We start from the raw sequence: 144179 nt of genomic DNA on the forward strand, positions 1-144179 counted from the left end.
GTTAACCTCGTCCCCTGGCAACGGGGAGGAAGTCTGGTGTCACCTACATGTTAACCTCGTCCCCAGGCAACGAGGAGGAAGTCTGGTGTCAGCTACATGTTAAAGGTCCTGAACAGTTATTCTGAAAATTACTTTTTCTCTCATTGCTAACTACCAGGAACTTTGAAAAGACAGGGTGAGTGGGCAGGGAGCATATATCATGAGCTCGCCTTGACTGACAGTTCTTTGAAACGCCTGTGTCAAGCAACTTGAATGTAGTGAGCAGCAGTGGAGGCTCCTCAGAGGAGGAAGGGGAGGACCATCCTACTCAGTGAAAAAATAAATAGTGAAACAATGAAAAAGGTATCCTTTTTAGGTACAACTATACTAAATATATTCACATAACTGAGTCACCAAATAACTGATTAAAACATACTGTTTTGCAATGAAGCCTCAACAGCACTCTCTGGGGGGCATCATGGTGTAGCCGGAGGACAGCTATTTGCTATCCTCCCTGGGTACAATGACTTCAATACAAAACCTAGGAAGCTCATGGTTCTCTCCCCCTTCCATAGACTTACACAGTAATTATGACAGCTTCCAGAGGACGTCTTCCAACCTATCAGAGCTCTCGCTGCATGAACTGACATGTTGTCCACCCAATCAAAGGATCAGAGAATTAATCTAGTGCTGAAAGCATAACCTACAGCTAGCTAGCACTGCAGTGCATTAAATGTGGTGAGTAGTTGACTCAAAGAGAGAGAATGACAATAGTTGAACAGTTTTTTACAAATGAATTTCTTCAAAAATTAAGGAGAAGCAGCAGAGAGTGAAGGGAAAAGGTGAGAGGAGGAGAGCATGTAGATGTGAGAAGGAATTATACAACGAGCAAAGTGATGATGCTGTTTGTATGTGGCTGCTATGAACGTGAGCTTTTGTGTGCGGATGATCAGGAGTATATGCATTCTGCCGATTCTGTTGAAAAAACATTTCACAAACGGAACGAAACGCGGATAAACCTACCTGAATTTGTTCAATAGAAACTCTTGTTTGCAACTGTTTGGACTAATGATTACACCCCAGATCAGCTAGATGCAGGCAAGAGAGTGCAAGGCGGTATTGAATGTGTCACTGTCTGTCACCTTGATTACTCCTAGTTGTCTCTTGATCTGTGCACCTATGTTATAAACTTTGTCTGGTGTAAGCCCATCACGAGGTCCCAACAACCTAGCCTACGAAAAAGTCTGGTGTAAGCTACATGTTAACCTCGTTCCCAGGCTAGGGGGAGGAAGTCTGGTGCACGAGGCTAGCTACTTTAGACTCCCAGAATGTTTGTCCTCCAGTATATCTGACCTGTACAACTTTCCACATATCTGAGCCAGTTTTTTAGGGTACAAACATTATTTTCTTTATGTACGTACATTTTTCAGAAGAACACATCAAATGGTTCTTAATGTTTGCAATTATACATATCACTTTCATTGCACAAACATTACAGAACATTACTTACAATAGTCAATTGTCCTCTTTTACAACATCTTTCCTTCATCCTAGCATAGAAAGAATAAAATACAAAGAACAGATATATGTTTACGTTGTACTATACATTAATATTAAAATGCAGCACTTGTAGTCGGTACAAAGAGCCAAAGAAAATGACAGCAGTCACATTCTGCATCCCAAATGGCACCCTATTCCCTACATAGTACACTACTTTTGACCAGAGCCCTGGTCAAAAGTAGTGCACTACACAGGGAATCGGGTGCAATTTGGGAAACCGACACCATTTCCGTGTGAAAGACTGCTAGTCAATGAGTCATCAGCTTTCATGACTTAGGGAACCTTACTTTTCTGAAGATACTATGTTGTCCCTTTTACAGAATACAGTGTCCAAGGTAACAGGACAATACAATAAGCTTAGGAAAAATAGAAGAATATCTCAAAATAACATCCTTTTTTATAGGGTCTATCACGGCAGCACCGTGATGTTTTTTAAATCTTAAAGGCATAGGCATCACTAAATTATAAAATCAAATATTGGCTTCCTTACCAAAGCACGTATTGATGTCTTCACATGTCCATATACTGCTTACAGGGTAACACCCAAACCAGACCAGCCATGTTGCGTCAACGAGTGTTGCAAAATAAATGTACACGTTATTAAAATATTTCATCCAGACTGGTCACGCACATTAACGAACGTCTGCATAGCCAAGCACTAAAATAGAACTTGGTTCAATTTGAGACGCTTGACACAATGTAAGTCCCACCTCTCCGATCTACTCATTCGTTTTCAGGACCATACAAACCCACATGGGTATTTGAAAGATGAACAAGGAAAGATTAATCATAGATAACTAACTAAAAACGAACTACGTTTCGCCTTGTATCTGTGGATCAACGCTAGAAGCACTGAGAGCATAATTTTTAAGTCATATGAATTTAGGATTTGAATAACTCTGCCATTTTCAGTCATGTTTCCCCGTCCTTGATATTTCCTAAATACGTTTATTCATGTTTCAGGTTTCAAGTTTTAATGTCAAGTACAGTGAAATGTATTTCTCGCAAGCTCCAAACCCAACAATGCAGTAATCAATATCAATGTAGCACTAAAAATAACATAAATAAAAACAAGAACAACACAAGAAAGTAAGATGCTACAGTGAGGGAAAAAAGTATTTGATCCCCTGCTGATTTTGTACGTTTGCCCACTGACAAAGAAATGATCAGTCTATAATTTTAATGGTAGGTTTATTTGAACAGTGAGAGACAGAATAACAACAAAAAAATCCTGAAAAACACATGTCAAAAATGTTATAAAAGGATTTGTATTTTAATGAGGGAATTAAGTATTTGACCCCTCTGCAAAACATGACTTAGTACTTGGTGGCAAAACCCTTGTTGGCAATCAGAGGTCAGACGTTTCTAGTAGTTGGCCACCAGGTTTGCACACATCTCAGGAGGGATTTTGTCCCACTCCTCTTTGCAGATCTTCTCCGAGTCATTAAGGTTTCGAGGCTGACGTTTGGCAACTCGAACCTTCACATCCCTCCACAGATTTTCTATGGGATTAAGGTCTGGAAACTGGCTAGGCCACTCCAGGACCTTAATGTGCTTCTTGAGCCACTCCTTTGTTGCCTTGGCCGTGTGTTTTGGGTCATTGTCATGCTGGAATACCCATCCACGACCCATTTTCAATGCCCTGGCTGAGGGAAGGAGGTTCTCACCCAAGATTTGACAGTACATGGCTCCGTCAAATGATGCGGTGAAGTTGTCCTGTCCCCTTAGCAGAAAAACACCCCCAAAGCATAATGTTTCCACCTCCATGTTTGACGGTGGAGATGGTGTTCTTGGGGTCATAGGCAGCATTCCTCCTCCTCCAAACACGGCGAGTTGAGTTGATGCCAACGAGCTCCATTTTGGTCTCATCTGACCACAACACTTTCACCAGTTGTCCTCTGAGTCATTCAGATGTTCATTGGCAAACTTCAGACGGTATGTATATGTATTCTTGAGCAGGGGGACCTTGCGGGCGCTGCAGGATTTCAGTCCTTCATGACGTAGTGTGTTACCAATTGTTTTCTTGGTGACTTTGGTCGCAGCTGCCTTGTGATCATTGACAAGATCCTCCCGTGTAGTTCTGGGCTGATTCCTCACTGTTCTCATGATCATTGCAACTCCACGGGGTGAGATCTTGCATGGATCTTGCATAATCGCACCAAATGTTGTCACCTTCTCACCAAGCTGCTTGGTGATGGTCTTGTAGCCCATTCCAGCCTTGTGTAGGTCTACAATCTGTCCCTGACATCCTTGGAGAGCTCTTTGGTCTTGGCCATGGTGGAGAGTTTGGAATCTGATTGATTGATTGCTTCTGTGGACAGGTGTCTTTTTTACAGGTAACAAACTGAGATTAGGAGCACTCCCTTTAAGAGTGTGCTCCTAATCTCAGCTCGTTACCTGTATAAAAGACACCTGGGAGCCAGAAATCTTTCTGATTGAGAGGGGGTCAAATACTTATTTCCCTCATTAAAATGCAAATCAATTTATAACATTTCTGACATGCGTTTTTCTGGATATTTTTGTTGTTATTCTGTCTCTCACTGTTCAAATAAACCTACCATTAAAATTATAGACTGATCCTTTCTTTGTCAGTGGGCAAACGTACAAAATCAGCAGGGGATCAAATACTTTTTTCCCCCACTGTATATACAGGGTCAGTTCTAATACCATATTTATGTGCATGGAGTGATAGAGGTAGATACTGTATGTATGGGGTAAGGTGACTATGCATCAGGATATATGATAAACAGAGTAGCAGCAGCGTACATTTTGATTGTATTGTGTGTATATGTAACCGATGTGAAATGGCTAGTTAGTTAGCGGTGGTGCGCACTAATAGCGTTTCAATCGGTGACGTCACTCGCTCTGAGACCTGAAGTGGTTGTTCCCCTTGCGTTGCAAGGGCCGTGGCTTTAGTGGCGCGATGGGTAACGATGCTTCGTGGGTGTCAGTTGTTGATGTGTACAAGGGTCCCTGGTTTGAGCCCGGGTTGGGGTGAAGAGAGGGACGGAACCTACACTGTTACATTGGTGCCGTGACCCGGATCATTGGTTGCTGCGGAAAAGGAGGAGGTCAAAAGGGGGGTGAGTGTAACCGATGTGAAATGGCTAGTTAGTTAGCGGTGGTGCGCGCTAATAGTGTTTCAATCGGTGACGTCACTCGCTCTGAGACCTGAAGTGGTTGTTCCCCTTGCGTTGCAAGGGCCACGGCTTTTGTGGCGCGATGGGTAACGATGCTTCGTGGGTGTCAGTTGTTGATGTGTGCAAGGGTCCCTGGTTCGAGCCCAGGTTGGGGCGAAGAAGGGGACGGAACCTACACTGTTACATATAGTGTCAGTATAAGTTATGTGTGTGTTGGAGTGTCAGTGTGTGTGCATATGTAGAATCCTGTGAGTGTGCATAGAGACAGTAAAAACTAAAAATTCAAGGGTCAACTCAGATAGTCTGTGTAGCCATTCTGTTAGCTATTCAGCAGTCTTATGGCTTGGGGATAGAAGCTGGTCAGGAGCTTGTTGGTGTCAGACTTGATGCACCGATACCGCTTGCCGTGCGGAAGCAGAGAGAACAGTCTATGGCTTGGGTGGTTAGAGACTTTAACGATTTTCCGGGCCTTCTTTTCACACCGCCTGATATAGAGGTCCTGCATGACAGGGAGTTTGGCCCCAGTGATGTACTGGGCTGTCCTCACCACCCTCTGTAGCATTGCTGTTGCCATATTAAGCATTGATGCAGCCAGTCAAGATGCTCTCAGTGGTGCAGCTGCAGAATTTTTTGAGGATTTGAGGGCCCATGCCAAATCTTTTCAACTTCCTGAGTGGGAAGAGGCTCTGTCGCGCCTTCTTTAAGACTGTACGCGTGTGAATGGACCATTTTAAATCCTTAGTGATTTGGACACCGAGGAACTTGAAGCTCTCGACCCGCTCCACTGCAGACCCCCCACCCCCCCATTTTCTGCAGTCCACAATCAGCTCCTTGGTCTTACTTTTGATTAGGGAAGCGGCGAACCTTCACTGTAAGGAAAACGTTCGTGATGCATTTCCTTATGAAGCTGGTGACAGAGGTGGTTAACTTGTCGATGTTTTCGGCGGAGTCTCGGAACATATTCCAATCAGTGCTAGCAAAGCAGTCCTATAGCATAACCTCGGATTCTGATGACCATTTCTAAACGGAGCGAGACACAGGTACTTCCTGTTTTAGCTTCTTCTTGTAAACAGGAAGCAGGAGTACAGAGTCATGATATGATCAATGGTCTAGGACTTCTACAAAGATTCAGTAAAAATAAAAGGACCATATGCATTTCAAGTAAAATAACAACCCAATGTTCATCTCCCAGGACAAATTAGCTAGCAATAGCAAGCTAGCTAAATGTCCATGAATGTTTAACGTGTGTTTCGACATACCCCCAAATGTATATTGTTGGTTCACAATTGGTTTTGGTACTTTAACCAGCGTGTCATGATTTCGTTTGTTGTGGATTGACAAAATCCACACCTAACATCTTTCCTTCATCCTAGCATATAAGAATAAAATAGAAAGGACAGATATGTTTACGCTGTACTATAGATTAATATTACAATGCAACACTTGTAGTCAGTACAAAGAGCCAAAGAAAATGACAGCAGTCACAGGCTAAAGCAGTCATATGTAAGGAAAGTACATGTAATTTTGTTATTTGGGTGAACTGTTTTTTTTATGCTTTAAAGGGGCAGTGAAGTTAAATTATATTTCCACATTATGAGGTTGAAATAACACTATGAAATTGTGAAAAAGATTTTTGTGTAAGCGCTGTTTGAAAATGCCTGGAATTTCAGGATGTTCAGGAGGGATGGAACTTTTGGCACACGTCATGAAGTCACAACTGGATCGGAGTTATTTTCAGTAAATAAACACAGTTATTTATTAGACTTATAGTGATGATTTATAGTGATACATGTGGACTTGAACTGTACTTCATATGAGCTGTATCCTCACTAAAGGCGGTTTGGCTGTAAATGAAGCCCGCATCCCTCCCACAGTCCCCAGATCTGAGTAAACCATCTGAGTCATCCCAACAAGATTAACAGTATTTATTCTAACATTGATGACTGAGCTCAGCCAGACAGCCAGACAGCCAGACAGGGAGACCAATCTACACCAGATCAGAGGCTTAGTTCTCCTCTTCTTCATCTTCTCTCAAATTGTTTGCATTCCCTCTTTCCTTTTATAGTGCACTCCTTTTAACCAAAACCCTATGGGCCCTTGTCAAAAATAGTGCACTATGTAGGGAATAGGGTGCCATTTGAGATGCAGTGTTTAACTTACAATAAGTTGAGACTGACTGACAGAATTTGCTCTCATAATATCTGAGATAATCTAGTCAACACCTCGTTCACGTATGAATTAATCTCGTCCTCCATCCGGCTCCGTATATGCGGTAGCAATTATGCCTGTGGACGAGGTTACATTTGAATACCTGCTATAACAGTGATTTAAAAACAGGCAAAGTAGCACTTATTGATTTGTTTTGTATTTTGAACATTCATTACATCACCTTTTACGTTCATCACTTTTATGATGGCCTAGTTAATTCCTGCCAATGAGCCTGAAAAGTTCCAGGTTGGCCGGAGACTCCAGTGGCTACAGAGAAGTATAAAGTACCAGTTTGTAGTACCAGAGGGGTATATAGGACCAGTTTATAGTACCAGAGGGATATTTAACCTTTATTTAACTATGCAAGTCAATATATAGTGACACACAGGTCATTGTCACACAGGATATATAGTACCAGTTTATGTAATAGCCAGTAGACAGCCATGCTACGTTGGGCAAGGCTTGTATAGTGCCGTCATCTGGATGCTCCCCTTATCTTCAATATCAGCAGTCAATGCCTGGTCCTCAGAGGTCAAGACCTGGTCCTCGGAGGTCAAGACCTGGTCATCGGAGGTCAAGACCTGGTCATCGGAGGTCAAGACCTGGTCCTCAGAGGTCAAGAGCTGGTCCTCAGAGGTCAAGAGCTGGTCCTCAGAGGTCAAGAGCTGGTCCTCAGAGGTCAAGACCTGGTCCTCAGAGGTCAAGAGCTGGTCATCAGGTCTCACATCTATATCATAGGCCTCTGAGCTGGTGAGATCACTGGCCCTGGGGGCGGGGCCATCCTCACAGGCCCCTACTGCAGGGGTATCCCCATGGGCGGAGTTACTAGACTTGTGGGAGGAGCTCTGAGAGTTGGTGGGACTGAGCTGCACAGCAGTGGTGTCCTGCGGCGTGTGCTCGCTCGTCTCCATCTCAAATGTGACACCGGCCCCTATCCGCGTCCGACCCCAGCTCTCGTCCCCCTTGGCCTTGCCGGCATTGTGGGTTGGTGGCCGCCGCCCACACACACAGCACGCTCCAAAAAAGGACAGGGCCACCAGTAGGAGGAGGGGCCCAATGACGATGGGTGGGTTGCTGGTGGGGATGAAGGACTCGAAAGCAAAGGCCCCCACTAGGGTGATGTTGATGCCCGCAAGCATAATGCACAGGCCACAGGCGCAGCACAGGGCCGGGGAGGGGAGACTCTGGGGCCGTTTCCCGAATAACGTTTTGGGCCCCGAGCTCTTATCGGGAAGGACCATCTCTCCAGGCTTTATGTTGTATACTGTCTAATTCAGATATTTTTGGGATTGCATATTACTTAATTATTTTATGGTGTCAGCTAAAATACAATTTAATAGTCTTGATTAATGACAACATAATCCAGCCCAAATGCAGGACAGGTCTGAGTTTTCTCTGCCCTACAAGAGATAGACAGAAGAGTCAGATGATGTGTTCCTGTCATAGACATAGGTTTTCTACAAAATAGATCATTGTCACACAGGTCTAAAGGCAACTGACATTGAGGGAGAAAAGCTGATACGTTATGTATACATGACGAGTAATAAATGCTACAGACTAGATAAATCAACGGTATTATTATCTTCAGCTCTGCAACATATTAATGTCCAGTTTTTTCCACAGAGAATAAGAAATTCTGAGTTTCTTGTCTTCTGTTCAGATATATATGTTCCTAAGTACACAATGAACAAGTACACTGGCTTCTGATATGCAAGCAGCCGATCATTTACATTTTGAAGAGGTATTGGTCTTAAATTACATGGTTAAAAGTGTATTAGACTACATAAATATACGTCTTAGACTGACACATAGCCAATAAACTGGAGCATTTTGACACATTAGGTTACCCTGATAAAACAATAAAAATATCAGTACCATTACAGGAGTTATTTCATTTAAATTGTCGTTTAAAAATCAACGTATATTCTAAAATCACTGACTGGCATTGGACAATTCATTCAGAACAGAAAATATAAATATTCTATTGGTAATGAATAGAAATACGTCACGGACAGCGATTGCTTTTACTTACATGTGATGAGTCCCATAGTTCAGGTAATCTTGTTTGAAACACAACACTATTCCCGTCGGTTGCCTCTCATTTATATCGAGTCGTGGACTTTCCATGACACTCTCTCGGGAGCTCGCTCACCCAAGCAGATGGAATACGACAGAGGAAAAGAGGAGAGCGCTCATGAGTGTCGTGCATGGTTAACCACTAGGGGCGCCATATGAGCGTCATTCACTGATGAACACAGCGAGACGAACGGATGAACAAACCAACACAGACAAGTGTATTTAAACAAATAAAATAAAATGGGGATTAGAGATATCTGTAGAAATTGATTATGAAAGCAAATTATATTTTTTGGCAGGAATTGAAAGAGCCCAATATGTATTATGGGGATAGTTATTGTTCATTTTGATTATTAATTAAGCAAATGCTTTGGATATAATCAAACTATGATAGAATCACTATGAAATGTTGCTTGCTTAGAAAACCATCCAGACATATAGCCCAGATAAACTGTACCACTCTTTGTTCTGAACTACCCACAATGCAACAAAGCATGATTCTGAACTACCATCCCATACACAGTGGTATAAAGTACTTAACTAAATATTGAAAGTACTAGTAGGTTTTTGGGAAATGTGTACTTTACTATTTCTATTTTTGAGAACTTTTACTTCACTACATTCCTAAAGAAAATAATGTACTTTTTACTTCATACATTTTCCCTGACACCCAAAAGTACTCGTTACATGTTGAATGCTTAGCGGGACAGGAAAATGGTCTAATTCACTCATTTATCAAGAGAACGTGGGTATCCTTGCTACCTCTGATCTGGCACTCACTAAACACAAATGCATCGCTTGTAAATGTCTGAGTGTTGGAGTATACCCCTGGCTTACTGCACATTTTTAAAAGAAGAAAATGGTTCCGTCTGCTTTGCTTAAAATAAGGAATTTAAAATGTACTTTTACTTTTGATACTTAAGTATATTTTAGCAATTATATTTACTTTTGATACTTCAGTATATTTAGAACTAAATACTACTTTTTTACTGAAGTAGTATTTTACTGAGTGACTTTCTATTAAGGTATCTATACTTTTGACAATTGGGTACTTTTCCACCACTGCCCATACAGTGCAACAAAGCACAATTCTGAACTATCCACCCAACATACAGTGCAACAAAGCATGATTCATGATGTCTTCCTTTCCAGCTTGTGTGTGTGTGTGTATAATCCCCTCGAGGATGGCATAACATTTTACTAGACGCTCTTATCCAAAGCTACTCCCTGCGGGAATTGAACCCACAACCCTAGTGTTGCAAGCGCCATGCTCTACCAACTGAGCTACACGGGACCATAAGTGTCTGCTCGTACATCTTCACTGTTACCTTCTTCCTTTAGGCGCTCTAGACCAACCCCCTTCCTCCTCTCTTCAGTGTGGTCAGGTGAATCACAATCATCCTTGTCCCCATTTCATTCACACTCTACAATAGGCAACTGATGGGCCTGAAATAAACCCATTCAATCAGTTCTTCCAGCCATACAGGGAGCAGTCTCTGTTTATGTACTCACACTGAACCTAGAAGAACAGTCAACTAACTTGTTACATGATGTCAGAGTTCTGCCTAGAAGTCAGAGAAAGAAGAATTTCATAAGAAATGGGTTTTATTGGGAAACAGCATACCACAGGGGCTATTGATGTGCAACATTGTAAGAACATTTGCCATAAGACCTCATACACATAGGTTATAAAGGTATTTAGTTGTATAGCTTATGCCAATTAATATATCTTATCCCATCTGATTTGAGTTTAGTGTATGTGTCCCAAATGGCACCCTATTCCCTATGTAGTGCCCTAGGTTGCCATTTGGGACAGAGCCAGCCAGCCACTTGCATAAGGACTTAATGAGAGTGAGAGGGCTTTACCATAGCCACTGGGAGATCCCTAATGTGTTGCACCCTCTCTGACAGAGTCCGTGGCCGCTTAGGAAGGCCCTTTAGTTGCTATAGCGATGGAGTATCCATGGCAACCGGGGGAGATCCAGGTATTGGGTACAAGCCGTTTTACATACTAATTTAATGTGACATGCTAGCATTCACAGTCGTCACAAGTTATTTCTATCAGTCTCTATGGTTTCTTTGGCACACTTTTTCAGATACATTTGCTGACAAACCAACCAACAATACACAAATAAAACAATTACTAAAAAAAACTGATATAAAACTATAAATTCCCTTTCCGCCACAGAAAGGTATCTTTATCATGGCATCCCCTCTGGAATATAGAATATATATAAAAAATTAAGTTATGGACGTTAAAAAAAGAATACAATATTAAAAAACAAAAAGACATTTCCAGATTTCTAAATCACTTAAACGGATTCTAACAATATTCTGTGAAGTGTGAATAGCCAAAACAGTAATTAATTCACGTAAAAAGAAAGCTTCAGGTTTTTAGTGGTATGACTGAAAATAAGTTAAACACATTTGAAGCAAGCAATGGCAGAATGGTCCTGTAATCATTTGGAAAAAATGTGCAAAGACGTCATACAAATTCTAGCTTGGCCCCAGATCTGTCTGTGCCATCATGTCAACACTTTCTAATGTCATGTTTTGCATGACATTGAGTGACAACATAACACAAACAAACTGGCAACCAGGCTAGTGCAACTCTGGTTTCTGAGGTAATCCTTGTAGTTTATCAATACTTCAAATATGTTTGAAATAAAAATACTGATGAAATGCAGTCATTTCAGATAATCTCAAAATACATATGACGAGTGAGTTATTCCAAAGTATAGAAGTGATCCAGGTAGCTGATGTTTCGATAAGGAGATAGGAAATGGAATTTCAGGGTCATTAAAATAATAAAATGCTTCACATCTTCAAAATGCTTTTCAAATTAATAACACACTCTCAAATCATTCAGTAACCCACCTTCCACAAGCACAATGTCTTAAAAGTTCTAGGCCAAACACTCACACTCAACATACTGTAGATATCGACCCATCTGTCAATAATAGGGCCCCAGAATGCTTACTAGGATAATCAAGGACAGAGTCCATTCCCTGAATACCAGGCCATTATTGGGTTGCAGAATTCTCAAAACATTCCAAAAATTCCCAGTTAGGTCAGAAATCCTGCATGAAAAATTTGAGGATGGATGCTTCTTCCCTGCTGGTTCCAGAAATCCTACAACTGGGATTTCTGGAAAAACCAGGACATTTTGGGAAAGTTTTGAAACCCTCCTCACAGCCTATGTATGACCAGCCCTAAAAACAGCATTACTAAGTGTCTGAAAAGTAATGCTCTACTTTTTCAGCATTCAGTAACTATAAATAATGCCAAAACCTTTTCACAGCTTGACCAACACAACGTAAATTAAAATGTTTTTTAAAATTAAAAGGATTTTTACAATAAGACAGGCTAGCTACATGTACTGTATGTGTATTAAATGCCCCATGCGGACATCAACAATCCATTCCTAATGGAAATAAGCGTGCAATTAAGTATAGCTAGCATAAAGCAACCATCACTAGCAGTCTTAACCATAGAAAAATAATCTCTAGAACAGGCTTAGACCCATTCTAATGACTTTATTTCTGTCATCTTAATATGGGATTGCGGTCTGAATAGACTGAGGTTATTATCAAATGCAGGAAATTACCTCAACCCAAACTAATCACTGAAACCAGACTCAGCAACCGATACAAAGCTGGGACTAAGTGTGTTAGTTTAGTAGAGGATAAAAGTGCTTCCCTTTGTGCTCCTGTCTCTCTGTTTCTAGGTGATAAGAAGACCACTGGCCATGACGAGAGCTTGGACAATGATGCTACCAACCTGTGAAGCTACACAGGAGTCTGCTGCCAATGGCAGCTATCGTCCATCTCAGATGGTGTGACATGGTAAACACCACGTAGAGAGGAAGAGCAGGGGGGAAGAGAGACTAGCACGAGGATGGAGGGAACAGAGGAAAAACAAAAGAGGGGAAGGCACACAGAGCCTGGCAGCAGTTCTAAGGCTGACATCGTTAAATCAGAGAATCTGACCCTGTAGGGATCTTAGAAGCACACGACTATATTAGAAGGATAAACCAGGTGCGAGGGAACTCCGAGCCTGCAGTAGCACCAAAACGGGGTCTTCCTGGGGTTAAACCAGGAGCTGGTCAGGTGACGAGAGTGTCGAGGTTGTCGTCATCTGCAGGCAGGAAGTCCTGGGTGGTGCGCTGAGCGTTGGACTGCGCCCGTCTGCGAGCCAGCCGGGAGTTGGAGGGGGGCGAGAGCCTCATGGAGGTCACAATGGTGGTGACTACTTCCTCCTGCTCCTCGTCGTGCTGCGACAGCTGGCGGTTGAAGGCGATGGCGTCGGCGGCAAACTGGGTCAGGTCTTTGGTGCTGCTGTTCCTGCAGAGAACGAGCAGACGATCAGTCAGAGATTGATCAAATTATAGATCACACGTTTAGCTCTAGGAGACATACACTCAATTTGTCAGGCACATCTCCTAAATCTAATTTTGTCTGATGTTTTCAGGCCTCAAAATGTCAAGTTGAGTCCATTATGCTACTTTGGAGGTCTGGAAAACAAACTTTGATTTTGAAGTGTAACGTCCCTTCAACGACTGACTTTATTAGCCATCTGCCTGTCATATAACAGAAGAAATTAGCTGTAATGTACGGCACATTCTGTGAAATGAGCACTGAGTGGATTACCTTTGGAGGAAGTGTGGGGTTGGGAGACCTCTCTCTGGTGCATTCTAGGGGAAAATAAATAACACATTTAAATAAGATATAAGAGGAAAACAGAATCCATTTATTTTAATTGTAACCTTTCCTTCACAGATATACAGTTTGGAGGAAATGTACTGGTGAAAACAAGCCCACTGGTTTCTTGGATGTCTCTTTCACACATTCAGCCTTCTTAGATCAGTGTAGAATAGACAAGGCAAGAAAGCCACTTTAGAATATTAACATCCACCGGAACAACATAAAGACCTGGGTTCATATACTGTTTAGGGTATTTCAATTGATTTCAAAAGTAATTTGGAACTTAAGTATTTGGATATTTTTTATTTGAAACAAGTAGTATTGGAATGTATTTGGAAACACTTGTTTAGTAATGACATGTATATATTTTTTAATACTCAAATACACAGTATTTATACAAATAATTAAATTCCCATGCATTTGAACCAGGTCTGTTCGGTATTTGAAATTATGTATTTTCAAATACTTATTTCAAAATAGTAGGCCATTTACAGGAAATTATTTGAAAATACTTTCAATAGAAGTAGGTGATTAGAGCCACATTATTAGAAAATACTGAAATACACAGAAAATAAGTATTCGATAACAAATAATAGACATGTATTTCAACCCAGGTGTGGTATGTTATGACCATACACCCACACAGTGGACAGAAGGGTTAGGAAATTGACACTCACCCCCTGCACCCAGGAGTGCTGCAGGACCTGGGCAGCACTGAGGCGGAGGGTGGCATCCCGCACCAGCAGCCTGGAGATGAGGTCCTTGGCCTGGGCAGAGATGTGGGCCCAGTCCCTCTCTGGAAACTCATACTGGCCATCCTGGATGTTCTCAAACAGATTCTTCTGCAGGGGTGGGACACAACATATTAAAGGGAAAATCATGAATAGTGAAATATTTTGGGCATTCACTTATGACATGAATCAGTCATTAAACATGGTTATAAATAATTAGAAATAGTTTCTAAATTACTATAAGTGCTTATGAATTATAATGGTTTAACACCAATAAATGCATGACAGATTTTTAAAATAATTTTTTATAATCGGTCTCGAAGGTCCAGAGTTTGTGTTCCTTCGAGACTGATTAAAAAAAATTGTGCTGTAGATGTCTAAGGTGAACTGGGGGTTTGAGGAAGACTGGTGATGACTTGTGTACCTGGCAGGTGCGGCAGGTCTCTCCACGGTCCCAGCCACAGTCAGTCCCACAATGACCAGTGAAGGGGGGGCTGCCACTGAGCAGAATATAGAGGATGACCCCCAGGCTCCAGAGGTCACAACGCTTGTCGTAGAATGATGCCTCGTCTGTGAACACCTCCACCACCTCTGGAGCCATGTACTCTGCCGAGCCACACTGAGGTGGGGAAACCAAACACCGTGAGGACATATGTCAAATCAAATTTGATTTAAAAGTGCATTTAAAATCGCAACACTCTTTACAGTAAAAGTAAAATATGTGCACTCAGGGACAATTAAGACATTGCCAGACGAACAGACAGACACAAATATCAGGGTTAGTGATAGGTTCAGGTTGTGGTATTTACCGGTGTGGTGAGCTCTGGAGTGGTGATCGGAATACAGGCACTGCTAAGCTTCACTCCACTGCCCAAGTCAAAGTCACAGATTTTCACCGGAGACACCTGCAGAGGAAGAGAAAAATAGCAGGCATTCACTAGCTATATCCACAATAACTGTTTGGCAAACATGACATTTTCTACAGAAAACATATGTTGTTGTTCCGTAGCACATTGGGGGAAACAAAGGTTACCTGGTCAGTAGACTCACACAGGATGTTCTCTGGCTTTAGGTCCCGGTGGGCGATACCTGTAGAACAGAGAATGTTCACGAGGAAACAATCACACTGTAATTCTATACAGGCACAGCCCCATGTGCAGGGGTCCTACCTTTGTTGTGGAGGAAGTGGAGAGCTTTGGAGATGTCCCTGACCACACGGCTGGCCTCCAGCTCATCAAAGTGCTTACGGTTCTGGATGTGAGTCAGAATGGAGCCTGTATGGGTAAAGAGGAGAGCTTTCAGGAGCAGAGAGCTTTCAGGAGCAGAGAGGGGAGAGCTTTCAGGAGCAGAGAGGGGAGAGCTTTCAGGAGCAGAGAGGGGAGAGCTTTCAGGAGCAGAGAGCTTTCAGGAGCAGAGAGCTTTCAGGAGCAGAGAGCTTTCAGGAGCAGAAAGGGGAGAGCTTTCAGGAGCAGAGAGGGGAGAGCTTTCAGGAGCAGAGAGGGGAGAGCTTTCAGGAGCAGAGAGGGGAGAGCTTTCAGGAGCAGAGAGGGGAGAGCTTTCAGGAGCAGAGAGGGGAGAGCTTTCAGGAGCAGAGAGGGGAGAGCTTTCAGGAGCAGAGAGGGGAGAGCTTTCAGGAGCAGAGAGGGGAGAGCTTTCAGGAGCAGAGAAGGGAGAGCTTTCAGGAGCAGAGAGGGGAGAGCTTTCAGAGAAACACCTAATAGTTTCATGTAACCTGGGTCATGTTCATTAGGCCACAAAGCACCACCATGTTTTGCAACAGAAAACATTGTTTTTATTGACAAGTTCAGTTATAGCAGTATCTCCCCAGTTGACTTATTTATTCCATTTTGTGCATAATGAACACGACCCAGCTTCACCCTCACAAAAGTGGGATATGGTAAAAACAAGAAGACATACCTCCGCGCAACTTCTCAAACACCAAGTAGAAGCAGGAGTCATCTTCAAAAAACTGAATTAGTTCCAGAATGTTCCTGAAAATGTTAATAGGAAGACATTAGTGGGTGACATTTGTTTTTGTAATTATCATTTAACCTTCAGAAGTTTAACTTTGTAGAGTGAAAGAGCACACACTTGTTCCCCTGGCACTGGTAAAGGGTCTCCACTTCACGGAAGACGCGCCTGCGACTGTGCCCCGCATTCTTCTCAATGATCTGAAACCAAACAAAATGTACACGGGTATCAGTGAGTGAAGAAAGCTTAGTCACAGAACAATGAGCCTGATGTATACATTTTAAGCACCCAGTTGGCATTTCCACTCACAACAAAATATGTTGATGAGAGGAAGCCCACTGGCCAGCAGTGGGAAAAGATGGAATCAGATGGATTTTGGCTGACATTCTGCACATTTTCTCATCAATGAAACATTTGATCTCAATACAGTTTTCTGTTCCTAAAACTAGAATCTGTTAGGAACAGAGTGGACTAAGTTTCGTAGACTTTACCCTTTCCCAAAGTTTCTAAAAATGACGTTGTCTAGGAGTCCAAGGGAGAATTGAGCTATTGCACAAGCACACTTCACAGGCGTTCCCTAACAGAAATATGCAACTACATGCTAGAATGCACCAATAAGATCTCATTAGCTCGTGCTCTGCCCACTGTGATTAACTTGCTCCCATTGGAAACGGCAGGTCTATCTTGGATTAGTTATAAAAATCTTTGGCTTAGTGGGTGGTATACGTGCATAACTTGCTCCCATTGGAAACGGCAGGCTGTGGGTCTATCTTGGATTAGTTATAAAAATCTTTGGCTTAGTGGGTGGTATACGTGCATATCCGTAAAAAAAAGATGTTCCAGGTGTTGGATCAGAGAGGACAACGTAGAACAAAAAGCTAATCGGCACACTGGTATAAAGCTTAACTGTTTAATAGGACAATGTTTGGACCACAAACTGGGTAAAGAAAACAGTGTTTGGGGTCGAAACAGCATCAGTGAGTGACTTTGCGTGTGATGTATGACATTCATCACAAGTCCCATATGTCCTCTATGCACTCTGGTCAAAAGTAGTGCCCTAAATAGGGAACCATTTCATACGCAGCCTCTGACTCACCTTCACAGCATATTCATTCCCATTCTGAAGACTGATGCATCCTTGGACCTTTGCATATGCACCCTGACCCAGCATTTCATCTGTCAGTTTGTACAGGTCTGGAGAAAAGAGAAGCGCACAAAAGCCTGTCTCTGGTATCTATGGTGTGGGTGCATTTATTAAAACCCTAGATTTTGAATGACATGAGTGATTGGATATTTGACATGCTTGTCTGATTTATGTGCAACATGATTACCGTTGAAGTTTCCTGTAAAGCTGTCTGTTGCTCTTGACCTCCTTTTCTTCTTCTTTGGTTTGGCTGAGTTTGGAATGCTTACTGGCTGGGTGGCTTCCATTGGTTTGGCTGAGTCTGGAATGCTTACGGGCTGGATGGCTTCCATTGGTTTGGCTGAGTCTGGGACGCTTACTGGCTGGCTACCTTCCACCTCTGTATAAACAAGTTGACTGTCAATTCACGTCAACCACAGCTATGTTGTAAAATATTGCTTGAATCGCAAAGTGTTTGCAACGTGCATACTGACTAACATCTATTGACTATGTGCCAATCAACAAAAATTAATGTTTTCTTAAATTGTGAATGATTGTTTAAAACTGTGACACATTGATAGATCCTTGAATGGATTAACTATGTGCCAATGTGAAAGCAAAGAAATTATTGCTTAAAACCTCTTGGGGCTAGGGGGCAGTATTTTCACGTCCGGATGAAAAACGTACCCAATTTAAACGGGTTACTACTCTGGCCCAGAAAATAGAATATGCATATTATTAGTAGATTTGGATAGAAAACACTCTGAAGTTTCTAAAACTGTTTGAATGGTGTCTGTGTATAACATAACTCATATGGCAGGCAAAAACCTGAGAAAAATTGAATCAGGAAGTGGGAGAAATTAGAAATGTAGTTTTTCTTTTGAATCCCTTGAAAAACTACAGTGACATAGGATTTACGTTGCACCTCCTAACTCTTCCATTGGCTGTCAACAATCTTTAGGAACTGGTTTCATCCGTCACCGGGCAGAAAATTGTGGCTCAGTCAATCAGTGGCCAGTCTGAGGACAGGTGTCTCGTGACGCGCATGCACGTGACTTCGCTGTTTGTTATTATTCTTCTGGGATGAATACCTATTGCCCGGTTGTAAAATTATCGCAATTTTACGTAAAAAAATACCCTAATGGATTGATTGTAAACATCGTTTGACATGTTTCTACAAACGGTAATGGAACTTTTGAACATTTCGTCTATGGATTTGCGTCCACGCCACATGGCATTGTAAAGTGTTCTGGATGGGTCAACAAAACAGACATATTTGGACATAAATGATGGACTTTGCAGAACAAATGAACATTTCTTGTGGAAGTGGGTGCCCTTCCGAGTGCATTCCGCCGAAGATCAGCAAAGGTAAGAAAATATTTCGAATATATTTTTTGAGATTTGTGGACGCCGTGGTTGTAGGCTAACTGTATAGCTTAGCATTGAAGGCTAAGTTCTGTACTCAGTATATTGAACAATGTGCTTTTTCCGTAAAGTTATTTTGAAATCTGACAAAGTGGTTGCATAAAGGAGTATATTATCTCTAATTCGTTAAATAATTATTATAAATTCTGTCAACGTTTATGAGTTCTTCTGTAAATGAATGTGCCTATTCACCGAAAGTTACGGGGAGAAAACATTTTCTGAACGTCACGCGCCATTGTAAAAAATAGTTTTTTTGGGATATAAATATGAACTTGATCGAACAAAAAATGCATGTATTGTCTAACATGATGTCCTAGGAGTGTCATCTGATGAAGATTATCAAAGGTTAGTGCTGTATATCTGGTTTTGTGATGGCTATCCGTGCTTGGAAAATTGCTTTTTTTTTTGCTAAGGTGCTATCCTAAAATAATCTAATGTTTTGCTTTCACCGTAAAGCCTTTTTGAAATCGGACAATGTGATTGGATTAACGAGTAGAGTATCTTTAAAATGCCATATAATACTTGAATTTACATTTTGAGATTATTTTTTTTTAAATTTCGCGCCGTGTTATCTCACTGGTTGTTATCCAACCAATCCCTTTAACGGGATTTTATCTCGAAGGGGTCCTCAAGAGGTTAAAGCGTAGTGTGTGCAATGTGTATACTGACTAACATGTAGGACTGCTATGTGCCAATGTGATAGAAAAGCAGACAGTGAGAAGCTGGTTGTGGAGCTGGGTCAGTATCCACAAAGCATCGGAGTAGAAGTGCTGATCTAAGATCAGTCCATATAATCTTATTCGTTATGATCGAAAAGGCAAAACTGATCCTAGATCAGCACCTTTACTCTGAGATGCTTTGTTGATAGGGCCCTGGTCAGAGGCCTGAGGTGCAGTACCTGGAGGGTCCTTTGAGAGGCGCTGTCTCTCCTCTGTGGCAGTGGGGGGCACCACATTCTGCTGTCCCCCACAGCTGTCTCCTACTGGGCCAAAGGCCAGAGAGTTACTCTGCAACTGAGAGAGAGAGTGGGAGGGAAAGTGTGAAAGTGAGAGCAGAGCCAGAGAGATCAGGCGGTGAAGAGGGACAGAAAGAACAAGAAGCACAGTGTGTCACTTTTGTTCTTAAAGTACCAGTGCAGTCCTAAACAAACAGCCCCAAAACAAACATTCAAATCTACTGATATGGAATATTCTAGATAAAATAGCAATACAGTATAATTAGAACCAAACTTCTGGTTTAAAACAAGGTTATCTTCCCCTGTGGCAGCCTGCCAATAGGGTACACTGATATGCAAGCACAAACAGGGAAAGCTTACAAAGACCTTATCTGACCCTGGATATTCCCAAACACACTTTCACGTCCAGTGATAGCATAGGCATATTTGTACTGAAAATTATGCAACATATCCGATTTAACGCCAAGATAAGCATAATTGCTGGCAGTCTGGTACTACTAGAAGCTACTCTTATCTGAGTAACAGGAAAAGTTAAGAGAAGTAACAAGTGTGACAAAATCGCAAGCTATGACAAGTTTGTAAAATAGCTAGTTAGCTAGCTATTTCTGACAGCAATATTGAGTTACCTGGAGAGAGTGCTGGAAGGCTTGCAACTCTGCCACCCTGCTCTGCCTCACCATATCTGCCAACTGAAAAATAATGAAACATTTCAGATAGCTAGCACGTTTTCGAGTAACTAGTTAGTACAGTAACGTCATGTCGGCGGGGGCAGAAACAGGGAGAGAATATTCAAAGTTACACAAAGGAATTCCATCAGTGATGATGTGATGTTTTCACTTGAACACACATTCCAGAACTAGTTAGACCTTTTCTTACACACATATGCAGGGCGGTGTTTTGTAACGTTGGTGTTTATCTGCTAGCTGTAGGCTATGTCAAACCTATCTGGATAATTGGGTGAGTTATTGAGTCATTCCACAAAAAAAAAACTCAGCTCCAAATATGCTGGTGAAAGCAGCCACGACTTGGTCGTGCCAGACTGGAGGCGGCAAAAATACTGCTAGTTAGCTAACGTTCGTTCGTTCGTTCAATCAGTCAACAAAAGTAGGCTATGCAATCACACACAGTAGCTAGCTAACTATAGTAAAGATACTCGTAAGGTAATAACAGGTCGACCTTATTAGCTGTCGAGTTAGCTAGCAAACCCTATATCAGCTCAGAGTCATAACGATGTTCTGAAAATAATTGTATCAGATGAGTTTGTTATGAAAAGCCAAAGCAAATCAATTTGCGCTAGCTACCTACAATACATAGTTAGCTAGCAAGCTGGATAACATTAAGTATTTTAAGTTGGCTAGTTACTATGTCACCTATTCCGTCTTGCTAATGACGTTATGAATTACAGACGATATTTAAAAATAAAATAAAAATAATAATCTATCTAACCTGGAGTCTGGGTCCAAATAGGCCGAAATCCTCCTCCAGCGCCTCCGTCATCCTGTGGATTTTGCGGTGGGTCAGGGTGGACAACAGAGTGAAACCAGTTAGTGACGTAAGGCGCTAAACGCAGAGCCCCCGCCTCTTGCCTGTCCTGTAGTTTATTCATTGGACGAAAAGAATAAGCCACTAGGACGTCAGCTATTGCAAAACAACTTCCCCTATTTCATAACAGGGAATTTCTGGTGTATGACAGCACTCTCTCATTCATAGAAAATATACTAGTAGTAGCAAGGTAGGTTATATTATAGTCTAGGGCGTCCTATGTAAGTTAAATAAAGGTGAAATAAAATACATTTGTAGTGCAAGTTATATTAAAGAGTCATGAGTATTTTAAGATGAATAACTTTCCTCAAAAATGAACACAATTAACTCAACAGGAGAGGCCAGGAAGGGTAAAAGAGGCTCTTGATACTTGGAAATGGAATCAGTTACACATCAGATCGGTCTCACAGAGTAAGGTTTAAACTGGTTTTGTGTAAATTAAAATGAAGTCAGTAATTTACAGTATGAGTCCATACTTGTCATTCTGTACATCCCTGGACACATCACACAATGTATGTTTTTCAAGTTGTCTGGCTGGGACACATTCAACACATATTGGTCACAAAAATGCAAAACACTGGAGACAGGTCTTGTGTTGTGACCATAGAGAATGATAGAGGCCTCTAGTGGCCAAAAGGCCATTTTAGCATGGGCAGCTCCATTGAGAGCTTCCACCATTTTAATGTGGTCAACTGGGCTGGACTTCCAACTTCATTGGTTGATCCCTCCTGGTGACCCTGTTGGAGTCATGTCCAATCAGGTCATCAGGAGGGATCACCCAATTGTGAAGAAGAACATGTACAACTTCAAAATGGAGATAGCCTCAATGTCCATGCTGTCACAGATACAAAGAAGATCTCTATGGTTGTGACCTTCCATCCATTACAAAATATCTCAAACACCTCGAAGCCGCAAACATTTCCAAAGTTGATGATGTCAAGAACTATACATGCTTAATAAAACAGAGCTAGAATAGTTATTACTAAAAATTACAAAAATTACAATAAAGCTCAGAAGACTGGAGTGCTACATCATGTCACAGCACTATAGGAAGCAGAACAGTCCTTTTTCATAAAACATATAGACTATTGGCTGAAAATGTCACTTTATGAACAAACTTTGTAATGCTTGGGATGGATAACACTTTAGCTCTTCAAATCCACTCAAAATCCATTCCTTTAGTTTGAGCTTCAGTTTGAGTGTTTGGTTGTATTGAAGCTGTGGGTCTCTTGAAGGTCACAGGGACTGCTGAAATTATGTAAACTCAATTTCCCAAGTGGTTCAGTTACAGATCTTCTCTGTCATTGCCCTCTGAGGGTAGAGAAGAGAGAGTAGAGTTGGGGGATTAACATGATATTGACAAATAATTGCATTATATGCCTACCTTGCTGCAAAAACAAGACATAGGAATGGTTATTACAATGCTTTCTCCATTGAACAGGCCTACGATTAAAGGGCTATCTGGGAAAAAAAAAAACAAAGCGGTCACTCGTCCCTGTTTTGGTAAGACATATTCTTCAAGAATCACTGTCTATCATTAAGTACAAAAATGGATGTACCAATCCCAGATTGCCTTGTTAATTTGAGGTGACAGACAGAACTACATGCCTATGCTGACATGCTGTATGATGATGCTAAAATCATTTCTTAACGGATAGGCTAAAGCCATAATCTGAGGAGAACTCATTCGGCTGTTTCCACTCACAAAACACATGACTTATAGTCAACCAAAAGCAGAAAAGCTAAATGCTCAACCCATCACACTGTCTTATGTTAACAAGGTTTATTTCCCCTCATATTGCATTGTTGACATAATGTTTCATTGTTATTTATAAGTAGAATCTGTACTTCATAATGACGATAACAGAGGACTTTTATTGTATACCTCAGCGCTCCTACCTTCATCGGTTCAGATGTAATGAAGCGCTGCACTAAAGAAAACAACTTGAAAGTGACATCATTCTTACGTATGGCTGACTAGATTGCAATTTCACTTATAATGGTTATATAAACCAAACCAGATTTTTTTTTACAAAGACTAACAATTTTCTTTTATGATTCAAATTTGGGAAATAAGTAGTGCATCACCAATTCCAATGACTGTGACAAAGGGAACAATTAAAGACAAGCAGCTATTATATAATTATCTTATACTAGACTGTGATTTAGTCATTATGTTCTATGCTCAGAGAGTGATTCTGTATAATCGCCCAGGTTGTGGTTTGAGCAGACACACTTGTGGTGTGAAATAACGGTGACAATCCACCGCTTCTGTTTTATGACAGTAAAGCTCCTCCTTCATTGAACTACAGCAAAATTAGACCATCCAAGTCTGAATGACTGCACTACAGTATGTGAAGGATATTCCCTCATAGATAAATATCCAGACACCCCCTGCACTACACTGCATTTGGAAAGTATTCAGACACCTTCCCTTTTTCCACATTTGGTTATGTAACAGCCTCCTTCTAAAATGCATTAAATCTTTTTTTCTCATCAATCTACACAAATAGCCCCATAATGACAAAGTGAAAACAGGTTTTTAGAAATGTTTGCATATGTATAAAAAAAACAAAAAACTGAAATACCTTTTTTACAAAGTATTCAGACCATTTGCTATGAGACTCCAAATTGAGCTCAGGTGCATCCTGTTTCCATTGATCATCCTTGAGATGTTTCTACAACTTGACTGGAGTCCACCTGTGGTAAATTCAATTGATTGGACATGATTTGGAAAGGCACACACCTGTCAATATAAGGTCCCACAATTGACAGTTCTTGTCAGAGTAAAAACCAAGCAATGAGCTCGAAGGAGTTGTCCGTAGAGCTCCGAGACAGGATTGTGTCGAGGCACAGATCTGGGAAAGGATACCAAAATATTTCTGCAGCATTGAAGGTCCCCAAGAACACAGTGGCCTCCATCATTCTTAAATGGAAGAAGTTTGGAACCACCAAGACTGTTCCTACAGCTGGCCGCCCGGCCAAACTGAGCAATCAGGGGAGAAGAGCCTTGGACAGGGAGGTGACCAAGAACCCGATGGTCACTCTGGCAGAGCTCCAGAGATCCTCCGTGGGGATGGGAGAACCTTCCAGAAGGACCACCACCTTTGCAGCACGCCACCAATCAGGTCTTTATGGTAGAGTGGCCAGATGGAATCCACTCCTCAGTAAAAGGCACATGACAGCCAGCTTGGAGTTTGCCTAAAAGCTCCTAAAGGACTCTCAGACCATGAATAACAAGATTCTCTGGTCTGATGAAACCAAGAATGGACTCTTTCGCCTGAATGCCATGTTTTATGTCTGGCGGAAACCTGGCACCATCCCTACAATGAAACATGGTGGTGGCAGCATCATGCTGTGGGGATGTTTTTCAGCGGAAGGTACTGGAAGACTAGTCAGGATCGAGGGAAAGATGAACGTTGCAAAGTAGAGAGAGAGATCCTTCATGAAAACCTGCTCCAGAGTGCCCAGGACCTCAGAATGGGGCGAAGGTTCACCTTCCAACAGCACAACGACGCTAAGTACACAGCTAAGACAACGCAGGAGTGGCTGCGGGACAAGTCTCTGAATGTCCTTGAGGGGCCTAGCCAGAGCCCAGACTTGAACCCGATCGAACATCTCTGGAGAGACCTGAAAATAGCTATGCAGTGACACTCCCCATCCAACCTGACAGAGCTTGAGAGAATCTGCAGAGAATGGGAGAAACTCCCCAAATACAGGTGTACCAAGCTTTTAACGTCATACCCAAGAAGACTCAAGGCTGTAATCGCTGACAAAGGTGTTTCAACAAAGTACTGAGTATATGAATACTTATGTAAATGTAATATTTAAGTGTTTTCTTTTTTTTTACATTTGCAAAAATCTCTACAACCTGTTTTTGCTTTGACATTATGGGGTATTTTGTGTAGATTTATGAGGAAAAATAAAAATGTAATCCATTTTAGAATAAGGCTGCAACGTAACAAAATGTGGAAAAAGGTGTCTGAATACTCTCTGAATCTCTCTCTATGTACTGTACATATATTAATAAAAACCTCAATTCCAAGTGTAACAGAGTTAATATCGTGCCGTAAGCTCACCCCTAGGGTTACAAAATTCAGGTAACTTTCACCAAATTTGCTGGTTTTCCAGAAATCCTGGATGGAGGAATCGTCCAACCAGGACTTGAGAAAAAAACTGGGAATTTAGGGAAAGTTACCGAAATATGCAACCCTACTCACCACCACACCTCCTCTCTCACCAGGGGCTCCAGTTCTGAGTGCTCGATGAGGCTGAACTCAGAGATGAAGTAGTAGTAGTGTTTGTAACAGGTATTGATGTGAGCCTCGGCGCCCATGCTGCAGATGCTGTCAAAGTGGTGGATGTAGACGTGCACAAAGACTCGGAAAAGACGGCTCAGGATCTTCTTACACACCTGTTGGAAGTTCTTTGGGAAAGGAACACCTACAACAAGAAGGATAGACCAGTCAATGAGGAAGAACACTGGACAGTTAGTTAGTTACCTTATAATAAAGCATTGAGCCTTTGCAACCGCATTCAATTCCTTTTAGAGACCCTCCCTGGATGCATTAATGAAAATCAGTTCGTAATTTTCAGAATATCATTATGTTCCATAATTATGTTCTATTATTTTTTCGATAATTGCTTTTTTTTTAAACTCGCATTAAAACACAATCACATTAGTTTCCATTGAAGATGATTCAAACCACACACTGGATTTCAGTATCCATTAGATCAGCTATTCCCAAACTGGGGTACGCGCAATGCCGTCAGGGGTACGTCAAACAAAAATGTCATTCACATTTTTTTTTTAAACAATAGTAATTCTTCACATTTTCAAACAGTCCATTTATATTTTCCAACGGGGCTATACATTTGGGTGAGTTTTTTTTCCTCGCCTGAGTAGCCTCATTTCACTGTCAAAAATAAAATGAAACCGTCTAGTGTTCAGCAAAATAACAACACAATGTCAAATACAGGTAGCCTAGTCAAATAATTAAAATCCAATCACATTAACCATTACTCTCTCGCGGGAATTCCACTAACATTCCGTATGTAGCCAAATGTAGCTGCTGCTCATTCAGTTTGCTCGAAAATTGATAAATGGTTTAAAAAAGTAAGGCCCGCGTTTCCATAGAGACTCATACCAGCTCTACTGGTAGTACTGCTACTACCAGCAGTACTACACCTGCACCTGTCGACGACACAAGTTGTGTTCTGCTTCCACGAGCACATCCAATGCTAGCATCAGTAACTACATTTGTTGTTAGCCCAGCTAGTATGGACACTGACAGTTGTGAATCTGATGCAGCCGAAGAGCTACTGCCCCGAGCACATCCAATGCTAGCATCAGTAACTACATTTGTTGTTAGCCCAGCTAGTATGGACACTGACAGTTGTGAATCTGATGCAGCCGAAGAGCTACTGCCCCCTTACCTGGGAAAGCACCGAACAACAAACAGGGACGTTGGACCATCGAAGAGGCGCAAATATGATGAGAACTACATTGATTTGGGGTTCACTTATATTGGGAGTAGTGCCTTTCCTCAGCCACAGTGTGTTATATGTGCAAAAGTACTATCTCACAACTCAATGAAACCTTCACTCTTCCGCAGACATTTAGAAACAAAACATGCCAATTTGAAAAATAAGCCACAGGAGTTTTTTAAGCGAGAATTAAGACGACTTTTGAGTAGTAAGACATGTATAAAAGCAACAGATACCATTAATAAGAAGGGGCTAAAAGCGTCTTATATGGTGAACTACTGAGTGGCTAGGACAGGCAAACACCATACTATTGTGGAGGACTTAATTCTTCCTGCTGCCGCGGATATGGCTGGGACAATGCTCAAAAAACTATACAGACAATGACTTCATCAAACAACACTGTTTCACGACGCATCAGTGATATGGCAGATGTTTTGAAACAATTACTGCTTCGCATACAAGTCAGTGAATTCTATGCTGGAATTTGTTGGTCAAGATGTGTTGGTATCTGTACTGATGGCGCAAAAGCCATGACAGGGAGACACAGTGGAGTGGTAACGCGCATAAAAGCATTTGCTCCCGACGCCACTTGGGTACACTGCAGCATCCACCGAGAGGCTCTTGCTGGCAAAGGAATGCCTGACAGCTTGAAAGCCATTTTGGACACAAGTGAAAATGGTAAACTTTGCTAAAGCAAGGCCCCTGAACTCTCGTGTATTTTCTGCACTATGCAATGATATGGGCTGCGACCATGTAACGCTTTTACAACATACACACCTGTTGGAAGTGTGCTGGTTATCAAGCGGAAAAGTATTGACAGGTTTTTTTTTTAATTGAGAGAGGAGCTTAAAGTTCTCTTTACTGACCATGATTTTCACTTGTCTGACCGCTTGCATGATGACGAGTTTCTCACACGACTGGCCTATCTGGTTGTTTTTTCTCACCTGAATGATCTGAATCTAGGATTACAGGGACTCTCCGCAACTGTATTCAATGTGCGGGACAAAATTGAGGATATGATTAAGAAGTTGGAGCTCTTCTCTGTCTGCATTAACAAGGACAACACACAGGTCTTTCCATCATTGTATGATTTTTTGTGTGCAAATGAACTCAAGCTTACGGACAATGTCAAATGTGATATAGCGAAGCACCTGAGTGAGTTGGGTGCGCAATTACACAGGCACTTTCCCGAAACGGATAACACAAACAACTGGATTCGTTATCCCTTTCATGCCCTGCCTCTAGTCCACTTACCGATATCTGAACAAGAGAGCCTCATCGAAATAGCAACAAGCGGTTCTGTGAAAATTGAATTAAATCAGAAGTCACTGCCAGATTTCTGGATAAGGCTGCGCTCAGAGTATCCTGTCTTGGCAAATCTCGCTTTAAAGACACTGATGCCCTTTGCAACCCCATACCTATGTGAGAGTGGATTCTCGGCCCTCACTAGCATGAAAACTAAATACAAGCACAGACTGTGTGTGGAAAATGATTTAAGACAGACTCTCCCCAATACAACCCAACACTGCAGAGTTATGTGCATCCTTTGAAGCACACCTTTCTCATTAACCTGTGGTGAGTTATTCACAGTTTTCGATGAACAATAAGGTTTTATATGTAAGATGGTTAAATAAAGAGCAAAATTATTGATTATTATAATATTATTATTTGTGCCCTGGTCCTATAAGAGTCACTTCCCACGAGCCGGGTTGTGACAAAAACTCACACTCACTCTTATGTTTAATAAATGTAGCGTATAGTGTGTGTGTGGCAGGCTGACTCTGGTGCTAGAGGGGGTACGCAGCTGGAGGTTGAATGTTTGAAGGGGAACCACTGCATTAGATAATCTCCCTCCCCAAACAGAAGTTGATGACAACCCTTTAACAATGAACAATTGACTCAGAGTACCCCATTCAATTTCTTCTAAATGCCACCCTCATTGCATAATTAACATATCCTTGAACCTTTCAAGATCCATTAAAGGTATTGTCAGAGAAGGTGGGGTATGATTCAACATCACAGATGCATTCACTATCATCCACTTAGATCTACGTCAAAGAGCTTTCGTTTTAATTACTGCTGTAAAACGTTCTGTACATTGACTTTCTATAGGACCATTGCAGCCGAGAATGTCTCCTGAATATCAATATACCTTTGCACCCTGAAGCACCATTATATAGCTAGTAGCTTCCATGGTCACACACCCCATAGATTCAACTCTAACTTCAAAAAGACAGTCCCCCTACAGAGGAGTCCCTCAGGGTTTAGTATGAGGTCCTCACACACCTACTCTTGTGGGAAAGATGTCCTCGTTGTTGATGTTGGTCTCGATCCAGTCCATCAGCAGGTTCATGTATTTCAAGGCGGGCAGCTTGGTGGGCTTCTTGTAGTCGTCTCCATCCTGCCACCGGTACTCGTAGCGCAGGCCCCCGGACATGATGGGGCAGGTGCGCTCGGTGCAGAACTCGCTGACCGTGCCGTAGATTAGGTTGATCCGGTTGAAGAAGTCCACCACGTGCACAGCAATCCAGTCATTGATGTTCTCTCCTTCAGGAAGCTGGACCACTTTCCTCAGGTCCAGGCCGGACTTCAGAGAGGCCTGGGCCTTCTTGTATAGTTCAAAGCGCTGGGTCCCAGGCTCGAAGCGCTTCCGAGGCCTGAAGGTTTTGTCTTTGCTGAAGACTTGTCCGAGACAGAGCGCCATTGTCTTAAAGGTGGACTCTATGTTGAGGCGTGAGCCTAATGGACAGTGTGTGTATGTGTGTGTGTGTGTGGGGGGGGGGGGGGGGGGGGGGGGGTTCCTGAGAGGTGATTGGACAGGTTTCACGAACATAAGTTTGTTCAGGTTAAGGTGTTCTCTGAGGAGTTCTGAGAGCAGTGACCTCTACATTGGGGACGGTTGGGAATGCAGGGACATTTCTCTGAAAAATAGAGAAAACAACAAGAAAGGTCATGAGAGGTTAGAATGGCTTCTACCCCCATGATATCATGCCTGCAAACAAAGTACAACAATACTATCATGCCTGCAAATTAGGCAACATGATAGAAATCAGCAAACTAAATCAGCAAAGTATAAACAGTATTGTTAGCTTGTTTACAAAGGAAATGGCTTGAAGGACTTGATAAGCAAAGCATGTTGTGATTGTGAAACTGCTCTGAATATAAAATATGATCCCAAATATAAGGACAAACCAACAGTGGAGTGTACAAGAATCCATTTGCGGCATTCATTTCTGGAGGCTGCTATGTAAAATTAGCTGAAGGTTACAATACTGACAACCATCTGGCCCATGAAATAGGTCCTTGTGTGTGTGTGTATGTATGTATGTATGTATGTATGTATGTATGTATGTATGTATGTATGTATGTATGTATGTATGTATGTATGTATGTATGTATGTACAGTTGAAGTCGGAAGTTTACATACACTTACGTTGGAGTCATCAAAACTTGTTTTTCAACCACTCCACACATTTCTTGTTAACAAACTATAGTTTTGGTAAGTTGATTAGGACATCTACTTTGTGCATGACACATGTCATTTTTCCAACAATTGTTTACAGACAGATTATTTCACTTATAATTCACTGTATCACAATTCCAGTGGGTCAGAAGTGTTGACTGTGCCTTTAAACAGCTTGGAAAATTCCAGAAAATGATGTCATGGCTTTAGAAGCTTCTGATAGGCTAATTGACATCATTTGAGTCAATTTGAGGTGCACCTGTGGATGTACTTCAAGGCCTACCTTCAAACTCAGTTCCTCTTTGCTTGACATCATGGGAAAATCAAAAGAAATCAGCCAAGACCTCAGAAAAAAAAATGATAGACCTCCACAAGTCTGGCTCATCATTGGGAGCAATTTCCAAACGCCTGAAGGTACTACGTTCATCTGTACAAAAAAATAGTACGCAAGTATAAACACCATGGGACCACGCAGCCGGCATACCACTCAGGAAGGCGACGTGTTCTGTCTCCTAGAGATGAACGTACTTTGGTGTGAAAAGTGCAAATCAATCCCAGAACAACAGCAAAGGACCTTGTGAAGATGCTGGAGGAAACAGGTACAAAAGTATCTATATCCACAGTAACATGAGTCCTATATTGACATAACCTGAAAGGCTGCTCAGCAAGGAAGAATCCACCGCTCCAAAACCGCCATAAAAAAGCCAGACTACGGTTTGCAACTGCACACGTGGACAAAGATCGTACTTTTTGGAGAAATGTTCTCTGGTTTGATAAAACAAAAATAGAACTGTTTGGCCATAATGACCATCGTTATGTTTGGAGAAAAAGAGGGAGGCTTGCAAGCTGAAGAACACCATCCCAACCGTGAAACACGGGGGTGGCAGCATCATGTTGTGGGGGTGCTTTGCTGCAGGAGGGACTGGTGCACTTCACAAAATAGATGGCATCATGAGTTAGGAAAATTATGTGGATATATTGAAGCAACATTTCAAGACATCAGTCAGGAAGTTAAAGCTTGGTTGCAAATAGGTCTTCCAAATGGACAATGACCCAAAGCATACTTCCATAGCTGTGGCAAAATGGCTTAAGGACAACACAGTAAAGGTATTGGAATGGACATCACAAAGCCTCTTCCCTGACCTCAATCCCATAGAAAATTTGTGGGCAGAACTGAAAAAAAATGTGCGAGCAAGGAGGCCTACAAACCTGACTCAGTTACACCAGCTCTGTCAGTAGGAATGGGCCAAAATTCCCCCAACTTATTGTGGGAAGCTTGTGGAAGGCTACCCGAAACCTTTGACTCAAGTTAAACAATTTAAAGGCAATGCTACCAGATACTAATTGGGTGTATGTAAACTTCTGACCCACTGGGAATGTGATGAAAGAAATAAAAGCTGAAATAAATAATTATCTTTACTATACCTCTGACATTTCACATTCTTAAAATAAAGTGGTGATCCTAACTGACCTAAGGCTCTGAATTATTTACTAGGATTAAATGTCAGGAATTGTGAAAAACTGAGTTTAAATGTATTTGGCTAAGGTGTATGTACATTTCCGACTTCAACTGTATGTATGTATGTATGTATGTATGTATGTATGTATGTATGTATGTATGTATGTATGTATGCATGTAATGTATGCATGTATGTATGCATGTATGCATGTATGTACACTGCTCAAAAAAATAAAGGGAACACTTAAACAACACAATGTAACTCCAAGTCAATCACACTTCTGTGAAATCAAACTGTCCACTTAGGAAGCAACACTGATTGACAATAAATTTCACATGCTGTTGTGCAAATGGAATAGACAACAGGTGGAAATTATAGGCAATTAGCAAGACACCCCCAATAAAGGAGTGGTTCTGCAGGTGGTGACCACAGACCACTTCTCAGTTCCTATGCTTCCTGGCTGATGTTTTGGTCACTTTTGAATGCTGGCAGTGCTTTCACTCTAGTGGTAGCATGAGACGGAGTCTACAACCCACACAAGTGGCTCAGGTAGTGCAGCTCATCCAGGATGGCACATCAATGCGAGCTGTGGCAAGAAGGTTTTCTGTGTCTGTCAGCGTAGTGTTCAGAGCATGGAGGCGCTACCAGGAGACAGGCCAGTACATCAGGAGACGTGGAGGAGGCCGTAGGAGGGCAACAACCCAGCAGCAGGACCGCTACCTCCGCCTTTGTGCAAGGAGGAGCAGGAGGAGCACTGCCAGAGCCCTGCAAAATGACCTCCAGCAGGCCACAAATGTGCATGTGTCTGCTCAAACGGTCAGAAACAGACTCCATGAGGGTGGTATGAGGGCCCGACGTCCATTGGAGTGGAATTTATCAACCCATGGAGGTCTGGATTTGGAGTCACACTCAAAATTAAAGTGGAAAACCACACTACAGGCTGATCCAACTTTGATGTAATGTCCTTAAAACAAGTCAAAATGAGGCTCAGTAGTGTGTGTGGCCTCCACGTGCCTGTATGACCTCCCTACAATGCCTGGGCATGCTCCTGATGAGGTGGTGGATGGTCTCCTGAGGGATCTCCTCCCAGACCTGGACTAAAGCATCCGCCAACTCCTGGACAGTGTGTGGTGCAACGTGGCGTTGGTGGATGGAGCGAGACATGATGTCCCAGATGTGCTCAATTGGATTCAGGTCTGGGGAACGGGCGGGCCAGTCCATAGCATCAATGCCTTCCTCTTGCAGGAACTGCTGACACACTCCAGCCACATGAGGTCTAGCATTGTCTTGCATTAGGAGGAACCCAGGGCCAACCGCACCAGCATATGGTCTCACAAGGGGTCTGAGGATCTCATCTCGGTACCTAATGGCAGTCAGGCTACCTCTGGCGAGCACATGGAGGGCTGTGCGGCCCCCCAAAGAAATGCCATCCCACACCATGACTGACCCACCGCCAAACCGGTCATGCTGGAGGCTGTTGCAGGCAGCAGAACGTTCTCCACGGCGTCTCCAGACTCTGTCACGTCTGTCACATGTGCTCAGTGTGAACCTGCTTCATCTGTGAAGAGCACAGGGCGCCAGTGGCGAATTTGCCAATCTTGGTGTTCTCTGGCAAATGCCAAACGTCCTGCACGGTGTTGGCCTGTAAGCACAACCCCCACCTGTGGACGTCGGGCCCTCATACCACCCTCATTGAGTCTGTTTCTGACCGTTTGAGCAGACACATGCACATTTGTGGCCTGCTGGAGGTCATTTTGCAGGGCTCTGGCAGTGCTCCTCCTTGCACAAAGGCGGAGGTAGCAGTCCTGCTACTGGGTTGTTGCCCTCCTACGGCCTCCTCCACGTCTCCTGATGTACTGGCCTGTCTCCTGGTAGCGCCTCTATGCTTTGGACACTACGCTGACAGACACAGCAAACCTTCTTGCCACAGCTCGCATTGATGTGCCATCCTGGATGAGCTGCACTACCTGAGCCACTTGTGTGGGTTGTAGACTCCGTCTCATGCTACCACTAGAGTGAAAGCACTGCCAGCATTCAAAAGTGACCAAAACATCAGCCAGGAAGCGTAAGAACTGAGAAGTGGTCTGTGGTCACCACCTGCAGAACCACTCCTTTATTGGGGGTGTCTTGCTAATTGCCTATAATTTCCACCTGTTGTCTATTCCATTTGCACAACAGAATGTGAAATTTACTGTCAATCAGTGTTTCTTCCTAAGTGGACAGTTTGATTTCACAGAAGTGTGATTGACTTGGAGTTACATTGTGTTGTTTAAGTGTTCCCTTTATTTTTTTGAGCAGTGTACATCGAGTGTACAAAACATTAGGAACATAGAAAAAGACTGCCCAGGTGAATCCAGGTGAAAGTTATAATGCCTTATTGATGTCACCTGTTAAATCCACTTCAGGGTAGATGAAGGGGAAGAGACAGGTTAAAGAAGGATTTCTTAAGCCTTGAGACAATTGAGACATGGATTGTGTATGTGTGCCATTCAGAAAGTGAATGGGCAAGACAAAAGATGTAAGTGCCTTTGAACAGGGTATGGTAGTAGGTGGCAGGCACCCCGGTTTGAGTGTGTCAACAACTGCAACACTGCTGGGTTTTTCCATACTCAACAGTTTCCCATGTGTATCAAGAATAGTCCACCATCCAAAGGACATCCAGCCAACTTGACACAAATGTGGGAACTGGGAAGAATTTGCGTCAACATGGGCCAGCATCCCGGTGGATCACTTTTGGCACCTTGTAGTCCATGCCCCGACGAATTGAGGCTGTTCTGAGGGCAAAGGGGATGCAACTCAATATTATGAAGGTGTTCCTAATGTTTTGTACACTCAGTGTAAGTCAAGCATATTTGTGCGCTCTGAGCCTGAACTGTACTGAGTAATCCAGAATGAGACAAAGTAGAAATGTTGCATTCCACCTGGTTTAATTTTACTGTAGTTTGCTCTCAGAGTGTAGCAGAAACTTGACAAAGAGCTTCAACTCTCACTACTCAGAACAGTAGGCCTAAAGTATGACTGTCATTCTTCTTCTGGACAGCTTCCTCTACATCTGTATGGTGTTTGTTACACAGTATGTGTGGTGTGAACAGGATCGTCCTCTTCCTTAGTACTTCACATCTATTATCTCTAGTGGATCATTTCCATTAGAGGCATTGGGTATTCACTTGGAGAATAAGACAGAAGGAGCTGGTCCACAACTGGATAGGTAACCGATTTGATGATGGCCACTACACTCCCTTAGTTTTGGTAACTAAGTCTAAATCCATAGCAGTCCCACAAATGTGGATACCAGTCATGGGCAGTAAACCTCAGAGTAATTTAATAACAGTGACAGTGCACAGAAAAGAAATGTCTATATAGGCCAAGGGATAGGGGATATGCGTCCTTTCTTTGTGATTATGACCTCACTGCTTCTCAGTGTCTTCATGCCTCTCCAGTTACAGACTGGTGCATGTCTGATCACATATTTGGGACGGTGGACCAGGTCCGCTATGCACCCTGCATACTTTACTGATTTTCCATGGAATTTCCTTCTGACACTGGAGAATAACAATAGCTCTTTCAAGGTCCTACAAAAATACTGTATGTGGGAGAGAGAAAACAGTAGCTAATGCACAGTAACAAATTCAGTAAGATCTAGTCATATGGAACAAAGAGAAAGAGCGTGAGAGATAAAAAAGAAAGGGGAAAAGTTTCCCCTCAGTACCTGGCCGGGGTCCGTGTGGATGGCTTGGAATGATGTGGGGAGTCTTTGGAAGGCCAAGAAGAGTTCCGTGGTCAGCCCCCTTTACTTTAACTCCCTCTGGACAACGATCCAGGCAGATCTGTCCCTCTCCGGATCCTATGGATACTCTCTCTTTCCCAGCCACCAACAGACCTTGAGGCTCCAACTTCACTCAGCAGCCAGCTACACAGCAGCGCAGACAAAAAAAACTGAAAAAAAGTTGTTTGGCTTCTCTTCCTGTGAGTGATGTCACATCCTGACTTTGTCTGCTAGGCCTCTGCTGTATCTGTGTATGTGTGTGTTTGTGAATGGAAGACCTATAAATCAACAGAGGAGGTTCCTGTACTATAGGGGCGGGAAGAAGCCACCCCGGCCCTCTATTCCACTCCTCTCAGCTCTGCTTCCAGGACAAGATTCATCCCAATATACCTCAAACTGCTATAATTTCTATTTCATTGTCAAGATGTAACCAAATCCATCAATTCTGACTTGCAGAAATGTATTGCCTGGTGCAACATACAAAATAAAGCGTCACAAATCTTCAAAAAAATTGAGACACGAGCCACCCGAGACCTGGACTGTTCTCCATGCTCCTGTAACGAGTGTTAATATTGCCTTGTGTATTTCACCTAAATCCTTTCATATCCATGGATTGTGAGTGTATCGATTGCTCTGTGGTATATTGCTCTGGCCTGCAGTACCTTCAAGTCAGACGCAGGAGTTCCCTCTCAGTATGTTTTGATTCTACTGAGGAGAGGTATGTGTAAATGCATATGTTATAAACGTTTAGAAGTAGTAAAACCATATAATTTTGATATAATGACAATAGTGTTGTTAGCGAACCGTTTGTGATGAAATATTCGGCTGAAAGAGTTTACGAAGTGGTGCAATTTTAGGCTAGCTAGCTAGTTAACTTACATGCTAGCAGGCTGTCTGTAATGTAACTTCCCTCGTGCAGGTACTTGCTTGCATTACTTTTCCTCACGTTAGGTGTGCAGCATTGAGAGGCTCACCATTCAGTGCATTGCATGTTTTCCATCCAATCCAGATAAATAAAAGACAACTAGTGTCCAGAGACCTGTTCGTTACCAATACAGCAGACAAGTAGCCAAACCGGCTACACTCCCAACCCGGCAGGCGGGACCGGTACATCAAGGCTCAGACCAACAGACTCCTAAACAGCTTCTATCCCCTGGCCATAAGACTGTTAATTGGCTAACTACTACAGCTCTCCTACAGACTATCGACACTGACTGCCCATCCACAGGTCTCTACGGGGTATGGTAATAGGTGCCAGGCGCACGGTTTGTGTCAAGAACTGTCACACACATTTGCGTGTGTATGAATGGTCCACCACCCAAAGGACATCCAGCCAACTTTACACAACTGTGTACATTTATATTCCGGACTCGATCGGATATATATATATATATATATATATTTATTTTTTTCTTCATTTGTGTGTATTGTTAGGTTTTACCGCATTTTTGGAGGTAGAAACAAGCATTTCGCTGCACCTGCGATAACATCCGCGAAATGTGTACAGTCTATTCAATAAAAATAAACCTCTACTAAATCAAATAATGTTGAACATTGTTAATCAAAGTGTATATTTCTAAATCATGAGTTCTGTATCTCACAGCTGCATTGAAGAGATGTTTAGGGAACTACAGGTGAAAGGCCCCCTGCAGTGATCCACAATATCCACAGGATGTCACCAGCTACATATCTTGAATCCAAGGGCTCAGAAATGAGAGAAGTCCCTCTTGAAATCCAGAGCTTAAACAGAAGTCCCACATAAAATAAGTAATTGCCAATAATCAATGATGAAATTCATGTTCGATTTATAAAAATTGTGTGCAATGCCAAGCTTTAACTGTAAGTGATTAGGATCACTAGGATATAACTAAATTGCACCCCTTACAGTAGGCTTTGGTGTCAACTGTCAAAAAGATGTCAATAGTGTAATTGTAGCCATTATTACACAGCTTTCAGACGGGAGCCAGGACTGTAGGCCTAAAGGGGTGTAATAAATGGTACATTGGGTGGCCTATAGGTGATGGGTTAGCTTAGGAGATCATTAAAACTGCTTTTTTAAGTGCATGTTTTTTTTGTTGACATATTTTCTCAGTTTGGGTAGACCATCAATGTCCTGATCAGTCTCAGCATGCACATTGGTACGGGTCTAAACTAGTTCTACTGAAAAAAGACTCCACCTTTTCCTTTAACCGCCCACCCTTTCCTGTTTCATCAAAACGTTAAAAAAGGAGTGCGGTTCAATCGTTTTACGAGGGGTGCGTTCAGTTTGATTAAACGTTCGCTACGTTGCCTAACGGCTTCTGCTGAACGGAACGTTCTTCAGAGTTCTTGAACAGACTGAGGGACGTTTGGTGGGTGTGGCGGGGTGTGGCTTGAAGAAATGAGTGACATTTATATCGAAGCGGCCATGCTGACAGCGTTCCCCAACCCCATTTTTAAACTTCGTTTCCGTTTAATTGAACATTGCATTATTACCTTTTTTCGCACTGAACTCAGCCCTGAAGGACGACACACCACACCACTTGTTTTAACGGTTCTGTCTTCTAACTTCTCACGCTCTCCACCACTTTGTTCCAGGTAGGTAACACTTTTATTTCACTAATTATAGCATACGTGCTGTTCTGTATAAAATTAATTTGTGAATTAAACTAGAAAAATAAGTTTAACTATTGCCTGCAGCCAAATAGGTTACCTGTTTTACAATCTATAGTATATGGTTGGCTGTCACTGTAGTCGCCTATTATATTACCATGCATAGGATTAGTCATGGTAGCGGGTTTGAAAACCACTTAACTTGATAAACTTTGTCAGTGAAGTTAGGCATTTTATTTTTGTAACTGCGTCATGTGGCTATGCAGTCCCTATTTCCTTCAATTTTGACAGTTTTGTTGTCAACATCACTACGCGCCGCATTGGCCACAAAGTGTTTGAATCAACGTAATTTGTGAACGTATTGTGACGTTGAATCTACGTGGGAAATACATTGGATTTGAAAAAAGTCATCAACGTAAACGGTTGATTTGAGTGTAAAATTTCAGCCACGGGATTACGTCATGGTAACCAAATTTCAAGAGATAAACCTTGTATAATATATGTTGAGTTGTACCTTTTAAAACAATGTCAGACCTTTGACTCTATCCACGTATCAGAAGGAAAACATATATATATATATATAAGCAGGGCAGCACTTCCTACTGGAAAATGTATCTATCTACAGCTACCCTTCGGTCTCCCATCCAGGGTTTTAACCAAGCCCAGCCCTACTTAGCTATGCTGTTTGTCACTGCCTATTAACAATGTGCTATAGTGAGAATGACTGACTTTTTTTTTGAGATCTCTCCACTTAAAACCTAAATAGGTTCACTGCTGTTATCGAAGTCATTCAAAAGGTTAGGTTTAACAGAGCAAATGAAATGTGACTACTATTAGGCATTTGCAAATTCAACAATAGCTATTGTTTCAATTCAACCCAGAATAAAACAAAAAATAGACCATACAATAGGCCTAGGGTTTCAAGCTCAACCTCTGGTTTCAAGCTCATTTAAAAAAATGTTTTTAGTGATATTGAATTGTTTGGTTATCAACTCAACCAAGTGTGGAGAGTCTGAACTGAACACATTGCTCCTGTAAGTGCCAGGGCAAACCAACTTGACCTTGGGCTTCAGTTGCAAAGCATTCCACTTTCCCATGAAGGCTCCTCTCACTTTCCATTGCTCTCTTTTTGTCCAAGGATACTATCACTGTCACAATACACACTGATGCCAGCTATGAGCTTATCAACATTAATGATTATTCTGTATATTCAACTCTTCAATGGTAGTGTGGATAAATGATTTGTTCCATTGTTAATGGTTACCTCCATGTATGTTGATTATGGAGGATTGTTATCTCTCACATCACAAGGCTATTTCTTTGACATGTAAGTTTAAAACTATAGCGAAATATTTTAATGGGGTGTGAGAAACTGCTTCAAGGTGACTGGCCCTGTTTGTTTTCTGATGCTAATGTAAATATTAGGATCTTAATGGAGCGGTGTCACTGTTTACACACAGTATGCATCATGTTACTATCGTCCGATGAGCGTCAATTGTCAACGGCTGCTGCCTAAAGGGATAACCTTGTCTCGAGGCTAATTGCGCAAAGCGATTGCGTCAGATGTGTCACAACATTTTCAGCCTGATTCCCGGACACTGATTAAGCCCCAAAATAAAATATAGGCTTTTTAGTTCAGGACTGGGGTTCATCTCTGTCTGTGAAACCTACAGTATAGGGAAGGAAGACCCAGACTGGACTGACTAGAATGCTTTGGGTCATCATTTTATGCTTTTGCTCATTGCTTGATTGGCCATAAAGCAAAAGACTGGTGTCTGAAAGGTTGCTGGATCGAATCCCAGAGCTGACAAGGTAAAAATATGTTGTTCTGCCCCTGAGCAAGGCAGTGGATGTCGATTTAAGGCAGCCCCCCAGGGGTTGGGTTAAATGCGGAAGACACATTTCAGTTGAATGCATTCAGTTGTACAACTAACTAGGTATCTGCTTTACCTTTCCTTCTCCCAGGTAATTTCCCCCCCAGCCATCTAGTAATTTTTAAAATGTATTTAACTAGGCAAGTCAGTTAAGAACAGATTCTTATTTATGACAGCCTACCCCAGCCAAACCCAGATGACGATGGGCCAATTGTGCGCCGCCCTATGGGACTCCCATTCACGGCCGGTTGTGATACAGCCTGGAATTGAACCAGGATCTATAGTGACGCCTCTAGTGCTGAGATGCATTGCCTTAGACTGCTGCTCCCTTAGACCGCTGTGCCACTCAGGAGCAGTGGTCTAATACAGAGAGGACAATGGCTTAACTTGTACCTCTTAAGAGATGGCCAATTGCTCTACTCTCCCATCAGATTAAGGCATTTGCTTGTGTCCTTAAGAGGAGCCTCGTGATAGCTAAAATGAAATCACTTACTTTGCCTCAGCACATTGAGTTGATAGAAGGCACTAAAAGAATACATTTTTACACAGAAGACTTTTGCGGACCAACTTTCTCTTTCACGTACACTGTACTCTGTGGAATGTTTAGTCACCTCAGACAGCCAAGAAATCTGCACCTGGATCGAACATCAACATAATTTCCCCGAGCAACTCATTCTAGGTTTACCATAAGCGTTCAATGGATTAATTAATTGATTTGATATGAGGCGCTTATTAGTGTGTGGAAGTTATTTTCATAACAGAGGCAATGCATTCCTCACAGAGATTATGGATGCTGTCATTCGATACATTGCATAACCTACATAGTCTTGTATAATCCTACACTGTCTGTGAGACCTGCTCTACACTAAAAGCTCAGATGCACCAGTAGGATTGTCAAACGTTTTCCTGCCAACAGCACTTAGCACCTCTGTTCAGAGTGTCGGCAGTCAATCTCTTTTGTGTTCACACAGCAAAGACCTTGGAAGCAGTCAGCCACTCAGCCTTGTTAAAATACTCCAAACCAGAAGGTGGCAGTAGAGTTGTTTGTTAACCTCTATGGGCTAGGTGGGACGCTAGCGTGCCACCCGTGGTGCACTCCATCAACAGCAGGTGCATTTCAAGAGCGGCAAATTTGAATCCAAATAAATGTCAAAATTCAAATTTTTCAAACATACAACTATTTTACACCCTTTGAAAGATAAACATCTCCTTAATCTAACCACGTTTTACGATTTCAAAAAGGTTTTACGGCGAAAGCATAAATTTAGAGTATGTTAGGACAGTACATTTACAAGAGTTGTGTGTAATGTTTTGTCAATTCAAAGACAGGGTCACCAAAACCATAAAACCAGCTAAAATGATGCACTAACCTTTTACAATCTCCATCAGATGACACTCCTAGGACATTATGTTAGACAATGCATGCATTTTTAGTTCTATCAAGTTCATATTTATATCCAAAAACAGCGTTTTACTATGGCATTGATGTTGAGGAAATCGTTTCCCTCCAATAACCGGCAGTCAAGTCAGCGTCACAAATTAAATAATTAAAATTAGAAAACATTGGTAAAATATTATATTGTCATTTAAAGAATTATAGATTTACATCTCTTGAACGCAATCAACTTGCCAGATTTAAAAATAACCTTACTGGGAAATCACACTTTGCAATAATCTGAGCACTGCGCCCAGAAAAATACGCGTTGCGATACAGACTAGACGTCATGTTGGGGAGATCTAAAATCGAAAATACTATGTAAATAATCCATTACCTTTGATTCTCTTCATCAGATGTCACTTCCAGGTATCACAGGTCCATAACGAATGTAGTTTTGTTCAAAAAAGCTCATCATTTATGTCCAAAAATCTCCGTCTTGTTAGCACATGATCTAAGCCAGCCGGACTTCTCGTCATGAACGAGGGGAAAAAATATATTTACGTTCGTTCAAACATGTCAAACGTTGTATAGCATAAATCATTAGGGCCTTTTTTAACCAGAACATGAATAATATTCAAGGTGGACGAATGCATACTCTTTTATAACGTATTGGAACGAGGGTACCCAACATGAACTCGCGCGCCAGGTGTCTAATGGGCCATCATCGTTCCATGGCTCTTGTTCGGTCAGATCTCCCTCCAGAAGACTCAAAACACTTTGTAAAGGCTGGTGACATCTAGTGGAAGCAATAGGAAGTGCCAAAATATTCCTCAGCCCCTGTGTTTTTCAATGGGATAGGTTTAAAGGTAATACAACACATCAGGTATCCACTTCCTGTCAGAAAATGTCTCAGGGTTTTGCCTGCCAAATGAGTTCTGTTATACTCACAGACACCATTCAAACAGTTTTAGAAAATTTAGGGTGTTTTCTATCCATATGTAATAAGTATATGCATATTCTAGTTACTGGGTAGGAGTGGTAACCAGATTAAATCGGGTATGTTTTTTTATCCAGCCGTGTCAATACTGCCCCCTAGTCCTAACAGGTTAATAATGCATGTCTGTGTGTGTTGCTTATGGTCTTGATTCCAAGCTAACTGCGCTAATGTTGCTATTTTGTAGAAAGCCCTTGTTGATACAATTTTTATTTCACCTTCATTTAACCAGGTAGGCCAGTTGAGAACAAGTGGTCACTTTAAACTGCGACCTGGATACTAGCCAGATGGCATCAGTTAGAGAACTACCTAGAAAGATGACGAAGAAACAATTTTATTCACTCTCTATAATTCCATACGGCAAGTGCTAGCTCATAGCTAAATGTTTAGCTAGCTAGTTAAGGTTAGCATATTTGCTAGCTAGCACAACATAGCTAGTGCACTGTCCTTTGCTAACTCGGCAGCTAACACAGGCAGCTGTTTCATGGAAACTAGCTAATCCATTATGATTTAGTTATGTCAATACTAGCTGCCGTGATTAGCTAACTTGGAGGACGTATTTAGTGTTGTGTGCATTGCGTCTGTGCACTTAGATAGCTCCTATCCCATAGCCTACATTGCATATGAAGTGTGACTGGCTTATCCGGGGATGTACGGAGAAAATGTTGTCTGATTGGCTCAAAGTCAAGTTGTTGGCAAGCCATTGCAATTCTACAAGTAGAATCACTGGGTTCGTTGCTACCGAGTCAGCAAGCAGCAGGTACCGCTTTTGTTCTACATGCTTAGAAAAAAAGATGCCATCTAGAACTTAAAAGGGTTCTTCGGCTGTCCCCATAGGAGAACCCTTTGAAGAAACCTTTTGGTTCCAGGTAGAACCCTTTTGGTTTCAGTTCCAGGTAGAACCCTTTTGGTTCTAGGTAGAACCCTTTCCATAGGGTTTACATGGAACCCATAAGGATTATACCTGGAACCAAAAATAGTTATCGTATGGGGAAAGCTGAAGAACCCTTTTGTAATGAAGGAAAGGCCTGTGATAAGTAGATATTGGCAGTCTAACGGCAGTGAGATTCTAGGTGTGTTTCATGCTTATTATGTCAAGTCTGACTTCAGGATGTTACCTTTTAACCACATGTTAGGGAGGGACCTTGGACCTTGTCCATTGTGATAGAAATGGTGAGGAATTGACGAAAGATGAATTGAGAAAGCCTGTGTCAGTTGAACCCTTTATCTGGCAAATGAGTAACTACCCAATGGGCAAAAACATTTACATTTACGTCATTTAGCAGACGCTCTTATCCAGAGCGACTTACAAATTGGTGCATTCACCTTATGGTATCCAGTGGAACAACCACTTTACAATAGTACATCTATATCTTTTTTGGGGGGAGGGTAGGGGGTTAGAAGGATTACTTAATCCTATCCCAGGTATTCCTTAAAGAGGCGGGGTTTCAGGTGTCTCCGGAAGGTGGTGATTGACTCCGCTGTCCTGGCGTCGTGAGGGAGCTTGTTCCACCATTGGGGTGCCAGAGCAGCGAACAGTTTTGACTGGGCTGAGCGGGAACTGTGCTTCCACAGAGGTAGGGAGGCGAGCAGGCCAGAGGTGGATGAACGCAGTGCCCTTCTTTGGGTGTAGGGACTGATCAGAGCCTGAAGGTACGGAGGTGCCGTTCCCCTCACAGCTCCGTAGGCAAGCACCATGGTCTTGTAGCAGATGTGAGCTTCAACTGGAAGCCAGTGGAGTGTGCGGAGGAGCAGGGTGACGTGAGAGAACTTGGGAAGGTTGAACACCAGACGGGCCGCGGCGTTCTGGATGAGTTGTAGGGGTTTGATGGCACAGGCAGGGAGCCCCGCCAACAGCGAGTTGCAGTAATCCGGACGGGAGATGACAAGTGCCTGGATTAGGACCTGCGCGCTTCCTGTGTAAGGCAGGGTCGTACTCTGCGAATGTTGTAGAGCATGAACATACAGGATCGGGTCACCGCCTTGATGTTAGCGGAGAACGACAGGGTGTTGTCCAGGGTCACGCCAAGGCTCTTAGCACTCTGGGAGGAGGACAGACACAATGGAGTTGTCAACCGTGATGGCGAGATCATGGAACGGGCAGGCCTTCCCCGGGAGGAAGAGACGCTCCGTCTTGCCGAGGTTCAGCTTGAGGTGGTGATCCGTCATCCACACTGATATGTCTGCCAGACATGCAGAGAAGCGATTTGCCACCTGGTTATCAGAAGGGGGAAAGGAGAAGATTAATTGTGTGTCGTCTGCGTAGCAATGATAGGAGAGACCATGTGAGGATATGACGGAGCCAAATGACTTGGTGTATAGCGAGAATAGGAGAGGGCCTAGAACTGAGCCCTGGGGGACACCAGTGGTGAGAGCACGTGGTGCGGAGACGGATTCTCGCCATGCCACCTGGTAGGAGCGACCTGTCAGGTAGGACGCATTCCAAGAGTGAGCCGCGCCGGAGAGGGTGGAGAGGAGGATCTGATGGTTCACAGTATCAAAGGCAGCAGATAGGTCTAGAAGGATGAGAGCAGAGGAGAGAGAGTTAGCTTTAGCAGTGCGGAGAGCCTCCGTGACACAGAGAAGAGCAGTCTCAGTTGAATGACCAGTCTTGAAACCTGACTGATTTGGATCAAGAAGGTCATTCTGAGAGAGATAGCAAGAGAGCTGACGAAGGACGGCACGCTCAAGAGTTTTGGAGAGGAAAGAAAGAAGGGATACTGGTCTGTAGTTGTTGACATCGGAGGGATCGAGTGTAGGTTTTTTGAGAAGGGGTGCAACTCTCGCTCTCTTGAAGACGGAAGGGACGTAGCCAGCGGTCAAGGATGAGTTAATGAGCGAGGTAAGGGAGAAGGTCTCCGGAAATGGTATGGAGAGGAGGGGATAGGGTCAAGCGGGCAGGTTGTTGGGCGGCCGGCCGTCACAAGTCGCAAGATTTCATCTGGAGAGAGAGGGTAGAAAGAGGTCAAAGCATAGGGTAGGGCAATGTGAGCAGGACCAGCGGTGTCGTTTGACTTAACAAACGAGGATCGGATGTCGTCAACCTTCTTTTCAAAATGGTTGACAAAATGGTTGACAACAGGTTGAATCAACGTTTTTTTCCAGGCCATTTCAACCCCCAAAATCAGAATTACGACCTTGAATCAATGTGGAAAAAGTCATCAACGTAAGGGCATTTTGTTTTTCACCTAACTTTTAACCTAAATCCAATGACGTGGTGAAATGTTTAATTGATTTCACATTGAATTCACAATAGTTGACAACTCAACCAAATGTAAATCAAAATGTTGATGTTGAACTGACATCTATGCCCAGAGCGTAGTTCCTTTTTTCAAGTACGGAGATGAGTAAAAGAAATCCCTTTCTATTTATCAGAAGGGAAGTGGTGACCTTGTGTGACTACCCATACAGAAGTTAAAAGAGGAAGGTGTTTTTGAAATGTGTGTCAACCCTACACACAGTCCCACTTTGATACCAATAGTTATAATCATGACAGTTGTAAAGAATGATTGACATGTTTTAGTGTTATGAGGGAGAAATACCTGCAAATATTTATCCTGACCACTGACTCACTCTCTACCCCTCCTCCCAGTTCCCACCTTTAGAGGGTAGTAAACATCCTCCAGCCAGGTTTCAAATGCATCTGATTGTTTGGAACAGTTATAATTCTGTAATGAGCACTTTTTCAAATGTCATCTGAAGCAGGTAATGTTGTCCTATGTTGAAACCAGTTCTGATAAGATATACTTCAGTAATAATTGTGGAATGGTGTTTTTGGATGACGTTGTTGGAATAATAACCAGTACTACCTCTTGGTTATTATCTTAAGGCAAATGCCAGGAATAGCCTAGTTTGAGGTGGTCACCTAGGTGACAGCTGTCACCAGGGGCTGTACTCTACACAACCTTGGAAAACGACTGACTGACACTTCTCTCTGTAGAGCAAGTGTGCCATCCCGCTGGCTTGCTGGGTGGTTGTCTGTCCCCCCCACTAGTCAAATATGTGATGTTTTCATTAGGGTTGTAGTATGACAAAGATTCATTCCATAGATGGAGTAGTTAGATAAGGTAATGCAATGTTGAGTAAACATTTTGGTGGTTTACTCAAGTAGTGAATGAGAGATGGAAATTGACTTTTTAAAAGTGAATATTTTATTTCAAGGTACGTTATTTTTAGTGCAGAAGTATGCTATAGGGTTAAAGAAGGGATGCTTATTATTTTGTTTATGTAAACAAATGTGTTTTTAAAGAGGTGAAAGCGCAAAGGAAAGCTTCTGATCCATTGCACAATCATAAAATAACAGAATATCACATTCATTTCAATGAGTGGTGACGTTGAACTTGTTCCACTTTTCAAAGAACCTCTAGTATGGAACGAGTTCATACAGAACCATGCTGGGGGTGTTATAAAACCACATCCTGGCTTCAACTTTCCTTTCCTGTCAAATAAAATGGCTGGTGCTGAAGTTAGGTGAAAACAAGCTGGTGGAGACACTGCTGGGACATGATAGGTTGTCCCTGCCTGGAAACACCCATTTTTGGCATCAATGTAGTAAGTAGATCATTCTGTCACTGTTATTAGTCAATACATGTCATTTACATAACAAGAGGGGAGTGATAGTGCAATAATAACCTTACAGTATACTGGTATTTGTGATTTACAATATCCATTACTAGGAGCTGAAAGACTAGAAAGTTACAAAACGTCATGGTGAAGCCCCTCCACCCTATAAATTAAACAAATAGGCCTATGTCGTACAAAAGAAATGCCAAATATATATACATACACACACACAGTTGAAGTCGGAAGTTTACATACACCTTAGTCAAATACGTTAACTCAGTTTTTCACAATTCCTGACATTTAATCCAAGTAAAATACCCTGTCTTAGGTCAGTTAGGATCACCACTTTATTTTAAGAATGTGAAATGTCAGAATAATAGTAGAGAAAATAATTTCTTTCGGCTTTTATTTCTTTCATCACATTCCCATTGGGTCAGAAGTTTAAATACACTCATTTGGTAGCATTGCCTTTAAATTGTTTAACTTGGGTCAAATGTTTCGAGTAGCCTTCAACAAGCTTCCCACAATAAGTTGGGTGAATTTTGGCCCATTCCTCCTGACAGCTGGTGTAACTGAGTCAGGTTTGTAGGCCTCCTTGCTTGCACATGCTTTTTCAGTTCTGAACACACATTTTCTATAGGATTGAGGTCAGGGCTTTGTGATGGCCACTCCAATACCTTGACTTTGTTGTCCTTAAGCCATTTTGCCAAAACTTTGGAAGTATGCTTGTGGTCATTGTTCATTTGGAAGACCCATTTGCGACCAAGCTTTAACTTCCTGACTGATGTCTTGAAATGTTGCTTCAATATATCCACATAATTTTCCTACCTCATGATGCCATCTATTTTGTGAAGTGCACCAGTCCCTCCAGCAGCCAAGCAACCCCACAACATGATGCTGCCACCACCGTGCTTCACGGTTGGGATGGTGTTCTTCTGCTTGCAAGCATCCCCCATTTTCCACCAAACATAACAAGGGTCATTATGGCCAAACTGTTCTGTTTTGTTTCATCAGACCAGAGGACATTTCTCCAAAAAGTATGATCTTTGTCCACGTGTGCAGTTGCAAACCGTAGTCTGGCTTTTTTTATGGCGGTTTTGGAGCAGTGGCTTCTTCCTTGCTGAGCAGCCTTTCAGGTTATGTCGATATAGGACTCGTTTTACTGTGGTTCTAGATACTTTTGTACCCGTTTCCTCCAGCATCTTCACAAGGTCCTTTGCTGTTGTTCTGGGATTGATTTGCACTTTTTTTTTTTTTTCATCTCTCACAGTTGAAGTGTACCTATGATAAAACATTACAGACCTCTACATGCTTTGTAAGTAGGAAAACTTGCAAAATCGGCAGTGTATCAAATACTTGTTCTCCCCACTGTGTGTGTGTGTGTGTGTGTGTGTGTGTGTGTGTATTTATTTATGTTGATTGAGTCCCAAGCCCACTGTATGCCATCTGATCCATTGATCCACTACCGGTTAATTCTTCAATCCCAAAAGAATGGGGAAGATGGGTACCGTATTAATAATACCAGAATTTCAGACGGTACCTTTCTTATCCACTTGGAGTTGAGTCATATAGCTTCATCAACATAACAGAAGTCTTGGAACATGGACTTATTTTGACATTAGGCCATTAAGTGATCTTTAATGTGCCATCTGAGATTAAATGGTGTGCAATGTCGTAAATAGCTCTGCCATTTTATTCAATTTCAGAAGAGACAGCTTCTTTTGTAGAAAATCAGCATGTTGCCTTGGTAATTTTACTGTATATTTCATAGCCTGTAGCTCATTCCATTCAGAGAGTGGGGAAGGCCTTGGTAGTGTTGCACCATAGTACAGCATAAGGGTGGAAATATCAGGAGACATGTGCTTACTTGTGTAACCACTAGAACACATACAGACACATGACGTAACCTCACTCACACAAACCTGGGGCGTAGGCCTATTCACTAGAAACCAAACCAAAAAAGTTTCAAGTTTTTATTAGTCGTATGTAGGGGATACACATGGTATACACCGTCCAACGAAATGCTTATTTGCAGTTTCCTTCTCGACATTGCAACAACAATAATAAAAGATAAGAATATGAACATAAAGTAAATGGTTCAGTAGAATAGAATAAACATTTGAGCATATGTATAATACAGAAAGGCACAGTATTTATAGTCCCAATATTTACATGTGTATCGGTGAACGGGGGATGTGGGGGCAGTGTAATAAGAGTCTGGGAGCAGCAGTTGTGATGTGTGCGTGCTAAGGTGCAGAGAATCAGAGCAAGTGGGCAGTCCAGTTCAAGTGTTAAGCATTCTGATGGCTTGTAGATAGAAACTGTCTGAGCCTGTTGGTATCAGACGTTATGCTCCGATACCGTCTGTTTCAAGTAGATGTCCTGGATGGGTGGGACCACGGTCCCAGTGATGTACTGGGCCGTCTTCACCACCCGCTGGAGGGCCTTCTGGTCGTGGACGGAGCAATTCCATGATGCAACCGGTCATGACGCTCTCGGTGGTGCAGCGGTAGTGTTTGGAGAGGACCCGGGGCGGCAATGCCACGTTTCTTCAGCTGCTTTAGGAAGTAGAGGCGCTGTTGCGCCCTCTTGACAAGAGTGGTGGTGTTGTTGGTCCATGACAAGTCCTTGATGATGTGGATGCTGAGGAACTTCTGCTGACTCTCTCTACTGCAGTTCTGCTCGTGGTTCCCTCTGCTTCCTGAAGTCAACAATCAACTTTGTTTTGCTGACATTGAGGTAGTGGTTGTCATGCCAGTTCACTTACCTCCCATAGGTTGACTTGTTGTTGTTTATCACACCTACAACCCGGGGTGTCGTCAGCAAACTTGATGATGGAATTGGTGTCGTGCAAAGCCAGTTGTGGGTGAACAGGGAGTACAGCAGAGGACTGAGGACTCACCCCTGGGGGGCCCCTGTGTTAAGAGTCAGTGTGGAGATGTTGCCAATCCTCACAGCATGAGGGTGGTGTCCAGACCCAGGGCTCTGAGCTTGGTGTCGAGCTTGGAGGAAACAATAGTGTTGAATTCTGAACTGTGGTCAATGAACAGCATTCTCACATAGGTGTTCCTATTGTCCAAATGTGTTACGGCCATGTGAAATGATTGAAATGGCATCTTCCATGGATCTGTTGGAGCGGTAGGCAAATTGGAGTGGGTCCAGTGTGCTGGCCTTGATGTGGGCCATGACCAGCCTATCGAAGCGTTTCATGATGACCGGGGTTAGTACAACGGGGCGATAATCATTTGTGCATGTCATATTTTCTTTCTTGGGCACTGGGATGATGGTGGTCTCCTTTTTAAAGCAGGTTGAGACTACAGATTGGGGACTCAAACAAACAAAACAAATCGGGAAAGGACATACTTGAATTTATCCGATATAAACTCTTGTATTTGTTGCAAAACGTATTCCATTTTGAGTAAACGATTTCCGTTGCAAAATGTTTGGGATTTATGATTACACCCCAGGCCAGCAGGGAACAGAGAGGAGTTAGTGCTGCAGTTTATGCTGAGAAACATACAGCATCGTGGTATGAGAGGCCAATCAGGTGTTTCAATCAAGTAGAGTTGCACATTTTGTGGAATATTTAGAGGTAGAAATTTTCCATGGGAATTAACAAATATATGAAAATTAATATTAATACCATTTAAATGTCATGTTTTTTGCATTGGATATATTTACCATATTATATGGAGATAGAAACAAAACATTTTACCTTATCATAAGAAGACATAATTGCAAATGATTAAATCCTTCCAATAGAAATAAAAAAAAACAATTTTGTTACGAATTGAACTTTAATTAAAGGAGTTAACTCTTCACATGGGATGACTTCACTGAACAACAAAAGAAAGGGACTATTGAATGATCCCCAATGACCCGTCGCATCTCCCAAAAACGTTTTCAACATGCATCTGTAAAATTATAGTCTAGAAACTAAAGCTTTGGTTGTCTTCCTCTCAGGCTTCCATGTCTTCTCCCTGGATCTCCTCAATGTCCATCTCTTGAACATCAGACTCTGAGGCCTCATCTTCACTGTCACTTTCCAACCTTGTTAAGGATGGCTCGTTGTCAGCCTCAAAAAGCCTCAAATTTACCCGGCTGGCCACCAATTTTTCAACCCTTGTATTGGTCAGCCTGTTGCGTGCTTTGGTGTGTGTGTTCCCAAACAAGGACCAGTTGCGCTCTGATGCGGCTGATGTTGGTGGGATTTGGAGGATGATGGAGGCAACAGGGGAAAGAGCCTCAGATCAACAAAGTCCCTTTCACCAGGTAGCTGATGAGATATGTTGGCAAGACTGCCATTTTGCCTCTCCATCCCAAAGCCCTTGCTTGGAAGTGTACTTCGCCAGACTGCCAAGAACCTTGCCCTCATCCAGGCCAAAGTGGCGAGACACAGTAGTGATGACACCATAGGCCTTGTTATAGGCCTCCATATCGGCAGACTGTGAAATGGCCATAAAGTCAGACAGCTAACGTTAGTAACCTAACCAATTCGCTATAATATTAACTGTTGCCGTTCAAGTTATAACGCGTTAGTTGCTTACTGGACCCTGGCAATCTGTGTGAAATGTTAACTAGCTAATGAACAAACTATCTGAACTAACAGTAATGTTTCCCTCTATACTATGCTGTTAATTTTCTGAATGAGAGAATTGGGTGAAAATGAGGCGTTTCTTGTTAAACAAGTGGAGCTGGGCCTGGCTTAAGCTGGATGCCACTATAGAGGTGAAAGGAACACCACACACTTTCCCACTTTTTCAAACCAAGGCAAAGTTGGTTTTATATTTACACATTCATCAGAAATTCACCATTTGTCACAGGAACATCAAACTAGGTATGATTTATTCTATAAATGTCTAGCATAACCTTTATTTTGAGGAACAATTCCAGTTTTGACTTGATAGAAATACATAAAATCCTATCAAATGCCATTTAAAGCTATATAAATCAATAACGTTTTCACTGATTATGACAGAATCAAAGGTTGTAAAAGTATTCTAGACATTTATAGAATAAATCATATCTAGATTGAGGATTCTGTGACATGGTGAATTAGTTATTGATTTATACACCTTTAAATTGCATTTGAAAGATGTATTTCTATCAAATCAAAACTGGATTTATTTATTCAAAACAAAGGTTGTAAAAGTATGCTAGACATTTATAGAGTACACCATATATATTTTTATGTTTCTGTGACAATCAATTAATTAGTTATTGATTTTTACTATTTTAAAATGGCTTTTGGCGAATGTCTGAATGTGTGAATATAAAACCAACTTTACCTTGGTCTTTTTCAATACAGTGGATAAAAAAGGGTATGCCAGGTGTACTCTCTGCCTGAAAGAGATCAATTATGCTAACAAAGGGTATCGTGCTCTGTTGGCACATTGTAGAACAAATGTGCAGTGTAGCCCAAAGATATTGCTTTAGTTGTGTTGAACTTGACAGTAACGCGTGTGTGTGTGAGTGAGGGGGGGATTATTGAAATGTTTTACTCAGTGAACGTTATTTTTGCACATGTGTAGCCTTGTGCACTTGATCGATATCTATTATAGAGCAAAAATAGAATGCCTGTTTGTTTCATTGTATTTCTACTTTTTTAGTGTGTGTGTGGTCACAAGCGTTCTATTAGAAAGGCCTTCATGGCTAACTGCAATATTAGTGTATTGTTCTTTCTCAAGACTTGAGTGTCATTTGCAGTAAAGTCTAGGTAACAAATAACTAACATTGGATTGCTTTCTTTACATTTTTTAGCTGTGAGTTAGGTTCATATTAACCACTTTTTATTTTACACACCGAGACTGATCATGTATATCATATTTTTTGTTGTTTAATTAGTTCCAACCTGCATTTCCCCCTAGCAGGGATGTTTTGCATGTTTCAGTGGGCCCTCACCAGTTTGCTTCCCTGTATATTTACCAATACCATATGTTGGTGTAGAGAATCATGCATGTAGTAAAAAAACAAAATTAAACAGGAATTAGTGCAGGTGTAAAAATAAGTGAACCCCAAGTTGCATTGGTTAAATTAAGTAGTTTAAGTAGAATCAGGTGGGTAAATAATTTGATACCAAATGAATCAATCAAAGGAGAGATTGTTTGGGGGGGACTCTAAATAGAGGTAAGAAACCTGGTCGGTTTGGTGTTACCCATCCAGGTGAATACAAAGCACACCATGCCGAGAGGAAAGGAGATCTCAGAGGACATGAGGGTGGTGAGAGCACATCAGTCTGGGGAAGGCTATAAAATCATCTCAAAAAGATTTGAGCTTCATCAGTCCACTGTCAGGCAAATCATTTACAAATGGAGAGCATTTAACATGACAGCAACTCGGCATGGAAGTGGACGCCCTTCCAAAATATCCCCAAGAGCCTCGAACAATAATAAATCCGGTAAAAGCCAACCCAAACATAACATCTAGAGATTTGCATACTTCCCTTGCTGCAGCTCAGGTGACAATAAGAAGAACACTGAATCCAAATGCCATTCATGCGATGGTTGCTAGGAAGAAGCTTCTGCTGTCAAAGAACCAAACTGCCCATCTTAAGTTTGCCAGAGATCACCTGGACAAACCTGAATGTTTCTGGAAGTCCATTCTCTGGACCGACGAGTCCAAAATTGACCTTTTTTGGATTGGCCAAGCCAAAGTCCTGACCTAAATCCAATCGAGATGCTGTGGCAGGACCTGAAGCGGGCAGTTCATGCCAGACACCCCTCAAACCTGTAAGGAGGAGTGGGCAAAAATCATGAGACTGATTACTGGCTATAGGAGATGTTTACTCCACGTTATCGCTGCTAATGGAGGTGCCACAAGCTATTGACTGAAGGTGGTAACATTTTTGCACATCAAATCTGAGTTTGTTAAACTACTTTTGTTCAATAAACAATATAAATATATATATATTTTTTGTTTCTGTCATTTACTTGGAATGTCTGCATTACGAATTGGGGTTTCGATAAGGATTTTGTTTATTTTATAGCAAAATAATGACCAGCACTGTGTTATTTTTTTTGTTGGCTCTTCCATATTGTCTATCTCTGATAAGCTACCCAGGACAGGACTGAAAACAGCCCATATTAATATATCTAACCTTAGAAATAAGGTTCATGAAGTCAATAACTTGCTAAACATCAATGTTTTTTTAAACCTTTATTTAACTAGACAAGTCAGTTAAGAACAAATTCTTATTTATAATGACTGCCAAACCCTAACCCGGATGACGCTGGGCCAATTGTTCGCCACGCTATGGGACTCCCAATCACGGCCGGTTGTGATACAGTCTGGAATCAAACCAGGGTCTGTAGTGATACCTCTAGCACTGAGATGCAGTGCCTTAGACCGCTGCGCCACTTGGGAGCCCAAATAAGATTCATATAATAGCCATTTCTGAGACTCACTTAGATAATTCATTTGATATAGCAATAAAAGGATATAACATCTATCGAAGAGACAGGAATGCTTATGGGGAGGTGTTACTGTGTATATATATTCAGAGCCATATCCCTGTAATGCTTACAGAAGATGTTATGTTAAGTGTTATTGACGTGTTGTAATTGGTTAAACAAGTTTTTCCAACAGTATGCTAAGAGCTGGCAGCAAGCTGATAGGTCTGCTGTTAGAACCAGTAAAGGCCACTTTACCGCTGTTGGGTAGCGGAATTACTTTGGCTTCCCTCCAGGCCTGAGGACAAAGACTTTCCTCTAGGCTCAGATTAAAGATATGACAGATAGGAGTGGCTATAGAGTCAGCTACCATCCTCAGTAGCTTTCCATCTACGTTGTCAATGCCAGGAGGTTTGTCATTATTGATCGATAACAATAATTTTTCCAAAGTGGGCCAACTTAGGTAGAAAATGCCGACAATGAATCGTACTCATGCATACAAAAACGAATAATGAAAGAAAAGCATTGTAAATGAAATTTTGTCAAGTTAGTGTGGGAGAGGTAGAAAAACTGTTATTGCTCAATAATGACAAACCTCCTGGCATTGACAACTGAGGTAACTGACTCTATAGCCATTCCTATCTGAGCATAGAGGAAAGTCTTTGTCCTCAGGCCTGAAGTCATTCCGCTACCCAAGAGTGGTAAAGCGGCCATTACTGGTTCTAACAGCAGACCTGCCAGCACTTTAGTATACTGTTGGATGTTTTGTTGTTGACCAATTACAATGCTATTTCTCTGTAAACAAATGAACAACAAACTTTCAGCATGCTTAGAGAGAGGGGCACTCAACATGTACTGCACTGACACAAATGACTGATGATTGGTTAAAATAAATTGATAATAAGAAGATTGTGGGAGCTGTACTGTAAGATTTCAGTGTAGCTTTTGATATTATTGACCATAACCTGTTGTTGAGAACTTGTGGCTTTTCAACCTCTGCCATATCGTGGAATCAAATCAAACTTTGTCACATGCACCGAATACAACACTTACCGTGAAATGCTTACTTACAAGCCCTTAACCAACAATGCAATTCAAGAAAGAGTTAAGAAAATATTTACCAAACTAACGAAAGTAAAAAGTAATACAATACAGTATCAAGGCTATATACAGGGGGTACTGAGACAATGTGTGGGGGTACAGGTTAGTCAAGGTAATTTGTACATGTAGGTAGGGTTAAAGTGACTATGCATAGATAAAACGGTGCGAAGCAGCTGTGTAAAAACAAATATACTTAAGTATCAAAAGTATAAATAATAATTTCAAAATCCTTATACAGTATTAGGCAAAGCAAATGGTACAATTATTTTTTTTTTTTTTCAGGTATGAATAGCCAGGGGCACACTTCAACAGTCAGACAATTTACAAATGAAGTATTTGTGTTTAGTGTGTCTGCCAGATCAGAGGCAGTAAGGATGACCAGTGATGTTCTCTTGATAAGTGTGTGAATTAGACAATTTTCCTATCCTGCTAAGCGTTCAAAATGTACCAAGTACTTTTGGGTATCGGGGAAAATGTAAGGAGTAAAAGGTACATTATTTTCTTTAGGAACGTAGTGGAGTAAAAGTTGTCAAAAATATAAATAGTAAAAGTACAGATGCTCTAAAAAAAAGTAGTACTTTTACACCACTGGTAATGAAATGGTCCTGAACGTCTCTAAAACTAAGAGCATTGTATTTGTTTCCCTAAGTTCTAGACCTCAGTGGAATCTGGTAATGAATGGTGTGGCTGTTGATCAAGTTGAGATTAAATTACTTGTTGTTACCTTAGATTGTAAACTTTCATGGTCAAAACATACAGTGCATTTGGAAAGTATTCTGACCCCTTGACTTTTTCCACATTTTGTTACATTACAGCCTTATTCTAAAATGTATTGTTTTTTTTCCCTCATCAATCTACACACAATGTCAAAGCAAAAACAGGTTTTTAGAAATGTTTCAAATGTATTAAAAATAGAAAACTGATATTTACATAGGCATTCAGACCCTTTACTCAGTACTTTGTTGAAGCACCTTTTGGCAGTGATTACAGCCTCGAGTCTTCTTGGATATGACGCTACATAATTGGCACTCTTGTATTTGGGAAAATTCTCCCATTGTTCTCTGCAGATCCTCTCAAGCTCTGTCATGTTGGATGGGGAGCATCGCTGCACAGCTATTTTCAGGTTTCTCCAAAGATGTTCGATCAGGTTCAAGTTTGGGTACTGGCTGGGCCACTCGAACATTGAGTGGCCACTCCTGCGTTGTCTTGGCTGTGTGCTTAGGGTCGTTGTCCTGTTGGAAGGTGAACCTTCTGCCCAGTCTAAAGGTCCTGGGCGCTCTGGAGCAGGTTTTCATAAATGATATCTCTGTACTTTGCCCTGTTCATCTTTCCCTCAATCCTACCTAGTCTCCCAGTCCCTGCCGCTGAAAAACATCCCCACAGCATGATGCTGCCACCACCATGTTTCACTGAAGAGATGGTGCCAAGTTTCCTCCAGATGTGATGCTTGGTATTCAGGCCAAAGAGTTCTTGGTTTCTAATCTTGGTTTCATCAGACCAGAGAATCTTGTTTCTCATGGTCTGAGAGTCCTTTAGGTGCCTTTTGGCAAACACCAAGCGGGCTGTCATGTGCCTTTTACTGAGCAGTGGCTTCCTTCTGGCCACTCTGCCATAAAGGCCTGATTGGTGGAGTGCTGCAGAGATGGTTGTCCTTCTGCAAGGTTCTCCCATCTCCACAGAGGAACTCTGGAGCTCTGTCAGTGACCATCAGGTTCTCCATTTAAGAATGGAGGCCACTGTTCTTGGAGACCTTCAATGCTGCAGAAATGTTTTAGTACCGTTCCCCAGATCTGTGCCTCCACACAATCCTCCTGTCTCGGACCTCCACGGGAAATCCCTTCGATCTCATGGCTTGGTTTTTGCTCTGACATGCACTGTCAACTGTGGAACTTTATATAGACAGGTGTGTATGCTTTTCCAAATCATGTCCAATCAATTTAATTTACCACAGGTGGAATCCAATCAAGTTGTAGAAACATCTCAAGGATGATCAATGGAAACAGGATGTCCCTGAGCAGAATTTCGAGTCTCATGGCAAAGGGTCTGAATACTTATGTAAATAAGGTATTTCAGTTTTTTATTTGAAATGCATTTGAAAACATTTCCAAACCTGTTTTTGCTTTGTCATTATGGGATATTGTGTGTAGACTGATGATAAAATGTTTTTAATAAATTTTCGAATAAGGCTGTAATGTATCAAAATGTGAGAAGGGAAGGTGTCTGAATACTTTCACTGTGGCACTATCATAGGATGCCACTTTTCCAACAAGTAAGTTCGTCAAATTTCTGCTCTGCTAGAGCTGCCACGGTCAACTGTAAGTGCTGTTATTGTGAAAGGGAAAAGTCTAGGAGTAACAACAGCTCAGCCGTGAAGTGGTAGGCCACACAAGCACATAGAACGGGATCACCAAGTGCTGAAGCACGTAGTGTGTAAAAATCTTCTGTCCTCGGTTGCAACACTCACTACTGAGTTCTAAACTTCCTCTGGAAGCAACGTCGGCACAATAACTGTTCGTCGGGAACTCCATGAAATGGGTTTCCATGGCCGTTCAGCCGCACACAGCCTAAGATCATCATGCGCAATGCCAAGCATCGGCTGGTGTGGTTTAAAGCTTGCCTCCATTGGACTCTGGAGCAGTGGAAACGTGTTCTTTTGGAGTGATAAGTCATGCTTCCTTATCTGGCAGTCCAACGGACTAATCTGGGTTTGGAGGATGCCAGGAGAACGCAACCTGTCTGAATGCATAGTGCCAACTGTAAAGTTTGGAGGAGGAATATTGGTCTGGGGCTGTTTTTCATGGTTCAGGCTAGGCCCCTTAGTTCCAGTTAAGGGAAATCGTAACCCTTCAGCATACAATGACATTCTAGATGATTCTGTGCTTCCCGACTTAGGGGTAACAGTTTGGGAAGGCCCTTTCCTGTTTCAGCATGACAATGCCCCCTCACACAAAGCGAGGCGCATAGAGAAATGGTTTGTCGAGATCGGTGTGGAAGAACTTGACTGGCCTGCACATAGCCCTGACCTCAACCCCATCAAACACCTTTGGGAAGAATTTGAACACCGACTGCGAGCCAGGCCTAAGCCAGGCCCAACATCAGTGCCCGACCTCACTAATGTTCTTGTGGCTGAATGGAAGCAAGTCTCTGCAATGTTCCAACAACTAGCGGAAAGCCTTCCCAGAAGAGTGGAGGCTGTTATAGCAGCAAAGGGGGGACCAACTCCATATTAATGCCCATGATTTTTGAATGAGATGTTCGACGAGCAGTGTCCACATACTTTTGGTCATGTAGTATAGATTCAATGGTTGTAAAGATGGGGAGAGGTCTGTCCATAATAGAGATGCTCTGCTTTTTTTGACACCACACTCCACAAAGCAAGTTCTGCAGGCTCTAGTTTTATCTTATCTTGATTATTGTCCAGTCATATGGTCAAGTGCTGCAAAGAAAGACCTATTTAAGCTGCAGCTGGCCCAGAACAGAGCGGCACATCTTGTAATTAGAGGGCTAATATTAATACTATGCAAGGAAGTCTCTTGGCTAAGAGTTGAGAAAAGACTGACTGCTTCACTTTGTTTTTCTTGTTTTTCTAAGAAACGTTTTGGAAATTCCAAATAGTTTTGCATAGTCAACTTACACACGGCACTGACACACACTTACCCCCCCAGACATGTCACCAGGGGTCTTTTCAGGTCCAAAACAAATTCAAGGAAACAAAAAACACATTTATTTTTAATGTAGGACACCAGTAAGACTAGGTGTTGGCGTCGGCTAACGCGGATCCTAAGAACTCCTAAACTAATCAAATCCCTTGGGACAGAGCAACAACTCGTCTCTGTCCACAGATACAGAAATATTAAGAGGCCAGACAACTACATCTATACAACTATTAACAGTTGATTGGACTAGGGTGCTAGTTGTGATGCACACTTTTAGTCACGACTAGGTACCTAATTTCAGTAGATTGATGTTAGATAAAATATTAGAGCAGTACTTGACGAGTGTCCTTCGCTCTCAATTAGGGGTGGCTTGTTTCACAAATGTTTTACATCACAAAGGATCTGAGAGCTCGCTTAAAGTAGAGAGGAATTAGTAGGTTACTTAATATACAACTAAAGGGTGGAGTGTGTCTGACTCCCACCTGACTGTTGTGTATGGCCTAGGCCTGGACAGGTACACCAAGACATGAGTGTGTGTGCTGCACGTGTTTGTTCTAGAGGGAGAGTGAGCGTCATAACTACATAGCTTTAAAGATTGTCTCAATATCTGTTCCTCCTTTTAAAACTGGGCTTGGTAGGGAGATCAGACTCTGATTTAAAATGCGTGAGAGCAAGCATAACGTACAATATACTTACGTATTTGCCAGTAAGTCACTGTCTTCCTGTAGAAGCCATAATGGCCTTATCTATGTTATGAGATTTATCAACCAGCCTTGAGTAAACAGTAGAAATATAGTTTTTATGTTCCAACTGGTCTCTTCCTCTTTGGTGTTCAGTCTCCAGAGGAAGTATTCCATGCTGTTTGATGAACAATACATTTTTTTATTACATTTTGGAAAGCCCCATATGATTGTTTTTGTAAGTGTCATGGAGTTGTAAATGTTTCTTTTGGTAATCCAGATGGAGGGTGAAATGGATGTTAGCTTTGCTTTCGGGTGTTGGCTGGGGAAAGAGACTAGCGGCACAACAACAGAGTAGCCACTGATTTCTCCCTGCTGTGTATGAGAATAATATAATCAGCCCAGCCCCTAGGAGAGAAACCTGCAGGATGATGCCATATTCTGCTGTGTTTTAGCTTTGTGGGAGGGGGGAGGATAGAGGGGAAGGGGCAACTCCTGTCAGACCAGGGCTGTGGTCACAAAACGGCCAGTCACCTACCTTTCCTTAATTTTGAGGTTTTCACACTGCCGGTTGAAATACAAGGCCAGCTTCCTCTCGTTCTTACTCTCTTAACCGCCCAGCTTGCATTTACGCTGACACATATACACTCCTCCCTCCTCTCTCTCTCTCTCTCTGCCTTGCTCTCTCTTTCTGAACTAGTTATTCATTCACTGTGTGTGCGTCACGGTGGGTGGGGAGGACAGCAGTACCAGTCACACTTCATCCGTTTTCTCTGTCTCACTCACTCCTGCTTCCTCCTCTCTTTCACTCCCTTTCTCTCTCCCTTGACTGCTATCCTGGCGCTTCTCTGCAAAAGGAGCAAGCAAGCTAGCTGTGCTCTTTAGTGTTGGTGTCCACACTGGCATCCTTTGGCCCGCTCTGAGGTGAACAAGAAATAAACCACATCAAAGACGAGGTAAGTCTGCTCACTTAGCACCAGATGGAGTACCCAGGAAACAAACCCTAACGTCTTCTCCCCCTTTATCTAATTTTGACACGCTTGTTGAGCCAATGGTTTGGGTTTGTTTCCCTAAATGGGTTTTAGGTCTTGTGTTTACGTTATCTCCTCAGGGAACGCCTATATTATGTGTCTAACAAGCTGGGGTAAACACACAGACGTTGTTTTGACTTTGAAAACCCAGTGTGTGTGTGCGTACAGTAGGTAGAGCATCCCTGCCAACACTTCTGTTAAAGGCCCAGTACAGTCAAAAGTGTGATTTTTCTGTGTTTTAATTATATATTCCCACACTGAGGTTGGAATAATACTGTGAAAATTATGATTATGCACTTTTTTAGTGTAAGTGAAAATACATTTCAGCCTGTTTTGTTGGTATGGAGTAAATTGAGTTAATAGACCAGTAAGAAAGAGTTTCAAACCTCTGCCAATAACAGCTAGTTTTCAGTTCCCCCCCACCCCACTCAGACCACTCCCAGACAGCCCTAGAAAAATTCTTGCTCGAGAAATTGTTCTTTGCTAAGAAGCTATTTTAAAAAAAATTTTTTTTTTACCATTTTATTTGAAAACAATCACAGTAAGTTACATAATTGTTAACCAGAAATGAATTTATATAGAAATAAAAACGTCTGCATTAGGCCTTTAAACACCAAGCTGCACTATGTGTTTGTTCTATTTGGCTCCTCCCTCTCTCCCTGTGGACCTTATTTACCCCTCTCCTCTGTCGTTTTGTTCATCATGAACTCTAACCCTTTGAACAAGGCTCCTTTTTTTTCACCACTATGATTGACAGGCTTCCCATAACACATGCATTTTCCCCACCCTTTCCACTATGCTACTCTTCCCTGCAAGTCGTAAAAGAGGCACTTAGTCTGCGATTTGAAGAGTTATTCCTAAACCAAGATTTATTACCAGCATCACAATTTTGTTCTGGGTTTTCTATGTCAATAGTGTAGTCACGGAGAATTGTATCTGGTCAAGGTCTGGAGATGGCTGATAGTTTTGAGGAAAGATACACTCCCTCCGTTCTGGAACGGAGAGGGATGAGGTGATCTGCAGTCTCCGCCCTCCTGGTTTATGGCTGTTAACCGTTTAGCCCTATTGAGTCCAGTGTTAGAGGACTGGAATACCAAAAAGGGCTACATTTAATTGGCTTCATCTGTCTGTCCGTTTTGCCGTTAGCTATGCCTGTATGGCGTTTCTTTCATGGAATTGAGGTAGTGTTTATCTGTTTATCATATATGCACAGTCACGTTAACTATACATTCATGTACATACTACCTCAATTGGGCCGACCAACCAGTGCTCCCGCACATTGGCTAACCGGGCTATCTGCATTGTGTCCCACCACCAGCCAACCCCACTTTTACGCTACTGCTACTCTCTGTTCATCCTATATGCATAGTCACTTTAACCATATCTACATGTACATACTACCTCAATCAGCCTGACTAACCGGTGTCTGTATGTAGCATCGCTATAGCCTGTCTTTTTACTGTTGTTTTATTTCTTTACTTACCTATTGTTCACCTAATACCTTTTTTGCACTATTGGTTAGAGCCTGTAAGTAAGCATTTCACTGTAAAGTCTACACCTGTTGTATTCGGCGCACGTGACAAACTTTGATTTGTGTAGTGCTTGGACTTTGACTCTCTGGTCAGGGTGATGAGAAGAGTCACCTTGTGATCCACCACAGTCTGCTGGTGGAAGGATTATCGCTGACTTAGTCACAACACCATGAGGAAATTCTCCTGCAAGTCTTTACAGCAGCAGTCAGAATGCTTTGTTACAATGTGACTGGAGTTTAAAAGTGTTTGTAGTGAGCTCATGGGATTGGTATGTCTGGACTCTTGAGGCATTTCAGTAGTGAGGTGGCCAGGTTGAAGTGATGGCACAGTCAGATCAGAACTGAAGGACTACTGTTTTCACACATTGTTTTAAAGTGAATCTACCAAATATGAACAGTGTCACAGTCCTCTGCTGCTGTACCGCTGTTGAACTACTAGATTCTGTTGGATGGTTTGGTGTTGCTAAAGGTTGGAATGAATGTCCTGACCAAGATTTTCCTAGCACTATTTGTAGTTGTGGTTGTTTGCTTTAGTCTAGATAAATTTATAGAAACGTACAAGAAGCCAAAAGGGTAAAAAGAAATATCCTGAATATTCCGCACTCATTAGGTTATTGGCCTGTCTACCTTCTCTGGTCTCTGACAGAAGAATGGGGTTTCTCTAGTCTCTCCGATATCCTTTGTATATCTCCACTATGGCTATTGTACAGGTTTCTTTCCTCCTCACTGGTCTGTCTCTTTCTTTGGTGCATTCGGATGTGGATTGAAAGAATCAGTGTTGTGTTCTCCTGTGTCTGGTAAGGTCCATCTTAGCCACAAGACGAGACCCTGACACTATACATTCTCATACTCACACGGAGGCGTGTTTTTGACTAGAAAGGTTGTCAATACAAACTGCCCCTCTGTGTGCAATACTCAGATCTCTGGTGGTGAATTCCATTAGTAAAATCCAGTTCTTCAGTGAGATTTTTAACAAATCACATGTCTGATCAGGGTTATACACACTTGCTTTTGAGTAGATATGGTGTTTTAGGTAATGTTGTCTTGGGGGTTATGTTGAATATATTTTTGTCAAAGTAGAGGGGCACGGCAGCAAGGCTTAAAGTAGTGGCGGCAGGTAGCCTAGTGGTTAGAGACAGGTAGCCTAGTGGTTAGAGCGTTGGGCCAGTAACCCAAAGGTTGCTAGATCAAATCCCTGAGCTGACAAGGTAAAAATCTGTCGTTCTGCCCCTGAACAAGGCAGTTAACCCACTGTTCCCCGGTAGGCCGTCATTGTAAATAAGAATTTGTTCTTAACTGACTTGCCTAGTTAAAGGTTTGGTCTTTGAGTCAGAAATTTAGGCAAGATGCCAAAACATTTTTCTATTTTTGTTTCCAAGTGGAAAGAGCCAAGTGGCCTCTCAAAAGGACTCAAAAAATAAATTCAAATGTAAATTTGCTCTTCTTCCTCGCATGGGTACACAGCAACCTTCTCCGATGCTACACTCACACTATCAATAGATATCTAACATTTGTCATAATGTTCACATGATCTCTTAATGTGCAAGTGTTACTCCTCTGATCAAGACAGACGATTGATGTCTGAATCTGCCCGAGTTAGAGGCACTGAGATGTGTGTTGTCACCACAGATATGAGGCACGCCTGCTGACTCGCCTTGTTTTCAGGTTCCAAAGGAACAACAGCTATTTGTGTAAGAGCTTTCTGAAATGCTTGGTCTCTGGTCTAAATTAGCATGGAAATGAGAATCATACCGACAGGTGAGCACTCACTCGACAACCAGGAAACTCCCTGCCGGTGCGCTGTAAATCTGCATACAATGAACTTTGCCCTATATCACTTGTAGGCGCCCGTGATGCTCGGCTTTTCTGCTTGAAACGCATGAATTGTGGTTTAGTAAATGCCAACCTCTGCCTTAGTTGCAGGCTTTTCCTTGAGGTTTTCACCTATTGCATCCATAATGTGTTATGTCATGTGCATTTAAGTTCAAAGGCCTACATGTTCCGATTTCTCAGGAATGTTCTCATAATCACACATGTAGTCAAGATAATAGCGGTTTAGCCTGATATCCCCCTTGCCGTGTGGTTGTTATCGGTGTCCTTGAAGGTTCCAGGTGAATAAAATGTGCAGGTGATCTTAGCTGCTAGATTAGATCTCGCAAACAGGACATTCCTTTGCCTCTTCGAACATGTGCATTTGCTATACCTTCCCAGATGAAACAATACTACCGTTTACTATAGAATACTACAGTACTTACTATAGAATTCTATAGTAAACTGTAGAATACTATACTACACGATGTAGTATCCCTCGATCATGTGTAGTACTTACTATAGAATGTTGTAGAATACTATAGTAAAAACTACAGTTTTATCCACACAAAAAAAACACTGGTAAATGCTACAGTAGTGTCAGCAAAAACACCACACTTTTTTAACTGTAGTGAATACTACAGTTTTTAATTTGCATAGACCCTGCCCATTCCCCTCCCCATATCACAATTTGTGCCATCCATAAGTGAGAAACCTACATACCGTATATTGTGTTCCGAAAAGAGCAGAAGCGCTGAATTATCCGTTCAGACCCCAGTCCCTGTAGCTACCTACAGGTTATGGAAAATTATAGCTCTCTTTAGTATTTCCCTAGTAGGTTTCCTCAAGGAGAAAGCCTCTACTTCTATGTCAAAGATAATAGAACAAAAACACTATAGTCTGCAAAACCAAGACATTACAGTAAATACGAAAGTATACTACATGAATTACTATAGTATATATCATTTTTATTTTCCTACAGTATTTAGACTAGTTAACTGTAAATGCTACAGTAAACACTAGTGAATACTACAGTAAAGTCTGCAAAAACACTACAATTAATACCATAGTATTTATACCATAGTATACTACAGTATTTTTTTTATGTGAGTTGTGGCTAGTTACTGGTAAACTACTCCGGACCTTTACCGGAGTTCAAGAGAAGTACTGATAATGCCAGTTAACTTTACATACAGTTATGTGTGCAGGTTATATGATTTTAAAGGCCATACATTTTATAGAAAGCCCTGTTGGTCTGAAAATGTCCGGCTGCTGACTTCAAGTTCGTAATCACTGTTACATAAAAATAACAAAAGACTGCATTCGGCTCATTGAGTACAGATGCTGAAGTAGATAAATGGAATGGCCTGCTATTCAACATACTTCAGAATATCGGATACTATCTGTGTGAGAGCTCCCTTTACTGAGTGGTGAAAAGCTTTCCTTTGTCATACATTCAACACTGACGTGTATGTAAGTCATAGGTTGTCGTTCACACCACATGAGCGAAATCATGTTGGGCAAAGTTTCAAACGGACTAAATGTTGACATGTACACAAAGCAGTTATCTTGAATATTCCATTTGGAAACAGGTGTTGCTTGACATTGTTGCTGTATGAAAGACCTCCAGCCTAGTGTTTGGTTAATTGAAAGGGCTTTCCGTGAGCATACCAGTGGATGGGAGCTGAGAGGGAACACTTCCCACTTGAACTATTGTTGTAATCATGTAGGGTCCCTCCGGTTTCAACGATGTGTACACTTGACAATGTCTCCTATACTGTTCCCTGTATGCTCAGACGTTACTGATTGAGTCATTCCATGTTGATTGTGTACTGTGTGTTAAGCTCTAAGGACAGGTAGATGTTTTAACTCTGTTAGATACTATTTGCTGTTGCGCCCCCCCCCCCCCCCCCCGTACATTCCAGTAGGCTGGATCATTACCTTTGATGGTGTTAGCTTAGGGTAGACTTTACTCCTAGGGCAGGGAGAGCTCAGTGTAGGTTCTCTGAACAATGGATCCCTCTTTCTCCATAGTGTGGCAAGAATGCTACCGCACCCACACATCCCAGCTATTGACCAATAACATTGACGACATGCCCTATATGGAGTTGAGATTTGATATGGATAGGTTTTGTCAAGACTGCGCTCAGCCCGTGTACATATTTTGTTGCTTTATACACATTGTAGCCAGCCAATGTGTCGAGATTAGAAGTTTGAATACCAGTATTGATACTTGTAGTTCAGTTGTTGATATAAGTTGCAGGTCGCTGAGTTCAGTCCAATTGTCCTTATAACCCTAAGGTAAATGTTCCAGTCTGTGGAACACCTGTCTTCAGTCCAATTGTTCTTTTATAAACCTTGAGGTAAAACCGTCCCACCTGTGTTATGCTGTTTGTTCCCGATGTAACATGTTGGTAAATACGCCTGTTTGATCTCCCTCTTCAGTCATGGTAGTTCTGTCGGCACCTGGATCTCATGAGACTGGTCTAGAACAAATTCAAACTTCAAAGATGATTGCCTTTGCCTCCTCTCTCTTACGGCTGGGGTCATTTGGGGGGAGAGAGAGAGTTTGTGTTTTGCTGTGGTTCTGTGTTTTGGCCTGGTTCCCATACTTGGCAGTCCCAAACTGAGGCGAATGCTGTGGGATGGAGACACTCGTCTGTAGCCCCTCCCCTCTGCTGTCAGGCCATGTCTGCCGGGACAGGGGCAAGGCATGCTGGGATGTGGGGGCAGAGTGTGGTATGCTGGGTCAGTGATATTTGTTCAGAACCAGAACACACTGTTGCTGAACAAGGATCATCAACTGTAGCACACTCACATTTCCTGTCTCCTTTTTCATGTCATGAAACCAAATAAAATACCAGCTGTAAAGTGATGTTCTGTGTCGTGTTTTTGCGAGTAAGGGTTGATGGTTTTGCCAAATACAACTGTGACTAGATTATTAAATATGATGCAGGCAGTTTAATACCATGAATGATGTTTGGGTAAAAGATATTGTAAAGTCAGTACCTAAAGATATTGTAATAGCATATCACATTAGTCAGTATGTAAGGGATTTGGAGTAGCGTATTATATTTTTATATATAATGCATGTCATTTTTTATAGCGCTTTTCATTAGAGTTATCTCAAAGCTCTGAGTAAAAAACAAACATATACAATAAAAACAACACATTTAGAATCACGGCAGGTAAAAAAAAAAGCAAAAGCGGGTGCAAAATACATTAAAATGACATCATGACTAATTCATTTGCTTTTCCACAGGTGATTGGGTGGTGATACCAGAGTGGGAAGCTAGTCAAAATGCTTCAGGACATTGGTGATAGAGCCATGGGGGTTTATGAGTACCTCTTGAAGGGAACAGGTGAGGTATTTTTCTGCCTAGTTAATTACTTAACTATATCTCTGCTTTGTGTACCTTGAAAGCTGTAAGCAAGTATTATTGGGGGGGGGGGGGGGGGGGGTCATAAACCTGTTTTGTAGTTTATTTTACAGCTCATGTTTTGTTTCTCAGATCCGCGACTGTGGAGTTACCCACTCATGGGGAGTCCGGTGAACATGTCGGCCATCTTGCTGACCTACATCTTCTTCGTGCTGGTTGCTGGGCCTCGCTTCATGGCCAACCGCAAGCCCTTCCAACTCAAGGAGGCCATGATCACTTACAACTTCTCCATGGTGGCATTGAATGCCTTTATTGTCTATGAGGTGAAACACTATGACGCAAAGCTCTTGTCTCTCAAAGATCGGGGTTCTTGATTGGTTCTTTTGAGAGCCATCTCTACAGGACTTGGAGCCAGTCTTTTCCCTAGCAGTGTATTTGGTGTTTGGTATGTGGCAGCTCTGTCTGAATGGGTTATTGCCATACTTGGCCAGAGTGTGTTGGATAATTGGAACACTAGCTAAATGAACCATTGCCTAGATTGACGGAGGTAAATAAGATTTGAGATTTGCATGTAGAAGATGACCCATATAGTCAATATACACTTGCTTATGTTAATAACAGTATGGCTTCTTTCCAATATAGTTTGACTACCGGTAGCTACAGTATCTGTTTGTTCAATTTGTTCTCTTGTCTTTTTAGTTCTTGATGTCAGGCTGGGCCACGACATACACATGGAGATGTGATGCAGTTGATTACTCGGATAGCCCCCAAGGCCTTAGAGTAAGTCTTGAGTCTTTGTGCATGGTCCCCCCCCCCCCTCCCCCATGATGGTCATGAGATGCATCATCTTTGAAAGAAAGTATGCAAGAAAAGATACAAATTCTTAGGATATTCCTACTGATCCACTGTGACAATACTATCTTTAGATTACTACTAATAGGCTGTTTTGTCCAAATTCTCACGTTTGAATGGTATGTTGTTCCCTCACTAGATGGTTCGAGTGGCCTGGTTATTCTTGTTCTCCAAATTCATTGAGCTCTTGGACACGGTAACACTTCAGATTATTTCCTACAGATTTGCATCTCCTCAGTCTTTCCCCCCTGTTCATGTTATGGTCATCATGGTTGTATTTGACATGTTTCTCTCGTTGGGTCAGGTGTTTTTCGTTCTGAGGAAGAAACATGGCCAGATCACCTTCCTGCATGTCTTCCACCACTCTTTCATGCCCTGGACCTGGTGGTGGGGTGTCAGCCTAGCTCCCGGTGAGTCCACAATATTTGGTATTGTAAAATGGTGGGAAGATGATTCCATTTGCAGTAGACAAAGATATGTTGTTGGTGGATCCAGTGGAATATGGGCAGGGTTGGTTTGAAGTGTTCTGTGTGTTTTACCCCAGGGGGAATAGGCTCTTTCCATGCCATGGTGAATTGCATCGTCCACGTCATCATGTACTCTTACTACGGCCTGTCTGCGGCTGGACCACGCTTCCAAAAGTTCCTCTGGTGGAAGAAGTACATGACCGCCATCCAACTGGTATGTTTTGTTAGTTTGAATGGATGTGTATGACATTGTCATTTCCAGTATACATTTGTACTATGAGTAGTAAGCTTTTGCCAGGTCTTCGTTATACAGCAATTTTTAGTTGTTTCTCTAAAAGGTGATCTGTTCTAGTTTTTTTTATTTTATTTTTTAACTTTTGTAGATGCAATATACTAAAGTAGTAAATAAACTAGTCTGAAATACCATTATTGATCAGTGCGAGAGCTGTGCCACTCCAGAACATTCTTCTCCATATGCGTATTGTTCCTCTTCATTCCACCAACAGGTTCAGTTTGTGATGGTGTCCCTCCACGTCACCCAGTATTACTTCATGGACAGCTGTGACTACCAGGTACCCCTGTTCATCCACCTCATCTGGATGTATGGCACCTTCTTCTTTGTGCTCTTCTCCAACTTCTGGTACCAGGCATACGTGAAGGGAAAGCGGTTGCCCAAGCAGGACTCCAAGCCTGGCCTCAACGGCAAGGCCAATGGGACCACCATGGTCGCCAATGGCAAGCACCACAAGAAAGGTAACAGTAATGGCACTAGCAACGGTTCCAGTCACAACGAAAATGGCAGTGCCTATGCGGGCAAGATGAAGAAGTCCTAGGGTCTTCGGAAAAGAACATCTGAGACACGTGAATACGAGATCCCGTACGAACTACTGTGGATTCCAAAGAATGTTTTGGTTATGTTTCTTTTCTGATCGTTTTTTAGTTTTATTCAGCATAAAAAGCTGGGAAAATGACGAGGTCAATGACTTCTGCGGTTGGGGTCCCACATTTCGTTTTTTTTTTTTTTTTAACTGGAAACTTACTATGGAACACAATTTATGAAGAGACATGTTATGACCTGATGTTATCTCTTTACTGATGTTGCCACCTATGATAAAGATGAGCAATAATGACTATATAAAATACATAATAAAAATACTGAGCTATATTGTATACAAGAAAAATGGGATATTATTTTATACTAAGAGAAAGAGATTTTGTTTAACAAGTAATACTTTTTTTTTCAAAAAAAAGGTAAGGTTAAAAATTGACACCTCTGAAGATTATTGTAAATAAAGTAGTCAAAAGTTTAGTATTTGGTCCCATATTCCTAGCACACAATGACCACTTCAAGCTTGTGACTCTACAAACTTGTTGGATGGATTTGCAGTTTTTGATTGTGTTTCAGATTATTTTGTGCCCAATAGAAAGGAATGGTAAATAATGTATTGTGTCATTTTTATTGTAAATGAGAATAGAATATGTTTCTAAACACTTGATTATGGATAATACTACCATGATTATCGATAATCCTGAATTAATTGTGAATAATAATGATGAGTGAGAAAGGTACAGAGGGTCAAAGATCATACCCCCAAGACATGCTAATCGCTCAACATTTCCAAAAACGGGAGATTCGATGTCTTGGCATTATCTTTGACCCTCTGTAACTTTCTCACTCATCATTGTTCACCCAACCCACAGCTCTTTGTGTGGGGGAGGGGCCTGGTTCAGGGTTGGACTAGGGCAAACACATAATACCGGTATATGAGTTTGACTTTGAGCTGTTGACAAGCGTACTGTAAATTACCTAACAATGCCAATGACACAACCTCTAATGGTAATGACTGTCTGGAAATGTCTACAGTATCTATGACGTGTCAAGGCTAATGCCATTCTTACTTCACAAGGCTGTAAGTCCAACAACCTCAATGAGTTGGTAAATTACCTGCTTGTCATGACAGAGCAACATTATGGTGCTTCTTTCAAAGCATTTCTGTGAGACCTTGACACTGTAAATAAAGGTGGACGTTAATGTCTCCTTACATCTGCTCGGATACTGATCCTGACGGAAAATGGAACTTGATACCTTGATTTCCACAAGCATTTCAAACAATGTTTGACAAATCCTTGTATGATGTCCTTTGTGTTAATATGTTTATTCATCCTAGGTTGACTGTAATGCATTTCGGGTTTAATCGAGAGGAATTAAAATGCATCCGAATTTGAAAACGTTATTAAACATGAATTAATTCAGTTTGCATCAAACAGCTAGCTACAGGTCTACTGATACATAACATTTCAAGTCATTCTCATTTTCCCATTGGAACTGAATACAGCCCCCAGTTTAAAGGCATTCTCAAAATATGGATATTTATTGAAAATATACAGAAATGTACTGTTCTCAAGCCATTAAATATTTACTGCTGCTGAGGCCAAGGCAGGGTGAGCTTTGGTGAGTCAGACCACTTACCATGCAGCCACCCTTTCTTACAGGCTGGCTGAGAAGTACATCCTGGAGGTGAGTTTCTATGTCCCATAAAAGAGCTTACTCCTCCAACCAATGCTGTTTTGAAGCTATCGAACTCACACCAGCACAAATGGAGAGCGGATGATGTGGGGATGAATGTGTGCACTTTGACCCCCTTTCCCCTAGGAAATGTTCTCCAGGATATAGAAAATGAGCTCCATGACTAAGGGTTCTTCGCTCCTCTTGCGCCCCCTGCTGTGGATGATGGGAATCAGCACGGTTTCCAGGGCGTTGAGGTACGGGGCTGGGAGGGGCAGGCCGTTACTGCCGGCCACAAACCCCACCTGGAACATGGAAAAGCGATGTTAACCACCACACATCTATGGGTTCAACTGCTAGCTTTGGTAATATTATGCAGGCCTATATCCGATCACTATTTACATAAAGAATAACTTTATATTAATAGGTGGTCAACCACTCACATATTAGTCATTCAAGAAGTATTACAACTATTAAAGTCAGGTGGGAATAAAGTGCTATACAATTTCAAAGATTACATTTCCTCAAAGGTCTAAATTGGCCAATGACCTACATGCAGTATCTTCATCCTAGCCAATGGCGCCCTCACCTGGTGGGAGTCCAGTGTGACGCGCAGCCCCAGTTTGGCCATACCATCCTCCTTCAACAACTTGAGGTGTGGGCCCAGTGCCAGGCAGAATGCCCGGGCCAGTCTCTCTGTGAGCCTGCTGTGTTCTGTATGGTGGTCACCCTGGCTCTTAGGATGACCCCCCTTCTGTAGGGAGAACACCTGAAGGACACATAAGACAACAATGCACTTTAAGAATACAGTAATAAAGAGGCTTTGAGTAGGAGTCAAGACTAGTGAGGGCCTTTCTAGGGAGTTTTTCCTAGCCACCGTGCTTCTACACCTGCATTGCTTGCTGTTTGGGGTTCTAGGCTGGGTTTCTGTACAGCACTTTGTGATATCAGCTGATGTAAGAAGGGCTATATAAATTGATTTGATTTGATTAGTGGTTAGATGTGCCCTAGATATTGTTTGGTCCAAAGGCTGGGGTTAACCTCTGTCCAGCGGATGACCTTTCCATTGGCCTTGTACTCAGACTTCTGGAACATCTTGATACTGCTGATGGACTCCATGGACTTGCCATCAATGGGGCTAATAACCCTGCAAAACACACACACACACACACACACACACACACAGAGGGTAATACAAAGTAGAAGGAAATGATAAAGAGTAGCCTACGTCGATAGAGAATGGTTAATGGGGAACGGGGTTCACAGGTCTGAGACAGACTTGGAGACCGGATGAAACGACAATGGGTTAGTGAGAGGTTAAAGGTAGGATAATGATAGGCTACAGAACTAGCCATGGAACACTGATCAGGGCAGATGTAATGACCAAACCATTACCCCTTGTTTACAGTGCATTCTTTCTCTTGCCATTGGACCTGGACATGCTCCTGGCTGTCTGATTGGTCGATCCGCCCACAGGAGATGTTGTAGTCTTTCATCTCCCGTAGCGACTGGCGAAGCTCCACCATGGTCTCCACGGTGATCTGCACCATCAGCCCATCTGGAGAGAGGGACAGCAATACAGCAAAAACACACACAGACAGCAACAAGAACACACACACTCACCTGCACATACATGCAGCCACACACACCTTGAGTGCACATGGACACATACACACACACAGAGAGACTCTAAATAAGGAAATCATATTTAGGATGAAAGTTAGTAGTAATGTTGTCATAATAAGACTATTTCTGTATGTGAATAGTTGAATCTGATTATTAAGGTAATGTTCCAGATCTAAATAAAGATACACAAGGATGACAGTACCTTCAACGATGCTGGATTTGGCCAGATATCCTGATGCTGCTTTAAGGGCTCCACTGAACAAAAAGAAGCAGGAACCAGTAACTGAAACACAACAACACCACATATCACCACTTGACTTGTAAACTCAGCAAAAAAAGAAAAGTCCTTTCACTGTCAGCTGTGTTTATTTTCAACAAACTCAACATGTGTAAGTATTTGTATGAACATAAGATTCAACAACTGAGACATAAACTGAACAAGTTCCACAGACAAGTGACTAACAGAAATTGATTAATGTGTCCCTGAACAAAGGGGGGTCAAAATCAAAAGTAACAGTCAGTATCTGGTGTGGCCACCAGCTGCATTAAGTACTGCAGTGCATCTCCTCCTCATGGACTGCAACCAGATTTGCCTGTTCTTGCTGTGAGATGTTACCCCACTCTTCCACCAAGGCACCTGCAAGATCCCAGACTTATTTTGGGGAATGGCCCTAGCCCTCACCCTCCGATCCAACAGGTCCCAGACGTGATCAATGGGATTGAGATCCGGGCTCTTTGCTGGCCATGACAGAACACTGACATTCCTGTCTTGCAGGAAATCACGCACAGAACGAGCAGTATGGCTGGTGGCATTGTCATGCTGGAGGGTCATGTCAGGATGAGCCTGCAGGAAGGTTACCACATGAGGGAGGAGGATGTCTTCCCTGTAACGCACAGCGTTGAGATTGCCTGCAATGACAACAAGCTCAGTCCGATGATGCTGTGACACACCGCCCTAGACCATGACGGACCCTCCACCTCCAAATCGATCCCGCTCCAGAGTACAGGCCTCGGTGTAACACTCATTCCTTCGACGATAAACGTGAATCCGGCCCTCAACCCTGGTGTGACAAAACCGTGACTCGTTAGTGAAGAGCACTTTTTGCCAGTCCTGTCTGATCCAGCGACGGTGGGCTTGTGCCCATAGGCGACGTTGTTGCCGGTGATGTCTGGTGAGGACCTGGCTTACAACAGGCCTACAAGCCCTCAGTCCAGCCTCTCTCAGCCTTTTGCGGACAGTCTGAGCACTGATGGAGGGATTGTGCGTTCCTGGTGCAACTCGGTCAGTTGTTTTTGCCATCATGTTCGGATGTACCAATCCTGTGCAGGTGTTGTTACACGTGGTCTGCCACTGCGAGGAGGATCAGCTGTCCGTCCTGTCTCCCTGTAGTGCTGTCTTAGGCGTCTCACAGTACGGACATTGCAATTTATTGCCCTGGCCACATCTGCAGTCCTCATGCCTCCTTGCAGCATGCCTAAGGCACGTTCATGCAGATGAGCAGGGACCCTGGGCATCTTTCTTTTGGTGTTTTCAGAGTTAGTAGAAAGGCCTGTTTAGTGTCCTAAGTTTTCATAACTGTGACCTTAATTGCCTACCGTCTGTAAACTGTTAGTGTCTTAACGACCGTTCCACAGGTGCATGTTCATTAATTGTTTATGTTTCATTAAACAAGCATGGGAAACAGTGTTTAAACCCTTTACAATGAAGATCTGTGAAGTTATTTGGATTTTTACTAATTATCTTTGAAAGACAGGGTCCTGAAAAAGGGACGTTTCTTTTTTTTGCTGAGTTTAGTATATAAACACCTTCAATACTACAGTTGGACTAACCCAAAATAATGACAGAACTGTATCTTTCTCAGGATGGTTCACCCTCTCACATGACACCACATTGCCCTCCAGTGGTGAAAAAAGTGGAAGCTAAGGCACAATTCTTGCAGTGAGCGAGTTTAAAAACATTGCAAATCATACATACGATTTCCCCTAGGCTGTCAAAGGCCAGATACATCATGGGTGTTATGTGGCAGTCAATATTACATCTCTGTACCATAATCTCTCCCTCCCTCTCCCTGATTGTAGGTGATGTGCTGCTTGCCCCTGTGTAACATTCCTTCTCTACTGGTGGTTCTCTTTGATTACAGGACAGGCAGTGGACTCTGTCTCAGTCTCCCTAATAATCTCTGCAACCCAGAAGTAAAATCTTCCGTAATTTGTTCAGGATCCCCATTAGCTGCTGCTAATGTCCAGCAACATTAAGGCAGTTATATACAATTTGAAATATTACATGCCCATGGGAGATTACGGTCTCCCCTAGTCCACATCGCCCTCTGTTGATTCTAGGGGCGCTCCCACCTTTGCGAGGCTGATTGTGGATGCTGATGGCCTGGGTCTGGTATTCGCCATCGTCCCCCTGAACACAGATGAGGTGGGAGTCTGCAGCCACGTTGAAGCATGCCGCCATGGCCAGCACATGCTGATTGGATTTATTCAAAGCCTTCATCAGCTGAGAAAGAGAGAGATGATCTATTATCTGTTTCACTTGCTTTGACAACGTAAACATATGTTTCCCGTGCCAATAAAGCCCCTTGAATTGAATTGAGAGGAGAAAGATAGGGAGAGAGAGATGGAAGGGTGGAAAGAGAGACATGATTGATATCAACCCTTGATCTATTGATGAAAGAGTTGTTTATAAGGGAGTGCTTTATAATTTATATGCATTTATAATGCCGTATTCATTACAGTTATTATAAATCGTAACCAAGTGCTGCTTCATGGTTTGCCTGTACCTCATCATAGCCGTTGGTAGGGATTTTAATGCAGGTCCTCTGAGCTTCCAGATCTACAGTGAGTCCAGGCACCACTGGCAGAGTGTACCGGTAATTCCTGAAGTCCTGGTAAGCAATGAGGGAAAAATGTGTGATTCATTAGACCCCAAATGGAAGAAAACAGACCTAAACAGAGAGGGATTTTCTGAACTCGTCCAGTAAGAAACGCTCCATTCATTTTCCGTTGTAAAACATTTTGGTACGGTGTGCCCTAATGAACACAACCTTGGTGTTGATTGTTGTTAGTGTAATGAGAGGCAAGCTACTTACTACTAGTAGTCTCATGATGGTGTGGCCGGTTTCCCCAAACAGAGCCTTCCTGAAGCGCACGCTGTACAGAGGACAGGGGTAAACTGGAAAGGGAGAGGAACACCTTAATGAGATGATGCTGGACGTGGCCGTCAAAAGCTGCACACTGTGTCTCTGATACATTTCTCACGCACTTACTCACACACACATTCTCTCTCTCTCACTCTCTCTCACACACTTTCTCACGCACTTATTCACACAGACATTCTCTCTCACTCTCTCTCTCACTCTCTCTCTCTCTCTCTCTCTCTCACTCTCTCTCTCACGCACTCTCTCACGCACTCACACACTCTCTCTCTCACGCACTCTCTCATGCACTCTCTATCTCTCACGCACTCTCTCTCTCTCTCTCTGTCTCTCTCTTTCACCCACTGATGTGAAAATAGTTAAAGTACAAAAGGGAAAATAAATAAACATAAATATGGGTGGTATTTACAATGGTGTTTGTTATTCCCTGGTTGACCTTTTCTTGTGGCAACAGGTCACAGATCTTGCTGCTGTGATGGCACACTGTGGTATTTCACCCAGTAGATATGGGAGTTTATCAAAATTGGATTTGTTTTTGAATTCTTTGTGGGTCTGTGTAATCTGAGGGAAATATGTGTCTCTAATATGGTCATACATTTGGGAAGAGGTTAGGAAGTGCAGCTCAGTTTCCACCCCATTTTGTGGGCAGTGTGCACATAGCCTGTCTTCTCTTGAGAGCCAGGTCTGCCTTTGGCGGCTATGCTCACTGAGTCTGTACATAGTCAAATATTTCCTTAATTGTGGGTCAGTCACCGTGGACAGGTATTCTGCCACTGTGTACTCTCTGTTTAGGGCCAAATAGCATTCTAGTTTACGCCGTTTTTTAAAAATTCTTTCCAATGTGTCAAGTAATGATATTTTTGTTTTCTCATGATTTGGTTGGGTCTAATTGTGTTGCTGTCCTGGGGCTCTGTGGGGTCTGTGGGTTCTCCCTTTCTCGCTCTCTCTCTCTCCAGCCACACATCTCTCTCCTGCCTCCAGAGCGCTGACTCACATCTGTACTCAGCCCCCAATCTGAGCATGAGGCGCAGGGGGAAAGCCTTGGCCCAGGGCACCTCAGCCCGGTGGATCAGCAGGCCAAAGAGAAAGGGCTGGTTGGGCATAGGGAGACCCTGCAGGGACTGGAGGGTGGCGCGCACCCAGAGGAACCCGGCATGCTCCTCACAGCCCAGGAAACTACTGGAGAACTGGGAGAGACCCAGGTGGCTCAGTACCTTGCCTGCAGAAAGAGAGAGGGGGAGAATGAGAGAGAGAGAGTGAGAGAGAGAGAGTGTGAGTGAGTGAGTGAGTGAGTGAGTGAGTGAGTGAGTGAGTGAGTGAGTGAGTGAGTGAGTGAGTGAGTGAGAGAGATAGAGATAATCAATGACTGTACAAAACATTAGGAACACCTTCCTCAATTCGTCCGGGTATGGACTTTACAAGGTGTCGAAAGCATTCCACAGGAATGCTGGCCCATGTTGACTCCAATGCTTCCCACAGTTGTGTCAAGTTGGCTGGATGTCCATTCGGTGGAGAACCTTTCTTGATAAACACAGGGAATTGTCTCAAGGCTTAAAAACCCTACATCCCAACCTGAGCACTCCGTTCCGCCACCTCTGGTCTCTTGGTCCCTCACACCCCTACGGCACGAAAGCTCCCGCTCAGCCCAGTCGAAGCTGATCTCTGTCCTGGCACCCTAAAGTCAGGACAGCGGAGTCCCTGCCCATCTTTCGAAACCCTACCTCTTTGAAGAGTATCTTAAATAACTCTCATGGTGCACCCATCCCACTAACACTGACTTTGTTGATAACTACTATGTTGAGGGAAAATGGACTTGATACTATTGTGATGTGTTGTTGTCTCACCTAGCTATCTTAAGATGAATGCACTAATTGTAAATCGCTCTGGATAAGAACATCTGCCAATTGACTAAAATGTAAAATGGAAGGAAAATGGGACTCTTTCAAGACCTGCTTCAGAGCTCAATCCAGTGCTGATCAATGGTAGCTAACCTGCCAGACCACGTCATTGCCAGTCTCACCTGTGAGGGCGTCCCTGTAGAGCTGTATAAAGTGGCTGAAGATGTCTTTGGGGAAGCTCTTTTCTTCGGCCAGACATTGCAGCAGCACCACCACTTCCACCTGGCCCACCGCGTGCATGCCCTTCGACGTCACACACCAGCACTTCCTGTTTACATCTGGGGGAAGTCAATGAGAGGTAGCCCTTCAATGTGAGGTCACATGTGACCTGAATTGTTCCACAGTGAGCTAAGATGAAAACAGGGTGTCACACACTGTCAATAACTGAAAAAAGTTGAATTTTGAGAGAAAATGTCACATACAGTTGACTAGCTTGACCATGGCCAGTAGGTTGGCGTTGAGGACAAAGACCAGGGAGTTGGGCCTGCCGCTCTCCAGGTCCTGGATGAGAACCCTCTCAGAGGGCCTTTCCTCCACCGTGTAGTCTGGTGAGACAGATGAAACGGTGACCTAGACATCCTTAGAAACTATTCAAAATAAGTGTCCATTTGACAATCCCAGTACAGTCAACTAGCCAGCCATTAGCATCTCCAGTAGCTAACTACCTAACGCTATGACAATCCCAGTACAGTGAGCTAGCCTTCCGCATATCCTGTAGCTGACTACCTAACCCTATGACCCTCAACCTCGAAGCCAGTTCCAGTTCCACTGCATTTTTTCGAATGTTCTCCTCTAATCAGGGACTGATTTAGACCTGGGACACCAGGTGTCTGCAATTAATTATCAGGTATAACAGAAAACCAGCAGGCACCGGTCCTCATAGGGTAGGGGTTGAATACCCCTGCCCTATGAAAATACCAAAACAGTGAGCTAAAGTGAGCTCTAGCGGTTAGCATCTCCAGTGTTGGTGGCCTGGTTGTACCTCCTTTGACTCCAGTAGAGGTGAGGATGGGAGGGAGGCCATCCAGTGGGATGAGGTTGGCAGAGCTACTGATGTGGCTACTGACCAGGGTTGCTGTACCCCAGCCACAGGGCCCACACACCTCCTGCAGAGGCTATACAGAGAGGGGAGAAGAATACTTTATTAATCCATACAAGACAGACATTGGTCTTCTGTTGTACCACACACACACAGTGGCTGGAGCAGTGGGCAGCTACTAGTACCACACCAGTGAGCAGTTTAGGGGTTAAGTGCCTCGCTCAAGGCCACAACTGCAGGTGATGGCATCTAGGACACTCTCAACCAGATGTCCCCCTGTCAGACATGGGATTAGAACCAGCAACGACCCACTTCTCTAGCCTCGAGGCTCTCGGCTACCTGCTACCTGCTACCTGCTGCCCCAAGGAAGAGGAGAGAGGGAGGAGGAAGGAAAGAGAGAGAGAGCTTATATATTACTTTTGCGTTATGGATATCAAAGATATCAACAGAAAGACTGATAGTACACTACATGTGAGAACATCCGTATTTATTTTATGTACATTTTAAATCCATTGCATTAAATGAGTCTGGTCTGACAATGTTGTATTACATACATTGAGCAGGGGCGGCCCCTGTGCTGTTGGTGTCCTCCTGCTGGTCTGTGGTGAGCCAGTGGCGCTTCTGATTGTAGCAGCTATACTTCTCCTCAATAATAGCGGTGAGAAGGTGGGGCCTCTGATTGGTGTACAAGGAGCAGAGTCTGATTTCTCATTGGATAGGATTTCATCAGCAAACCACACCCTCCTTCTCCCCCTGGGAGGGGTTCCTAAAGAAAATAACAAAAGAGAGAGTGTCAATTGACAGGAACTTGTTTCTGTATGTTGCACCAATGAACTGTGTAAAAAAAAACGTTTTTGCCTGTAGTGTCATGGTAACAGTGTTGTCAGGTGATACTCACTTTTCACTAGAGTTGAGTGACAGGAGACACAGACACGCCCCTCCTTCCCATCCAGGTGTGTTAGTCGGAACTTCAGACCGGAGCACACTGAACAGAATACCTGTAGGACACACACACACACACACACACACACACACACACACACACACACACACACACACACACACACACACACACACACACACACACACACACACACACACACACACACACACACACACACACACACACACACACACACACACACACAAAATCACTAACGAGGTCAGCCTCCTTTCTCAGAGACAAGAGATCATAGACAAACATGTAATCCCCTCTTAATTTAAACACAACCAAGTGATGTAAGACCCTCACCTTGCCACAGGCGCGGCAGTGGTGCCTTCTCTTTGTGAAGGTGAACCTGACTTCACACATCATACAGACCAGCGTATGGGCGTCAGGGACCCACACGGGGGCCACCTCCCCCAGGATAGTGCCTCGCTCCCTGGACAGAATGCCCGCGGGGCCGGCCTGTAGCTCATTGTCTGGATCCACTGACGGAGACATAGGGGAAGGCGTGCAGTCCCCCACAGCTCCCTCTTCACTGTCTGCCTGTGCTCTGTTGGCGTTAGTCTCATCATTAGTTAGCCCGTTGGCTTTGGTCTGGTTCTGAAGCCCCAGTCTGGGCCCCTGGGTCTGGCTGCCTTCATAGAGCTCCTCCACAGGACGATCAGACGTGTTTTCCATGTCAGGACCTATGCCGTCTGAGCCACTGGGTGAGTCCTGCAGCTTACGTTCACTCTCTTCCAGCTCCTTCTCCTCAACCACAGAGTCCTCCTTGAAGGAGGGCAGCTGAGGCCTCTTCTTCTCCTCCTTCATCTCCACCTCTGGCACAGCCGCTTTGGAGGGTATGAGCATCAAAGGGGTGGAGGCCTTCCCGAAATGCCTCTCTCCCCAGTTGGAGAGAGTTGTCACAGCGCTGTTCCCATCCTCCAGCTGTCTCATCAGCCTCTGAGCGGGGGTCTCTAGTTGGGAAATGGGACCCTCTTTTGTCGCCCCTGGGCTCAGGACCCCCTTTGAATGGATTTTGGATTTTGCAGGGGACTCTGATCCGATGTGACCACAGCCCAGCTGTCCTGGCTTTGTGACATCACCATCCTTGAGCATCAGCAGACAGGGTCTGTTGAGCCAGTGGTGCTTAGCATCCATCAGAGACGGAGCATCCGATTCATCTGTTCATACAAAGACGTGGATGCGGGTCAAAACCATTGGAAGAGAAACGTCAAATGAACCTGACAAAGACATTCTGCTTCAAGCCGAGAGAAAAAACGGGCTATAAGGAACATAAAACATTTAGTCCACAAGCGCATACACGCACTCACAAAAGCGTTCGTTGTATGCATGCACACACACACAGAGACAGACACACACACACACACAATGACCATGACCCCAGATTGGACAGGCTGTGTTCCTAGGTGGTAATTGGCCATTTATCTTGTCGCATCTAATAGGTTGAACCATATCTATATATATGACATAAATGATATATGACGTAAATGATATATGGCTCTGGGTTAAATTATCCACTGACTCCAACATAAGTGCACTGTTGTCCTTGAGAGAGCTTGGCTGCATCCCAAATGGGACCCTATTCCCTATGAAGTGCACTACTTTTGAATAAATGTTACTTTTAATTAAACTTTTGAGTTAAATAAAGGTTCAATTTAAAAAAATGTAATAACCAGAGCCCATAGTGCTCTGTGATATAGGAAATCTGGTGCCATTTGGGATGGAGGAAGATCCAGAGAGCCAGGTAAAGCTGACTCATTCTCTGAGGAACAGGGCTATAGTGAATGAACCACCAGCGTGTGTGTGTGTGTGTGTGTGTGTGTGTGTGTGTGTGTGTGTGTGTGTGTGTGTGTGTGTGTGTGTGTGTGTGTGTGTGTGTGTGTGTGTGTGTGTGTGTGTGTGTGTGTGTGTGTGTGTGTGTGTGTGTGTGTGTGGTGTGTGTGTGTGTGTGTGTGTGTGTGTGTGTGTGTGTGTGCGCGCGCGTGCGTGCGTGCGTGCGTGTGTGTGTGGGGGGGTTGCACACAGCTGACCGAAGACGTCTATATCGGTCTGCTAATAAAGGACAGGTAAAGGCCCAGTGCACTACTTTTGTGAAAAATGTAAACAATGTATTTGAGTGTTTACCAGCATTTGTAACTTGAGTCTGCTAATTATCTGTATCAAACAGTTAATCTGATAATACTTGTGGAATATAAAAATACTTGCTTGATATTTTTTCCAGTTTCTTGCAATACTTAGCAAATGCAACTCTATGTGAAAACTGAAATTATCTACTCATTCCTTTTCGTAGATGCTCTTATCCAGAGCAACTTACAGTAGTGTGTGTAGACATTTTCATACTGGTCCCCTGTGGGAATCGAACCCACAACCCTAGCATTGCAAGCGCCACACACTACCAACTGAGCCACATCCTCACATCACATCATCACAAACCACTTGATGGCTCAGTGTACTCAATGAATGTATTGTGCATTATTTTCCTTCATGGTGATAGAAAGTCTACAGGTACAACCCTAGATGACCAGCCTATGTACAATACAGTAATGTACACTTACATTAAGTGGTTTGTAAGGATGGTACATTAGTACTGCACAAAAAGTGCTTGTTTTCTACATCATTTGATTAAGAAAAATATTTTGATGTGGACGTTTTGTGTCTGTGCCCATAACTTTGAGCGTTTTGATGTTAATGTTTGAGGACAGGGTTTTGTTCTTTCTAGATTCCATTAGAATGACAATTGCAGAGAAGGGACAAGGCAACAACTCTTACAATTCTAACTATGGAATCCTACAAGATACTGTTCTCAATTATAAACTGGGTGGTTCGAGCCCTGAATTCTGATTGGCTGACAGCCATTATATATGAGACCGTATACCACGGGTATGACAAAACATGTATTTTTACTGTTCTAATTATGTTGGAAACCAGTTTATAATAGAAATAAGGCACCTCAGGGGTTTGTGGTATATTGCCAATATACCACGGCTAAGGGCTGTATCCAGGCACTCTGCAACAGTCCTTAGCCAAGGTATATAGGCCATATACCACACCTACTCTGGCCTTATTGCTTAATTAATTATACTACTACTGCACACACGCAAACCAATTGCCAGCACTACAGGCGTCTATACCAGTCTGCTAATACTAGCAAAAACCCAGTGCACTACTTTTATGAAGAAAAAAAATATATATATATATATATATATTTTTTTTTTTTCAGGGGGTGCTGCAGCACACTCAGTACCCATACTTCCCGTGGCTATTCAGGAAACAGTGGCAAAATTGGATGTTAGATTATGAAGCCTGCATGATTATTATTATTATAATACATTATGAATCAAGGTGTATACAAATAGTTACAGGCCTAATGACATGATCATGAATCGATAACGACAAAAACACAAATTAAGACAATATTAATTTAATTCAATATTGTTTAAATATTCTACTTTACTATCGACTGAAATGCGCCAAAATGTTATTACGGTGAGAAAGAAAATCTGATTCCTAATTCAGATTTGGGGATATGCTGTGATCTCTCCTCGGTTGGTTATTGCCTCTATTGCACAATTTCACATAGCCTTTATTGGCGTTGGTGAATTATTTTGGGGGTAAAACTGCATTGCAGCTTCAACCCCGTTATCGCACCCCAACCCTTCCATTTATGCTGACAATTACTAAACAACAATAGGGCCCAACCTATTCAGCTGACTGAGCGTTTGCGGTACGGTGACTCAGAATATCCTGCACACGTGCAACTGTTTAAATCCCCTCTCAACCAGCGAACACGGCAATGCGACATTTGCTGCCCATCTCGCTTCATTAATTGTTGCAGAGTAATTAAGCACAATATTATCTTTATCACGCCATTTCCAAAAATAGTCGTATTTTTCCAGTAATTCAAATAGGCTGAACAAATATTCTCACTTGTGCTGGGATCTGTCGTTCTACGTGTCGCGAGCGGCAAGACGCATGATTGCAGATCAGCTACAATTTCCCCTGATAGAAATACATCTTGCATCTCTATACAATAGAATTAAAAACCTTACCGTCTGTCAATGCACCCAAGAGGCTTTCATTCTCATCGTCCCGGGCACTGAAGAACTTCAGCATTTTGTAACAGCGGCAAAGAAAATAAGTAAAACAGTCTTGCTCAATATCAGAGGGAGGATTTCCCTCTATCCCCCCCCCCTCTCCTTCTGTCCCCCTGCTACACTGCAGGTCTTCTTGAATGAACTCAAGGATGTCCTCATATGTCCTTTTCCTAAACCAGTGTACAATGTACAGTAGACCACACAAGCCAGTTTAATTTGATCAAAATCTCGCTCTCATTTCTAGCCAAAGGTGTCTACTGCACATAGGAATGAATGACTCCTGATAAAACATTTAAAACATATTTATCCCAGTGGTTAAAGTGTTATATCATAATACAAGTCATGTGTACATGAAACCTCAGAAAACATTTGTCTAAAAATACAACCACAAAAGGCCTTATAACCATTATCTTTGACCAGTGAAATTATCCAAGTCAGTCCGATATCCGCTGCAAGACCTGATGCTGGAGTTGAATGAATTACTTGAGTTTAAGGCAACACCTTCTTGAATTTAAATATATAGTGACAAAAGAAAAAAGCTATGCATCTTGGTACTACAATAATGAACCAGGGTGGCAGACATTGTGAAAATTGTAGTTTCCAAAAACAAAATACCCCCTTTCAACAGCTAGAAAGACCACAGCACCATGTACAAAATGTTAATCACCTTTATTTTGTTTCATAAACAAAAAAAACAAACAAAAAAAACTCTGAAGACTAGCTTTATTTAAAGACCACCGCAATCATGATCGAGACTGACAATGTGGTGAAAAGTACTGAACTGTTGACCAATGTGTTGGGAGTTTAAGTGCGCAAGCCAGTCTGATAAGGGCTGCATCCGTGGCCATTTCAAAACACACAAAACTCTGGTTGACGGGATAGTGTTTGAAATGATATGTCTTCATAGCTAAAAGTTAAAACACCGGAGAAGTCGCCTTTCTTAATTGCAGTTCCAATCCTTGTATCGGGTCTTGAGGGGAAGATCAATCAGTTTGCCTCGTTCTTTGATGCTTCATCAAAATTCTCCACCAGGTCTGAAGAGAAAGGCAGAGGAAAACAAAGGATGTTTTTACAGGTTGAAATGATGTGAGGTTTCCTCTGAAGTCTTATACAGAATCATCCTTACCTGGGACGTCATCATCTTCTTCTTCAATATCTTCTGCTTTCGGGGCTTTGTTGTCGAGCACTGAAACAAAATAAGAAATTGTACACAATAACATCAAGACGTTCTTTGGGTCTCAGGTTGCAGAATAATCCCCAGGGGTGTATTCATTAGTGCACACAGCAGAAAGCTATAGCAAAAGTTTAACAAAAACAAGAGTTTCTATTGGACAAATTCAGGTAGGTCCCTCTTTTTTTTTACCCATTTGGTTCCTCGTAAATACACCCTAGCCTACTGCATCTGCCAACCCACCTTGCCGAGGGAACTGCTCTGCCAGTTTACGCAGGCTGGTGAGGCTGTCGGCACCCAGCTGACTGAGGATGCCCGGGAGCATCTCTGTGAGCTGCTTGGTCTCGGCGTGGCCGGTGATAGCGAAGGTGTTGGCCGACAGAGACGCCTGCACTTTGGGGTTGTTGAAGTGGATCACCGTGCCGTCATCCTTGATCATGTTTACCTAGTGACAGAGCAGGTGGGGGTTTCGGTTACTTCAGATTCTACTCCAAGTTTGGTGCCCAAAGTGACTGACATACAAGACTGTAGCCCATGCAAGAGTCTTCAGAAGTGCAGTCGTTTCATTCAAATTAATCTATAAACTGGAGACTCAAAGGAGGGAGGAAATATATATGAAACGTGCAATGCATGTGTTACAATACATTATCTACGAAATGGTTGCTGTTGCTTACCTCTTCAATACCAGCAATGTTGTTGACAGCTAATTTCTTTAGCGAACTCTGAAGTTTTTTGTCATCGGCTGTTGCCGTTCTGTGTACGACCTTCTTCTTCCTACGTGCCGAGCCCTAAAAACAATACAGGGAGATGTAAGAACATACTTAAGAGGTTAAATACAGCAGGGGTGTATCCAGTCCTCTGAGACCTCCATCTGGTGATTTGAACCAGGCCGAAAGCCCCCCAAATTAAGAGCAATTAAAAAAACAAAAAGGTTGCAGGTCCCTCTGGGCTTACAACGGCAACCAACTAAGACAGCCAACACAGTGGTTCTCAACAAGGACAGTGTTTGGACACTCCACGTGTCTATATTTCCTTCAATGGCATGTGTGTGTGCATCTCATGTTGTAGCCCTGGGGTATTCAAATCCGAGTCTGGAAGTCCGGAGTACTGCTTGTTTTCTATTCTACCTCATAACGAATTGCACCCTCAGCTGGGGGTGTACAACAGAACGATGTTCAAAGTTTAATTTTACGGAAACGGCCTGCTGAACGACCATTTGAAGAAAGGCGTGATTATGGTGGCCCAGAGGGAGATTTTCTATTGTGTGCTGCACGAGTTTTGCGATATTAAAAATGGTCACACCCATATAAAATGGCCACACCTTGTCAACCTGGAGAAAATATACCTCAAAGGCTGTTGAAGACTGTGCACAACATTTTGGGGAAATGTGTCGTTCAGTACAAACCAGCATCATGTTCCACTGAGTTTCGAGGTTCAGACTTGAATTTGCCTGGTGAAGCCCATAGTCCCTAAATCAGGGGTGTGTTCAGTTCATTAAACGTCATCTATGTTGTGTGACTGTTTATACTGAACGATACGTTTCCCCAAAACGGTGCACATGTCCGTCAATAGTCTCAGTAGTACATATGCTCCTGTTCAGCGGGTGTGGCCTGATCAATAAGGGTGTGTGAGCGGTTGAAATCGGAACACTCCTGCCTCCATAATCACATTCTTCAATTGGCCGTTCAGAACTGCACCGTTTTTGTTGAAATTACGACTCCACAACGTTGCTGTTCATTTCAAGGAAAGTAACCATCACTAAAGATGGAGAATTCTCTTACCTTTCCTCCTATCCGGACCTGGGCTTGAAGTTTCGCTAATTTTTCTTGGTTCATGTTGCTAACGTTACCTGGGAAAATGAGAGTTAGAGTAAAACATGACAACTTATCGGTTTTCAATTGGAGGCAGTCAATATGGTTTGGCAATTTATCAATCATCCACTATCAGTAAAACAATGTGTTCCATAGATGACCAGTGTCAGATAACCCCTCCACTCAGGTTAACGGGATTACAACCCACACGGCTGCTGCTAACTAGGATAGCTAACTTACTATGTTTAGTTATGAACCCTAGTTAACTAACCACATTTAACATGGGGGGTGTAACTAACTACGGTGAACAGTAAGCAGCGAACACAAGAACATGCCATTTGAAAACTAGTTTAATACACGTGTGACACATTTCACAAAATATATGGTGTCTGTCGCCGACATAATATAAACACATAGCCAGATATAGAGAACATTAGCTAGCTAGGCTAACGTTAACCAGACAGACTGGCTAGCAAGCTCATTTAGTGGACTTGTTGGGTATCACACGAAGTGTCAACGCTTATTTTCACCTAAAATACTTCGTTCCCGGTCAACTATCAAACACACATGTAATTGTAGACCACAAAACCTCTCATATTTACGTAAACACGATGTACCATACCTGATCCGAAGATATCTGAGGAAGCATGCGACAGCGAAAGATGGAGGATGACTATGAGCGATAAATGACGTAACTCACCATATGACTAATATCTTCTTCCGTGGTAAAATAAAACCTTTATGAATCCCCCTACCGCACAGGAGTAGTAGTATAAAGGGCACTGTCTGAGACAACATTTTGATAAGATGTCTTTGTTGAAATGCAATAAAACAGAACTGTTCTGAGTCTCTGTATAAACAATATCCCTCATCACCTATCCATCACTGCAAATGAATTTGAACTTAATAACTTTCATCACCTGCCAGCATAGCCTATAACCAAGACATCCAAGACATCATCAAGGACCCCACACACCCCAGCCATGAGCTGTTCATTTCCTTACTGTAGGCAGATGTTATCGGAACGTTAGTTCTGATACCAACAGGCTCAGAGACAGTTTCTATCTACAAGCCATCAGACTGCTGGACACTTGAACTAGACTGACCACCTGCACTGACTCTCTGCACCTTAGCACACACACACACACACACACACACACACACACACACACACACACACACACACACACACACACACACACACACACACACACACACACACACTGCTGCTACCAGACTCTTATTTACTATTGCACAATTTAAACACTTGCGAACCAATGATACATATGTAAATATTGTGCTTTCCTCTATTCTACTTATGCTTAAATGGGTGTCTGGTTAGACTGTAAACTCTCCTTCCAGACTCACATTAAGCCTCTCCAATCCAAAATTAAATCTAGAATCGGCTTCCTATTTCACAACAAAGCATCCTTCACTCATGCTGCCAAACACACCCTCGTAAAACTGACCATCCTACCGATCCTCGACTTCGGTGATGTCCTCTATAAAATAGCCTCCAACACTCTACTCAACAAACTGGATGCAGTCTATCACAGTGCCATCCGTTTTGTCACCAAAGCCCCATACACTACCCACCATTGCGACCTGTACGCTCTCGTTGGTTGGCCCTCACTTCATACTCGTCGCCAAACCCACTGGCTACAGGTTATCTACAAGTCTCTGCTAGGTAAAGCCCCGCCTTATCTCAGCTCACTGGTCACCATAGCAGCACCCACTCGTAGCATGCGCTCCAGCAGGTAGATCTCACTGGTCACCCCCAAAGCCAATTCCTCCTTTGGCCGCCTTTCCTTCCAGTTCTCTGCTGCCAATGACTGTAACGAACTGCAAAAATCTCTGAAGCTGGAGACTCATATCTACCTCACGAGCTTTAAGCACCAGCTGTCAGAGCAGCTCACAGATCACTGCACCTGTACATAGCCCATCTGTAAACAGCCCATCTACCTACCTCATTCCCATACTGTATTTATTTATTTATCTTGCTCCTTTGCACCCCAGTATCTCTACTTGCACATTCATCTTCTGCACATCTACCATTCCAGTGTTTAATTGCTATATTGTAATTACTTCGCCACCATGGCCTATTTATTGCCTTAACTTACCTCATTTGCACTCACTGTATATAGACTTTTTGTTTTCTTTTGTTCTACTGTATTATTGACTGTATGTTTTGTTTATTCCATGTGTAACTTTGTGTTGTATGTGTCGAATTGCTACGCTTTATCTTGGCCAGGTCGCAGTTGCAAATGAGAACTTGTTCTCAATTAGCCTACCTGGTTAAATAAAGGTGAAATAAATAAAATAAAAAAATGTCTATTCTGTTGAGCATTTTACTATATTTCCGTATTCATATTTTTTTATTTTATATCTTATTGTTGTTGCATTGTCGAGAAGGAAACTGCAAGTAAGCATTTTGTTGGATGGTGTATGCCACGTGTATCCTCTACATACGACCAATAAAACTTGAAACTTGCTACACACCAGCAGTAATCAGTCTGGCAATTAGTCTAGGCTGCCGAGTGGCGCAGCGGTCTAAGGCACTGCATCTCAGTGATAGAGGTGTCACTACAGACCCTGGTTTGATTCCAGGCTGTATCACAACTGGCTGTGATTGCGAGTCCCATAGGGTGGTGCACAATTGGCCCAGTGTTGTCTGGGTTAGGCTGTCATTGTAAATAAGAATTTGTTCTTAACTGACTTGCCTAGTTAAATATAAAAAGTATGAGGCAACATAGCCAAGTTAGTGCTATCTGGAATCCTTGGGACATCCCTACTCTAACCTTAACTCCTATTCTTTACCATAATAACCCTTACCTTAACAGTTTGAATTTTCAACTTCATTAGGGTGACGTGAGAGTTGGGAAGTTCAAAGCATTCGGTTTAGACTTTCCCCATACTGACCTACAAGGGCAAAATGCAGTAATTACACCTTTGGTCAAAATTTTGTTCAAAATTGAGTTAAGACTGAAATCAGGCTTTGTAGTATCTGTTCTATCTTGTGACAACGTGTCCTGGTTTAATTAAGTTCAGTTTCAGAGAAAATGGAGTGTGACATTTGCACTAACTACAAAATCCAAAGGACTATGGCTTTGTTCCACTGTGTTTTGTCTGCAGTTACCCGCTCTGCCATACAAAGGCAAAGAGCAGTAACTATGCACAGTGAAACTGAGAAAAATGTCTTTAATGTTGATTTGCAGTCCAGACAAATATGTTGTAGGTAGATAAGTGATAATGCATTGTCTTATTATGAAGTCATTTTTATGCATGTTAACCATGAAATGTAACATCCGGCGCCGACAGAGATGGCCGCCTCTCTTCGCGTTCTTAGGAAACTATGCAACATTTAGTTTTATTTATTTATTATTTATTACACTGTTACCCCAGGAAATCTTAAGTCTTATTACATACAGCCGGGAGGAACTGTTGGATATAAGAGCAACGTCAACTTACCAACATTACGACCAGGAATACGACTTTCCCGAAGCGGATCCTCTGTTTGGTCCATCACCCAGGACAATGGATCGAATCCCAGCAGGCGACCCAAAACAACTGTGGGACGGAGCGGTCTTCTGGTCAGGCTTCGTAGACGGGCACATCGCCCACCGCTCCCGAGTATACTACTAACCAATGTACAGTCTCTTGACAACAAGGTAGACAAAATCCGAGCAAGGGTTGCCTTCCAGAGAGACATCAGAGATTGTAACATTCTCTGTTTCACGGAAACATGGCTCATTCGGGATATGTTATCAGAGTCGGTACAGCCACCTGGTTTCCTCACGCATCGCACCGACAGAAACAAACATCTCTCTGGTAAGAAGAAGGGCAGGAGTGTATGCTTTATGATTAACGAGTCAGGGTGTGATCATAACAGCGCACAGGAACTCAAGTCCTTCTGTTCACCTGACCTGGACTTCCTTACAATCAAATGCCGACTGCATTATCTACCAAGAGAATTCTCTTCGATTATAATCACAGTCGTGTACACCCCTCCCCCCCAAGCAGACACCTCGATGGCCCTGAAAGAACTTCATTGGACTCTATGTAAACTGGAAACCACATATTCAATCCCAAGAGGGCGTAGCAGTTCAGACGTCCTTTGTCTTCCTCTTGTCGTGTCCCGTGTATATATATATTTACATATTTTCTTCGCATATCTTTTTACATATTTTTTTTCTAAAAACTCAACCTCAAAACACTCTCCTGCAACCCGCCTCACCAATTTAAAAAATAAAAGTATTATTTACCTCAAATCTGAAATCCACAACAGAAACTAGCCAGAGGTTAGCCTGGCTAACGTTGGAGTTCAGCTAGCCGCGGTTAGCGGTCCTCAGCTATCCATTAGCTCGTAAAGCTATCGCCAGTTTTTGTACAGCGCGACTCAGACCAGAGCTTACCGGACCTATTCTCTCTCCATATCCCCGGATTTCTACCGCAGGCTCTGGACATTTACACCTGGATCTTGCAGCTAGCTAGCTGCTACCTGAGTGACTATTGGCAACGTAGGTCCTGGAGTTAACATAAATTATTCCGGAGCTAGCCAGCTGAAGAGTTTCATCAGCCACTCCTGGGCTATTCCGGAGCTAGCCAGTTGAAGAGTTTCATCAGCCACTCCTGGCCTATTCCGGAGCTAGCCAGCTGAAGAGTTCCATCAGCCTCTCCTGGGCTACAATCACCTATCCGGACCCGTTTTACTGCCGATGCGGAGCCCCATCGGGCCTTCATGACTGGACCACTGACGTTATCTGCCCGAGGGAGTTATCCAACTGGCCCCTCCGTCGCGACGTAACCCGAATGCCCATCTGCGGCCCGCTAATCGTTAGCTGTCTCATCGGCTACTATCTGAATAGGTCTATCGGACAATTTTCTTGGGCCACTATAACTAACTATTTTGCCAATTGGACTGGTCCCCCCCTTCCACACGGAACTCCACTAATCTACAGACGGAATCGCACGAGGTGGCTAAAAACAGACCTCCCTCCATCTTCTACCAGCTTGCTACCTATGGCTCGGCTAGCTATCTAACTCTCACTGGACCCCTTGATCACTCGGCTAAGCATGCCTCTCCTTAATGTCAATATGCCCTGTCCATTGCTGTTCTGGTTAGTGTTTATTGGCTTATTTCACTGTAGAGCCTCTAGCCCTGCTCATTATACATTATCCAACCTCCCAGTTCCTCCACCCACAAATGCTATGACATCTTCTGGTTTCAATGATGTTTCTAAAGACAATATCTCTCTCATCATCACGAAATGCCTAGGTTTACCTCCACTGTACTCATATCCTACCATACATTTGTCTGTACATTATACCATGAAGCTATTTTATCGCCCCCAGAACCCTGCTCCTTTTTCTCTCTATTCCGGACGTCACAGACGACCAATTCTTATAGCTTTTAGCCGTATCCTTATCCTCATACTGCTCTGTTCCTCTGGTGATGTAGAGGTGAATCCAGGCCCTGCAGTGCCTAGCTCCACTCCTACTCCCCAGGCGCTCTCTTTTGATGACTTCTGTAACCGTAATAGCCTTGGTTTCATACATGTTAACATTAGAAGCCTCCTCCCTAAGTTTGTTTTATTCACTGCTTTAGCACACTCTGCCAACCCGGATGTCCTAGCCGTGTCTGAATCCTGGCTTAGGAAGTCCACCAAAAACTCTGAAATCTTCATCCCTAACTACAATGTTTTCAGACAAGACAGAATGACCAAAGGGGGCGGTGTTGCAATCTACTGCAGAGATAGCCTGCAGAGTTCTGTCCTACTATCCAGGTCTGTACCCAAACAATTTGAACTTCTACTTTTAAAAATCCATCTCTCTAAAAACAAGTCTCTCACCGTTGCCGCCTGCTATAGACCACCCTCTGCCCCCAGCTGTGCTCTGGACACCATATGTGAACTGATTGCCCCCCATCTATCTTCAGAGCTCGTGCTACTAGGTGACCTAAACTGGGACATGCTAAACACCCCAGCCATCCTACAATCGAAGCTTGACGCCCTCAATCTCACACAAATTATTAATGAACCCACCAGGTACCACCCCAAAGCCGTAAACACTGGCACCCTCATAGATATCATCCTAACCAATTTGCCCTCTAAATACACCTCTGCTGTTTTCAACCAAGATCTCAGCGATCACTGCCTCATTGCCTGCATCCGTAATGGGTCAGTGGTCAAACGACCTCCACTCATCACTGTCAAACGCTCCCTGAAACATTTTAGCGAACAAGCCTTTCTAATCGACCTGGCCCTGGTATCCTGGAAGAATATTGACCTCATCCCGTCAGTAGAGGATGCCTGGTTATTTAAAAAAAATGCCTTCCTCACCATCTTGAATAAGCATGCCCCATTCAAGAAATTTTGAACCAGGAACAGATATAGCCCTTGGTTCTCCCTAGACCTGACTGCCCTTAACCAACACAAAAACATCCTATGGCATTCTGCATTAGCATCAAACAGCCCCCGTGATATGCAACTTTTCAGGGAAGTTAGAAACCAATATACACAGGCAGTTAGAAAAGCTAAGGCTAGCTTTTTCAAGCAGAAATTTGCTTCCTGCAACACAAATTCAAAAAAGTTCTGGGACATTGTAAAGTCCATGGAGAATAAGAACATCTCCTCCCAACTGCCTACTGCACTGAGGATAGGAAACTCTGTCACCACCGATAAACCCACTATAATTGAGAATTTCAATAAGCATTTTTCTACGGCTGGCCATGCTTTCCACCTGGCTACCCCTACTGCAGTCAACAGCACTGCACCCCCCACAGCTACTCGCCCAAGCCTTCCCCATTTCTCCTTCTCCCAAATCCATTCAGCTGATGTTCTGAAAGAGCTGCAAAATCTGGACCCCTACAAATCAGCCGGGCTAGATAATCTGGACCCTTTCTTTCAAAAATTATCTGCCGAAATTATTGAACCCCTATTACTACCCTGTTCAACCTCTCTTTCGTGTCGTCTGAGATTCCCATAGATTGGAAAGCAGCTGCTGTCATCCCCTCTTCAAAGGAGGGGACACTCTTGACCCAAATTGCTATAGACCTATATTCATCCTACCCTGCCTTTCTAAGGTCTTCGAAAGCCAAGTCAACAAACAGATTACCGACCATTTCGAATCCCACCGCACCTTCTCCGCTATGCAATCTGGTTTCAGAGCTGGTCATGGGTGCACCTCAGCCACGCTCAAGGTCCTAAACGATATCACAACCGCCATCGATAAGAAACAATACTGTACTGCCGTTTTCATTGACCTGGCCAAAGCTTTCGACTCTGTCAATCACCACATCCTCATCAGCAGACTCAATAGCCTTGGTTTCTCTAATGATTGCCTCACCTGGTTCACCAACTACTTCTCTGATAGAGTTCAGTGTGTCAAATCGGAGGGGCTGTTGTCCGGACCTTTGGCAGTCTCTATGGGGGTGCCACAGGGTTCAAATCTTGGGCCAACTCTTTTCTCTGTATACATCAATGATGTCGCTCTTGCTGCTGGTGAGTCTCTGATCCACCTCTACGCAGACGACACCATTCTGTATACTTCTGGCCCTTCTTTGGACACTGTGTTAACAACCCTCCAGACGAGCTTCAATGTCATACAACTCTCCTTCCGTGGCCTCCAACTGCTCCTAAATACAAGTAAAACTAAATGCATGCTCTTCAACCGATCGCTGCCTGCACCTGCCCGCCTGTCCTGCATCACTACTCTGGACGGTTCTGACTTAGAATATGTGGACAACTACAAATACCTAGGTGTCTGGTTAGACTGTAAACTCTCCTTCCAGACTCACATCAAACATCTCCAATCCAAAGTTAAATCAAGAATTGGCTTCCTATTTCGCAACAAAGCATCCTTCACTCATGCTGCCAAATATACCCTAGTAAAACTGACCATCCTACCGATCCTCGACTTCGGCGATGTCATTTACAAAATAGCCTCCAATACCCTACTCAACAAACTGGATGCAGTCTATCACAGTGCCATCCGTTTTGTCACCAAAGCCCCATATACTACCCACCACTGCGACCTATACGCTCTCGTTGGCTGGCCTTCGCTTCATACTCATCGCCAAACCCACTGGCTCCAGGTCATCTACAAGACCCTGCTAGGTAAAGTCCCCCCTTATCTCCGTTCACTGGTCACCATAGCAGCACCCAACTGTAGCACGCGCTCCAGCAGGTATATCTCTCTGGTCACCCCCAAAGCCAATTCCTCTTTTGGCCGTCTCTCTTTCCAGTTCTCTGCTGCCAAAGACTGGAACGAACTACAAAAATCTCTGAAACTGGAAACACTTATCTCCCTCACTAGCTTTAAGCACCAGCTGTCAGAGCAGCTCACAGATCACTGCACCTGTACATAGCCCATCTATAATTTAGCCCAAACAACTACATCTTCCCCTACTGTATTTATTTATTTTATTTATTTGATTTTGCTCCTTTGCACCCCATTATCTCTATTTCTACTTTGCACTTTCTTCTACTACAAATCTACCATTCCAGTGTTTTACTTGCTATATTGTATTTACTTTGCCACCATGGACTTTTTTGCCTTTACCTCCCTTATCTCACCTCATTTGCTCACATCGTACATATACTTATTTTTTCTACTGTATTATTGACTGTATATTTGTTTTACTCCATGTGTAACTCTGTGTTGTTGTGTGTTGTCGAACTGCTTTGCTTTATCTTGGCCAGGTCGCAATTGTAAATGAGAACTTGTTCTCAACTTGTCTACCTGGTTAAATAAAGGTGAAATAAAAAAAATAAAAAAATAAAAATATCCTGAGGCTGCATTTGTTGTAGCTGGGGATTTTAACAAGGCTAATCTGAAAACAAGGCTCCCTAAATTTTATTTGCATATCGAATACGCGACCCGGGCTGGAAAAATTCTGGATCCTTGTTACTCTAACTTCCGCGACGCATACAAAGCCCTTCCTCACCCTCCTTTCGGCAAATCTGACCACGACTCCATTTTGTTGCTCCCAGCCTATAGACAGAAACTAAAACAGGTAACGCCCGTGCTCAGGTCTGCTCAACGCTGGTCCGACCAATCTGATTCCACGCATCAAGATTTCTTCGATCATGTGGACTGGGATATGTTCCGGATAGCGTCGAACAATAACATTGATGATCGCTGATTCGGTGAGCGAGTTTATTAGCAAGTGCATCGGTGATGTTGTACCCACGGCGACAATTAAAACCTTCCCCAACCAGAAACCGTGGATTGATGGCAAAACTGAAAGCGCGAACCACTGCTTTTAATCAGGGCAAGGCGACCGGAAACATGACCGAATACAAACAGTGTAGCTATTCCCTCCCCAAGGCAATCAAACAAGCTAAGCGTCAGTATAGGGACAAAGTAGAGTCGCAATTCAACGGCTCAGACACGAGAGGTATGTGGCAGGGTCTACAGTCAATCACGGACTACAAAAAGAAAACCAGCCCCTTCCCGGACCCCGATGTTTTGCTCCCAGACAAACTAAACAACTTCTTTGCTCGCTTTGAGGACAATACAGTGCCACCGACACGGCCCGCTACCAAAACCTGCAGACTGTCCTTCACCGCAGCCAACGTGAGTAAAACATTTAAAAGTGTTAACCCTCGCAAGGCTGCCGACCCAGACTGCATCCCTAGCCTCATCCTCAGAGCATGTTGGCTGTGACGATGAGGCTAGGGATGCAGTCTGGGTCGGCAGCCTTGCGAGGGTTAACACTTTCTGGCTGGTGTGTTTACGGACATATTCAATCAATCCCTATCCCAGTCTGATGTTCCCACATGCTTCAAGAGGACCCCCATTGTTCCTGTTCCCAATAAAGCTAAGGTAACTGAGCTAAATGACTATCACCCCGTAGCACTCACTTCCAGCATCATGAAGAGCTTTGAGAGACTAGTCAAGGATCATATCACCTCCAACCTACCTGACACCCTAGACCCACTCCAATTTACTTACCACCCCAATAGGTCCACAGACGATGCAATCACACTGCACACTGCTCTAGCCCATCTGGACAAGAGGAATACCTATGTAAGAATGCTGTTCATCGACTACAGCTCAGCATTTAACACCGAAGTACTCTCCAAACTCGTCATTACCCAGGGTCTCGACCCCACCTTGTGCAACTGGGTCTTGGACTTTGTGACGTGACGCCCCCAGGTGGTGAGGGTAGGAAACAACATCTCCATCATCAAGTTTGCAGACGACACTACAGTGGTAGGCTTGATTACCAACAACGACGAGACGGCCTACAGGGAGGAGGTGAGGGCCCTCGGAGTATGGTGTCAGGAAAATACCACTCAATGTCAACAAAACAAAGGAGACGATTGTGGACTTTAGGAAACAGCAGAGGGAGCACCCCCCTATCCAAATCGATGGGACAGTAGTGGAGAAGGTGGAAAGTTTTAAGTTCCTCGGCGTACACATCACGGACAAACTGAAATGGTCCACCCACACAGACAGCGTGGTGAAGAAGGCGCAGCAGCACCTCTTCAACCTCAGGAGGCAGAAGAAATTTGGCTTGTCACCAAAAACACTCACAAACATTTACAGATGCACAATCGAGAGCATCCTGTCGGGCTGTATCACCGCCTGGTAAGGCAACTGCTCCGCCTCCACCCATTTTATTTGATGACCACCGATTTGACTTATGACCACAAAGTCAAATAAATGACCATATGAAAAACAGAAAACAGAAAAACAAACAGGAAAGTTGGATAAACACATTTAGATTGTAGTTACTGCAAAAAGTAAAATGTTTAAGTATAAACATTCTGCGTGATGAAATAGTCCTTACCTTATGGCAAAAAAAATACTTGAGGGTTATTACAATACAACATTCAAAATATGAAAACGTAACTACATAAAACCATTAAATACAGTAGGAACGTAGTTTGATATTTCTAACTGTTTCCATCAAACAGGAAAACAACAAGAAAGTTGTATAAAGAGATTTAGATTGTAGATACTGCACTTTGCATTACCCATATAGGTGTTTAAGACCATACAGAAGGGAGAGTGCATTATCTGCATTTTAGGGGGCGTAGCTCAAATCAGTGCTCATGGTTGATATGCATAAAGTATTACTCAATAATAGCATTATACATCATTGCATTTTCACTTATCAACCTAACACATTTGGCTGGCTAGTAAAAACATATTTCAAGCCATTTCAGTTTGGCTGTTGGCGTAGTTACTGAGTTTTGCCTTTGTAGGGCAGCATAGCCTAGGCCAGGGGTGTCAAACGTATGCAAGGGGTCCGATCCCACGGTGGTTTGAGTAAAACAATACATTTTTGTAAAATAAAAAATAAATAAATAAGGGGGGGAGCAGATGATCGAACTCAACATATTTAAAATGACTAAAACCAAATCGAAAAAAAAACTATCCAGAAAACCGTCGAGCAAAAAGTACTCTCACTTAGGACAGAGACACATGAATCCAAAATGTGTTAAAAACCCATTTTCAATCTTGTCATTCTGCAGATGCTTTGAGGGCTGTGAGGAACTCTAGAGCTACAGATGTCTTTAGTTCTGAGCAGCTGGGTTTATAAGCCATAACTCTCACAGAGAAGACTCAAGAAGACTACATTGACATCTAGTGCTGATTGCAGAGTTCATCCTTTCAAGGTTAGGTAGTAAGGTACTAATAGGTTAGCTAGAAGCAATCAATAGGGCCAACTCAGGAGTCCATCTGGGTCCAGGCATTAAGTGTTTGTCACTGTCAATGATGGCTAACATGCCAGTGTCTGTACGCCTCATGAATGTACAGCACAATATTGTGTCTGGTAGGCCTCTGACATTTCCATCCAAGCAGAAGCAGTCTGGCTTACTGCTGATGGAGGTTCCACTAGTCTACCCAGAGCCCTTCACTGTGCTGCACTTCCAGCGGTTGAGAGGGTGGGGGTGGGGGTGGGAGTGGGACTTGGTTTTCCAGCAGCTGTGCACCAGCAGGAAGAGTTTCTTGAGGATGGCCTTCCTCAGGAGGATGTAGACCCAGGGGTCCAGGATCTGGTTCCAGGTGGCCATGCGGACTGCCAGCAGCAGGCGGGCAAACGCACGTTCGCCCTGGACCTAGATGCTCAGTATGACGACGTTAACCTAGGAGGGTAAACATAGGACATTATGTGAAACTGAATGTAATTACTTGAAGGAACCGTTGAAAATGTTGTTATAAGTGTTTAGATCAACACTTCAAAAACACATTACAGTATACCCAGCTCTCTTGAATCAAGGGAAAATGACAAGGGATTTGCTTTCACAGTGCATTACATTCTCATCTTAAACTACCACATATTACATTTTAGTCATTTAGCAGACACTTATCCAGAGTGACTTACAGTTACTGCATTCATCTTTAGATAGCTAGTTGGGACAACCACATATCTCAGTCACTGGCTGTGAATTTATGATACTATTTGAAGAGGTATGATTTCAGATTTTTTTCAGAAGATGGGAAGGGACTCTGCTGTCCTACATTCAAGGGGAAGCTGGTTCCACCATTGGGTTTCCAGAACAGAGAAAAGCTTTGACTGGGCTGAGCTGTAGCTGCCCTCCCATAGGGGTGGAAAGACCAAGAGACCAGAAGTGGCAGAATGGAGTACTAGGGTTGGGGTGTAGGGTTTGAACATTGCCTGAAGGTAGGAAGGGGCAGCTTCTCTTGCTGCTCTGTAGGCAAGAAACCATGGTATTGTAGTGGATGCAAGCGTCGACTGAAAGCCATTGGAGTGTGCTGAGGAGTGGGTTGACATGGGAGAACATTGGAAGGTTGAACGAGGACTGCAGTATTCTGGATAAGTTGCAGGGGTTTGATGGCAAGCGGGGTGCCCAACCACCATCAACTTGCAGTAGGCCAGACGGGAGATAACAAGTGCCTGGATTAGGACCTGCGCCGCTTCCTGTGTGAGGTAGTGTTGTACTCCACGGATATTGTAGAGCATGAACCTGCAGGAGCAAGTCTCTGCTTTGATGTCATTCCAAGGTTCTTTGCATTCTGGGAGGGGGACATCATGGAATCTTTAACCGTGATGGAGAGTTCTTGAAGAGGGCAGGGCCTTCCCCGGGAAGAAGAGCAGCTCCGCCTGGTCGAGATTGAGTTTGAGCTGATGGGCTGACATCCAAGCTGAGATATCTGCCAGGCACGCAGAGTTGTGTGTTGACACCTAGGTGTCAGAAGGGGGGGAAGTGGTTGAGTGACATCCGCATAGCAATGATATGAGAGACCATGTGAGGATATGACGTAGCTGAGTGACTTGGTGTAGAAAGAGAAGAGGGCCTAGAAACAGATCCTCGCCACGTCACCTGGTAGGAGCAGCCTGCCAGGTAGTATGAAATCCAAGAGTGTGCACAGCCTGAGATGCCCAGCGGTGAGAGAAGGATCTGATGGTTCACGATGTCAAAGGCAGCGGATAGATCTTGGAGAAAACACAGGAGAGAGAGTCCAAGCAGGTCATCCGTGATACAAGTAAGCAATTAACGTCCATCCATGTCTGAGGATGTGGGAAGATTATGTGGAAACCGGCCACTAGGGGCAACAGTGAGTACTGTTACTTTCAAGTAGGTTTTGTTTTGCTAAGGCATTGTGGGCGGGGAAGGTGGATGGGCGTAAGCATCGGCTTCTTATTCCAAAGGTTGCATATTCGAATCCAGCGATAGAAAGTTGTTTATATTTTTGTTTTCAGCCTTTAATAGTTAATGCCTAAACTTAACCTTAAACACTTCGAAATTTGGAACAAAGTCAAAATGTGGAGTTTGATAAACATGGATGAACATGAATTCTGATGTGAGACTGAGTTTGTACAGTCAGCTTTGGCAGTGCGGAGAGCCTCCATGACACAGAGAAAAGCAGTCTTGGTGGAGTGACCTGTCTTGAAGCCTGACTGGTTAGGGTCAAGAAGATCGTGCCGAGAGAGATAGCAAGAGAGTTGGTCAGATTCGAAGTCTTTCGACTAGCTTGGAAAGACAATACCGAGCAATATTGAAGAGCCCTCACTGCTGCTCGATTATCCTATTTTTCCAACCTAATTGAGGAGAATAATGACAATCCCCCCAAAAAACTAAAAAGCAGCATTCCCCAAGAGAGGATGGCTTTCACATCAGCAGTAATGACTTCATGAACATCTTCGAGGAAAAGATCATGATCATTAGAAAGCAAATTGTGACTCGTTTCAGTAAACAAGGTGTATGCCACATGTCACTACTTTGCAGGAGAGCCATTTGAATGTAAAAAAAAAAAATGTAGCACGCTTCTGTTTATTTGAGCTGGTCCGTATGTGTAGGTAATCCTATCTAACGTGGCTTTAAAAAATATATATTGCGTAGTAGAACTGCATAAGTGTTGCTCTCCACTTTCTGGAGAACCGAGTTTTGAAATCAATAGAATTAGAGTATGATAGCTAAGGAGGAGCTGGAGAAAACACCTGTCTTTGGATTACATCTTCATACTAAGGGCAACCATGGCATCCATGACAGAGGGAGAAGCGTCCATCCACATAATATTAATTTGTATATCAGAGCCATTTGCTTTGCTAGTTATAGCCTAATGTTAGCTAGCTAACCTTGAACCTGGTTGGTTAGCTACCTGCAGATTCATGCAGGGTAGTAACGTCATGAGTTTGGATTATGGTTCATTGTTTAGCTAGCTAGCGACATATCATAACAAAAGACTCCACTATGCAAGTAACCATTTCAATAGAATGTTCATGATGTCACTGCGAACTGTTGCTAGACGTAGCTGGTAAATTCACTCTGGCTACCTACTCCAATTTCAGAGCCCTCTCGTCTGAGTGTGCCAGAGTGCAGAATAACTGATGAATTTACGAACGCGCAACACCCGTTGAATATGGCCTGTGTTGGCAAATGTTGGCAAAAAAAGCATAATTAAATTGTTGCCAGCAGCAGTCACCAACGCTGTAGATAATATAAAAACAGCCTAATCAGCTCAGCTAGGGTGAGTAAAACAGTCAGTGAGCTGTTCTCATTTGTGCCGGGAAGTAGCTAGCAAGCTAGTCAATGTTATCCAGTAAGCTTGGGTGCTTGACTGCTGTTGTTATGACAGGACGCTCTTAAGGATCGGACACTTTTTCAATTTTCACCTAAAATGACATACCTAAATCTAAATGCCTATAGCCCAGGCCTTGAAGCAAGGATATGCATATTCTTGATACCATTTGAAAGGAAACACAATTTGAAGTATGTGGACATGTGAAAGGAATGTAGGAGAATAGAACACATTAGATCTGATAAAAGATAATACAAAGAAGAATAATCATCTTTAAAATGCAAGAGAAAAGCCATAATGTATTATTCCAGCCCAGGTGCAATTTATATTTTGGCCACTAGATGGCAGCAGTATATGTGCAAAGTTTCAGACTGATCCAATGAACCACGGCATTTCTGTTCAAAATTTTGTATCAAGACTGCCCAAATGTGCCTAATTTGTTTATTAATAACTTTTCATGTTCAAAATTGTGCGCTCGCGCGTTACCCTTTGGATAGTGACCTGAACGCACGAACAAAACGGAGGTATTTGGACATAACTATGGATTATTTGGAACAAAAACAACATTTCTTGTGGAAGTAGCAGTCCTGGGAGTGCATTCTGATGAAGATCAGCAAAGGTAATACAATTTTTCTAATACTAATTCTGAGTTTAGTGTGCCCCGAAGTTGGAGGGTGTCAAAATAGCTAGCCATGATGGCTGAGCTATGTACTCAGAATACTGCAAAATGTGCTTTCGCCGAAAAGGTATTTTAAAATCTGACATAGCGATTGCATAAAGGAGTTCTGTATCTATAATTCTTAAAATATTTGTTATATATTTTATCAACGTTTATGATGAGTAATTTAGTAAATTCACTGGAAGTTTTCGGTGGGGATACATTTTCTGAACATCACACGCCAATGTAAAAAGCTGTTTTTTGATAAAAATATGAACTTGATTGAACAAAACATGCATGTATTGTATAACATAATGTCCTAGGAGTGTCATCTGATGAAGATCATCAAAGGTTTTAGTGCTTCATTTAGCTGTGTTTTGGGTTTCTGTGACATATGCTTGCTTGGAAAATGGCTGTGTGATTATTTTGGGCTATGTACTCTCCTAACATAATCTAATGTTTTGCTTTTGCTGTAAAGCCTTTTTGAAATCGGACAATGTGGTTAGATTAACGAGTCTTATCTTTAAAATGGTGTAAAATAGTCGTATGTTTGAAAAATTGAAATGATTGCATTTTTGAGGTTTTTGTATTTCGCGCCACGCTGTTCCACTTGCTGTTGAATAGAGTGGGACGGTGACGTCCCACCTAGGCCATAGAGGTTAAAGCCTATTTATTTTTGTTACAAGCCGTGTTTCGTTAAAGCCTGTGTAAAGTTAATTTGTTTCAATGTACCGGTAGGCACCTGCGGCTTATAGACATGTGCGGCTTATTTATGTTCAAAATAATACTTTTTTTTAAAATTCAGTGGGTGCGGCTTATATTCAGGTGCGCTCAATAGTCCGGAAATTACGGTAGTGTTTTTTCCTCTCTGCGTCATGGTTTGTTGTTTTTGTATATTCAAGTATTTAAGTGTATTGCATTCAGTTTCACGTTTAATAAATATGTGGAACTAGGAATACGCTGCATTTTGGTCCGCTCCTTCGAACAGCTGTGACACTACTACAGCGTTATAGTTCTTTCTCTGGATATAAGGTCAATTTTCATAAAAGCAAAATCTTACCGTTGTCTGTCTTTGACCACCATACCATCAAGCACAAGTTTCCTTTTAGATGGTCGCCTATGGGCTTCACATATTTGGGCATAATGGTGGATGGTAACCTGAAGAACCTCTATAAACTCAATCTGTCCAGCTTGTTGCAAAAGGTGGAGGGTGACCTGTGTAAATGGATGGACCTGCCTCTCACTCTACTGTGTAGAATCAATGTAATTAAAATGAATGTCCTGCCCAGATTTCTATATTTGTTTCAATCTCTCCCTATCCCTGTTCCCGCAGCATTCTTTTCCTCTCTCAACAAGCTGACCAGACGGTTTATCTGGCATGGCAAAACCCCGAGGGTTGGCCTGGATAAACTGAACCTTGATTACGGTCAAGGGGGCTTAAACCTCCCCAATATTAGAATGTACTACTGGGCTGCACAGTCTAGGTTTCTGGCTCAGAGGTTTGACAATGGTCCCTCTCCCTCATGGTTGAACATTGAAAGTTTGAGGTAAATGATGACACTGGGGCAGAACTGTTTTACAAATGGGACAGAAAATCGATAAAAACCATCACAGACAACCCTTTAATCATACATTCTGTCCTGGCATGGTGCAAACTGCATGAGCTGTTCAGACGAGAGGGATTTCTTTCCCCTAAAACCCCTTTATGGAACAATAGATTGATTCCTATGTTTTTCCAGAATAGTAACTTTAGACCATGGTCTGATAAGGGTATCACTCTTCTGGAACATTGTTATGAGGAGGGAGTTCTTATGTCTTTTGAACAGCTGAAACAGAAATACCACTTGTCTAACAGGGACTTCTTTAGCTACCTACAGCTACGAAACTTTATTAGGGTGACTCTGAAGGGACAATGGAACCTACCTATGATGTCACCTATTGAACAACTCTGCCATGCAGACCAACCACTGTTCAAGACCATTTCCCGTGTTTACGATGCTCTTATGTCAGGACTAACACTGCCTGAGCTAGATAAACCCCGACTTAGATGGGAAAAAGATCTGGGTATTGATCTTGATGAGGGTCTATGGAGTGACCTATGCAGGGATGGTGTAACATCCACATTGAACTCCAGATACAGACTGATCCAGTTTAATTTCCTCCATCAGCTCTATATCACCCCATCTAGACTGCACAAGTTCAACCCTGATATCTCCTCCCTGTGTTTTAGATGTGGCTCAGATGAAGGAACATTCCTCCATTCCACTTGGCAGTGTTCAAAACTACACGGTTTCTGGCAGGGGGTATGCAATACCATATCCTCAAATCATGGGGTTGTATTCCCTTTAGACCCGAAGGTTTATCTACTGGGTAACTTTACTAATTCCAATCTTTGGCAAAGCCATACTATAAAGCTAACAGAAATATTGCTAGCAATTGCCAAGAAATGTATTGCCTTGAAATGGAAATCGGATTCCCCCCTGCCAGTTGCAATCTGGCTATCGGAAGTTAATAGTTGTATCCCACTGGAGGAAATCACTTACTGCTTGAGGAATAAGTTAGAGACATTTTACAGAATTTGGCAACCTATATGCAGAATCTCCCCTCACATCACATTGATTGAATCTCTATATAATCCTCACATAATGTTTCACACGTAGTGTATAATATCTACAGTAGCCTACGGCAGGTGACCATATGATCAAATGTCTCATTATTATTATTTTTTATTATGACTTATTTATTGTATGTTTGTATATATAATTGTTATTATTATATATATATATATTTTTACGCTCGTCTGTCACTGTCACTTTGTCATATTGTTGTCTAATATCTTTTAATTTTTGTTTTGAATGTACTTAATTGGAAAATGCTAAAATAAAATATTCAAAAAAATGAACAAATAAAAGGAAATGTATGGTTTAAACATGTTGTCATGACTGTCCTGTAAGGATCACAATGGGTCAGATCAGCTCAGCAATGATTGACAATAACCAGACCCCTTCTTTCCGCCACAGAAAAGGGGAGGAATTGGCCCGGTTTGACAGTTCACACCCTGTTATAAATTACGGGGGGGGGGGGGGGGGGCTCTTTCTCCCCCTTTAGTATCAACCAAAGGAATGTCTTTGTTTCACGGACAGTTTTCCCTCTTAAACTCTAACACGGTCAAAAGTGCATACTGGATCAATATTTCTAACATAACAATGTGGGGAATGGTCAGTGGGGAGCTATAGAAAACTAATGTCATATGGGTTTTCATTTTGTGATGTCATTAAAACTGGTGAAAAATAAATAATGTAACTCGAAAAGTATTTACACTACAGGTATGAAGTCTCCATCCTTAACGTTGGGCATATAATATAAACAATTATGAAAGTATTGTTGTTAAGATATGAATGTGATTTTAGTAGGTGTGAGAGAATCTACCTCCTATAAACTGTGCATAAGTAAGTAGCCACACCCTGAGTGAGGTCGGAGAGCATGTCAGACAGAAGGAACAATGCGCCTTTGACGAGAGTGCATAAATAGCATTGCCAACGAAATTAACATTAGACCAGGAAAGACGGGGAGTTGCAGCCCATGTCTAAAGTGGTTTAAATGCTGAATCTCAGAGACCAGGAAACGTGAGCCGAGAGCTACATGTTTGAAATGGTTGGAACTTTGAACCTCAACTCGAGGTGAAGAAATAAACTCACCTTCCTTTAGACCAGAGAGACAGCGAGCTGCAGCTCATGTCCATTGTGGTCCGAATCCTGAATACCAACACGAAGGGGAAAACAAACTCCCATCAGACAATCACTAAAACAGCTGATTAGCTGTCTTAAGTCAGATATCGAGAAAAGCTCATCTAAGTGAGACTATCCTACTACGTTCATCACCAATGGGAACCGTTGACACGGCTGGCTATCTTTCAGAGTGAACAACAGTAGAAGACGGGAAAGGGGAGACCCCTTACGGACAATCAGAGCCATACAGCTTGCCACTGAAAGGCCAACAATCTTCCTAAGGAGGGCTGGTTTCGACCGAACAAAGGCACTCACATGTAAATACATTAATGATTTCTTATTCCAAACGGGCAGCGGTTCGTGTACAATGTATATGATTAGTGTGAGAATAGTTCTAAAATGTATCCATGAAAAGTGTCCCTTTTCCTCTCTCTCTCTCTCCTCATCACCACGCTTCATTCGTTGTGTATAAGCCACCATATTTTGTCAGTCCACTAGGGACCTTTGTCTCATGTAAAGGGTGTATTCTATGTTATTATTTAGTTCGCTAATAAATAAATAATTAAACCAATTTGTGTAGTACTGAATCATGAGTGAGACTGGGGATTTAGCAGATGCATGAGGTTACAACTGTTCAGAATGATGATATGATAAGAGGTAATGATTAATAAGATGACTGTTCAGAATGATGATAAGAGGTAATGATTAATTAGATGACTGGTCAGAATGATGATATGATATGAGGTAATGATTAATAAGATGACAAATCAGAATGATGATATGATAAGAAGTAATAATTAATGAGATGACTGGTCAGAATAATGATAAGAAGTAATGATTAATGAGATGACTTGTCAGAATGATGATATGATAAGAGGAAATTGTAATTTATTTCTATTTTTTATTTAACCTTTATTTAACTAGGCAAGTCAGTTAAGAACAAATTCTTATTTGCAATGACGGCCTAGGACCAGTGGGTTAACTGCTTTGTTCAGGGCCAGAATAACAGATTTTTACCTTGTCTCCTTTGGGATTCGATCCACCAACCTTTGGTTACTGGCCTAATGGTCTAACCACTGCCGCCTCTAATGATTAATAAGATGACTGGTTAGAATAATGATAAGAGCTAATGATTAATAAGATTACTGTTTATCGATTAAATAGATATATACCTTATAGAGTTTCATTGGGGAGATGGTAACTCTTTAAACAACCAAATTCCTAATGAGTTAATTGTTACATGATTAATTTAATCGGGTAACAATTAAACATAGTTAGTTGATTAGATAAATAACAGTCATCAGATTAATGAAAGTAAAGTCACGACAATGTCTTTAATGTTCATTTGTTTTAGTGATAATACATTTGTGTTTACATCATTAAGCCTTTATGTATGTGTTATGAATGACCAAAGGTGACTGACTGACCTTATAGTAAGAACAGCGTCATATGATACAAGGCATTTATGTATCTGTTACAAATGACCAAACGGTCTGACTTTAAATGAAGTACAGCGTCATGCGATATAGAGTCTTTAGGGATGTGTTATGAATGACCGAAGGTGTCTCACTTCAAACTAAGTGTTACAGGACACTACATAAAGTGTCAATAAATTGGTTATAAATAGGTTATTAATAACGTACTGTTGATTTATGAACGTATGGCTCGTTTTTGTTGTGTGCGTGTTTGTGTACTGAAGAACAAGTAACTTGGTTCCAGAAGAAAGACACTTTCAATTTCTTTCGGTTTGGGGCTTTCATCAAGGTAAGTGTTTCTTTGTGTAAGGTGTTTCTTTGTGTAAGGTCTATTGCACACATTTCCACAATGTATCTACTTAAAATTGTATTTTAAACTTAACCTTAACTAATGAAGGCCAAGTCCGATGCGTTTGTCCCCTTGACCTTCCGCACATTTGGGAGGAAGTGTCTGGAAACGAGATTAGGTGTAATGTGACTAACATGACATCACTTTAGAGCATATGCCATCCTTCAGCACAGCATGTCACCCTTTATAAAGCACGTTTATACTATATTCCACATAGTGGGTTATATCACATTTGACATGGTGATTATGTCACACAGTTAGGTCACATTTATGAACCCTTTATAAAGTATGACATAATGATTATAGATGCTTTGTAACACATTTATGTAGTGCTTATGAATGCCTTATTTATTTTTACCTTTGTTTAACTAGGCAAGTCAGTTAAGAACAAAATCTAATTTTCAATGAAAGCCTAGGAACAGTGGGTTAACTGCCTGTTCAGGGGCAGAACAACAGATTTGTACCTTGTCGGCTCGGGGATTAGAACTTGCAACCTTTACGGTTACTAGTCCAACGCTCTAACCACTAGGCTACCCTGCCGCCTTTATAAGCTGAACGTCATTTAAAGTGGGATCCCTTTGGTCAAATCCTTCTCCCTCCTGACTCTGCCTCTTTGACCCGACTCTACTCCCTTTCCACATCCTTTGTCTCTCACTGTCTCCTTTCCTCCCGGCCGGCTCTTCTTTCCCCTCCTGCTCCATGGCTGAGTGACTCAGTGCATGCTAACAAAATATGGCTGCGGGCAGTTGTTGGCAACTGTAACATTGAAGCTACACCTAACCCTAAGCATTTTCCTAACCTTAACCTCAGTCTCCTGACCTGCCACGCTAATTTACCTAACCTGCCACGTTAGTTATCCTAACCTGCTATGTAAACAAATAATTTGTGTCGAGAAACCATCACTCATAACACCAGAACTGAGCAATGGCAGGTATCAATGAGCATTTCCTGATATCAGGGAACACCCACATAAAGAAATGCCCCAAAATGCAGTCCACAATTACACCATATTCGAGAATTTGACAAAAGCTGTAACCCTTTTAGCCATGACTCAACAAAAGATGAAGGATATGAGGAAGAAATGATGTCACTTATCATATGACTAAAATCTTCTTCGGTGGTATCATAACGCCTTCATGAACCCCCCTACCTTATGGGAGTGATTTAAAGGGGCATCAGACATAACATTTTGATAAGTTTTGTGTGTTGAAATGCAATATAACAAAGCTATTTTCTAACAAGTCTCTGTATAAACAATATCCCTCATCACTTATCCATCACTGCAAATTCATTTTATTGCCTGTCTGTCGGCATAGCCAAGGCCCACCTCCAAAAACCTTCACATTCACAGTTTGAACATAAATGGCAATGACAATGTGTAGAAAAAAATAATCTAATCTAGTTTATACTGAAGGAGATCATTGCACAAATGAAGTGGTAGCCTATATTGTTTTTCAAGTAGAAAAGAGAGGATATGGAGGTTAAAATGAAGTGCTTACGATACAACAATACAATATCAATGCGTTTTAATTTACATACATCATCCTTTTTCACTCTTGCAGGTCTTTGGCATGCATATTGTTGGCATGATGGTTGACACAGACACAACATAGTTCTCTTTGTTCTGTTTCGGCAATAAAAAAAATAGTAGCACTTTACATTATAATAACTCCACGTAATAAAGCATGTATACTGGCTTAATAAATATTTTAATCATCATTTGCTAACCTTTCCTCCCACATTGTAAATGCTAGTAATCTAGTATACACTGAGTGTACAAAACATTAGGAACACATGCTCTTTCCATGACACAAACTGAGCAGGTGAATCCAGGTGAAAGTTATGATCCCTTATTGATGTCACTTGTTAAATCCACTTTAATCAGTGTAGATCAGGGATGGGCAACTTTGACGTGGGTGGGGGCCACAAAAAAACGGAACTCTTCACGGGGGGCTGCAGTGGTTTCTCTGGTCTGCGTACCCACCCCCTTTCAAAGTTACGTTTTAAAGTTCATTTCCTGCAATTCTGCAATTTTGCCATAAGGTGGAGGCAAATGTTAGCAGTTTTTAATATGATAACTGAGAGCTAGTTGACAGCTAGTTACTAGTAACTAAACTAGCCCCAGAGAGCTAGTTACCCCACGCTACCCTACGTTTAGAGAGTTACTACATTTAAAGGTCCAGTAGAGGTGACACCAAACAAAGCCATGTGTGAAAATAGTCTGCAGTTAAAAGACTGAAGCACTGGAAACATTTAAAGTTTATACATATACAATTTCTACCTGCAAATCATACATGTAACATGTATACCTCAATCACATATCAGTAATAATGAAGTAATAAAAATCCACTAGAGAACAACTGTCCGGTCCGACCAGCTGTTGTGTGTAGTCTACATCTCCATGTTTTATGATCAGTTCATATTCGCCAGGTTGACAACTCCAGCAGAACATTCACATTACAGCTCTTCCTCAAGTCCTTGTAACAGTTGTTTCACAACAGTTTTTGTGAATACATTTCAATATATTTCCTTATTCTTTAACCATTAATATGTTCTAGGGGCCATTCTGAGACCTTAAGGAGCATCAGGTACTGCTGGAATGTCTACCAATGGCATGTCCATCTGTTTGTGAGAAATTACACTGGTCACTCAAAACATTTATAAAGTATTTCTAAAGCATAAATAGCTCACATTTTATTTTAGATGAGGCCATGCAAAAAGATGTAACTTATGATTAGTAAATGGTTTATAAGGACCTGTATACATAGTCCATAGATACGTAATGTTACATCAACACACAGTATATCCTATAAGAAAGCACTGTTAAATTAAAATGATCATGCTGAGTCATTTTAAAACCACTGAAAGGATAGAGGTGATCCACTCGTCAGATGAGCTTAACTGAGTTACTGTGCTGTAAATGGTGAACAGTCTGAACACCCATGATGAGAGAATGACTTCAGAAAATGTTTTAATACAGAAAACCTGTGAACAAAAAGTACTCTCAACATGGACAGACAGACACATAAATACAAAATGTGTCAAAAACTAATTTTTCATCAGTCCATAGCACCGCAGAAGGTCAAAGAGAAACACCAACCATCTGCCAAACACAACAGCAACTTCAACAGCCAGGCCAGCCAGAAGAGTCTCTTCAGAATCCAAAACAAATCATTCTACGTGGACATTACGTCATAACTGCCATATTGGGACTCCAGAAGATAGTGAAACAAGAGAACAATTAATTTTACCGGAGGACCACCTGCTGAGGTGAAAATTCAGATTGCCTGGCACTCACTCACTGACTGGTGGGGAGCTGAAAACAATCAAATGGTCTTGTCATTCTGCAAAATCTTCAAGCGCTGTGAGGAACTCCAGAGCTATAGATGTCTTTAGTTCTGAGCAGCTGGGTTTATAAGCCATAACTACTGTCACAGAGAAGACTCAAGAAGACAACATTGACATCTAGTGCTGATTGCAGAGTTCATCCTTTTAAGGTCAGTTATAGGTTAGACAGAAATATCAGTAACTGGGGCTATCTAAATCCAGGGTCCATCTTAGTCCTGTGTGTCACTGTCAATTATGACCAACACACCTATTACCAGTGTCTGTACGCCTCATGAGTGTACAATTAAGCGATAAGGCCCGAGGAAGTGTGGTATATGGCCAATATACCACAGCTAAGGGCTGTTCTTAGGCAAGATGCGATGTGGAGTACCTGGACACAGCCCTTAGCCGTGGTATATTGGCCATATACCACAAACCCTCGAGGTGCCTTATTGCTATTATAAACTAGTTACCAATGTAATTAGAGCAATAAAAATAAATGTTTTGTCATACCCGTGGTATACGGTCTGATATACCACGGCTGTCAGCCAATCAGCATTCAGGGCTCAAACTACCCAGTTTATAATACTTTGAATGATCCTTCATATGCTCTTCCTAAAAGAAATCTTATCTGGTTCCTTAGCTTATCGCCTACTCCAACTATACATCAATGTGCTACAGGTGCTGCCTGCAAACACTCTACCTGGGACCCAGGGTCTCTCAGATCAGATGCCCCATCCAGGGGTTCAGGTGATGGGCTTAATTATTGTGTCTGGTAGGCCTCCAACATTTCCATCCAAACAGAAGAATTCTGGCTTAGTGCTGATGGAGCTGCCGCTGGTCTCCCCAGAGCCTTTCACTGGGCTGCACTTCCAGCGTTTGAGGGGGTGGGACTTGATGCACCAGCAGCTGTGCACCAGCAGGAAGAGCTTCTTGAGGATGGCCTTCCTCAGGAGGATGTAGACCCAGGGGTCCAGGATCTGGTTCCAGGTGGCCATGCGGACTGACAGCAGCAGGCGGGCAAACGCACGTTCGCCCTGGACCTGGGTGCTCAGTATGATGACGTTAACCTAGGAGGGTAAACATAGGACATTATGTGAGACTGAATGTAATTACTTGAAGGGAACCATTTAAATTGTTGTTAGTTGATTACTGTGCTTTGTTCAACGCTTCAAATTGCGTTATTACAGTATAACCAGCTCTCTTGAATCAAGGGAAACTTATAAAAAGGGATTTGATTTAAGCTACCACTTTTTTTTATTGTCCTACAAATAGCTGAATAGAATATGATTAAATTGTGTTTGAGAATGTGTAATAGTGTTTTGTGTACACAGTGATGTGTGAGGGGCAGTAAGTGAGTGGACGGTTTTTATATTGAGGGATACCTGGAGGTAATCGGACCTCTCTGAAATGAAAATGGATGGCAGTCCCCCTGAGGATTATATATTTTTTACCTGGCCCTACCCGAGCATTTGAAAAAGAAAACATGTAACCCTCCAAAATGATCATTAAAACAAAATAGCTGAAATATGAATTCCCCTTTAAGTAGGCTATCAATGTTGCAGTCGTGATTTCTATCAAATCACTGAGAACCAGTGCTGTAGTTCATACCACATTCATCCGTTAGAGGGTGGCATTTACCAACTTAAGCGTTAAGGGCCTTCCACACTAAGGACGATAACTATAACGATACATTATTGACGTTGGTGGGCATGCACACTAGAGGAAAGTTTGTCGTTCTACAATAGCCTATACCTGTCAATCAACTGATCAAAGCATCCTGCTGTACAGCATCCGTAGCCTATAGCACATTGTGCACGGGAACAGCTGGAAGAGAGGAGCTAGAGTTGTGTAGCCAAAGAAGCTAAATATTAGCTAGATATTAGGCCACTCATTAGGTAAATATTAAGGCTATAAATATTTACCTGTCAAAGTGCATGAAAAAAAAGTTAGGCTAACAGATAATGAAATGACTGATCTGTGCGTTCCTCCAGGCTGTGCTCTGCAGTCCCCGGGCAGTCGGGCATGCAAAGCTCCACTATTGATTAGGCCTAGGTTTTTAGACAACATTATTCCACCCTTAGGCTACAACAACACAGTGCAATTGGGAATGTATTATTGTTATCAAGAGTGTAGACCTACACATTTATTGGCTAGGGCTGTAAAGTGCAGTGATGTAGGCTAATTTGAATAACTGCTCAAACGTCCTGTTTTGAATGCTTCATGCCAAAATAACTGCATACAGCCTAAGCCTGATCATGCACCCATTTAGATCAGTTATGGAACTTTCTGAGACAATTTACAAAGTTCAGAAAGGTACATTAGCAGGCTACTCATATGGTGAATTTTTATCACACCATCGAGATCTCTCTTTCTCTCCTTTCAAAATCCCAGCCAGTTATTTTGGTTTCTGTATTTTATATTCAGCAAGCAAGAGCAAGCTGGAATCTCTCCTCCATCCGTAGAAAATAAAATGCTTGAAATAAGTGTACAACAGGCTATTTATTGTAGGTCTAGTCTAGCGTTTCCTGGGACTCCAAGAGATAAAGAGGAATTATTAGGAATAGTACTGGAGTGAATGGCATATAGGCCTACCCAATGAATTTACACAGTGATAAAAATAAAAATAAATAAAGTTTATGAAATGACAGACAGCCTAAGATAAACATATTGCTACAAAAAGAGAACCACTCATAGGCATAAAGGCATACAGATAGTCCAGCCATCCACATGGACTGTTGTCCTCCTCATACAGATAGTCCAGCCATCCACATGGACTGTTGTCCTCCTCATACAGATAGTCCAGCCATCCACATGGACTGTTGTCCTCCTCATACAGATAGTCCAGCCATCCACATGGACTGTTGTCCTCCTCATACAGATAGTCCAGCCATCCACATGGACTGTTGTCCTCCTCATACAGATAGTCCAGCCATCCACATGGACTGTTGTCCTCCTCATACAGATAGTCCAGCCATCCACATGGACTGTTGTCCTCCTCATACAGATAGTCCAGCCATCCACATGGACTGTTGTCCTCCCCATTCAGTAGCAGCATTGAAGACCCATCTCCTTTCAACTTCAAAATTCAATTGAACTTTTCTGGACTGTCTTCAGCGGACAGCGACCGCAAAGAAACCCTTCAATTATTGTGAAGTCAACTTTTTTCACTTGCTGTGGTCCTTGTGTAATTGTGCTATGCCATGCTTGTTATTGTTCATTGGTGCTATCAAGAGAACTGGAACTCAAAAACCCCAAAAACAAGATCAAATCACAAGGTTATTGATTTTCAATTAGGAAAGTCTGAGCTCTAAAACGATGCCAGAGTTTTCAACGTTGAAAGTGGAATGCCCATCCAGCCAGGCCCAGTGAGGAGAATTAGAGAGAGAGAGAGAGAGAGAGCGCAGGGCAGTACACCAAAGTTACACACAGTCAAATTCAATATGTAAATTCCAAAATGCTGAAAATAACTGACATTTAATCGATTACAAAATACATGACCCTCCCTGGACAAAGAAAAAATGAGACCCTCCCACATTTTCCTCCGGGTAACATTGTGTACATTTTGAACGCTCCCTAAACATCTTAGTGATGTAGGTCTAATGAAATGTCTTGCCAGAGAAAAAAATTGATTGTTTTTCCTTCCCTTACAAGCCTTCTCATCACGTGTTAATGATCCAGCTTAATCTAAGTTATTATACTGTCACTTTTAATTTTAAGAATCCTGGTCTACGATTAATGGCAGGTATAGAAATAAAAACATTGTCAAAGGAGGACAATTTATTTCAATAAGACTCGTCAGAGTTTCCATCACAGAGAAGAAATCTGGATTGAGAATGTTTCCCCTTTACTTTTGCTACATACCATATTTTGCTCTTAAAAACGTTTGGTGAAAACAAATGTCATTGAAATGGATGTAAAGTAACTACACAAAGTACTGGGAGAAAAGAAGGACATTACATGCCAGAAATCTTGGCGTGAAATGACAAACTGCCTTAACGTGAACATAAGGGTCAAAAGCACAAAATAACAAACAGGCCAACAATCTGTGCCCTGTTAAACATCGTGAGCATCTCTACAAAGGTTTAAATAGCTCCCTTTCCTTTTGAAAGGATTTGTGAGCATTCCGAGTAGAAGAACAAATTGCTTGCTGTGGGAATCTTGGCAGACTCCACCAATGCAGAGGACTGTTGGCAGAGATGAGGTGAAAGTGAGTTCTTCATCACTGCTTAACAGACATACCAGAGATAAGCGCTTCTAAGACCCAGGGAAAGGAGGGAAGAAGATGCCTTACCAATAAAGGGCCCCAGCACACACAGGACACAAGCATGATGGTCATGAGCTGGCAGATCATCTCAAAGTGGTGGGAGGTGTCCTTGCGGCGACGTTGGCGGTGGCAGCGCAGCTTGGACTGCAGTAGGGTGCAGCTGGTCAGTGTGTTGCACACAATGGACACCAGTAGAGCCAGGAGGCCCAGTGTAGAGAAGATCAGCGGGAGCACCACGTCCAGCCAGTTGCGGGGCCCCTCCATGCGGAAGAAACACCAGCTCTGGGAGCGCTGCACCTTGTAGGGCCTCCACAGCAGCACAGGTAGCAGAGCCACCAGGGCAGCTAACAGCCAGGTCAGCCCCAGCAGCCTCTTCATGTGGTGGGCGGCAAGGGCTGTGGAGTGGAACAGGGGCCTGGTGACACCAATGCAGCGTTCCACCGCCATTAGGCTACCCAGGAGCAGGGGGCTCAGACCGAAAAACACCATGGACACCCCGAAGAGACTGCACAGGATGTGGTGCGGGTCAAAGGCTTCCCAGTCCTTGTTACAAGCGTAGACATATAGCACCAGGGAGCCGTTAATGAGGTGGCCCAGGAGATCGGTGCCCACCAGGCCGCTGGCGAACAGCAGGAAGGAGGCCTTGGTCTTGAGGCGGAAGCGGCGGTAGGCTTTGACCAGGATGCAGAGAGCCAGGATGTTGGAGAAGATGCCCACGGTCATGGAAATGACGGAGGCGGTGACGGACAGCTCCGTCTTGCCGCAGGTGGTGTTGGAGTAGCTGCCTGTCGCTGTCCTGCTGCATCCCGCCTCGGAACTCCCATTGCCTGGCATCATCAAGTCCTGGTCCAGTCTGAGGATCAACATGTGACAGAAAGGATGGTTGAATGTCTTTGACAGAGCCCCAAAACATTTATCTTCACGACACGTTAATAAACAGCACTCCAACACAAATGACATTTAAAACGTCGATTTTACGGAGCAACTGAGTCATGACCAAGGTGAATACGTATAGAGAGCTTTTATCTTGTAGGTCTACATTTTAGCGCATCAGACTTATAAGTCAGGGCTTACAAAATATATATATTTTTCCTTTAAAATGTGCAGTGTACCACTAGGCTACGGGAAATGGTCATTCAAATAAGGAACAAGGAGTACCAGGCTCCCACTGTGCAACATTCAATAAATATATCATCATTGCAGTGGTAGCAGTGTGAGGTGCATAAAAAGTAATTTATGGTGTTTACTTTATTGAGAGAAATCAAGTAAGGTATTGTGTCATTTTGGAGTCACTTTTATTGTAAATAAGAATAGAATATGTTTCTAAACACTTCTACATTAATGTGGATGCTACAATGATTACGGATAGTCCTGATAAATCACAAATAATGATGAGTGAGAAAGTTATAGATGCACAAATATCATACCCCCTAAAATATGCTAACAGTGTTATTGTTCTGTTGAGCAGATATCATGTCTTGGGGGGTTGGGTACATCTGTACCTTTCTCACTCATCATATTTCAAGATTAATTCAGGATTATCCATAATCATGGTAGCATCCACATTAATGTAGAAGTGTTCAGAAACATATTATATTCTTATTTACAATAAAAGTGACTCCAAAATGACACAATACATTATTTACCATTCATTTCTATTAGGCACAAAATAATCTGAAACACAACCAACAGCAAATGCATACAACAAATGTGTAGAGTCACAAGCTTGACGCAGTCATTGTGTGTTAGGAATATGTGACCAAATATTTAACTTTTTACTACTTTATAAGTGAATTTGTCCTAATAGTTTTGCTCCCCTAAAATGGGGGGACTATGTATAAAAAGTGCTGTAATTTCTAAATGGATCACCTGATATGAATGAAAATGCCCTCAAATGAAAGCTGACTGTCGGCATGTTAACCTCATAGTCATTGTTTGATTTCAAATCCAAACTTTATAGAGACATAAGAAGAAAAAAGCTTCACTTTCCCAATAATTATGGAGGGCACTGTACTTCACTGCCTTTTTTCAGGGTTGACTGCACCTGGTCAATATTCAGCCAATGGATTGACACCCTTTGAAAAAGTAAAATGTTTTAAACAATTTTCATAAATTCACTTTTACTTCTAGCTCTAGGACTTTAGTTACCCCTAAAACAAAGTTAAAAAGGTAGGCTAATCACTGACTTCACGCGCGTCAATCGTAAAAATCACTGTATACAAAAATAAATGTTCACACTAGTGTGAACGTTTATTTTTTGAAACAGTGATTTTTACGCATGACGCACGCGAAGTCAGTGATTAGCCTACCTTTTTAACTTTGTTTTAGGGGCTATTAAAGTCGAGGTATCAATATTTCACTTGTGATAAAGAACTGATACTTTGGTCGAAACTATGCAAAAAACAAAACAGAAATAAACATGATTAATTAAAGGAAAATTCCCACCTGTCAACGTGTCCCGCAACTATATTTCACCATTTGCCGATGCAAGGATATTATGGATTAATGAGAACAAGTTTGACTGTTCTCATAACAGTAATCAAATGAATTACGAATTAATTGGTAAAGAAATCATAATCTTGGCGTCTCCTGCTTTGCTGCTTCTCGGAGGTACAATGTCCCATAGTGTAACGGTGTGGTCCATGAACATCTGACTCTGTCCCCGTCAAATAACGCACATGAAGTACCATTTTCCAGTTTGGCACTGCACCCGTCTTCACAACACATTATAACATACTGTCTCCAAGCTCTTTCAGCTACTTCTGTAAAGAGGGGCGCGGCCTCACCAGTAGATGTGGTGCGCCACACAAAGCCCTCCTCTGAGATTTGTCACACTGATGAATGCAGAAGTTTTGTCATTTTGAGAAAGAATACATCAAACACCTGGAAACCAGTTTATAATCTGTTACATAGAACCCTTTTATATAGTTCTTTGATCAGAACGTTAGGGGTTCTTCTCCACTGAAACAAAATTGGTTCCATATAGAACCCTACATTAATAAATAAGAAGTTGTTCTTAATTGACTTGCCTAGTTAATTAAAGGTAAATATTTATATATATATATTTTTACCTTTAATTAACTACTCAAGTCATTTAAGAACAACTTCTTATTTATATATATTTACCTTTAATTAACTAGGCAAGTCAATTAAGAACATCTTCACCACATATATGGTGTAATTTATGAATTATGGCTACTAATAAATAATACGATTTCTAGCCAAGAATATAATATATTAAACAGTAAAAAAAAAATAGACAAAAGAATAGCGGCATAGTTTTGAGATTTTATTGTCATTATAGTTTGGAAATATGCACTGGTGAGCACGAAGGCATCTTTGTTTGAGTGATGGCCCACGTCAATGTCGGTACCAACTCTGTCTTTTTGCCTGGCTGCTTCCTTAAAAAAAAAAAAAAACGAAGGAGCAAAAACATTAGTTGATCTTCAGAAATAAGCATCAGTTAATCTGCCAAAATGAAGACAAAATGCTTTGTAGAAATAATTATTATGATGTAGAAGAACAATTTACATGCAGCAGCTGAAAGAGTGATCCTCTGCTTCAGACAGCTGGGTTACTGTCAGACTGAGCAAAACGTAGATAGTGTGTTAAAAGTCATTTAATGATTAACTAGGCTATTGAATCACCAAGACTTATTATAAATAATTGATTATAAATAATTTTGATAGCTATCAATGTGTCACGGTTGTCGAAAGGAGAAGAATGAGCAGACCAAAGTGCAACGTGTGTTGTTCCACATTTCATTTTCAGCGTGAAACTATGCGATACATAAATAATAAACTGAACTAACAAAACCATCAAACCGTGATGCAGAGGTGAAACATACACTACTCAAAGATAATCTCCCACAAACCCAGATGGGACAAACACCAACTTAAATATGACCTCCAATTAGAGACAACGATGACCAGCTGCCTCTAATTGGAGATCATCTCAAACAAAGCCTAACATAGAAATACAAAACTAGAACAACCCAACATAGAAATACAAAACTAGAACATAACAACATAGAAAAACTAAGCTAGAAAAACCCCCTGTCACGCCCTGACCTACTCTACCATAGAAAATAACAGCTTACTATGGTCAGGACGTGACACAATGCCTTCAAAAAGTATTCATACCCCTTGACTTATTCCACATTTTGTTGTGTTACAGCCTGAATTCAATTGAGTTTTTCTAAGAGATTTGCACACCTAGATTGTACAATATTTGCACATGATTCTTTTGAGAATTCTTCAAGCTCTGTCAAGTTGGTTGTTGATCATTGCTAGACAGTCATTTTCAAGTCTTGCCATAGATTTTCAAGACGATTTAATTCAAAACTATAACTAGGCGGCCACTCAGGAACATTCAATGCTGTCCTGGAAAGCAACTAAGTTATTGTCCTGCTGAAAGGTGAATTTGTTTCCCAGTGTTTGTTGGAAAGCAGAAATAACCGGTAATCCTCTAGGATTTTTCCTGTGCTTAGCTCTATTCCGTTTTTATCCCAAAAAACTCCCTAGTCCTTGCCAGTATCGGTGCGTAGGTCGCTGGGGAAGCCAAGCCAGAAAAAAATGCCATATTACAACCTATGTGTTGTAATAATTACGTTGTTTTCTCTATAACCTGTTAGTTTGCATGCCCTGCGACTGTGTTATATAGGCCTAAGTCCGAGACAATAAGAAGACAGAATAAATTCAACCACAGCTTTGTTTCATCACAAAAACAGAGAGCAACCTCTGTCCGGTAAATTCCCGAAGCATATTGCTTGTAACAAACAGTTACATGACCAACAGCATGGTCAAGAACGTTAATGTTTCCGACATTTTCGGACTACAAAAAAACTGCTGCTTTAGAACCACAGAGAGTTACCACAAGTCGCAAAGAAAACAGGAGCTGCCACGACTATTCCAGCATCATTTCAACTTCAACATTTCAACATCAGCAAATCCCCTCTGCTTAGTCTAATACAGTGACAACTAAAAGACACCAAAGAACAATTTAGTCCAATCAACGTGAGCAAAATATGATGTGGCTGACCATGGTTCTGATTTGTGTGCGTGTGTGTGTGCATGTGTTTGTGCAAGTAGAAAAAACATGTTGACTCACCCTACGCCAACGCCATCCTTCTCTTTCATGTTGACGAAACAGTCTATGACCATGTCATACAGTACACGCTTTTAGTTATGGTTGTCCTAAGCTACCTGGCTAAAATGCTTGCTTGCTAACCAGACTTGCTTTCATGGGTAACATTAGCTAGATAACATTAGCCTTCTACATCTAGCTACATACTGAACTTCCATCCTGTCAGTCCAGGGGCATAATGTATGAATTTATGGTTGGATCAGAATCGCCGTTGTAATCATTGGCTAGTACGGAGAATTATGGCTAATTTAGGAAAGGGCGAATTTTAGCTAGACAACAACACAATGAGATGCAACAATTCAAGTTGTTTCTGTCAATTAAATATTTATCTTGACGTGATGTGACAGGAGTGAAGCCAAATCCTACACTGGCGTCTCTTGACACTTTTTCTTGGTGCACCGGGACCATTCACAGTTGAGCTCACTCAGTTTAGCTCAACGCTGTGTGGCGTACCGCAGATTAGCCACCAGGGGGAGACTCGTCGAGGCCTGGTGACAGACGGAGTCTACATCACGGTGCAATGGCCAGGACTAATTGGGGCTGATTGTGGTTGGTGAGTAATCAAGGGGCTGATTGCTCACCAGCTGGACAAGTCCTATTAAGTTGCCAGTATATGGGGGTGGGGTCTGGGGAAGAGAGGTTACTCCCGTATAGTCATGTTCAGTACCAGAGATAATGGAGGGAGCTCGGTTTTGTTCCCCACCGGATACCGCAAGACCTCGGAGCCCAGAAGACTGTGTCCCGGAGGAGGTCTCCTGGAGGAGACCTATTCTTTTCTCTTTGTTTATTATTTAAATAAACACCCTTGAAACACAATACAATTTTGTCAGTGTCTGATCTGTGTAAACGTCTTGACCAAACCCCCTGGTCTGCCACAGTTGACTGGCTATTATTTTATACTTTTTTATCAAGGGGGGCCAAATGCTCGCTGGCTTCCCCTGCATTCAATGCTACGGGCGGCAACAATGTCATACTCTTTATGACCAGGCAGCATCAGATAGATGGCCTACACATACAGAGAAAGAGGGGTGCTGTTTCGCTTGCTTGGATGTTTTCTCCGGTGAAATACTCTTGTGAATTGAAGGAACATTATGAAAACACAGAGACTAAAGATACATTATTTTATATGTTGGTTTTTCATTTAAAAAAAAAACACATTTTTGGGGAAAGTCTGGCTTTCCTTGCTTCCATGAATACACACCACTGGTCCTTGCCGATGACAAGCATACCCATAACATGATGCAGCCACCTGTCTGCTTGAAAATATGAAAAGTGGTACTCAGTGATGTGTTAAGTTGAATTTGCCCCAAACATAATGCTTGGCATTCAGGACATAAAGTGAATTTCCTTGCCACATTTGAGTTAGGAAGGATGCCTGTATCTACGTAGTAACTGGTAGTGTAATTAATAACTTCAGCGGGCTCAAAGGGATATTCGATGTCTGCTTTTTTACCAATAGGTGCCCTTCTTTGCGAGGCATTGGATAACCTCAACATTAACATTAACATTAGAAGCATCCTCCCTAAGTTTGTTTTATTCACTGCTTTAGCACACTCTGCCAACCCGGATGTCCTAGCCGTGTCTGAATCCTGGCTTAGGAAGACCACCAAAAACTCTGAAATCTCCATCCCCAACTACAACATTTTCAGCTAAGATAGAACTGCCAAAGGGGGCGGTGCTGCAATCTACTGCAGAGATAGCCTGCAGAGTTCTGTCCTACTATCCAGGTCTGTAACCAACAATTTGAACTTCTTCTCTGCCCCCAGCTGTGCTCTGGACACCATATGTGAACTGATTGCCCCCCATCTATCTTCAGAGCTTGTGTTGCTAGGTGACCTAAACTGGAACATGCTTAACACCCCAGCCATCCTACAATCTAAGCTTGATGCCCTCAATCTCACACAAATTATCAATGAACATACCAGGTACCACCCCAAAGCCGTAAACACGGGCACCCTCATAGATATCATCCTAACCAACTTGCCCTCTAAATACACCTCTGCTGTTTTCAACCAAGATCTCAGCGATCACTGCCTCATTGCCTGCATCCGTAATGAGTCAGCGGTCAAACGACCTCCACTCATCACTGTCAAACGCTCCCTGAAACACTTCAGCAAGCAGGCCTTTCTAATCGACCTGGCCCGGGTATCCTGGAAGGATATTGACCTCATTCTTTCAGTAGAGGATGCCTGGTTATTTAAAAAAAATGCCTTCCTCACCATCTTAAATAAGCAGGCCCCATTCAAGAAATTTAGAACCAGGAAAAGATATAGCCCTTGGTTCTCTCCAGACCTGACTGCCCTTAACCAACACAAAAACATCCTGTGGCGTTCTGCATTAGCATCGAATAGCCCCCGTGATATGCAACTTTTCAAGGAAGTTAGAAACCAATATAGACAGGCAGTTAGAAAAGCCAAGGCTAGCTTTTTCAAGCAGAAATTTGCTTCCTGCAACACAAACTCCAAAATGTTCTGGGACACTGTAAAGTCCTTGGAGAATAAGAGCACCTCCTCCCAGCTGCCCACTGCACTGAGGATAGGAAACTCTGTCACCACCGACAAATCCACTATAATTGAGAATTTCAATAAGCATTTTTCTACGGCTGGCCATGCTTTCCACCTGGCTACCCCTACCCCGGTCAACAGCACTGCACCCCCCACAGCAACTCACCCAAGCCTTCCCCATTTCTCCTTCTCCCAAATCCAGTCAGCTGATGTTCTGAAAGAGCTTCAAAATCTGGACCCCTACAAATCAGCCGGGCTAGACAATCTGGACCCTTTCTTTCTAAAATTATCTGCAGAAATTGTTGCAACCCCTATTACTAGCCTGTTCAACCTCTCTTTCGTGTCATCTGAGATTCCCAAAGATTGGAAAGCAGCTGTGGTCATCCCCCTCTTCAAAGGGGGGGACACTCTTGACCCAAACTGCTATAGACCTATATCTATCCTACCCTGCCTTTCTAAAGTCTTCGAAAGCCAAGTCAACAAACAGATTACCGACCATTTCGAATCCCACCGCACCTTCTCCGTTATGCATTCTGGTTTCAGAGCTGGTCATGGGTGCACCTCAGCCACGCTCAAGGTCCTAAACGATATCTTAACCGCCATCGGTAAGAAACAATACTGTGCAGCCGTATTCATTGACCTGGCCAAGGCTTTCGACTCTGTCAATCACCACATCCTCATCGGCAGACTCAATAGCCTTGGTTTCTCAAATGATTGCCTCGCCTGGTTCACCAACTACTTCTCTGATAGAGTTCAGTGTGTCAAATCGGAGGGCCTGTTGTCCGGGCCTCTGGCAGTCTCTATGGGGGTGCCACAGGGTTCAATTCTTGGGCCGACTCTTTTCTCTGTATACATCAATGATGTCACTCTTGCTGCTGGTGAGTCTCTGATCCACCTCTACGCAGACGACACCATTCTGTATACTTCTTGCCCTTCTTTGGATACTGTGTTAACTAACCTCCAGACGAGCTTCAATGCCATACAACTCTCCTTCCGTGGCCTCTAACTGCTCTTAAATACAAGTAAAACTAAATGCATGCTTTTCAACCGATCGCTGCCTGCACCTGCCCGCCCGTCCAACATCACTACTCTAGACGGTTCTGACTTAGAATATGTGGACAACTACAGATACATAGGTGTCTGGTTAGACTGTAAACTTTCCTTCCAGACTCACATCAAACATCTCCAATCCAAAGTTAAATCTAGAATTGGCTTCCTATTTCGCAACAAAGCATCCTTTCACTCATGCTGCCAAACATATCCTCGTAAAACTGACCATCCTACCGATCCTCAACTTCGGCGATGTCATTTACAAAATAGCCTCCAATACCCTACTCAATAAATTGGATGCAGTCTATCACAGTGTCATCCGTTTTGTCACCAAAGCCCCATATACTACCCACCACTGCGACCTGTATGCTCTCGTTGGCTGGCCCTCGCTTCATACTCGTCGCCAAACCCACTGGCCCCAGGTCATCTACAAGACCCTGCTAGGTAAAGTTCCCCTTATCTCAGCTCGCTGGTCACCATAGCAGCACCCACCTGTAGCACGCGCTCCAGCAGGTATATCTCTCTGGTCACCGCCAAAGCCAATTCCTCCTTCGGCCGCCTCTCCTTCCAGTTCTCTGCTGCCAATGACTGGAACGAACTACAAAAATCGCTAAAACTGGAAACACTTATCTCCCTCACTAGCTTTAAACACCAGTTGTCAGAGCAGCTCACAGATTACTGCACCTGTACATAGCCCATCTATAATTTAGCCCAAACAACTACCTCTTCCCCTACTACATTTATTTATTTTGCTCCTTTGCACCCCATTATTTCTATTTCTACTTTGCACTTTCTTCCACTGCAAATCTACTATTCCAGTATTTTACTTTATATATTGTATTTACTTCGCCACCATGGCCTTTTTTGCCTTTACCTCCCTTATCTCACCTCATTTGCTCACTTTGTATATAGACTTATTTTTCTACTATATTATTGACTGTATGTTTGTTTTACTCCATGTGTAACTCTGTGTTGTTGTATGTGTCAAACTGCTTTGCTTTATCTTGGCCAGGTCGCAATTGTAAATGAGAACTTGTTCTCAACTTGCCTACCTGGTTAAATAAAGGTGAAATAAATAAATAAATAAATAAAACCTCGCTGGTCTTTGTGGTTGAATCTTTGTGGTTGAATTCAATGATCGACTGAGGGACCTTATAGATAATTGTGTGGTGTACAGACATGAGGTAGTCATTAAAAAATCATGTTATATACTATTATTGCAACTTACTACTTAACTTTTGTTCAGCACATTTTTACTCCTGAACGTATTTAGGCTTGCCATAATAAAGGGGTTGAATACTTATTGACTCAAGACATTTCAGCGTTTTATTTTTAATTCATTTGTAAAAAATTCTAAAAACATAAATCCACTTTGACATTATGGGATATTATGTGTAGGCCAGTGACACAACATCTAAATTGTATCTATTTTAAATTCAAGCTGTAACAACAAAATGTGGAAAAAGTCAAGGCGTGTGAATACTTTCTGAAAGCATTCATTTCAGTCAGTACACTGGGCTTCTTTCAGTCAGTACACTGGGCTTCTTTCAGTCAGTACACTGGGCTTCTTTCAGTCAGTACACTGGGCTTCTTTCAGTCAGTACACTGGGCTTCTTTCAGTCAGCCCACTTCACATCACATGCATTCAACAGAGGTCAGAAACCGTCTTCTAATGGCTTCATGAAAGATAGCCCACTCATCTGACTTGTCGTGAGGCAGGCTTAGAGTGGCATCATCACCAGTTTAAAAGGTCTTTCAAATGCATTTCAAGAAGTTACTATTATCTAAAATGTGTAAAAGTATATACATGTGTGGTTTGGATAAAATTCACTAGTCCATTAACGTGCATAACTATCTACCAGTTTAGGTGTTCCTGACCTTAATTGTTTGCTACCGAGTTGGTCGCTCAGGTTTAAGCTAGGTGTGGTGAGTTATATAGTTAGCGTTTCATTCACCCATGCTTTCTCCCTGGGTAGTAGTTCTAATCATGTTTTATTTGATGCAGTCTGTCTTTTAAACTAAAGTGTACATTACTAAATATGATAATTTAAACAAATGAATGCAATTAACTTAAATCATGTTTTCCATAGTGTTACCTGGTCTAATTAAGAAAGTTAAGTTATCGTAATGAAATGCTCATTCTCATTGGATAATACGTGTGGGCAGGGTTAACGAGCAAAGGTATTAATGCTGTCCTTTTCTCTCAGTTCAGAGTTGGATCCCGAGGGGTTCGTGCTGATTGAATGGAGATTGTGACAGCCAGTTAAATGGTGTCCCTTGACAAGGCAACAACAAGATGTATGTCAGGAGAAGTGCAGTGTTATCATAAGGAAACTTATACCTGGAATACGGAGGAGGAATGGAGGGGAAAAGAGAGGCAGAGGAGGGTGAGCTTGAGTCAGTTAAAAATGACTGAATAAAGGGACATGGTTTGTTAAAGAATGGTAGAAGGTGTAAGCAGAGTGAGTTGAAGACAGGAGGAGAAATTAAAGTGAATGAGGGCGAAGTATCGGAGGTGGTAGGTGTGGTGAAGTTCTCGGAGCCCGAGGCTTGCACCAAGCATCAGGATAAAGATGAGTCTGTGAGAGTAGGAGGGAAGTTTTTATAAAAAGTGGACCCTTGCCTTTTGGCTGATCCATTTGTGGTTTCAAGGTGGGCGAAAACAGAGTTGGGTGCTGTGGAATCGGTGAAGGTAACCAGAAGTGGTCTTGTGATAGTTGTTTGTGTTTCCTCGGTCAGAGGGAGCGGGAACTCCGTGTTAAACTAATGTGGACAAGAGATGTGAATTGTTTTGCTCTCAAGAAAAGGGTGCCATTGAAAGGACTGATTACTGGGGTAGCGGTAAATGTGAAAGCTGACGAACTGAAGAGGAAGATTCCAGGTGTTTGTGATGCTCGTCGTTTGGTGCGACGCAGACAGGGTGGTGTGAGTGGTGAAACACAAAAGTCGTTGTCTGTTCTTTTGAGGTTTGATGTTGAGTCTTTGCCCGACAAAGTGATGTTAGGATTTCTAAGTTATCCTGTACGAGTTTTTTGCCGAATACATTACGTTGTTACAGGTGTAGAGTTTATGGGCATGTGGCAGTAGTGTTGGAGGGCATGAGACATAGGAATATGTAGCATTGGGGAAAGTAGTGGTATGTGGTATGTGTTAATTGTACGAGTGCCCATGGGTCTGGGGATCAGAAATGTCCCATGCGAGAGAGGCAGGTTAAGGTTTCCAGGGTTAGAGTAGTGTAGAAATTGTCATAAGCTGAGGCAGTGAAGAAAGTATAGGAAGATGGGTCATGGGGGAGGGATCCTGAGAGGAGTGACGTGAGTAGTAAGGGGATAAACCAACAAGTGATATGTTTCAGTAATATTGGATTTTTAGCATTTATAACAATTGTTATCAACTGTACTGCAGGGATGGAACGTAAGTCGCAGAAAATCTAGGTTGTGGTGGCAGCTGCAGAGAGGTATTTGGGTGTGCGAGACTTGACATCAGAGTTAGAGGGTGTGTTTAGTGGTGGTGTCCCAAGTATGACTAAATAGATTTCAATAGTGGAGTAGGGTGTTCATTTGTTTTTAGTGAGTAGTGTTAGATGGTAGGGTATTTTTTATGATTACATTTTTTTAAAGCGAAGTATGAGGGAGTTATACTTCAGTCTAGCTGATGACGGTAATGCAACATTTATTGGATGCCAACTGCCGTTAAACCTCATCGAAGAACAGTTGAACACCATTTTACAATGTGCTCTATAGCAGTTTGCTTGTACAATCAGTTGATTTAGGCTGTTTTGGTAAACTCTCTTTAGTCCCAGTAAGGGGAGAGTTAGGTTCTGTTAAGAGCTGGAGAAGGGGTGCTGTTTAGCATCTAGGCTTAGTTTCAGTTGCAGTAGGAACCCTATTGAAGGGATGAGCTTTAGACTTGCCATCATCTGTCGTTTTTGCAATCCTGCATCCTGTAATGAATTCAAGTATTGTTTTCGTACAATCATGGATCCTCATTCCCACCTGTCCCCTCCCTTGGCTACTCTGGGTCTGCGGTTCATGACTCCACACTGAACTACTGAAAGAAACAATTAGCTAATTGCCAATGTCATAGCTCTATTTGGCATATTCAAAAATGAACATGTATTTGTAAGAGCTAGTTTATAAAGTGTCTAATGTTAGCTGATTCTGAAACAACCTTATCTATCTAGCGTATAGTTCATATGATTACAGTTTAATATATTTGCATTAAATAATCAACTTTGCTTATCTTACAGGTCAAATTCAGCTGTTATTATCACAATATAAAATCATTTTTGGGTAACAATTAAGTACCTTACTATGATTGTTTGCAATCAAAATGATTAAAAAAAGAAACAAAAATAGCTTCTTAGCAAAGAGACATTTCTCAAGCAAGAATGTTGCTAGGACTGTCTGGGAGTGGTCTGAGTGGGGAGGGAAAAACTGAAAACTAGCTGTTATTGGCAGAGGTTTGGAACTTTCTTATTAACTCATTTACCACCAGGTGATGTAACCAGGCAGGCCAAAACTCCATCCCACCAAAAGAGGAAGAAATGTCAGGCAGTCTTTTCAAACAGGTCTAACACTAAAAGGGAATAATCATTATTTTCACAATTTCACCATATTATTCCAACTTCATAGTGAGGAAATATATAATACACAGAACAATTATGTTTTTGACTTGCACTGGGCCTTTAATACATTTTAAAATAACATGCTTATTGGTAGGGTGTTTGCAACCACCTTCCTCTTGCGTCTTCATGCTGGAATAGCAGTTGATTCCTGGTGGACCGTTACAGTTAGAACAGTTTAAAATTGATTCCTGGTGGAATTAGAACATTTTAACTGACCAAATTGTTCCATATAGTAGTCCTCTTTTTATTTAAGAGTGTATGCTTTTATTAAACACATTATTTCATCTTGCTACTAGCTAGAATTGACTTTGCAACAGCAGAGGTTTGTATGAACCTTGCTGTTTGCCACTCTGACCTCGGCAAACAATGTTGCAAAATATGAAAACATACTAACTTGATCTCCTCCTGGCGGTGTCGGACGAGACAGCTATCCATTTGCGAAATCATGCAGCATCATTAATATAGATGTAAATGTCAATGCAGAACAGCTAAAACAAATGAAAAGGCAGCTAGTTAGATGTCATTTTAGAGTTTGACGTGTTGGCTGAAGTCCACATTACACTCTGGGGTAGGGATATAACGTTCTTTGCCTTCACTAGGTTAATAATATATAGTAAGGGTTCTTTAATCTCTTCCAACTAACCAAAATGTTCTATATAGAACCCCAAAGAACCCTTTCTTCTACGAGTGGACATAAAACACATTGAGACTTGTGCATTAAGAATTAGTCAATGTGTGCAGGGTTGATGCACCTTGATCCACGCTTTGACCTCCATGGAGGATTTAAAGATGCAATATGCAGGAATCGCCCCACCATTTCCTGGATGATACAGTTTTAAAAGTTTGCCTAATTTCAGTTTATGTGACAAAACATGCAAGTATAGTGTAGAAAATCAATGTACCATCTAAACCGCTGTGAAATATCTTTCTCATAAACAAAAATCAGCCGTTTGAAGCTGGTATACAAAACCGAAAATAAAACACACAAAAACAAAACATAAAAACGGGAAAGATAGAAATAGCGCACATAGAACAGATCTACAACTTCTTAGACTTGCTTTCAATGAGAATGCCAGATCTATAACTCACATTTCTATGCAAATTTTGTTGGGCCCCCCAAAAACGTACATATTGCAGCTTTAAAGTTGCTAGTGCTTCTTAACGGTAGAGGGGCATCGATAGTAGTCAAAATGGACTACATAGTGTAAATATTGGTAACAAAGTCAGTGTCGTACAAAACTGAGTTTGGTAAGTGATTTCGACAATGTTCACTTGTCCACTAACACAGGATAAACAGCTGTTTTTATTGCGCTCTATACAATCCTACCGCAGAACACACAGACCTGCCCAGCAGCGGATCGGACTTTGTTTACATAAGACAACACATCACACATGTTTTAACTTAAGAAATACTGCACCAAACACCTTAGCTAGATGTAGAATTGCACAACTAAAACCTTAGCAAAAATGTCAAAATTAATTATAGATTTCTTTGAGTTATCTTGTCTTGACTATTTTGAGGAAGTGATACTGGCTTTGTTCCTATGGTGTCTCCCATGGGGGACAAACATCAGTAATTGCCACATCTGCCACAAGACTGAAATCTTGTTTTTCTTAATGAGCAACAGAGAAACGCATGCGGAATCGGTGCGTTCAGTGTTATGAATATGGAACACATGCTGCTACTTTCAAAAGAAGTTCAAAAGCAATTAGATGAAGGAATTATGAAAAACCCAAGTGGGAAAATATGATTTCCACAGAGTCACACCTGGCTAGATGAGAATATCATGTTTATTCTGAAATTACATACTCACTATGAATTAAGACTGAGACAAAGATAAAACAAAACGTAGCCCTCAGGTGACTGGTGTTTGTTTGTCTGTGAGAATTGTGGCGTGTGGATGCGCATATTCAGTGTGGACGCGCATATTCAATTTGAGTGTGATCTACGTTTATTCCATAGCATTAGGCTGTGATTTTGACTATCGGCTGTTTACAATGAATGGAGAGACATTTTGGGATTTCCAAACAGATCAGATGTTTAGTACCCAAACTTTGGCAACCTAGTCCTGGGTTTTTGTCACCTGCTAACTATATGGTGGAGTTGAGCTCAGCCCATATTGGTGACCTTTCTTTTATTCTCTGATCTATCAACCTGACCATGCCCTACTACCTCCATCTTGAGATAATAGTGGTAGTGTAAAGCTGGAAGTTACAGTGAGTGTGTAGAAGCCAGTGCTGTTCCCTGCAATAGATTAAATTCACAAGAAATACAAAATTCTGCTTCTGACAGAAGTGGATCGTTTAGGAGATGGCGTCTAGGAGCATTTCGTTTTTTGACCTTTTCAGTTTCTCATCAGCTATGTTGTTAACCTGACAGATTGCAGAGGCCAGGCACTCTGAAAGACTCGGATGTCAGCAATGTGAATGTGCAGCAACATGATATGTCCCTCTATTTATATCAAAGACAGTTTGACCCACAGCAAATTATCACAAAGGAGTTCAACAAACTATAAAATGCCCCTCATCTTCATTAGACCGTTTGGAAAAACCTCTGCTTGAGCCCTATGAGTTTTCATCTGTACACAGGGTGACTTAATATACCCACAGTGTGAATAACTAAGGGATGTTTAGAATGGTTATATTAAAACGGAGGCATATGAAATGAGAATATAAAACTAGCTTGAAGTGGCAGCATCAATACCACTGCCATGTGTGGATCCCTTAAACTGGGAGGCAACCGAGTTGAGTTGTTCAGTTGAAATATTGCAACAGAAACACAGTTAGGTGTTTCCTGTGGTGTCAATGTGAGATACTACTTGTGTAATTGATTTAAACCCCATCTAGATTCAATTTGAAAGTTCCATCTGTCGGTCCCAGGGTATGTGATTAGCAATCTAGTCACTGCCATGGGTTTGTTTGGGGGGGCTGCCAGAGATTTGTTTGGGATGGGGGGGGGGGGGGGGGGGGGGGGTTGTTTACAAATTATATTGTTCCTAAGTGGTTTTATTGTTGCTGAAGTGACTAAATAAAAACAATTGTTCACAAAGAGCTCCTTTGAGATTTAGCCTACTTTAAGCCAAGTGTTTGATATGACTGCTGTGCACAGGGCTTAGGTTTCTTCTTTTTCCGTCTCGATATTTACTCAGTGATACAGATAGTTAATTACTTATCAGCCTATCCTTTAATCAATGGGACATTTTGAAACTCCCCCATCGATTGTTAATGAAAATTACAGAAGCGTGTTTATTTAACGCTAAGAGTGACAAAACATCAGAGAGGAGACTGTTCTGATGAAGGAGATGAAGGTAAAGGTTTCAGATATTTTGGCACTGCGTCCCAACAGAGGCACCATTCTCAGCTAAAAGGATGCAGGCAGAGTCAACAGACACACTCTTCGTTTCCACAACAGCCTCTCTGATTCGACTTTCCATTAGTTGGACATTTTCATTAATTTCCTCTAAGGATGAAAGGATGAATGGATGAAGGATGAAAGGATGAAAAGCAGCCAGTCAGTGGCAGTAGATCTCTTGTTGTTGTGTCTCTGGGTAATGACTAGAAGACAGAAGTCACAGAACATCACTTTTAATGCAATGGCCTTGGCTTCATTGATATCTCTATTGTTAGCGAGGAGGTAATAAACTTCTCATTATGTGATTAAGTACCAATAGGGGGTAGCTATCAGTAACAATATCAGGTAGGCATCTTTTTTGGGGTGTCTGTGGCAATAGGCTACAACTTGAATATGAATTATCCTTTGCGATGAACAACAAAGCTGAAATCGGCATAGCAAAATGGTCTCTGCTTTGGAGTTTTTACCAAAGTAATCATAGTATACAATAAAAATCCTACAAGCAGAACCATTCTCTTTCCCAGCCGGGTCTCATGTAGGCCTACAATACAGCCAACAATACGCCACAATAGGCTGTAAATGATTGGGGTCTTCAATCACGATCAATGTGTTTGCACTGATGAATTCCGTCTTTAGAATTTCCACACACATTGCTAATTACAACTGTAAAAGTCATGATTAGATCAATGTAATGAGTGCAAATTGATTTAGCCAACTGTTAATTGCTGACATGACTCTGTCTTTACCAAGATAATATAGTCCTGTGAATGACATAACGATTATATGCAGAATGTTTAAATTTAAAGTTTCTCTTTTCTTTGAAGTTATCACTTTGTTTCCCATGTACCTGCAACAAGATATCTAAGATGTGGGAACGCATTTTGGATTTTTGAATCCAAGTTTAAAGTTTTAAAGAAACAAAGGTTATGATCAACATTCACTTGTCAACCAGGCTTTTATGGAAAGTGTTGTGATGTGGAAGGTGGCTTCAATTAGGAGTTAGCTTTAGCAGGTATATCATGTCAGGGAAAATGGCAGAGGTGTAAAGTAGCTAATTACAACTACGTTCGATACTGTAATTGAGTAGCTTTTCAGAGTACTACTTATTTTAGCATTTTCCCAAGTCAGTAATTTTACTTATAATTGGGTAAAATTTCATTAAAGTAACAGTACTTCTACTTGAGTAAGATATTTCAGTACTGGTAAATGGCAAGACATGCAATCTAATCTACTTCTATAATCACAATTGATGTTATCCCCCAGGTTAGCATAATCATGATAGATATCAACTCTGATATCAGCATCATTATCATGATTGATGGGATCTATGACATCGGCGTAATCGTGGGAACAGTTTATCCAAACACTGAGTATTTCCTCACTGGCATTGGTACTGGCACCAAACCCTTTCACGATACATTTTCAATCACAAATTGCTTGACGGTAAAAGACTACCAGTTTTTCTGGCTGCATTACGGAGTCTTGAGTTCCCGCCAGTGTCAGCCTGAGCCTCCCCTCCCTCAATAACTATTTTTTCCATCACTAAAACATCTACCACCTTTCTCCTTTTTCAAGTCCTATCCCCAGCTCCAATGTGCTCTCCTCCATCGTTCCTCATCTCTTTTTCACCATCCTCCGCTCCCTCCATCTCTCTACTCCCATCTAAACCACCGTCCCTCCCCTGTCTCTGCCATCATCTCTGCCATCACACTCCCCTACCATTGTGTTCTCTCACCATGCTCTCCAGGGCCGTCTCTAGCCTTTTGTGGGCCCTAAGCAAGATTTTGTTGGGGGGGCCCCCCACCTGATGGTAAAAAATTTGTACGATGGAGAGAAAAGTACATTTCCTACAATTCTATACATTTTGCCATGGGGCGTAGAGAAAATGTTTCAGTTTTAAACACTGAGTGCAGTCAAAAACATAATTTCCTGTGGTTTATATATATTTCCACACTATAAGGTTGGAATAATACTGTGAAATTGTGAACATGATGATAATGAACTTTTAGTGAGCTGTTTGAAAAGACCACCTGAAATTTCAGCCCGTTTTGGTGGGCTTTCCATGGTGACATCACCATGCGATAAATTAGTTCATAGAACAATAAAAAAAAGAGTGTTCCAAACCTCTCTGCCAATAACAGGTTATTTTCAGTTTCCCCCACTCAGACCACTCCCAGACATTTCTAGCAAAAAGCTTGCTTGAAAAATGTATCTTTGCTAAGAAGCAATATTTTGTTTATTTTTTACAATTTTAATTGAAAACAATCACTGTAAGGTAGTTAATTGTTACCCCGACATTACTTGATATTGAGATAAAAAACGCCTGATTGGACCTTTAAAGCAAGTTTTCTGCAACTCTACACATTTTGCTATGGGGCGGAGAGAAAACTTTGCAATTTTATAACACATTCTACCCAATTCTACCCATTTTGCCATGGGGTAGGGATACATTTTGCAGTACTAAAACCAATTTCCTGCAATTCTACACATTTTGCAATGACTTATGCCATGTTAATATGATATCTGAGTGAGAATGACTGACAAAATCAATGTGGATCCCTGGATGTCACGGCCCCTGGTAACTTGCCCTGTGTGCCTGGTCGGTATTGGTCCACGATTACCACAGGCTTAGATAGCTGGCTAGACTAACTTCCAATCCAAAAATTTGGGGCCCGCCTCCCGAGTGACTCAGTGGTCTAAGTCACTGCATCGCAGTGCTGAGGCATCACTACAGCCTCGGGTTCGATCCCAGGCTGTGTCACAGCCGGCCGTGACAGGGAGAGCCATGAGGCAACGCACAATTGGCCAAGCATCGTCCGGATTAGTGGAGGGTTTGGCCAGCCGGGATATCCTTCTTTCATAGTGCTCTAGCAACTCCTTGTGGTGGGCCAGGCGCCTGCAAGCTGGCTTAAGTCGTCAGTTAGACGGTGTTTCCTCCGACACAAGTTGGACGGTGTTTCCTCCGACACAAGTTGGACGGTGTTTCCTCCTCCGGGTTAAGCGAGCACTGTGTCATGAAGCAGGGCGGCTTGGTACAGTCGTGTTTCAGAGGACGCATGGCTCTCGACCTTTGCCTCTCCCGAGTCTGTAGGGGAGTTGCAGCGATGAGACAAGACTGTAACTACCAATTGGATACCACGAAATTGGGTAGTAAAAGGGGTAAAAGTAAAAAATAACATGGGGGCCCGAATGTCACTTATGTCACTTTTGCCTGGAACCGGCTCTGATGCTTTCAAAGACATTCAGGCTGTCATAGTTCCTCCTGGCACCAGAGGGCGGCAGAGACCGCCCTAGAGACTTGTTTTGGACTCAGGTGTGTCTTATTATTTCATGATTGTGTCCCTGTTAAAGAGGTGTGTATTCTGTGTTTCCTTTGCACAAGCTTGAATTGTTTACTGTGTACTTTTGTTTCCTGAGTGAGTTTGAGACTTAGTGTTTGTTGATTTTTCAAGTGTACTGTGATCCTGCGGAAATTTTTACAGGCATTTTACACTCAACTTTGATGCGTGGCAGCGCCTCTCACAGTCTTAAACCACAAGTCCCAGACCAGTTTTTGCTGGACCCCCGAGGCTGACAGGGGTTTCACCTCTGGACCCATCCTCATTCATCTGGACCCATCCTCATTCATCCTGATCCGACTCGTCCCTTTGTGGTGGAGGTCGCCGCCTCGGACACAAGAGCAGGGACAGTCCTTTCACAGCGGAACGAGGAGGACAAGAAACTGCACCCATGCGCCTTTCTCTCCAAGTGGTTATCGCCAGCGGAACACAACTACGATGTAGGCAACCGACAGTTAAGTGGGCTCTTGAGGGGTGGAGACACTGGTTGGAGGGGGCACCTCGTCCTTTTGTGATCTGGATGGACCATAAGAACTTGGTCTTCATTTAAGAAGCCATGAGGTTGAATGCTCGCCAGGCTAAGTGGGCTGTCTTTTAACAGGTTCAGGTTTTAACAGTTCACTATCCTGGTGGTCACCGATCGGTTCTCCAAGGCAGCCCATTTCATCACCGTAACCCAAGTTGCCTTCAGCGAATCCATGTCTTTCGACTACACAGACTTCCCCAGGACATTGTCTCAGATCGTGGGCCCTAGTTCATCAGCATGGTATTGGAAGGCCTTCAGTTCCCTGTTAGGGGGCATCGGCGAGTCTCTCCTCGGGGTTCCACCCTCTGTCGAATGGGAAAACTGAGCAGGCAAACCAGGAGCTGGAGAAGTTCCTCTGCTGCTTTGTCTCCACTCGGGCCAGCAACTGGAGAAAGTTCCTCATCTGGGCAGAGTATGCTCATAACACACTGCCAAACTGGTTCACTGGACTGGCGCCGTTTGGGTGTCAGTTCGGGTTAACCCCCCCACAGTTGTGCTTTCACAGGTGTGCCCCATCAGCACTGACGACCCTCCCATCTCCGCCCCCATCTCTCCTACTCTGCCCACCAATCTCATGCAGGAAGTAAGCACAGCGAAACCCAGTAAACAGAGCAGTGAGGGGCCGTCACAACTGTTTAACCTCTATGGGCTAGGTGGGACGCTTGCGTCCCACCTACTCAACAGCCAGTGTAATCCCGTGGCGCGTTATTCAAATACCTCAAAAATGCAAAAACTTCAATTTTTCAAACATATGACTATTTTACACAATTTTAAAGACAAGACTCTTGTTAATCTAACCACACTGTCTGATTTCAAAAAGGCTTTACAACGAAAGCAAAACATTAGATTATGTCAGCAGAGTACCCAGCCAGAAATAATCAGACACCCATTTTTCAAGCTAGCATATAATGTCACATAAACCCAAACCACAGCTAAATGCAGCACTAACCTTTGATGATCTTCATCAGATGACAACCCTAGGACATTATGTTATACAATACATGCATGTTTTGTTCAATCAAGTTCATATTTATATCAAAAACCAGCTTTTTACATTAGCATGTGACTAGCATGTGACTAGCATTCCCACCGAACACTGCCGGTGAATTTACTAAATTACTCACGATAAACGTTCACAAAAAACATAACAATTATTTTAAGAATTATAGATACAGAACTCCTCTATGCACTCGATATGTCCGATTTTAAAATAGCTTTTCGGTGAAAGCACATTTTGCAATATTCTCAGTAGATAGCCCGGCATCACAGGGCTAGCTATTTAGACACCCAGCAAGTTTAGCACTCACCAAAGTCAGATTTACTGTAAGAAAAATGTTATTACCTTTGCTGTTCTTCGTCAGAATGCACTCCCAAGACTTCTACTTCAATAACAAATGTTGGTTTGGTCCCAAATAATCCATTGTTATATCCAAATAGCGGCGTTTTGTTCGTGCGTTCAAGACACTATCCGAAAGGGTAAATAAGGGTGACGAGCATGACGCATTTCGTGACAAAAAAAATTCGAAATATTCCATTACCGTACTTCGAAGCATGTCAACCGCTGTTTAAAATCCATTTTTATGCCATTTTTCTCGTAAAAAAGCGATAGTATTCCGACCGGGAATCTGCGTTTAGGTAAACAGACGAAAGAAAATAAAGCATGGGGTCGACTCGGGCACGCGCCTAAGCCATAGTACTCTGATCGGCCACTTGCCAAACGCGATAGTGTGTTTCAGCCTGGGGCTTGAATTACGTCATTCAGCTTTTTCCCGGGTTCTGAGAGCCTATGGGAGCTGTAGGAAGTGTCACGTTATAGCAAAGATCCTCAGTCTTCAATAAAAAGAGCCAAGATGAACAACAACTTGTCAGACAGGCCACTTCCTGCATGGAATCTTCTCAGGTTTTGGCCTGCCATATGAGTTCTGTTATACTCACAGACACCATTCAAACAGTTTTAGAAACTTTAGGGTCTTTCTATCCAAAGCCAATAATTATATGCATATTCTAGTTACTGGGCAGGAGTAGTAACCAGATTAAATCGGGTACGTTTTTTATCCGGCCGTGTCAATACTGTCCCCTAGCCCTAACAGGTTACAGTCTAATGGTCTGGAGATACAGTAGAAGCTTTTTATCAGTCTCTCGGTCCCAGCTTTGATGCATCTGTACTTTCTCCGCCTTCTAGATGATAGCGGGGTGAACAGCCCATAGCTCGGGTGGCTGAGGTCCTTGATGATCTTCATGGCCTTCCTGTGACACAGGATACTGTAGATGTCCTAGAGTTGTTGCGCCTTATTCACCACGCTGTCAGTGTGAAGGGACCATTTCAGCTCCTAAATGATGTGCACCCCGAGGAACTCTCAAGCTTTTGACCCTCTTCACTGTGGCCCCGTAGATGTGGATGGGGTCTTGTTCTCTCTACTGTTTCCTGTTGTGTACAATTAGCTCCTTTGTTTTGTTGACGTTGAGGGAGAGGTTGTTTTCTTGGCACCACTCCGCCAGGGCTGTCACCTCCTCCCAGTAGGCTGTCTCATTGTTTTTGATAATCAGGCCTACCACTGTTGTGTCGTCAGCAAACTTGAAGATTGAGTTGGAGAACAGGGATTACAGAAGGCTGCTCAGCATGCACCCCTGTGGGGCACCCGTGTTGAGTAGGTCCATCAGGAAGTCTAGCACCCAGTTGCACAGGGAGGGGTTCAGACCAAGGGCCCTGAGCTTAGTGATGAGCTTGGAGGGCACTATGGTGTTGAAGGCTGAGCGGTATTCTTACATAGATATTCCTCTTACATAGGTATTCCTCTCGATGAACAGCATTCTTAAGTAGGTATTTCTCTTGTCCAGGTGGGATAGGGCAGTGTGCAGTGCAATGGCGATTGCGTCGTCCGCCGATCTGTTGGGGCGGTATGCAAATGGTAATGGGTCTAGGGTGTTAGGTAAGGTGGAGGTGATATGATCCTTAACTAGCCTCTCAAAGCACTTCATGATGACAGAAGTGAGTGCTATGCCGAGATAGTCATTAAGTTCAGTTACCTTCACTTTCTTGGGTATAGGAACAATGGTGGACATCATGAACCAAGTGGGGACAACAGACTGGGATAGGGAGAGATTGAATATGTCCATCAACACTCAAGCCAGTTAGTCTGCACATGCTCTGAGTACTTGACTTGGGATGCCAGCCCAGATGACATCCCAAGCCACGGGAGGGTTAACACTCTTGAATGTCTTACTCACGTCGGCAATGGAGATCAGGAGCACACAGTTCTCGTGAGTGGCAGGGGCCCACGTTGGCAGCTCGGTGTTGTTTTCCTCGGCGCGGGCAAAGGTGTTGGGCTTATCTGGGAGCAAGGCGTTGTGTCAGCGACTAGGGCTGGCTTTCCCTTTATAATTTGTGATTGTTTGGAGTCCCTGCCACATGCCACAAACATCGTGTGGCGTTCTGCATTAGCATCGAATAGCCCCCGTGATATGCAACTTTTCAGGGAAGTTAGGAACAAATATACACAGGCAGTTAGAAAAGCTAAGGCTAGCTTTTTCAAACAGAAATTTGCATCCTGTAGTACTAACTCTAAAAAGTTCTGGGACACTGTAAAGTCCATGGAGAATAAGAGCACCTCCTCCCAGCTGCCCACTGCTCTGAGGCTAGGAAACATTGTCACCACCGATCCACCACCAATCCACTATAATTGATCCACCACAAATCCACTATAATTGAGAATTTCAATAAGCATTTTTCTATGGCTGGCCATGCTTTCCACCTGGCTACCCCTACCCCGGTCAACTGCCCGGCACCCTCCACAGCAACCCGCCAAAGCCCCCACCATTTCTCCTTCACCCAAATCCAGATAGCTAATGTTCTGAAAGAGCTGCAAAATCTGGACCCATACAAATCAGCCGGGCTAGACAATCCTGACCCTCTCTGTCACACTCTGACCTGAGAGAGACGTTTTTCTCTGTTTGGTTAGGTCAGGGTGTGATATGGGGTGGGCATTCTATGTCATATATTTCTTTGTGTTTGGCCGAGTATGGTTCCTAATCAGAGGCAGCTGTCTATCGTTGTCTCTGATTGGGAATCATACTTAGGCAGCCCTTTTTCCCACCTTCAGTTGTGGGATCTTGTTTTTGTACAGCTTTGTGTAAGCCTGCAGAACGTAAGGTTCGTTTTCCTTTTTCATTATTTTGTTTAGTGTTCTGAGTTAAATAAAAGAAAACATGAGCACTTACCACGCTGCACCTTGGTCTCCTCCTTACGACGATCGTTACACTCTTTCTAAAATGATTTGCCGATATTGTTGCAACCCCTATTACTAGCCTGTTCAACCTCTCTTTCATATCGTCTGAGATTCGCAAAGATTGGAAAGCTGCCGCGGTCATCCCCCTCTTCAAAGGGGGTGACACTCTAGACCCAAACTGCTACAGACCTATATCTATTCTACCCTGTCTTTCTAAGGTCTTCGAAAGCCAAGTCAACAAACAGATTACCGACCACTTCGAATCCCACCGTAACTTCTCCGCTATGCAATCTGGTTTCAGAGCTGGTCATGGGTGCACCTCAGCCACGCTCAAGGTCCTAAATGACATTTTCCTAGGTAGAGACATTACTGTGCAACCATATTCATCAACCTGGCCAAGGCTTTCGACTCTGTCAATCACCACATTCTTATTGGCAGACCCGACAGCCTTGGTTTCTCAAATGATTGCCTCGCCTGGTTTACCAACTACTTCTCTGATAGAGTTCAGTGTGTCAAATCGGAGGGCCTGTTGTCCGGACCTCTGGCAGTCTCTATGGGTGTGCCTCAGGGTTCAATTCTCGGGCCGACTCTTCTCTGTATACATAAATGATGTAGCTCTTGCTGCTGGTGATTCTCTGATCCACCTCTACGCAGACGACACCATTCTGTATACTTCTGGCCCTTCTTTGGACACTGTGTTAACTAACCTCCAGACGAGCTTCAATGCCATACAACTCTCCTTCCGTGGCCTCCAACTGCTCTTAAACACAAGTAAAACTAGATGCATGCTATTCAATCGATCACTGCCGCACCTACTCGCCCGTCCAGTATCACTACTCTGGACGGCTCTGACTTAGAATACGTGGACAACTACAAATACCTGGGTGTCTGGTTAGAGTGCAAACTCTCCTTCCAGACTCACATTAAGCATCTCCAATCCAAAATTAAATCTAGAATCGGCTTCCTATATCGCAACAAAGCATCCTTCACTCATGCTGCCAAACATAACATCGTAAAACTGACCATCTTACCGATCCTCGACTTCGCTGATGTCATCTATAAAATAGCCTCCAACACTCTACTCAACAAACTGGATGCAGTCTATCACAGTGCCATCCGTTTTGTCACCAAAGCCCCATACACTACCCACCATTGCGACCTGTACGCTCTCGTTGGTTGGCCCTCGCTTCATAATCGTCGCCAAACCCACTGGCTACAGGTTATCTACAAGTCTCTGCTAAGTAAAGCCCCACCTTATCTCAGCTCACTGGTCACCATAGCAGCACCCACTCATAGCACGCGCTCCAGCAGGTATATCTCACTGGTCACCCCCAAAGCCAATTCCTCCTTTGGTTGTCTTTTCTTCCAGTTCTCTGCTGCCAATGACTGGAACGAACTGCAAAAATCTCTGAAGCTGGAGACTCATATCTCCCTCACTAGCTTTAAGCACCAGCTGTCAGAGCAGCTCACAGATCACTGCACCTGTACATAGCCCATCTGTAAACAGCCCATATATCTACCTACCTCATCCCCATACTGTATTTATTTATTTATCTTGCTTCTTTGCACCCCAGCATCTCTACTTGCATATTCATCTTCTGCACATCTACCATTCCAGTGTTTAATTGCTATATAGTAATTACTTCGCCACCATGGCCTATTTATTGCCTTAACTTACCTCATTTGCACTCACTGTATATAGACTTTTTGTTTTCTTTTGTTCTACTGTATTATTGACTGTATACATTTACATTTACATTTAAGTCATTTAGCAGACGCTCTTATCCAGAGCGACTTACAAATTGGTGAATTCACCTTATAATATCCAGTGGAACAACCACTTTACAATAGTGCATCTAAATCTTTTAAGGGGGGGGTTAGAAGGATTACTTTATCCTATCCCAGGTATTCCTTAAAGAGGTGGGGTTTCAGGTGTCTCCGGAAGGTGGTGATTGACTCCGCTGTCCTGGCATCGTGAGGGAGCTTGTTCCACCATTGGGGTGCCAGAGCAGCGAACAGTTTTGACTGGGCTGAGCGGGAACTGTGCTTCCTCAGAGGTAGGGAGGCGAGCAGGCCAGAGGTGGATGAACGCAGTGCCCTTGTTTGGGTGTAGGGCCTGATCAGAGCCTGAAGGTACGGAGGTGCCGTTCCCCTCACAGCTCCATAGGCAAGCACCATGGTCTTGTAGCGGATGCGAGCTTCGACTGGAAGCCAGTGGAGAGAGCGGAGGAGCAGGGTGACGTGAGAGAACTTGGGAAGGTTGAACACCAGACGGGCTGCGGCGTTCTGGATGAGTTGCAGGGGTTTAATGGCACAAGCAGGGAGCCCAGCCAACAACGAGTTGCAGTAATCCAGACGGGAGATGACAAGTGCCTGGATTAGGACCTGCGCCGCTTCCTGTGTGAGGCAGGGTCGTACTCTGCGAATGTTGCAGAGCATGAACCTACAGGATCGGGTCACCGCCTTGATGTTAGTGGAGAACGACAGGGTGTTGTCCAGGGTCACGCCGAGGCTCTTAGCACTCTGGGAGGAGGACACAAGGGAGTTGTCAACCGTGATGGCGAGATCATGGAACGGGCAGTCCTTCCCTGGGAGGAAGAGCAGCTCCGTCTTGCCGAGGTTCAGCTTGAGGTGGTGATCCGTCATCCACACTGATATGTCTGCCAGACATGCAGAGATGCGATTCGCCACCTGGTTGTCAGAAGGGGGAAAGGAGAAGATTAATTGTGTGTCATCTGCATAGCAATGATATGAGAGACCATGTGAGGATATGACAGAGCCAAGTGACTTGGTGTATAGCGAGAATAGGAGAGGGCCTAGAACAGAGCCCTGGGGGACACCAGTGGTGAGAGCACGTGGTGCGGAGACAGATTCTCGCCACGCCACCTGGTAGGAGCGACCTGTCAGGTAGGACGCAATCCAATCGTGGGCCGCGCCGGAGATGCCCAGGTCGGAGAGGGTGGAGAGGAGGATCTGATGGTTCACAGTATCAAAGGCAGCAGATAGGTCTAGGAGGATGAGAGCAGAGGAGAGAGAGTTAGCTTTAGCAGTGCGGAGAGCCTCCGTGACACAGAGAAGAGCAGTCTCAGTTGAATGCCCAGTCTTGAAACCTGACTGATTAGGATCAAGAAGGTCATTCTGAGAGAGATAGCAAGAGAGCTGGCCAAGGACGGCACTTTCAAGAGTTTTGGAGAGAAAGGAAAGAAGGGATACTGGTCTGTAGTTGTTGACATCGGAGGGATCGAGTGTAAGTTTTTTCAGAAGGGGTGCAACTCTCGCTCTCTTGAAGACAGAAGGGACGTAGCCAGCGGTCAAGGATGAGTTGATGAGTGAGGTGAGGTAGGGGAGAAGGTCTCCGGAAATGGTCTGGAGAAGAGAGGAGGGGATAGGGTCAAGTGGGCAGGTTGTTGGGCGGCCGGCCGTCACAAGACGCGAGATTTCATCTGGAGAGAGAGGGGACAAAGAGGTCA

General features: G+C 42.6%; 7 protein-coding genes across 12 annotated transcripts; 1 reads left to right on the forward strand and 6 right to left on the reverse strand.

Annotated features, from left to right (window-relative positions):
• Window positions 1-6816: 6816 nt before the first annotated feature.
• On the reverse strand, window positions 6817-8288 carry LOC106574027 (uncharacterized). Its single transcript, XM_014149537.3, has one exon. It carries the CDS (start codon window positions 8126-8128, stop codon window positions 7334-7336), a length of 795 nt encoding a protein of 264 aa, XP_014005012.2. The 5' UTR covers window positions 8129-8288; the 3' UTR covers window positions 6817-7333.
• Window positions 8289-10550: 2262 nt separating this feature from the next.
• mknk1 (MAPK interacting serine/threonine kinase 1) lies at window positions 10551-21464 on the reverse strand. 2 transcript variants are annotated; one of them, XM_014149535.3, is made up of 14 exons: window positions 21318-21464; window positions 20498-20560; window positions 19815-19929; window positions 17700-17891; window positions 17465-17562; window positions 16489-16568; window positions 16315-16388; window positions 15567-15671; window positions 15431-15486; window positions 15207-15302; window positions 14822-15016; window positions 14344-14508; window positions 13613-13656; window positions 10551-13306 (listed from the first exon to the last, which is right to left on the reverse strand). In XM_014149535.3, exons 1-14 carry the CDS (start codon window positions 21366-21368, stop codon window positions 13069-13071), a joined length of 1572 nt encoding a protein of 523 aa, XP_014005010.1. In that variant the 5' UTR covers window positions 21369-21464; the 3' UTR covers window positions 10551-13068. The 2 variants fall into 2 exon arrangements, with proteins under 2 accessions (XP_014005010.1, XP_014005011.1); XM_014149536.3 differs by lacking the exon at window positions 20498-20560 and having other exon boundaries at window positions 21318-21426.
• On the reverse strand, window positions 21454-36811 carry mob3c (MOB kinase activator 3C). Of its 2 annotated transcripts, XM_045697336.2 has the most exons (5): window positions 36469-36811; window positions 35533-35733; window positions 29187-29821; window positions 25654-25856; window positions 21454-22724 (listed from the first exon to the last, which is right to left on the reverse strand). In XM_045697336.2, exons 3-5 carry the CDS (start codon window positions 29731-29733, stop codon window positions 22695-22697), a joined length of 780 nt encoding a protein of 259 aa, XP_045553292.2. In that variant the 5' UTR covers window positions 29734-29821; window positions 35533-35733; window positions 36469-36811; the 3' UTR covers window positions 21454-22694. The 2 variants fall into 2 exon arrangements, with proteins under 2 accessions (XP_045553292.2, XP_082818889.1); XM_082962763.1 differs by lacking the exon at window positions 21454-22724 and having other exon boundaries at window positions 25674-25856; window positions 29191-29821; window positions 35533-36811.
• Window positions 36812-37899: 1088 nt separating this feature from the next.
• Window positions 37900-71114, forward strand: elovl1b (ELOVL fatty acid elongase 1b). 4 transcript variants are annotated; one of them, NM_001146393.1, is given in 8 exon segments: window positions 38097-38166; window positions 67449-67548; window positions 67699-67889; window positions 68266-68346; window positions 68558-68614; window positions 68723-68828; window positions 68963-69099; window positions 69392-70053. In NM_001146393.1, coding segments are annotated over 7 exon segments (960 nt in total). In that variant the 5' UTR covers window positions 38097-38166; window positions 67449-67487; the 3' UTR covers window positions 69719-70053.
• Window positions 71023-84676, reverse strand: zfyve9b (zinc finger, FYVE domain containing 9b). The gene is made up of 16 exons (XM_014149534.3): window positions 84114-84676; window positions 80368-81224; window positions 80014-80113; window positions 79670-79881; window positions 79059-79191; window positions 78499-78621; window positions 78199-78354; window positions 77173-77397; window positions 76113-76195; window positions 75804-75908; window positions 75370-75520; window positions 73220-73300; window positions 72787-72949; window positions 72433-72538; window positions 71981-72160; window positions 71023-71696 (listed from the first exon to the last, which is right to left on the reverse strand). The coding sequence occupies exons 1-16, from the start codon at window positions 84175-84177 to the stop codon at window positions 71535-71537; spliced, it is 2901 nt and encodes a 966-aa protein (XP_014005009.1). The 5' UTR covers window positions 84178-84676; the 3' UTR covers window positions 71023-71534.
• Window positions 84677-84812: 136 nt separating this feature from the next.
• Window positions 84813-87859, reverse strand: btf3l4 (basic transcription factor 3 like 4). The gene is made up of 6 exons (XM_014149533.3): window positions 87763-87859; window positions 87111-87178; window positions 86004-86117; window positions 85573-85774; window positions 85285-85344; window positions 84813-85192 (listed from the first exon to the last, which is right to left on the reverse strand). Exons 2-6 carry the CDS (start codon window positions 87162-87164, stop codon window positions 85146-85148), a joined length of 477 nt encoding a protein of 158 aa, XP_014005008.1. The 5' UTR covers window positions 87165-87178; window positions 87763-87859; the 3' UTR covers window positions 84813-85145.
• Window positions 87860-112072: 24213 nt separating this feature from the next.
• Window positions 112073-116805, reverse strand: ptgfr (prostaglandin F receptor (FP)). The gene is made up of 2 exons (XM_014149623.3): window positions 115969-116805; window positions 112073-112744 (listed from the first exon to the last, which is right to left on the reverse strand). The coding sequence occupies exons 1-2, from the start codon at window positions 116776-116778 to the stop codon at window positions 112421-112423; spliced, it is 1134 nt and encodes a 377-aa protein (XP_014005098.1). The 5' UTR covers window positions 116779-116805; the 3' UTR covers window positions 112073-112420.
• Between the last annotated feature and the right edge of the window lie 27374 nt (window positions 116806-144179).

The sequence above is a fragment of the Salmo salar genome, chromosome 16 (assembly GCF_965601325.2).
Source record: "Salmo salar chromosome 16, fSalSal1, whole genome shotgun sequence".
NCBI lineage: Eukaryota > Metazoa > Chordata > Actinopteri > Salmoniformes > Salmonidae > Salmo > Salmo salar.

Excerpts from the sequence above, each read along its gene's own strand:
- LOC106574027 (XM_014149537.3), bottom strand. The coding sequence starts at position 8,128 with ATGGTCCTTCCCGATAAGAGCTCGGGGCCCAAAACGTTATTCGGGAAA.
- mknk1 (XM_014149535.3), bottom strand. The coding sequence starts at position 21,368 with ATGACGGAGGCGCTGGAGGAGGATTTCGGCCTATTTGGACCCAGACTC. Across the intron at positions 17,563-17,699 it reads CTTTACAGGAAACTTCAACG|ACCTGTACAAACTGACAGAT; the intron begins GTAATCATGTTG and ends TCTTTTCTCCAG. Across the intron at positions 13,307-13,612 it reads ACCCCACACTTCCTCCAAAG|GAACAGCAGCACCAAAGACC; the intron begins GTAATCCACTCA and ends CGTTCTCTGCAG.
- mob3c (XM_045697336.2), bottom strand. The coding sequence starts at position 29,733 with ATGTTCGTGAAACCTGTCCAATCACCTCTCAGGAACCCCCCCCCCCCC. Across the intron at positions 25,857-29,186 it reads CATCTTTCCCACAAGAGTAG|GTGTTCCTTTCCCAAAGAAC; the intron begins GTGTGTGAGGAC and ends TTCTTGTTGTAG. Across the intron at positions 22,725-25,653 it reads ACTCAGAACTGGAGCCCCTG|AGGGCAATGACAGAGAAGAT; the intron begins GTGAGAGAGGAG and ends CTCTACCCTCAG.
- elovl1b (XM_045696646.2), top strand. The coding sequence starts at position 67,488 with ATGCTTCAGGACATTGGTGATAGAGCCATGGGGGTTTATGAGTACCTC. Across the intron at positions 67,890-68,265 it reads ATGCCTTTATTGTCTATGAG|TTCTTGATGTCAGGCTGGGC; the intron begins GTGAAACACTAT and ends TTGTCTTTTTAG. Across the intron at positions 68,347-68,557 it reads ATAGCCCCCAAGGCCTTAGA|ATGGTTCGAGTGGCCTGGTT; the intron begins GTAAGTCTTGAG and ends TTCCCTCACTAG.
- zfyve9b (XM_014149534.3), bottom strand. The coding sequence starts at position 84,177 with ATGCTGAAGTTCTTCAGTGCCCGGGACGATGAGAATGAAAGCCTCTTG. Across the intron at positions 78,355-78,498 it reads CATGGTCAAGCTAGTCAACT|ATGTAAACAGGAAGTGCTGG; the intron begins GTATGTGACATT and ends GACTTCCCCCAG. Across the intron at positions 75,909-76,112 it reads CCATCATGAGACTACTAGTA|GACTTCAGGAATTACCGGTA; the intron begins GTAAGTAGCTTG and ends ATTGCTTACCAG.
- btf3l4 (XM_014149533.3), bottom strand. The coding sequence starts at position 87,164 with ATGAACCAAGAAAAATTAGCGAAACTTCAAGCCCAGGTCCGGATAGGA. Across the intron at positions 86,118-87,110 it reads AGGTCCGGATAGGAGGAAAG|GGCTCGGCACGTAGGAAGAA; the intron begins GTAAGAGAATTC and ends TATTGTTTTTAG. Across the intron at positions 85,775-86,003 it reads ACATTGCTGGTATTGAAGAG|GTAAACATGATCAAGGATGA; the intron begins GTAAGCAACAGC and ends CTCTGTCACTAG.
- ptgfr (XM_014149623.3), bottom strand. The coding sequence starts at position 116,778 with ATGATGCCAGGCAATGGGAGTTCCGAGGCGGGATGCAGCAGGACAGCG. Across the intron at positions 112,745-115,968 it reads TGTGCTGGGGCCCTTTATTG|GTTAACGTCATCATACTGAG; the intron begins GTAAGGCATCTT and ends TTACCCTCCTAG.